General features: G+C 40.4%; 1 protein-coding gene across 10 annotated transcripts; it reads right to left on the reverse strand.

Annotated features, from left to right (window-relative positions):
• Positions 1 to 22,057: 22,057 nt before the first annotated feature.
• On the reverse strand, positions 22,058 to 91,184 carry CNOT4 (CCR4-NOT transcription complex subunit 4; the record flags this gene model as incomplete). 10 transcript variants are annotated; one of them, XM_080701911.1, is made up of 11 exons in its annotated part: positions 22,058 to 22,356; positions 23,079 to 23,291; positions 55,919 to 56,416; positions 58,391 to 58,640; positions 60,738 to 60,795; positions 70,411 to 70,535; positions 73,720 to 73,845; positions 75,230 to 75,331; positions 76,110 to 76,196; positions 82,803 to 82,934; positions 91,011 to 91,184. In XM_080701911.1, the coding sequence occupies 11 exons, from the start codon at positions 91,182 to 91,184 to the stop codon at positions 22,058 to 22,060; spliced, it is 2,064 nt and encodes a 687-aa protein (XP_080558037.1). The 10 variants fall into 10 exon arrangements, with proteins under 10 accessions (XP_080558037.1, XP_080558036.1, XP_080558034.1 ...); XM_080701910.1 differs by having other exon boundaries at positions 82,737 to 82,934; XM_080701908.1 differs by having other exon boundaries at positions 70,402 to 70,535; positions 82,737 to 82,934.
• Between the last annotated feature and the right edge of the window lie 52,995 nt (positions 91,185 to 144,179).

The following is a 144,179-nucleotide window of genomic DNA, read 5'->3' on the forward strand; positions in this document are numbered from 1 at the left end:
CAGACAAAACTGAAGGGAACTGACTAAAGAGACCTTTGAGGGATAAAATCAACAGCTTGGAGCTGGGGAGGCTGAGATGGAGGATTGCAGGTTCGCATCCAGCCTCAGCAACTTAGTGCGGCCCTCTGCAACTTGGTGAAACCCTGTTTCAAAATAAAAATAAATAAATAAAAAGGGCTGCTGGTGTAAGTCAGAGGTACGATGCCCCTGGGTTTAATCCCCATACCACAAAGAAAAAAAAAAAACAGCTTGGTAATGCATTGGCCATGGATAAACTAAGGCAGAAATAGGTGAGTATGAGGGATGACTTGGGGTTTTCTGGGCTGCGTGATGTGCTGGGCGGTGGAAATTCTTATTGAGTTAAAGAAAACTGGAAAAGGAGCAGGTTTGGAGCGCAGCCATTGAGCTCAAGGTGACTTTGAAACATCAGCATGGAGACGTCCAGGAGGCAGGCACGCATGCACACAGAGGACCTCCCAGGGAGAGCTGGAGCTGGCAAGCCCGAAATTCAATGGCAGATTAGAGTCACAGGCGAGGATGATAAGACCCAAGACGAAAGTAGGGAACGAGGAGAGGCCGCCCTCAGGACAAGAACGTCCCAGAAGAGCTGCAAGTTGCCTGCTCCAGGCTGTGCAGCTCCATCCAGGAAACTCGCTGGAGAGGGTGGTCCCATCTCTTGCTGCCCAGGCCAGGGTCCCGAGAAGCAATGAACAAGGGCCCTGTGAGGAGAAAGAGAGAGAGAGAGAGAGAGAGAGAGAGAGAGAGAGAGAGAGAAGAAGAAGAAGAAGGAGGAGGAGGAGGAGGAGGAGGAGGAGGAGGAGGAGGAGGAGGAGGAGGAGGAGAGGGGAGAGGGGAGAGACCAGACCAGGGCACAAGTGCTGCGGGGGACGCGAGCCTCTCGGGCCAGGCTCTCTCCTTTCCCAGCCCTCCCTCTGTGGAGCGGCGGGCCCCTGGCTGGGCTCCTCCAGCAGAGCTATGGGGCTGCAGCGGCTGAGCCCCAGAACCAGCCTGATGAACAGATTTCACCAGTCTTGAGCTAACTGGGGTGGGTGGGCACAGGAGAGGTGGGGGCTGGGCAGCCTCTTAATAGGCGGAGGCTGGGCAGCCTCGTGATGGCTGGGAGTTCTGCCTGCCAAGCTGGCGGTGAAAGGGGGTCCTTCACTGAGTTGCAAAGGGCCCCACTAAGTAGCTGAGGCTGTCCTCAAACCGCGATCCTCTTGTGTCAGCCTCCCAAATGCTGAACATACAAGCATGTGCCACTATGCCCGGTATTCGCAACTCAGTGAGACCCTGTTTCTTTCTTCCTTTTTTTTTTTTTTTTTTTTTTTTTTTTGCGAGTCTGGGGATGGAACCCAGGGGCATTTGACCTCTGAGCTACACCCCCTGCCCTATTTTTTATTCTTTATTTTGAAACCGGGTCTCACTGAGTTGCAGAGGGCCTCACTAAGTAGCTGAGGCTGTCCATGAACCGCGATCCTCCAGGTCTCAGCCTCCCAAATGCTGGGATTACAAGCGTGCACCATCACGCCCGGCTGAGACCCTGTTTCAAAATAACGAATACACAATAGGGCTGGGGGTATGGCTTGGAGGTAGAATGACCCTGAGATCCATCTCCAGTTCCACAAAAAAGGGGGAGTCTTTCACTTCTGAAACTCACTGTTGGGAGGCAGGACAGTGAAGGTTGGTGGGGCCCTGGGGCATGCTGCGCTGGCCAGGAAGCCCACGAATCCATGTCCAGCTCCTGCGATGTCCCTCAGGGGCGCCCAGGGAGGTGGCCCCACAGAGGAGGAAGAGCCCACGGAGGAGATGCTGGGGGCTGGCATGACCCGCTAGGGGGCAGTGTCGGCCACGCGATTTTGAACCATAGCCTTGAGATGCGGATGCTGGACTCCGGACCAGGTTCTTCCACGGGCATCTTTGTCAGTAACCTCCAGCATCTCCCAGAGCATCTCCTCTGCAGAGGCCAGGCGCAAACGCTGCCCCGGGGATACTGTCCTCAGCGGGCGGCATCCACCCCGGGGTTTGCCGTGACCGTGGCTCATGGGACAGGGCAACTGTTACTCAGTCACGGCCACCTGGCCGTCCTCAGCATCCTCCGTGGCGCCCAATCCGAGTCTTTTCTAGAAAGCACAGGGCACCCAACTAGGATTCTGATGGCGACCTAGACCTCTATGGCCTTCACTCTGACACCAGAAAGGTCTTTCTTTTCTTTTCTTTTCTTTCTTTCTTTCTTTCTTTCTTTCTTTCTTTCTTTCTTTCTTTCTTTCTTTCTCAGTACTGGGGATGGAACCCAGGGGCATTCTACCTCTAAGCTACACCTTGTAGGCACCCCGGGGCTACAAGGCACCCCGGGGCTCAGCCCCCTCAGCCCTATTTTTTATTCTTTATTTTGAAACAGGGTCTCACTGAGTTGCAAAGGGCATCACTAAGTAGCTGAGGCTGTCTCTGAACTGCGATCCTCCTGTCTTAGCTTTCCAAATGCTGGGATTACAAGCGTGCGCCACCACGCCCAGCCCACCTGAAAGGTCTTTCTACATCTTCTTTCTTGGATTGAACCCAGAAAAATTCTACCTCTGAGCTACACCTCCAGCATTTATTTATTTATTTATTTATTTATTTATTTATTTATTTATTTATTTTTGCAATACTGGGGAAGGAACCCAGGGGTATTCTACCTCCAAGCTGTACCCCAGCCCTAGTTTTTCTTTTTCTTTTTTTTTTTTTTTTTGAAACAGGGTCTCACTGAGTTGCAAAGGGCCTCACTAAGTAGCCGGGGTGTCTGTGAACTGTGATCCTCCTGTCTTAGCCTCCCAAATGCTGGGATTACAAGCATGCGCCACCATGCCTGGCTGCCCTATTTTATTTTTTGAAACAAAACAAGGTCTCACTAAGTTTTTGAGGGCCTTGCTAAATTTCTGAGGTTGGCCTCAAACCTGTGATCCTCCTGTTTCAACCTCCCAAGTTCGGGGATTACAGGCATGCACCACTATGCAAGGACTAGACACTGTTTCTTAAAGGAGCTAATCTTGCCAAAAAGAATCTCAGAAGGAGGCTGAATTTGCTGTAAAGACCACTAGGGACCCTGGATGACTCTCTTTCCCTACAAGTCTTTGGAAAGAAGACAGGCTGCTGGCTCCTGAATAGGAGCCACAGGGACAGCGCCACTATGAAGACCACTCACACTTAATATTTGCAGGGCTTGCAGCAGAAGTACAAATGGAGGCCCACTTAGTGTGGGCGTCTGCTTATTAAAAAGCTATAAATCAAGCTAACAAACGGAAATAAATACATTCTACTGCCCAGCCTTGACAAATACACCCTCAAAACAGCCGTATAGGTAGCTGATTTTCACTGGCAATTCAGACCCCTTGAATTCCGTGCTCAATTAGGGCGTTGTGGGGAGAGCTGGCCTCAGCTTCTGGCCCACCCCAATTTCCTCAGCCTCGGCTCCATCCCACACCAAGTGAGACCCGGGGTGCCTACAAGTGGAAGCCCCCGGGCAAGTATCCAAGGTCTGTCCACCCCCCACCGCCATCAGCATCTGTCCCGGGCTCCTGGCGAGAGGCCTGCCCCGGGCCATTTGGGCAGGAACATCAGGATCTGAGAATGAGATGTGGTCTGCAAGGGGGCTCAAGGCTGGCACATCCCCGTGGCCCCTGACTCCTTCCCGTGGAAAAGAATGTGCCCAGAGGAGGGCCACAGCAGATCCGCCAGCTAGGCTGGGGGTGATCCCGATGGAGCAACACGGCTGTTCTCTCTCGCTCCTCCACTGTGGGTGGTCAGCGGGTGGCCCCCAAGTCTCAGAAATGATGCCCTGTGTCCCCTGCCCGAGTTCCCAGTCTCCCAATAGGAAGCAGACGGCAAAGGCAGATGGGATGTGGGGGAACTTCAGCGAATATGTACTAACCCAGGGCTTGCAACTATGGAGGGGCCGGTACTACCCTTGGGACGAGGAGAGGGGAGGGGATTGGCACCCAGGGGAGTCATGCTGAGGATAACTGGAGAAACGTCTGGCCTGTGGTTGAGGGATGGCAAAATACCTCACAGGGCCGGGCGTGGTGGCGCACGCTTGTAATCCCCACGCTTGGGAGTCAGAGACAGGAGGATTGCGCCGATTCGAAGCCAGCCTCGCTGGCTTAAGAGACCCTGTTTCCAAATTTTAAAAAGTATAAAAATAGGTCTGGTAGTGTAGGCCGGAGGTAGAAGGGTTTCCAGGAACCCCAGTACCACCAAAAAAAAAAAAAAAAAAAAAAAAAAGATACCTCACAGGGCTGAGTGTGGTGGTGCACGCTTGGGAGGCTGAGACAGGGGACTGCAGGTTCAAGGCCAGCCTCAGCAATTTAGTGAGACTTTCAAGATAAAACCAAAATGGGTTGGAGGTGTAGCTGGGAAGTAGACTACTCCTGGGTCCAAATTGAGGCACCAAAAAATAAAATAAAATAGATGCCTTTACATCTATTTTATAACCTCGCTCTCCTCCCTTCCTCTAACTTTCTGCTGGTGCCTCCATTCACCAGACTCCACCAAAGCCAGAGGACTCAGGCTTGGCCTCCTAGGTCAGATCTTAGGGTGAAAAAGAGTAGAAGTGGGTCTAAAAGGGCAAACAGAAAAGAGCCAGCACAGTCACTAATGACTCAGGGCGAATAAATCAGTCATAGCAAAAGGTGAAAGGTAGGCATCTATGAACAGAGCTTCACGTGATGATCAGTAACATCAGGTTTTCACTCGACGTGGTGGCGCACGCCCGTAGCACAGGCTTGTCATCCTGCATTTGCCACGCTGAGACAGGAGGATCGCAGGTTTGAGGTCGGCCTTGGCAATTTGGCAAGACCTTCAGCAATTTAGCCAGATCCTATTTCAAAATAAAAAATACAATCAGGCTGCGAGTGTAACTCAGAGAGAATCTTTCAAGGTTCAATCCCCAGTAACCCCGAAAAAACAAATAACCAAAAAACTGATCTTGATAATAATGGATATGTCCAATACTACACTTTTTGCTGGCAGGCAGTTCCCCCAGGTAATGCTCTGCCAGCCTTTCTTTATATATATATATATATTTTTTTTAATTGGGGCATTGTCTACCAGCATTCATAAGAGAAAGGTCCAGAGTCTTTCCAGATGCACCCAGCTCAGGGGAAGACTGAGCCTAGAGCCCAGGTCCCCACAGCTGGTGTCTGCCCACATCCACCCATCTCCAGTACCAACCCACAAAGCCTCTGAGCAGAGGAGCGAGGGAGCCGAGTCAGGCAGGGGGATGGACGGGTGCCACTGTGTTGGGTGTCAATGGACACCTGAGTGGAAATTGCCAACTGACAGCTGGACACGCAGGACAATAGCAAATGGGGGGGGGTGCCTGCTTGTTCCTTAACTATCCCTGGCATCAGACCCAGATGTGGGAGAGGTCTACTTACACCCCCTGTCAACAGAAACTGGCTCAGGCACGGGCTGTTTACTCGAAGACCAGAGAGCCATGTCTCCAGGAGGAGCAGGCCGCTGTTTCCTCCTGTTTCTTCTTCCTGCCTACATTTTCCTTTTCCTACCTACCTAATGACCGCTCACACGCCCTGGGCACCCCCAGCGCACTGAGCAGCCGAATCCACATGTCGCACAGGAGCCACCCACGGAGGACCGGATGCAAAACCAAACGCCATGACACACAAGTGGCCCAAACTAAAAGGTAAAGGGAGCGGCATGGTGGGGGCTGGCCGCGAGAACGGGTACTTAGATGGAAATCCTACAGTTTTTCCATTGAAATGTCATTTGATCCGAGAGCATATGCGCAGGCGAGGCGTGGATTTTTCTGGATCTCTGACATGAAGAAGCCTACTCCGGGGAGCTGTTCTCTCAGTCTGTGACTTAGCTCAGCCTCCCGCACAGACACCCGCCCGCCGGGCGCATCCTGAGCAGCGTTGATCCGCATGGGAATCGCGCCAGCTTCTCGTCGTTCCTGGCAGATTTCTTAATTAACTTGCTGATACTGTCACCGTCTTGGAGTGCAGCCCTGCCTCCGCTATTTTTAGGGGCTTGTACTAGGAACCCACCTGTCATTCAGCTAGCCTGTCTCCGAGCGTGACATGAATGTGGGCACCGTGGATCACACGGGGAAGGAGCGCAGCGGATGTGAGGCGCCCGGGAGGCTCCCGCCTCACACCTTTGGGGCTCCTCGGCCCCACATCTCCCTCCTGTTTGCCCCAGTACAGTTTCCAGATCAGCTCCTGGCCTTAAATAATCCATCCGTCAAGCCTGGGAGAAGGGCTTAGTACATCAAGCTAAGCCATGAGGCCCCGGAGCCCACGTGGAAGAGGACTAGGCAGCAGCCCAAGTGTGGCTGATTACGCCCCAGCGTGGACCGCCTTGTCCTGCCGTCGGCAGGGTCCTACGCAGTTCAGCCCTGGCTGACCCTCTGGCAAGTGGTCACCACACTCACAGAGACAGGAGTAGAATATGTGAGGACAGGGAAGAATTTTTAAAATCGCATCCTCCCAACCCATCATTTTAGAGATGTAGAAACTGGCCCCAAGGAGCAAAATGACTTCATGGGTGGCCAGAGGCTGGAGGCCTAAGGCAAGTAAGAGCCGAGCGTTCTGGGGGTCGCATGTCAGCAGCGGGGTCGAGACTGCCAGATACACATAGTTTGAGTGTTTCTCTATAAAGCAGAGAGTGCCAAGAGCATCATGGGAGGGAGTCTCTCTCCAAAGACACACAGGGTGGCTCCTACTGCAGTAGGAGCCATCTTTACAATGACACCTACAATTGCAGAACAAGATCCGGCGGGGTGGCTTCTATCTTTAGTTTAAGAACCTCACCCTGAGACTAGAGAAGAGGGGCTGAGGGTATAACAGAGACATGAAGTATCTCTGCTGAAAGTAAAGACAAATGGTAGAAGAAGTTAGTGGCTAATCGAATTATAAGAGATTATGAGTAAAGATGGAGCCAGAGCCTGGCGTGGTGATGCAGGCTTGTAATCCTAGTACTGGAGAGGCGGAGACAGGAGAATCGCAGGTTCAAGGCCAGCCTCAGCAACTTAGTGAGGCCAGCCCCAAGTTAGTGAGACCCTGTTTCAAAATAAAGAATAAAAAAAATAGGGCTGAGGGTGTAGCTCAGAGGTAGAATGTCCCTGGGTTCCATCCCCAGTACAAAAAAATAATAATAATAATTCAGCCTCCTCGGGATATACAAGGAAACATTAGGTGGTCCCTGAAGTGCTTCTTGGGCACAGGATTCCATAATACACTTTGAATTCCCTAACATATATGGGAAAAAAGGAGTTTTTCCCCCCAGATGAAAAGCTTCCCAGGGTGTGTGTGTGTGTGTGTGTGTGTGTGTGTGTGTGTGTGTGTGTGTATGAGAGAGAGAGAGAGAGAGAGAGAGAGAGAGAGAGAGTTGTTATCATAACATCTGGTTAAGATTAGTAACTCTTCAATGTCAAATATAATCAGAGTAATTATTCAAAGCTGTCAACTGATAGTCTGCGGCAATCAACCCCAAGCCTTGGCTTCCCCCAGGAGGCCCGTGCCCAAGACTTCAAACTGGAAAGCGCAGGGACGGAAGGTGTTCTGGAGGGGAAACTGCAGGTGCCTTTCCCGGGGCGGGGGTGCTGAGCCCGCAGCCCGAGGGCTGCACAGGACTCCTTCATCCTTCATGGGCACTGGAGGAAGCCAGGGTGGATGGCGGTGGCTACGCGCAAACCCCCGGCCACCAGTGCAAAGCACAGCCGCAGGATTTTGTGTGGAAAAAAGAATTGCAGCAAATTAATATAGTGCTCGTTTGCATCTGTCCTGCACTTTGGCTTTGGAACCCTTTGACTCGAAATGCTGCATTTAAACCTGGCAGCCACGTAATGAACTCGGTGCACAGGTGAATCGCCCCAGGCTAGGCTGGGGAGTCAGGGAGTCATTGATTGATTGACTTTTGTTATTAGGGATTGAATCCAGTGGCATTCTACCCTCAAGTGACACCCCGACCCCCTTTATATGTTTATTTGTTTGTTTTTAGTTTATTTATTTATTTTGGTGGCTCTGAGGATTGAATCCAGGGTATTCTGCCTCTGAGCTACACCACCAGCCCTATTTTTTTTTTTTTTTGAAACAAGGTCTTGCTAAGTTGCTGGGGGTCTCGCTAACTTGCTGAGGCTGTCCTGGAACCTGCGACCCTCCTGTCTCACTGGACGATTGGGATGTACCACCGCGCCTCGCAAGAAGGCTATCGAGGGACCTTCAGCGCAAGTCTCCTGCAGCAGGCTAGGCAGTGCCATGTACTCTCTGAGCCGTCCCGCCCACCCTTTTAGGTGATGTGAACTTTGTCCAGCATGTGCTAAACTTTCCACTTACAGGTGTACCCATCTGCTATTGTTTTGAACATGCCACGTCTGAAGAGCCATGATGTTGAACTGAGCATGCGCAAGGATGTGCGCGCGATGACCTGCGCAACCTGCATGAATAGGCGTGCGCTTCCCCACCAGGGCCCCTGGCTTCGCTTGCTCCGGGAGGCACTGCTCTGGGGATGCTCTCCTTCCTTACTGCAAATAATAAACCACCTCTTTGCTCTGCCATCCCTTGGTTGTACTTACTGGCTTTACACTCACCCAGAGGCAAACCTACTGCTTTGGGTGACAACATTTTAGGGGGCCGAAGAGGGGCTCCACTGTGCTGCGGCATGCCCCGCATGGCTTTGTCGCCCCACAGTAGCGTGCATCCAGTTGGCCCCCCATCCCTCTCCAGGAGGTGGACTGCACGACTCAAGAGCGCCCTCTGCTGTTGGCCTTCGAGGGGCCCCACACGGCGAGCGTTTTGAGGCCTCCCTCGGCCCCTCCCAATGCTCCAACCTCGGAATTTGCTATCATTTTTATTTGCCAGAAGCTCCAGGTAATCTGCACCCCTTCCTCTCTGCTAAGACTGATGGGCATTTCTGGGCAACATCGAATTCTTCTGATAAATCCTCTTCAGATACGCCAACAGGGCTGGGCCCTTGCTGCGGTCTTTTCACTGTGGCACTGGGGATGAATCCAGGGGCATTCTGCCTCTGGGCTATACCTTCAACCCTTTCTTATTTTTATTATTTATTTATTATTTATTTCTTTTGGTGGTACTGGAGATGGAACCCAGGAGCCTTCTACCTCCGGGCTACACTCCCAGACCTAATATATATATTTCCAATATATATATATATATATATATTGGAAACAGGGTCTCTTAAGCCAGCTGAGGCTGGCTTCGAACCTGCGATCCTCCTGTCTCAGCCTCCCAAGTGCGGGGATTACAGGCGTGCGCCACCACGGCCGGCTTCTTATTTTTATTTTGAAACAGAGTCTAGCTAGGTTGATGAGAGTCTCACTACTTGCTGAGGCTGGCCTTGAACCTATGATCCTCCTGTCTCAACCTCCCAAGTACTGGGAATACAGGCGAGCGCCAGCACGCCAGGCTTGACTCTACTTTCTGACACTGACTAATCTCACTTAGCATAATATTGTCTAGTTCCATCATTTTCCTGCAAATAACATAATTTTTCTCTTCTTTATGGCTGAGTAAAACTGACTTCTGGCAGGCACATGATTTCCTTTAAGGGAAAAAAAGCTTCCTGTACTTGGAACTGTGTCAGCATGAGCCCGCGTTAGGCCTCTTCAGAGTCTACTCTCTCCAGTAGTCTCCTAGTCATTCTTCTTCACTCTCTGCTCGACTGCAGCTGGTTTCTAGTACCCCTCTGGGTTAAATCCAGGTCCTTGAAGAGCATTACTTACTTCCTGCCAATAAAATGTAATGGCACCCCACCACCTAAAGCTTCCTTTCTTCTCTCAGTCATTTAAAGCGAATGTTAGGAGCCAGGTATGTTGGTGCATGCCTGTAATCCCAGAAAGTCAGGAAGCTGAGGCAGGACGATTGAAAGATCAAGGTCAGCCTGGGCAATGTAGCAAGGCCTTGACTCAGGAAGAAAGAAAGAAAGAAAGAAAGAAAGAAAGAAAGAAAGAAAGAAAGAAAGAAAGAAAGAAAGAGAGAAAACAGAAAGAAGGAAAGAAAGAAAAAGAAAAAGAAAGAAAAAGAAAGGAAGAGATGAAAGGAAGAAAGAAGAAAAAAGAAAGAGAAGGAAAGAAAGAAAGAAAGAAAGAAAAGAAAAAAGAGAAAGAAAGAAGGAAAGAAAAAGAAAGAAAAAGAAAGGAAGAGACGAAGGAAGAAAGAAGAAAAAAGAAAGAGAAGGAAAGAGAGAGAAGGAAAGAAAGAAAGAAAGAAAGAAAGAGAGAGAAAACAGAAAGAAGGAAAGAAAGAAAAAGAAAAAGAAAGAAAAAGAAAGGAAGAGATGAAAGGAAGAAAGAAGAAAAAAGAAAGAGAAGGAAAGAAAGAAAGAAAGAAAGAAAAGAAAAAAGAGAAAGAAAGAAGGAAAGAAAAAGAAAGAAAAAGAAAGGAAGAGACGAAGGAAGAAAGAAGAAAAAAGAAAGAGAAGGAAAGAGAGAGAAGGAAAGAAAGAAAGAAAGGAAGCCAGGCGTGGTGGTGCACGCTTGTAATCCCCGCGCTTGGGAGGCTGAGACAGGAGGATCGCACGGGTTCGAAGCCAGCCTCAGCTACTTAGTGAGGCTCTCAGCAACTTAGTGAGACCCTGTTTCCAAATAAAATATAAAAAAGGTTTGGGAGTATAGCCCGGAGGTAGAAAGCCTCTGGGTTTCACCCCCAGTACCACCAAAAAAAAAAAAAAAAAAGAAAGAAAGAAAGAAAAAAGAAAAAAGAAAGAAAGACAGACAGACAGACAGACAGACGTAGGCACTGTGCTGAGCTCTGGGTGTACCCAGCTCCTCTCAGCATTCGCGGAGGGCTGGTTCCAGGGCTCGTTGTGGAGATGGAAATGTGAGGGTGCTCAAGTGCTCTGTATAAAATGGAGTAGCATTTGCATATGACCTGCACAGCTCCCGTGTACCTTAAATAATCTCTTAGTGGCTTGTCATATCTAAAGCAATGCAGATGCCGTGTAAACAGTCGTTATGCTGCATTGTTGAAGGAATGTTGACAAGAAAAAGAGACCTACTCATTCAGCGCAGATGAATGTTTTTCTAAATGTGCTTGATCCGCAGATGGTTGAATTCTCTGATGCAGAATAGAGGGGCCCAGGGTAGGGGGGGGTACTGGAGACTAAACCCAGGGCATTCTACCTCTGAGCTACACCCCCCAACCCTACTTTATATTTAGAAACAAGGTCTAAGTGGCAGGTTCACTAAATTGCTGAACCTGGCTGCAAACCTCCTCTCTCAGCCTCCAAAGTACTAGGATTACAAGTGTGGGCCACTCTATCTGGCTCCCCAGCTCCTTTTTTTGGAAACATGATCTCACTAAATTGCTGAGGCTGGCCTCGAACCTGTGATCCTCCTGCTTCAGCCTCCCAAGTACTGGGATTAGAGGCATACTTCTTTTTGGTGTGTGGTACTGGCGATTGAACCCAGGAGTATTCTACCTCTGAGCTACATCCCCAGACCTAATTTTTTTTTAAAATTTCAAAACATGGTCTTACTAAGTTGCGGAGGGCCTCACATGATGCTGAGGACGGCCGAGAACCTTCAAATATCCTGTCTCAGCCTCCCACGTACTGGGATTACAAGCGTGGCCACCACTCCTGGCTTGAGGCATGCTTCTTGAAGGAGGTTATAGTATAATGAAGGCATACACACACACACACACACCCCACACACACAAAGGGAGGTAGGACCACCTAAATCTGCCTAGATATGTAAGAAAACCCTTCAAGGAGCACATTGCCGGGATGAGGAGTGCTGTGTAATTCTAGGCTGAGGGAACAGATACGCAGAGAAGAGGCAGAGTCAGTTGAAAGTGAGAATGCTGGCCCCACCAACGCCCTCTGTACCTGTGGCTTCTGCATCGACCCGCTCGGCCTTTCATTATGGAGGTATCGGGAGCAGGGGTCCTTGGAGAGTCTTGACAGGAAGTGACGTGACCCATTTTAGACGCTGTAAACCACAGGTGCCGGCTGGTCTCTTGACGAGGGTTCGTCAGCCCCACGCCCTGCTCTTCTCGCCTCTGCATCACAGTTCTGAGCCCTTCCCCGAGGACCACAGGTTCGAGCCAGCTGACAGAAGGCACCCAGGTGAAAGGTGGAGGAGAAGATGCCATCATTCCCAGGTGGGGTCTTGGTAGCTGCTTCCCAGAATCCTCCCGGGCAGCACCAGCTGAGCAGCGCCGGGAAGGCCTTCTGTGTCCCCTGCGCCTCTAGATCTCCCGAGAGCCAACGGAGAGGCCATCTCGCCTTTCCTCCTCTGGCCCTTCCTGTGGTTGTGAAATCCCTGGTTTCCCGATAAGACCTGACAGCACCCAATTTTCAAAATCCTTGACTAGAAACTGCCCTACATTGACAGCAGATCTTTCGTGTTCAACCAGTCCTCCCTACGTTTCTCCTCTAGACTTGACTTCAAAACTGTACTTTTACCTCTGGCCTTTCTCCTTTGTACCACACTGAAATTTCCAGTAATTTCCTGGAGACCTCCACCCAGCTGACCTGCCAGAATCTCCAACCAACAAATCTCCAGACGAGAATTACTTGTTTGAACGACAGTAGTGCCTCTTCAGGAGTCTTAGTTTCTTTGAAACACGATACAATTAATTATTCCAATTACTTGGCTCAAAATTGCAGCCCAAATATATTTGACTCCCGTCTAGGGAAAATATTTAAGACCTTATATTATGCCAGCGAATATTCGAGAGCCTACTCTGTGCTGTTGGACAAGCTAGATGTGTTCTCTGCTCTCAAGGAGCTTACGGTCTAGTGGAGAGTCTGGGGGAATCTAAGATGGTTGTGAAATAGTTTCATCCTTTATGGCCAGTAACTTGCAAACATTCTTTAGCACATCTGAAATTCTTCTTGAATCATTTCTTTCCATTCCCAGTTCCTTATTAGCCAAAAACCCCCTTCACCTGGGCTATTTCTCTAGCTTACTAGACATACACCATTTACTGTCTCATGGGCACCTTTCCATAATTTGATAGGACATACACCTGCTCAAGCCACAGTCTGCAAACAGCTGTGGGGGCCACTGACAGTCCCCTGGTCGCCAAGCCCTAGACCTCTTGGGTCCTTTCGTTGACCCAAAGCAGCCCACCTCACTGTCTCTCCCCTGTTAGCCATTCCTACAGCGAAATCCTACCACATCCCTCCCCTGCATAAAAATTGTCCGCGGCTCCTTCCCAACAAGAGCAGTGCTTTCGCAGTTTTGACCTTCTTTCTTACAACTCCCCTACATAAACTCCAAGTTCCCTCCAGACTGAGACACAGCGCCTGAACACGCATCCACTCACGTCGATGCACTCCATGGCCTCGCGCCCCTCCCCCAGCCGAGCCTCCATTTATTTTACTTATTTATTTTGCAGTACTGGGGATGGAACCCAGGGGCATTTTACCTTCAAGCTAACCCCCCAGCTCTGTTTTTTATTCTTTATTTTGAAATAGGCTCTCACTGAATTGCAAAGGTCCTAAGTAGCTGAGGTTGGCCGCATACCGCGATCCTCCTGTCTCAGCCTCCCCAATGCTGGGTTAGGAGCGCGCACGCTATCCCCGGCTCCGAGTCTCCATTTATACCCCAACCTCCTACTTCTTTGAGCTTACCCTGGTAACTTTGCCCTTTGGCCTTGCTTTTTAATTAATCTTGTGGCACCGAGGATTGAACTCAGGGGCATTCTACCTCTGAGCTACAACCCCAGCACTATTTTGTTTTATTTTTATTTTGCAATGGGGTCTAAGTTGGAGAGGGCCTTGCTAAGTTGCTGACGAAAGCCTGTGATCCTCCTGTCTCCGCCTGCCAAGTACTGGTATTACGGGTGTGTGCCACCATGCCTGGCTTTTGGTCTTATTTTAGAGAGGACTGTTGTAGCCTTTTCAGTTTGAGGGCAGGACTGATTTTAGTTTTGTACACACACACCCTTCCCCAAGCACCTGAGATAATGTCCACCCCAAAGCAGGTCTTCTATACACATTTTTACTTAAAATCAATCTTTCTTCCACATCTTAGTCCTAACTGCAGTCTTCATTCCTTTTTCTCTTCTGAAGAACTGTACTTCCAAATTTGAAGACAATGACAAGTGTCCTTATTCCTTACCTGTATAAAATCCAGAAGATGCTGGCCAACTCGGTCGTCCAATCGAACGTAAACACAACTCAAGCACAGAAGAATCAAGACGTGCCAAGAGGCTTCCCATCCAACGTTCACTCAGACCCTGTGACTCGGGATAAACAAATCTCTCTGCACACCCTTTCACCCAGCCCCACTCAGCTAAAATGAGGGGCAAGAGAAAATAACACCCCTGGGTTGTTTTATGAACGAGACAGCTGCCAAGAACTTGGATCTTGGAACTAAGTCATGAATAACTGTAGTCGAGGATGGGCAATAATTAGTTCTAGCTCTGCTAAAAGTGAATAAATAAATAAATCTGGGATCCAGGACAAAAACGTAACGGTCTGGGCCTATCTCCCTACCTTCTGCACAGGACAGAGCCTGATAAAAGCACACGAATGCCTGTGACTGCAACAACATGAATAGTACCCCTGGATGGTGGACTGCAGGCATTTTATTAACAGTGCTTTCTAGTTTTGCAAATACTAATGTTGAAAAGAAGGCAGGGATCATCGTTTCTCTTTAAATGCCCCGAGATATTCGTCTTAGAAGTTTGTTTGCTTTTGGTCCTGGGGATTGAGCCCGGGGGCATCCTACTCCTGAGCTAGAACCCCAGCCCTCAGCCAGGGTGCTGAGCATCTCACTAAATTGCTGAGGCTGGCCTCAAAACTGTGGTCCTCCCGAGTACTGGGATTACAGGTGTGAGCCACCATGCCGAGCTGGTCTTAAGAGTTTTACAATTATCCAGACCACACATACAAAATTTATTTTTCCTACTAATTTCTTTCTTTCTTTCTTTCTTTCTTTCTTTCTTTCTTTCTTTCTTTCTTTCTTTCTTTCTTTCTTTTTCTCTCTCTCTCTTTCTCTCTCTCTCTTTCTTTCTTTCTTTTTTGGTGGTACTGGGGTTACTGCAAGCCCTTCTACCTCCGGGCTACACTCCCAGGCCTATTTTATATTTTGAAGCAGGGTCTCTTAAGCCAGCGCGGCTGGCTTTGAACCTGCGCGATCCTCCTGTCTCCGCCTCCCAAGCACGGGGATTACAAGGTTGCGCCACCACGCCCGGCTTTTGTACTAATTTCTACTGTTACTGTCTTCCCACGACTGGGAAGGTGGTACGTGTTGCACTGACTACACCTGCCAGCACCTGCCCAGCGCCCACGCTTCCCTCACAGGCGGGCGATGTGCAGTGTGCCTTAGGGTGGCCACTTCTTCCCAGGCATACTCTGGACATTGGGCCAGGTCTTATGTCCTCTCCCAAATTGCCCGAGTTACCACCACTGGAAACACTTTGTCTTTAAAGTGGGTTTTTTTAAAAAAGCATTTACTCATCTCCTAATTTGTTCAGAAACAATTTTAAAAGTATATTTTCAGCCGGGCGTGGTGGCACACGCTTGTAATCCCCGCGCTTGGGAGGCGGAGACAGGAGGATCGCGCAGGTTCGAAGCCAGCCGCGTGCGCTGGTTTAGGAGACCCTGTTTCCAAAATGAAAATGTAAAAATAGGTCTGGGAGTGTAGCCCGGAGGTAGAAGGGCTTCCAGGAACCCCAGAACCAGCAAAAAAAAAAAAAAAAAAAAAAAAGTATATTTTCAAAGGCAGCTCTTCCTGTTCAGAAATGGAGTGTCTAAAGGATAGGCCTTTAGACCAACTCATTGCCAAGCAGTGGTGCACACTTGTAATCCCAGTACTTGGGAGGCTGAGACAGGAGGATCTCAGATTAGAGGCCAGCAAGGGGTCATTTAGCAAGACTTTGTTTCAGAATAACAAATAAAATACAGCTGATGGTGTAGTTCAGAAGTATAACATCCCTGGTTTGATCTCCCGCACTACAAACAAAACATAACAATCTGTTAACAAGCCCAGAGAGAGTTATGATATTTTCTGATAAAATTCTTTTTTCCCAATAGTTCATGCTAATGACCCCAGTTATCTTTCATATGGATAAAACCAGTTAGGTAGGAGTAGGTCTGATGAAATCTGATAAAGAACTCATCTCGCAATTCTGTTTAAGTTATAAAAAGCTTTCTTATTTTTATTTATTTTTTATTTTTTGTGATACTGGGGGTGGAAGCCAGGGGCATTCTATCTCTAAGCTACACCACCCAGCCCTATATTTTATGCTTTATTTTGAAACAGGGTCTCAGTGAGTTGCAGAGGGTCTTGCTAAGTAGCTGAGGCTGTCCGCAAAAGCTTTCTGATTCTTAAAAGCTTACATACACTAACAGCGAAAATCAAATGATGTTGGCAAAAATTTGACAGAAAACTCATGTGCCATAGACCCCATGACTTCAGATTTAGGTAAACTTTGTTAGAGAGCTCTAACTGAATTCAGCTCTTTATTGTGTTATTACAGCATATTTCCTGTAGAAACACACTGTTGACATTTATTAATACCCATCAAAATATAACTCATGTACAGTTAAGAGTCAGCTAGTTTCCCCTCCTCTGCCACAGTAGCTGCTGCTCAATGGCCAATAGCAGAAGACTGTGTGCTCTCAACCTTTTTGTAGACAAATTAGGCCTATTAGTTTATAAAAATCAGAACACAGTCTGAGCTGATGGTAGATCAAACTTAGCATCTAGTCGGGCGTGGTGGTGCATGCTTGTAATCCCCGCGCTTGGGAGGCTGAGACAGGAGGGTTGCGCAGGTTCGAAGCCAGCCTCAGCTGGCTTAAGAGACTCTGTTTCCAAATAAAATATAAAAAAAATAGGTCTGGGAGTGTAACCCAGAGGTAGAAGGGCTTGCAGTAACCCCAGTACCACACACACACACACAAAATTAGTTTTCCTACTAAGATCCCTGGGTTCCATCCCCCCACCCCCCAAAAAAACACCTTAGCATCTAAGTTCAATTTCTTCCTAAAGGTCCATCAAAAATTAGAGTAAAGGGGGGAAAAAGTAAATCAGGAGAGAATTACTGCAATCAAAGGTGGGGACCTTGAAAGTAGATGGTCGTAGACAAACTTAGTTGATTTGAGAAAGTCCAGCCTCAAGCTAACAGGGAAGGAAAGCTGACATCCAATTCCATTTATTTCACACAGTCCTCAAGGGCACAGAACTGACAGTACCCGATACCCCAAAGCCAAGAGCAAGCATGTGGGAGGAGGTTAAAATAAAGATTACTAAGAAAGCCATTACAGAAAGTTAGCTCCCTCCGTTCATTCTCCGACTCCACACTATGCTGCAGCCCCTCCTCCGCAGATATTTTGGGAGCATCTCTGGAGGGAAAGGACTGAAAACAGCAGGATTAACTAATATTTAATGAAAACAGATACCCCAGGACAGCTCTGAAATGTTGGCAGCCCCCGCTTCCCTTCTGGCCCGTCATTTTAAGACTCTCCTCCATGGAGTCTGAGCAGCAGAGATAAGACCTAAAGGTGCTGGTTGACAAAAGGCTCCCCAATCTCTATCAAGGACCACCAAGTCTTCTAACAGGGAAGCTCAGAGTTGGAGCTTATGTTCTCAAAACTTCCAATCAAATTTCCTGTCTCGTTCATGAACAGATAACCAAAAAGACTGCCAAGCGTCTAAGAAGACTAATAGGAAAAACAGATCAAAGCAAGAAGAGACAAAATAAACTCGGAGAAAACCGAAACGCACACAAAAAACTGTAAGCAACAACAACAACAACAAAAGTTGAGAGAAAATTTCCTAGAAAGAGCAAAAGATAAAGATGGAAAACTCAAGTCCAAAAAAGTCCAAATTTTGAATAAAATTTTTAAGGAAGAAAAGAGAGAAAAAAGTACAAGTACTTCACTAGTGAAATAAGTTTTTTTTTTTTCCTCCTCAGAGCTGGACATGAGTCTTCAGATTTTAAAAGCGTATTACACACACATCCACCATGTCCAACACAATCAATTAAAACAGAGACATGCCTAGGAACATACTTGTGACACCTCAGAATACACCAGACAAATCTAACAAGCTTCCAGGGAGGAAGAAAATATTACATATAAAAGGTTAAGAGCAGCTTTGGATTTTTCATCAGCAATACTGAAAGCAGAGGTCAATAAAGAATGCCTTTAAGATTCTTGGGGGAAAATATCTACCTGTTAAGATTCTGTAGCTACCCAACCATCCACGGAGACACAGTATTATGTTCTGACATTTAAATTATTAAAATATTTTCTCTCTCATGTACCTTTTCTCGAGAAATTACTAGAGAATGTCACTCCAGCAAAGAGAGATATTGGGGTGGGGGGCAGCTCGGGTATAGAATGTAGGATTAGAGGAAAGAGAAAATCTAAGCGAGGACAGAGGAGAGAAATCCTAGGAATGACCACTCTCCATCAGCTCTGGGCACTGGGACCCAAGGGACAGGGCTGTTGGACCAAGATTCCCACCACTATCACACTGACAAGATGCGTAGGCCCGTTTGGTTCAGGTTCTTTTCTGTACTTATCCAAGTCTGCCGAGCTAAATGTCTGTTTGCCCTTCCACCCCCTGGAGAACCATCAGCTGACCCTTACTTTAAACCCCACTTTCGCGCCGGGCGTGGTGGCGCACGCTTGTAACCCCTGCGTTTGGGAGGCGGAGACAGGAGGATCGCGCAGGTTCGAAGCCAGCCTCGCTGGCTTAAGAGACCTAGTTTCCAAATAAAAATATAAAATAGGACTGGGAGTGTTGCCCGGAGGTAGAAGGCCCCTGGGTTCCATCCCCAGTACCACCAAAAAAAATAAAAAAATAATAAATTAAATTAAAAAATAAAAATAAAATAAACCCCACTCTCGCACTGAGCGTGGTGGTGCACGCTTGTCATCCCCGCGCTTGGGAGGCGGAGACAGGAGGATCACACAGGTTCGAAGCCAGCCGCGCTGGCTTAAGAGACCCTGTTTCCAAATAAAAATATAAAAATAGGTCTGGGAGTGTAGCCCGGAGGTAGAAGGGCTTGCAGTAACCCCAGTACCACTACTACTACTACTACTACTACTACTGCTACTACTACTACTACTAATAATAATATTAAAAAAGAATACCCAATACCCCACTCTCACCCCGAGGAGCAATGCTTTACTCCAGAGGACTGGAAGGAAGCCATGGTGATTTTAGGTATGGAAAACACCAGACCACTCCTTCAGACAGCCCAGATTCCTGCCAAATGTCCAGGACTCGGCTCATATGACATGCCTGTCAGATACACAACTCCCTGTCTTCTCAAAAATAGGCTTTAACAACTCACCAGAGAACCTGACACCGAACTATGACCCAGAGATTCTAAGATGACAACCTAAGATGCTCTCTAAAATGCCAATATCGGCCTTTCCTTACACAGCAAGGCTGGGTTCGCTGCTCAGCCTTTTAAAATACTAACCAGGGATGTGTACACAGCTGGCATAACTAAAGAGAAGATTGACACAAAAATCAGGATAATGGTGATGTGTGGATGGTGAGTGGAATTGAAGAGAGGCACCCGGAGGGCTGTTGAGATACTGCAGTCTCCATTTTTCCCTTGGGTGGGAGACACACAAGTCATTCTTTTTTTTAGATGATAGCAGTATTATTTATAAAGTCTTTTGTGTGATTCATATAACATGCAAAGTGACAGCAAAGCCTTCCCTCCTTTCGTAGAAAAAGCAACATTTTTACTGATAGACATTTTTACTGCCCCTGGATGGTTTTGATGACAAGATGCTGCTTCCTGAATGTTAGCCGTGTGTTGGTCCATCACTTAGCAGCACAATGGGAAGGTTCAGGAGACGCAGCAGAGTTCACTGAGCAAAGGGAGCCTGTCGTCTCCTAGGCTTTTCTTCCCTTATTACTTCCCTTATTATTTCTTATTTTCTCTTATTACTTCTCTTATTATTGTGTGTGTGTGTGTGCGCGCGCGTGCGCGTGTGCACGCCACTGGAGATTGAAGGGCATACTACTTCTGAGCTACACACCCAGCCCTTTTTATTTTCACAGTCTCACCAAGTTGCTGAGGCTGGCCTCTAGCCTGCAATCTTCTGTCTCAGCCTCCCAAGCACTGGGGTTCTAGGCATGGGCCACAGTGATCACAGTAATGTTTGGGTTCATTTTACAAAAACATTTTTTTTATCCTCTCGGCCAGTACTTATTTGTGGTGACATTTGTTTGAGCTACCCTGTTTAATATCTCAAACAAAATTGTTTTAACAAATAAAGAGTAAAGAGAAGGCTGAGAAAAATCAACCTGAAAGCGGAGTCCACACAATTTAGATGTATGTAATTCATCCCGCACGGGGCTAGCAAGATGTCAGCCTTGGAATGCAGTCCCAAACAAGCTGTACAAACCATCTACATTCCCAGGGTCCTGGGAGAGAACCCTTACTGTCTACTCTCTATCCTCTTCTGATGAGTGGCGTGGACCCTTCCTCGGGGTTTCCTGCCCTCCTTCCCCTCGAGGTACTCGCAAGGCGGTGCTACTTGTGTGCTGGGAGAGAACCCTTACTGTCTACTCTCTATCCTCTTCTGATGAGTGGCATGGACCCTTCCTCGGGGTTTCCTGCCCTCCTTCCACTCGAGGTACTCGCAAGGCGGTGCTACTTGTGTGCCGTACTGCCGTACTGCCCCCGCCAAGTCTCCCCAACAGAACCAACATCTCGCAGGTCAGCACCCATCCCCTCCTGTGCACGCAGCTTCTTGGCCGGGAAGGTTTGGCCGGCGCTTACAATAGCGGGTAAGGTCTCATGTACTGAAAGCCACTGGAAAAGGAATTCTTGAGGACAGAACAGACTCATCTTCAGAAATGGCAGTGACTGACAATAATGGGTCTTGTTTTCCTAATTTCTTCCCTCAACCTGTCCGTCTCCCCATTGCTGAAGCTGTAAAATCAACAGGCAGCGTCACGTGGCACTTGTCACAAAGCCCTTCAAACTCAGGTGCAGGAAGATGGAGAAAAGGCAAGAACAACCAGGGTCATCATCAAGTTTTGTTTTATTTAAGATTTTAGTTTTAATTCTGAAGAAAGAGGTACATTTCCTTGTTTTTAGTTTTAGCGTCAGGTTATAACCAGGGTTTTGTTTTCTTTTCTCCTGTCTTTTCAATACTGCACAAACGTCCAGAAACTACAGGGTTAAGTCAAAGCTGCAGGCAAGGAGGTCAGAGACTTGCTCCTGGTGGTGATCAGATGGCCCCAGAGCAGTGCTATCTCAGAGTGGACTTAAGGTCAAAGAATAAGAGATTCTGACGGTGGAGAAAGACTGAAGAAATCACTTATATGTCAGCTCTTATATTACGTATAGGTATTAAATCTGTGAATACTTGTTTCCTTTAAAACATTTGAATTTACTTTAAATCTAAGGCCAAACATTTTTTTTTCTCCTTAAAAAAAAAATCACTTCTCCCCTCCCTTATTAACTCTTTACCAACAGGCCAGTTATTACTACTGATTAATTTGTCTCTCCATCAACTTCCAATAAATTCTTTTGCTTAACGGCATAATCAAGTCCTCCCCGTCAACCAGACAAAAGAATTAAAAATTAAATTAAAAGCGTTTTTCCTGCAATAGTGATAAGCTGAATACAAGATGGCTGCCAAGACCACTGCTTCCCCCGTGCATTTAGCAATCTCATTTAAATTAACCTGGTTTTCAAACTTCTGCAGTTGATAATGCATTTCCTTGACCTTTCCTATAGATTAATCGTCATTTTCTGCTAAGCAGATTATGTCATTATTATGCGCAACAGACAAACAGTAATTTTCTAAGTATCGAGACTGCCCTTTGATTTCTTTTTTTCCCCTCTCCTGAAAAAAGGCATTTTTTTTTTAAAAAAAAACATTCAACAGTGTCACTTAAATGCTGGATTAACAGAAACTTTTACAATTAAAAAAAAAAGATGGTAATGACCCTGTGATCGCATTGCATCTGGGGGTAGGGAGAAAACAAAATTCATCAGGAAGTGGATTCTTCAGAACATAAGAGATGAGAGGGGAGCTGTGGGTGGGCTGAGAGGGAGAGAACGGGCGGATAAATCCTGCATTTCCCAACGCGCCTCCTCTTGGCCTAGTGGCGGTCCAGTGTTGAGCTCTGTAGTAGATCTGTGGGGGTTTTGCTGGGGGGTCTGAAGGCCGTCTGAAAGCCTGGGGGCGGGGAGTGGAAGCTGGAAGGATCTGAAGGAGGGTAGGGATTCCAACCGGCTCTGTGCAGCGGGATCTGTGTGCTGAAGGGGGCGCTGTGGTGGGTTTGTGCCGGAGCAGCGCTGGGGCCGTCCATTTCTGTGAGGGCCTGAAGGGATTTTAGCCAGTGTGGAGGATTGTCGTCTTGAAGAGAGTCTAAACTGTTTCCTGAAGATGCTGGAATACCTAAAAAGAAAACAACAACGACAAAAAAACAAAACAAAACAAAAAAAAACAACAACAACAACAGGGAAAAATGGTGAGTTTGAACAGAAAGAGTAAGTAGTTTGCCAAACAAATTAAAAAGACAAAAGTGATTACCCAAGAAGAAATGCAGGAGAAATGACAATTTTAAGTGCCTTCCAAAGAAGACATTTAAAATCTTATGTTCCTTTTCTTCCAGCCCCCCAGGACCAAGATTTTTTGGTCACACAAACCCATGCCTCCTCTTTAACTAGAGACTTAGTCCCCCGGTGTCACAGAGGTGGGATTGCAAAAACCAGAACTGAATGACAGTATTTCCCCATTGTGACCATCCCTCTCTAACAGGGATACGTAAACAAGATAGCCTTATAATAGAGAGCTTTATTAAAAAAAAGTGGAGTATGTTCCTTTTAAGACGGCTCGCTCAGATCATTTCGCACTTTGAGGCCTACAAAATACACACATGCTGCCAGATGTTGACGCCTACTTAGACCAAGAGGAGCAACGGAGGCGCCGGTGCCTTAGTACACAACTAGGCCGACAGGCTCAGAGACCGCACGACCCCGAGAACGGAACCGGCTCCCCCCTCCTATGTGGCTTTCCGAAAAGGAACTGATGTTGAAGAGACCTCTGCACTGACCGACTACTCTATGCTCGAAAGCAGCTGGCGGCTGTTGAGTGGACCTGAAGGGGTGAGGAGTTACCTGTGATGATGGCTGGGTCTGTCCAGCTGCCAGGGCTGTCCCAACTCACGCTGTCCGTGGTGGCAGTGTTGGACGTTGGTGCACTGTGGTTGGCGTTGGAGGGGGAGGAAGAATTGGGCAGTCCACCAAAGTTGATGTTAATGTTGGGTAGAAGTGCCCTTAGCCCGTCCTGCCATTCCTTCACATTTAAACTCTCTATAGAACTGCTGTTGTCTGGGAGATTTACCAACAAAAAAATGAAAGATAAAAAAAAAATAAAAAGCTGATGTTAGAAAACATGTGTTGTTCTTTAGTGGTTAAGCGGGAGAAGAGTAATTCTTTCTTTATTGAGCATTTAAAATGGGTTGTCCTAGCAAGATAAACGGGGCCAGGATTTGGCTTAGGAGCTCAGAGCCTCTAGGCTCTGAGGGAAACCTGCCCAAGGCCTGGAGGTGGGAGCTTCTTGTCTCTCTCTGGCTTCTTCACCACTATGCGTGTGAGAATCAGGAATCCAGTTTCAAGACTCAGTCTAGTTCCAGCTACATAATGAAGTTTCAGTTACTGAAGCAGCTGGCCAGCCAGGGTGCTGTGTGTGTTCTATGAAAAAGTCAAGTCTGCAAAGTTCAATGGAAGATTTTATTTCTGAGCCCATGAAGTGGAAGAGAAGTTATTTTATGAAGAGTAAACCTAAGCCAATAGAAAAAGAAAAATAATTAAGTTCTTCCTGATTAGAAAACTGGACTGCTGTTTTAGAGGAGAAAAGCAGTAATGAACAGGCTTTTGAATATGAAGAGATTTTTCTGTTAATCACAAAGACCAACGAGGCAGGGGATAGGGGGCCTCTTAGATGGAACAATTTCCAACATAGTTTGCAACCTCGATTGCAATAGTTCTACTAATTACTCAAAATCCGAGCCCTGGAGTACTACAGTTTCCAGGGTCTACTTATGAATCGAATCAGAAGTGACAAAAGTAACTTCATCTGCTGTAAGTCAGAATCCACACAGTATAACTAATGGTTGGACAGGGAGAAGTCTGACAAGCACCTAGGGTGACTGTTTTACTGAAAACAGGCATGAGAGTCGGATTGCCAACTAGAGATTTTGAAGAAAGTTACTTGTGACTTTATGAAATTCATTGGCCATCGATATTGAGGAGGAAGAGGAGGAGGAAGAGAAGGAAGAGGAGGAGGAGGAGGACGAGGAGGAGGAGGGTGATGACAATGTTTTATCAGGCACAGTCTGTGCCATTTTGTAATTGTGAATTTCGTTTCTGTAATTTTGCTTTGCGCTAATCCTGTTCTATGCCAAATTATAGCAGGTTTCCCCAAGTGGAGCCTTAACTCTATTCACCTTATTTATAAAAAGAAAAAACTACAGCTAAACCAGGAGAAAGTCAACTCTGACAACCTAGATCTAAGATGAAGAAAAAGTACCATATACTTTACAAACAAGACAAGAAAAGGAAAAAGAAACGCCTTAAACCTTCTTTCTTTTCACCATTGATGGTATTTACTAAATCTTATCTTCTTGTATCTACACGTTACTTTACATTTGCGCAGTGTTGTCTGACTTACAAGCCACTCTCATAGTTCATTGTCGTTGACCCTCACAACCACCCTGTGAGGTAGCAGAGGAGGAGGAATAATCTGCATTCAATAGATCAAAGACTCAAGAGTAATTTACCCAGGTCCGCAGAACTCACTGAGAACTTGAACGCTATCTGAGAGTTGTGTTCAAATAAAAATAATTCCAAGTGCTCTCTTGATCTACTTTGCGTAGACTACTAGTTGATCTTTTTAAGAAATGGGTCAATCATTTAAAGGAAAACCTAAGGACCTATGAAAGTCACAATGAAAAGGAGGCAAAAATGAAACACAGAAGCTTCATAGGTGTGTCCACTGGCCGTGATCAGCAGGAAAGAGAAATGCTGGGCCTGAAGACACAGGCAGGGCTGGGCAGCTGTGGGGCAAAATCCAATCAAGGATACGATAATCAGAGTTTCCCCCGGCTCCTGAACAACATGAGGCATAAAACAAGATCCACTGACAACAGATTAAAATCCAAGAATAACTTCAAGGATAGCAAGGTTTGGTGGCTAAGGTACATTCTAACCTTTTAAAAGCAGTCGAACTGGCAGGTTGAATAAAGTGGTTTCGGATCAGGCAACACGACTCTAAACAAAGAGAACTTCCTAGGAAAGAAATAAAATCCCCCTACAATAAAAAAGATGATGTAGAGCCACATGGGAAAATTTTCAGGAAGATAAATGCTCTTGAACCAGGTGGCCAAGGTCATTAAGAAATCTATGCCAACGAGGGGCTCCTCTCTTACACTAAGTAGGGACAAGGACAGCGCCCCTTCCCTTACAGGCCAATTTGCTTATTTTGCTCTACATTTAGCGACATAAAAAAAATTACAGAGTACTTCATTTTGCATTAGCTGAATAGCGCTTTTATGTAAAATTAGTATTAGGATAATGTAAGAAGTAGAGGGCCTGGGAGAACTCTCTGTACTCCCTGCTCAATTTTGCTCTGAACCTAGAACTGCTCTAAAATAAAAAGTCTATTAAAAAAAAAGACAAAGGATATTTGTTCCTCTGTAGATGAATAAAATTGAGTATATGAGGCCAAAGAAATATGAAGCCAAAGAAATCTGTCTAAGGCCATATGATGTAGAAATAGTGGAAAACTTAGATCCTTCTAGGTACGCAATTATAAGGCACTGTGGGGAATAACCTAGGAAATGTATAAGTTTACTACTCTGGACCCATCGAACAAAACGAAAGCAAACAAGCAACAGTGAGCCACAAAACATATGCCCGACATTTTGGAAACTGGAGAGCATGTGCGTGGTTTATAGTGAGGCTGCAGGTGTGACAGAGAACGGGCTGACATCTTTATTTAGCTCTTGGAATGGAACAGGGATTCCAAAGTCCGAAAAGAAGTGTTATGCCAAGAATCTGCACAAGGAAACCGGGAAAGGCCATCAGCTGAATGCTAACTTCAGCAAAGGAGCGCATCCCAGTACAGCTGCCCGCGGCGGTCACCTACCTCCTCTCCCACCCCACCCGGCCCCACGGCCTTTGTTTGAGCTTTTAGTAATTTCATTCCTTGAAATACACACAGCAGGGTTTGATTGGTTTTGTTTTGTTTGTTTGCCACGCTGAGGAAGAAATGTGAGAGCACTTTACTACTGAGCTACACTCCCAGGCCAACAGCAGGGCTTGGCAATGTCCACCACTACTGATATTTTGGACATTATTCTTTGTGAAGGGAGCCGTCCCACACATAGTGGGGCGTTAGCAGCATTGCTGCATTACAGGCCTTTACCCATAGATGCTGCGAGCATCGAGCCCCCAGCCCTGACAACCAAAGCTGTCTTTAGCCATTGTAAATATCTGGTGTTGGGGTACCAAGTCCCCTTCCCCAACCCCTTTGATTCCTTTGTTTTTGGGGGGCTCTAAATAATCTTACTGAAATACACATTTCTCCTTCCAAGAGTTCTGGGACTCTGACCACTGACTCAAGCTGATTTAACTTCATTTCCCTTTATTTAGGTAAGACTTCACAGTGGGAATTCAAATTACACACGTCAGCGGGTCTAATGGAGAAAACATTGGTCTGAAAATTGCAGATGGATTGCATAAGGCAGCTCCATGACTGGCTATCAGCATAACCTCGGACATGCACCATACTTCTTAGTCTTTTATTATCCCAGAATCTGACTTCATAAGTAGGAATAACATCTGCCTTACTCTTTCATAAGGATAGAATAAAGAGAAGGAAAAGCAATTTAAAGCACATTTATTACTTGATAAATGCCCAAGAACAAATGCTCTTCTTGTGGTCAATACTGAACAGATGGCAAACTTTCCAAAGAGCCTTGGCGGAGGATTTCTTACGGGCCAGGAACTGGCCATGTGTGTAAATCTCTTCTTAGGAACCTAGGATAATACCTTTCCCCCGTCACAGGTGCTCTGTGGTCTACCTAATTAATTAGCCTTCTCACACCGAGATACTGCAAAGACAAGTAAGATATGGAAAAGCACTTTACACTCCCCTACGGAAGACTTGGAAAGACCATGCAGAGTGTAATGAAAATCAAAGTACTGAGCACGTTTTATATTTAAAAATAATGCTAGTTTTATTTTTAAAATATTTAATTAGTGCCGGGCGTGGTGGCACACGCTTGTAATCCCTGCGCTTGGGAGGCGGAGACAGGAGGGTTGCGCAGGTTCGAAGCCAGCCTCGCTGGCTTAAGAGACTCTGTTTCCAAATAAAAATATAAAGAATAGGTGTCTGGGAGTGTAGCCTGGAGGTAGAAGGGTTTCTAGGAACCCCAGTACCACCAAAATATATATAATAGTATAAAACACTGGGAAAGAACTGCTTATTGCTAATATGTTCTTTTTTTTTTTTTTTTGCGGGTCTGGGGATGGAACCCAGGGGCATTTGACCTCTGAGCTACACCCCCTCCCCTATTTTTTTTATTCTTTATTTTGAAACCGGGTCTCACTGAGTTGCAGAGGGCCTCACTAATGCTAATATGTTTAAATGTGTTATGACGTTTAACTAATTTTGCCTTATATCAATAGGTGTAATAAAACACTACTTTCAGTTCTTAAACAATGAGAGGGCAAGCTGGGGGCAAGTTTTTTGTAGTATTTTTATTTTGGTGTAGAACTCAAATATATACCACTTAAGGTACTTTCAAGATACCATCTATTACATTCTCTCATGTAAGAAGGATAAGTAAATGACCAGTTTACCTGGCTCAGGAAGCCTTTAATTATTAAAAAGTAGACAATAAAATTTTGCCAGCCTGCTGGTAGTGTCAACAGTCAATCCTTAACGTTGACCACTGCACCTTAATCAAGTTGAAAAATCTCACAGTTTTCAGAAACAATACTAAAGGTCAGTCTAAAACGCATGTGTTAAGGCTGCGAGGCTGAGTGCACAGCCGCCCTTCACTGAGCGTACGCAGGGCTGGAGACGCACAGACATCCGAGCCACCACCCTCGCTGTCGAGGAGCGTGATGTCTAGGCTGTGGAACAATGACGATACAGGAAGTTCAACAAATGCAGTCAGGAAAAGCAGGAGAGAAAACATCCAGTCTTGTCGTGACTAATAAATACTGAAAAAGTTCAAGAAAGTGAGAGGCACACCTCCACCATCTTGTGCCCATTAAGATGTATGACTGCAGTGCACCAATACATTTTTTTTTTGGTAGTACGGGGTGGGGTGGGGGGAACAACCCAGGGGCTTTTCTACCTCTAGGCTCTAATCCCAGATCTATTTTATACTTTATTTGGAAACAAGGTCTTACTACATTGCTGAGAGCCTAAGTAGCTGAGGGTGGCTTTGAACTTATATGATCCTCCTGTCTCAGCCTCCCAAGCTCTGGGATTACAAGCGTGCCTCATCACATCCGGCACCAATAATAAAATTAAAAAAAAAAAAAAGGAAAGTGAGAGTCCAGTTGGGTGGACATGTGGGACCTGCTGGTGGTGGACTCAGCGGCACTCAGGAGCCCATGTCTTAGTGACTCACAGGCCCCCTCAGACCTAAAACCTTGTATCAGGTTGAAACTCTTTGGTTTTTCGACATAACACTGGTTGAGTCCAACTATTTACTAGGAAGTAGAAAGACATGCTAAGCAATGACTATATCACAAGATAAAATAAGCTGTGTTCTGACATCAGACCCTTCAGAGAACATCGTAAATCAGGAAGAGACATGGCTGAGGCAAGTGTCCAGTCAGTATTACGGAGGTCAAGGGGTTTCCTTTCTGTTCCTCAAATGAACTACAAAATACTATTGACCAAGAAACGCAAGACTACAGACAGCAAAATGCTCGCAAACCTCCTCCTTACAACATGTTGCCACTGGCGTCGTACAAGCCAGTGAGTTTCTGGTTTGCAGAAAATCTTCACCAGAAAGGATGGAGGAAGCCTAGCGGGCAGGGCCCTAGGACACTGTATCCCCTTCACTCTGATCCCATCTATTTTATGAATTAGGGTACCATGTGAGGTTCCCCTTGAAAAATAAGATTTTGCTACTCGAAGTGTAAGGGCAGAAGATCTTTCTATGGTGACATGGTGAGATGGGACACGCTTCAGACAAGCCTCAAACAAGACGCTTCCAGGAGTCTGTTTCCACTAATACACTTTTGTACCACTAGATCAGGGTATTATGCCTGCGTGGTATTCTTGTCTCTCTCTTCTTTTCGGTACCCTTCTTCCCAACCTTTTCATTATCAGTAAACCCATACCTCTTAATAACTATTGCTTGATGCAACCAAATTCACAAATCCACCGATTTCTCTAGTTTTTATGTTTGGGTAGGGTAAATGGCTCACATTTAGCTCTCATCTTCAGCACCCCCTTCTGCTTTTGGTACTGGGAACTGAACCCAGGGGCATCCATCCTGAGTACACTGCCAGCCCTTTTTATTTTGAAACAGGGTTTTGCTAAGTTGCTGAGGCTAGCCTTGAACCTGTGACCCTCCTGTTTTAGCCTCTCAAGTACTGAATTGTAGGGTGCTTCTACCATTCATCTTCAGTTTCGATTACATCCTATAGTACCTAGGGTCAGAGAACTGATATTTCAAGTAGGAATTGTTCTGTGAGAATGGTCAGATACAACCTAACCGGGAAGCAGTCATGGAGTCCTGGCCACAAAGTATTCCCAAAAGTTCATTCTGTACTCCAGTTTTTAATGATTAAAACTAATTATACACTAATGATTATGCCATAAAACATCAATCTATAACCTGATCTTGTTATTTTTTCTCAAAAGCTTTTATCTTTTCTGTCTTTACTGCTATCTTTTACAGTTCAAAATCAGAGACTCCTACATTTTGCGTGTGTGTGTGTGTGTGTGTGTGTGTGTGTGTGTGTGTGATACAGGGAATGGAAGCCAGGGGTTTTCTACCTCTGGGCCACACTCCTAGACCTATTTTATATAGAAACAGGGTCTCACTGAGTTGCTGAGAGCCTCATTAAGTACCTGAGGCTGGCTTCGAACCTGTGCGATCCTCCTGTCTCAGCCTTCCAAGCGCGGGGATTACAAGCGTGCGCCATGACGCCCGGCTACTTTCTGCATTTTTAACGATACAGGGAGCAACCTGTCTCAGCCCTTTCAGTACCTGCCTCCCGCAGCCCGTCATCTCACCCTATGGCATATGACTTCCTACCCATCTGGGGTTGGAGTCCGTCTTCATTAGTATTTGTTTCAAGAAAGCCTAAGTACCCTCAAACTTAATTGCATATCTTTAAATGACTCAAATATAAATAAATTGTGCCAAATCAAACTTTACAGAGCAGGTAAAGTTGAGTGTGGAAGCACACGCCTGTAATCCCAGTATTTGGGGGGCTAAGACATGAGGATTGCCAGTTTGAGGTCAGCCGTGCCTACTTTAGTGAGGCCCTCTGCAGCTTAGTGAGATCCCGTTTCAAAATAAAGAATGAAAAATAGGGCTGGAGGTATAGCTTGGAGGTAGTATGCTCCTGGGTTCAATCCCCAGTACCACACACACACACACACACACACACACACACACACACAAAAACGCAGACAAATTAATGATATTGGAACTTAAAGCCTCCAGCCTTCATGATATGTGTACTATACTTACTTAGAATAAGCACAAAATCATTCTAATTTATTAACTAAAATATGCAGGGAAAATGACTGTGAATGATTATTTCAGGTAACTTCATAAAAGTAGCCTATAAAAATACTATTTTATTTAAGTAAAAGAGTTTCTACCCAAATTTTTAGGAGTGTGCTTATTTTAAGGCAAGATCAGTACCGCAGCACAGACGTGCTGGGGCACGGACAAAGTGTTAAGGGTTTATAGATCTGAAAGAGTTTAAACCGTGAACAATCTTAACTCAGACGAAAAGAGTTCAGAGCAGGATAAAAGACTTCAACAAAGTAATAGCAAAAACAGTCAAAATTTGTTTGCACTAGAAGGAAGTCGAAATGACATAGAGAAATCTGGATCAGCTCAGTGAGTTGTGCTTTTTCCTGGACTGCATTTCCTGTTGTTCTAAGCAGAATGCTTTCCGATCTCGCCAATTACTTTTTACTCATTCTTCCAAAAGCCTGCCTTTCTCTCTCGCTCAGATCATCGTCGATGACAGCACTTATGGCTTAACATTCCCTTGGCGTGTAGCTCGGTGTCTTAGAAACTTCACGACCTTCAAGACAGTTGTGGACTTGAACGTCTGACTTGAGCGGGCCCGGGAAGTGACTTTCCCAACCAAGCCTGCTCAGTTCTGTGTAAGGCCATGCACAAATGGTTCTCTCCAACAAGACGCAAATCTTTCTGAAATAAGGAGGAAGTTAAGTTCCCAGGTCCAAAAGGAGGCTCGACAATGTAAACTGAGGAAAATGAGTCATTAAGAGGTCTTAAATACCATTTCAGATGCCAAAATGTAAGAGAAAATATTTCTTAAGATCCAATATATTAGTACTGTTTAAACAGGATTTTTGGGGGGGTAGAGAGGTGTTAGTACTGGGGATTGAACACAGAAGTGCTGACTACTGAGCTACATTCCCAGCCCGTTTTACTTTTTTTTTTTTTTTTTTTTTTTCTTGAGGCAGTATAACTAAGTTTGCCCAGGCTGGCCTCACACTTAAAATTCTCTTGTCTCAGCCTCCCAAGCAGCTGGGAATTAAAAGGACGCGCAAAGAATGCTTCTTAAAAATCAAGTATTCTAGCTGGGCGTGGTGGTGCACGCTTGTAATCCCAATACTTGGGAGGCTGAGACAGCCTCAGCTACTTAGTGAGGCCCTTCGCAACTTAGTGAGACCCTGTTTCAAAATAAAGAATAAAAAATAGGGCTGGGGTATAGCTCAGAAGTAGAATGCCCCTGGGTTTAATTCCCAGAAGCACACACACACACACACACACACACACACACACACACACACACACACACATCAAGTATCTAATAATACTATGTGTCCAGGACCATAACCAAGGTCTGGAGAATATATATATATTTTGTGGTACTGGGGTTCCTGGAAGCCCTTCTACCTCCGGGCTCCACTCCCAGACCTACTTTTACATTTTTATTTGGAAACAGGGTCTCCTAAACCAGCGCACGCGGCTGGCTTCGATCCTGCGCGATCCTCCTGTCTCTGCCTCCCAAGTGCGGGGATGACGAGCGTGCGCCACCACGCCCGGCTGGAGAGTATATTTTCCTCGTTACCTATTCCAGACGGTACTCACTAACTCACTTCATGTATCTTAGCACTACGAATCCAATGAAGTTAAGTAAGTAGCAGCTTCATCTTCACCGAGGCAGCCGAGTAGGCTCTCCTCCTCTTTTGCAGGGGTTATAGAGTAAAAAGGAATCAAAGCCAGTAACTGGAATAAGTTTGTCTACTCCAAAGTGTTTGTTCTTGCCAACCAATCCTCATCCTAGCGGAACTCACGGACTTGCAGGAGGAGAGGCAGCCATGTTTCAGCGACTACATGTGACCACGATGCTACGCTGGAGTAAAACACAGAGCCCTTCAGGCATAAAGACGGAAGCGCGCCATTGCGCCATTCTGCACGCGGGATCCCTAGTCGCCAGGGACGCGTCGAGGAAGAGGAGCCGACACAGAAGGAAAGGCATTCACGGCGCGCGCAGCGGTGTCCGCAGCGAATCACAAAAGAAACATTTCAAAATACCAGCAGCTCTCTTTTGCTCAGTGTGCATTTGTCTGTTCTAGAATGTTCCTGTAACAATCTGCATCTATTTATTTGTTGTATAAAGAATCTAGAGATCTGTTTTGGAGGAGAATCAGAACAGAAAGATGTCTAGACTAGTACATGGCTGCATTATGAAGGATCCAAGAAGCAGACTCAAAAGGGGAAAAACTTGTGGAAAGATGTCCATGTGTAAAGCTATATATATGAGTGTGTGTGTGAAGTCTACAAACTTCCATATGAAATTTATACATGTACGTGAAAAAGTAAACGTAAAATTTAATACTAAATATAACATACGGTCTCAGAAGCATCACAGACCAGTGGGGTGGAACCTGAAGCACATGTGGAACAACAACAAAACCCCCAGCTAAGAAACCTGCAAAGCTTAAAATGAAAAGCTGGGAGGGAAACATGTAAATGAGCACAAAACAGGGCCCCGCTATGAACGAAGACGAAGACATGGGAATCCAAGGATATGTGGGTGAGAACATGCAGTTCTCTACGACATTCACCAGAACGATCTGCCCAAATACTTTATAAAATTAATGAGACATGAGGGCGTCAGAGACCCTTTTTTTTTTTTAAATTGGTGGTGCTATGCATTGAAGCCAGGAATATTCTGCCTCCAGGCTACAACTTCCCTACCCCAGGCATATATATATATATATATATATATATATATATATATTATATTAATTAATTAATTTTTGTGGGGGATACTGGGGGTGGTGGTGCTGGGGATGGAACCCAGGGGCCTTCTACCTCTGGGCTACAATCCCAGACCTATTTTATATTTTTTATTTGAAAATAGGGTCTCACTAAGTTGCTGAGAGCCTCGCTAAGTAGCTAAGGCTGGCTTGGAACCTGCACGATCCTCCTGTCTCCGCCTCCCAAGCACTAGGATTACAACCGTGTGCCAATACGCCTGTTTTTTTTTTTTTTTTTTTTTTTTTAATTTGGAAACAGTGTCTTGCTAAGCTGCTGAAAGCCTCACTAAATTGCTAAGGCTGCCTTCAAACCTGTGATCTTCCTGACACAGCCTCCCAAGTACTGAGATTATGGGCATATACCACCATACCTGGCACATTTTTCGAGATGAAACTCTGGTACAAGAACATAAATCTGAAAAAATGTTCCTTGCTGACAATCTGCTTTTCCAAGGTGGGGAGAAGGAGGGAAACTTTCATTTTTTTTTTTTTTTGAAGATTTAAAGAAGTTTATTAAAAAGATAGAAATATAGAAGATAGTTACAGCCCCATGCCAGGATGGCATGGGGGGAGTGGTTCAAATGATGCCCCACCCTGGAAACTTTAATTCTGACTTTATTGTGACCAACACACACCTGGGGGTTATTGTGAAAATATACACCCTAGGAAAGTATGACGTACTTTTAGGGCGGACAAAAGTGAAGGAGAATAGAGTTCTTGGACAGCAGGCATCCTGGCTCCTTTTGGACCTGCCACGGTTTACTATACCCACTTGTTTATATGTTTACTCTTTCCTACTGAATTCCTCCTTGATGTGGTCATAGTACCTACACCTTAACCTCGCCAGGGACTTAACGGTGCCTAAATGAACAGCTTTGAACATCTGCTCCCTGTTTTTTGTTTGGTGTGTGTGCTTGTGCGTGTTTAACAACATTGCAAAAAAGATGAGAACGACCACTCAGGGGTGGTCCCACAACTATCGGGAGCAGTCATTCACAGGCTGGAAAGATGCTGCGAAATGCCATTCTGGTTGTGCAGTAATAAATAGTACCAACAAGGAAAACAGAATGAGAAGAAGTCTAAAGAAGCCAGCTGTTGTTCAAGTAGACTCTGATGAGACTGGATTTGAAAAGAAAGCTTAGAACAGTGGAGAGAGGCACAGAACCTACCTGCAGATGAGGGTATCATTTTAATCCTTGTGGATTAACACCAGAATCCGTAATGATCTGAGGTACACACACACACACACACACACACACACACACACACACACACAGCTGAAGGCAAGAAAAACTCACGTGTGGAATAACGAGAAAATGCAGAAAGGCCACTACGCAGCCATATGAAGCCATATGGCACCATATGAAGCCATAAGAAAAGGGAGAACAACTTAGTTCCATGTTCACTTTATTTCCTTCCATCTTTATAAAAAGACTGTGATCTTTTTTACCAAAGGAAAGACAGAGCAACGTGGAGAGGAGAACTGTCGGGAGAGATGCAAAGACATTAAAAGAGCATTTACTCAACCAATCCAAGCGATTTTAACCTTCGAGGTACAAGTGTCCCCCGAGAGTAGTCCTCGCAGGCGAGATCGGTCGTTAAGAGAAGTGCAGAAACCGAGGAAGTGGCCAACTGTCCAGCCACAGGCTTAGAATGAGCGAGTGAATGATTCTCAAACAGATTAGGGGCTGGGTGATTTCTTTAGAAAGGAGTATGGCTGGCTCATCACCCACTGTTCTGCCAGCTGCGGTTTGGGAGCACTCCTCTAGGAAACACAGTTAGCATCGGGCTAGAAACTCAGGTTTCTTCCAACTGAAAGACAGAAGAAGTTCGGCTTAAATGTTTAAATCCAAAGGGTGGTCCTGGAGGCAGTGCGGCCGTTTTACACGACAAATGCCCTCATTCTGAATCCCGCGGCTCACCATCCCTCTTCTGCTGCCTGCCCAAATCTCAGACTCTGTAAGTAGCTCTCATTCCTGACACATCAGTCCTAAAGAGGAGAATGCAGTGATCAATGAGAGCCGAAATGAAATTTCATAAAGAGCCAACCATCGCCAAGAACTCATTCTCTGGATAGGTTTCTGAGGATGCCAGGAGTGTCATGGATCTTGAATTCAGCATTTTCTGCTAAGCTCTCTGATGATTTCCGTTTGAGAGAAGACGGTTAAGTGTAAGCATGGATGCAAGAGTGATTAGATGAATTTACACAGAACTTAAGACGCCGTGTCAGCCTGAAGGGCTCTGTGACATGACTTGGTTTCTGTTTGACTCCATGCTGCTTTTATTATACTTAACATGCCCCACAAAGTTCATTTAACTATGCAAACAAAACAATAAAGAAATATGCAAACAAGAAGGGAATTGTACAGATGACAGGATCAGTAATAGAAACTATACTTTGGGGGGGAGTACTGGAGATTGACCCCAGGGGCATTCTACCTCTGAACTACACCTCAAACCCTATCTACTTATTTCTTTTTCTTCTTTTTTTTTTTTTTGGTGGTACTGGGGATTGAACCCAGGGGCATTCTAGCCCTGAGTAACACCCCTAGCCTGATTTTATTTTTATTTTGAAACACTAAGTTGTTGAGGGCCTTGCTAAATTGCTGAGACTGGCCTCCAACCTGCAATTCACCTGTCTGAGCTTCCCAAGTACTAGGATTACAGGTGTGCGCCACCACACCTGGTTTGAAACTATAACTATTTTTAGAATTCTATATTCTTTTTTGTGTGTGTGTGATACTGGGGTTCCTGGAAGCCCTTTTACCTCCGGGCTACACTCCCAGATCTATTTTTTATATTTTTGAAACGGGATCTCTTACGCCAGCGCGGCTGGCTTCGAACCTGCGCGATCCTCCTGTCTCCGCCTCCCAAGTGCGGGGATTACAAGCGTGCGCCACCACGCCTGGCAAGAATTCTACATTCTTTCCACAAATGTTATTAATAACACTTACTCATCACTTTATAATAGTGTACAGTCCTTTCATAAGACAAACTTTTAAAATGGGGATGTAAAAATAGGATATACTCTAATCACACCAAGTCCAATCACATAAAATTTAAGAAAGTACAGGATAGAAAAGATCTAACCAGTAGTGTATAAGGAAAAAGGCCAGTTGGTTTTATTAATAAGCTCCTCATATCTGAAATGACACCTTGGGTAACAGAACTTTTGAAAAGGTAACACTAGGACCATGTAAACAGATGTGCAATGTCTTTAGCAATGGTATGCTCTTGGGCCAACCACCAGTGATAACCACTCCAAGCCTCTGTGTTCTCACTTATAAAATGGAGATTATACCTACCCCACATGAAGCTTTTATAAAAGGGCTCTACAAAGAAAAGAACAAGTATTAGTAATAAGAATGGTTTTCATAAAAGTTTTTTGTTTTTGCATGGTACTAGGGATGGAACCCAGGGCCTTGCCCATGCCAGGCAAACAATTTAACCAGTGAACTACATCCCCAGCCCTAGGGCTTCACATTTTAAGAAAGGCACTATCAAATCAAAATATATGTAGAGAACGAGACCGCAGGAGGAGTGGACATCATGTTACCTGTGGAATGGCTCAAAGAACTGAGGATGTTCCATCTATATCCAGAAGTTACCAGATAAGTGGTAACTGCCTTCACGTATTTGGCAAGTTGCATTTAAAAGGTGCAAATGGGGAGAGAGGAGATAATTTTGGGTTAAGTGTGAGAAAAAGTTTTTAAACAATTACACGTTGCCATAAAGAACTCCTTACCTAGCAAAACATTAAGCTCCTAAAAAAGCCCAGCAGTATACATTAAGATTACAGTTCTAGCTGGGCGTGGTGGCACACGCTTGTAACCCCAGCGCTTGGGAGGCTGAGACAGGAGGATTACGCAGGTTTGAAGCCAGCCTCAGCTACTGAGTGAGGCTCTCAGCAACTTAGTGAGACCCTGTTTCCAAATAAAACATAAAATAGGTCTGAGAGTGTAGCCTGGAGGTAGAAAGCCCCTGGGTCCCCAGTAACACACACACACACACACACACACACACACACACACACACGAAAAAAGTAGAGTTCTATAAAAGCAGATATTTTGTAGAAGCTTTCTGTATTGTGTGTATATGTGTGTCAGGAAAGATTTATGAATAGTGTCATATATTGATTGACAAGCATATAAATAAGAATCGGGTGGGAAACATCAGAAAAAATTCCAAAACGGAAGTAACGGTATTAGAAAGAAAACAAAAAGCCAAGAGTTGAGCTTTCCTGAGTTAAAAGGTTAAATAGGAGAGAAGAAAAGGAATAATCACAAAATCTTAACACTTCAGGTCACAGGAAAGCCAAGAAGTAAATTACAACTCATTGTGCAAGTGAGTCCGAAATGTTTCCCCAAGTCCAGTATAACAGTAGGTCCATGCTTTGCAGCCTCCAGAGTGTCAGCACCATCTTAACCACCAATTTTAACTCAAGAAACATTTATTAAATATCTACTCTGTACCATTTTCTCTGGAACTCCAGCAGCCTTCTAAAAGCCCCAAACTGTTCTTTTTTTTTTTTTTTTTCCTTTTCTTTATTGAATCATTAGAGGTTGGTTATTCCAAAGTCACTGATTGTTTAGTGCCAATAAAATACTTTTAGCAGGATAGAAGTTTCTCTTCAGGCTTGCATTTAGATCAAAGTATTTGCTGCCCTCAGAGCAATTCCCCTGATGGTTATTGTGTTTATTGAGATTCTAAGATCTGGTGCCCATAATTTACCAAATTAAAAGACTTCCAAAAGATCTGAAAGTTATTTTTTTTAAAATCAAACCCAGTTCTTTACTGCATTTTAATTAAACCGCCTACTTTAATTGCAATAGTAAAGATCAGCCAGTCTAGTCTTTTCTCTAAAAGATGGTTCCTATCACCATAGAATTATCTTGTAAGTCAGTACAGAAATCTCAAACAGGACTAAAACTGTCTGATTTTAATTGACAAATTCTTCATAATTAGTTAAGAGTTTCATGTTTAGAAAGCATTTTTAGGCATTAAAATCATGATTTACCAGATAGGCATGGTGGTGTATTCCTGTAACCCCTGTATTTGGGAGGCTAACACACGAGGACCATAGGTTCAAGGTGAGCAGGTAACTTAGCAAGAACCTGTTTCAAAATAGAAAATAAAAAAGGCAAGGGGTGTAGCTCAGTGGTACTATACCCCTGGGTTCCATCCCCAATGCCACACACACACACACACACACACACACACACACACTTTGATTTACCTTATTTTGAAAAAATTATTAAAGTCACATTTATAAAACTAAATCTTAGTCATAAAGTGTTAAATGACTTTTAAGTTGACTATCTGAAAAATGGGGTAAGTTGAACAATGCCCAAATTTTACAATGTCAAAAATCTTCATTGATTCAACTTTTAACATTAAAGTGGTTTTTACATCTATTCCAAAACCAATACTATGCTTTTTAAGTGGGTTGTTTTGACTTAAAAGAGAGACTCGGAAGAAAAGATATGATCACTTAAAAAAAAAGAAAGGGAGAGTTTGGAAATAAGGCGACAGACCAGAATGGTTCCTAGGGAGACGTGTGAACACGGTAACTCTGCTTATGGAATAGAGACCCTGGGTGAACACGAACGCCCAGCAGCCTGATGAGGAGAGTGCTCTCTTTTACGAGAAGAAAAAATTCAGATATTCTAGGATCTATTGGGGAAATCATATAGGTAATGAACATTAAGATCTAGCCATGATTTTCCTGCTAACTGTGGTGAGTTATAAGGAAAAAGAACTGGATTTCTGTGTCCAAAGGAAAAAGAAACTTGTTGGAAAGGTGAGCACAGCTATCAGAATGAAACTCGAGATGATGAAGAACTAAAACTTGAAAACTTATTTATTTTGCGGTACTGGGGATGGAACCCAGGGGCTTTGTAACTCCAAGCTACATTCTCAGCCCTATTTTTTATTCTTTGTTTTGCAACAGGGCCTCACTGAGTTGCAAAGGTCCTCACTATAAGTAGCTAAGGCTGGCCACGAACCAAGATCCTCCTGTCTCAGCCTCTCAGATGCTGGGATTACAAGTGTGGACCATCACGCCAGACTTCCTATTTTATTTTTTATTTTAAAATAGGGTCTCACTAAATTCCTGAGGTTGGCCATGAACTTGCAATCCCTGTTCTCAGCCTCCCAAGTACTGGGATTATGAGTGTGTGCCTCCACGCCTGGCAATAGTTTATTTTAAAATAAAGGTCATAGTCAGGAATGGTGGCGCACACTTGTAATCCCAGTACTTGGGAGGCTGAGACAGGTGGATCGCAGGTTCACGGCCAATCTCAGCAGGAGACCCTGTTAGCATGCCCGTTACCTCTAACATGCAGAGGCAGCATACCCATGGGTTCAAACCCCAGTTCCATAACCAAAAAAAGGTCATATGGTTTAGTGTATTTACTGGGAAATTACTTAAATCTGTGCTAATTTTAGTGATACGTTTCATTCCAATTAAATAATAACCTACCATTTAAAATATAGTTGAAATCACCTAGAAGGACTGACTAGACCAAAACACAAGGTATATTATGCCTACCTGGAACCAGAGAAAGCCTGTGGTTAGGGCATATAGATCAGCAATCTATCATCATGACTACTTATCATTTATTTATTGTGGTGCTGGGGATCAAACACAGGGCCTTACACAAGCTAGGCAGGCACTATGATCATAAATTTTAATTTAAAATGTTTTGTTTTAATAGAGAAACCGTAAATGGAACAACAGTGTTACTCTGAGTGGAACCCAACACTCAGATTAAGACCAAAGAGAAACCTTCCTGCTTGGCTGATAGAAGTCAACTCTTCTTAGCTGGGGACTCAACAAAAGATATAATAGGAAAAGTCAGCTTTAGGGTGTCAGACTTTTTGCAAAAGCCAACATATACCATGATGAGGTTTAAAAACACCCCAGTGCCCTCCAGATCACTAAGTTCTACTCTAAAAAGGATAGAGTATATATCCCAAATACCAGGATTATAGGCGTCCATCACCATGCCCAACTACAAAAGCTGATTATAGTCAGTTCTCTTGGTCTTCTTGGAGATGTTGATGGCATTATCATCTTTTTTTCTTTTTATACTAGAGAATGAACCCAGGGGCCTTCTACCCACGAGCTACACCTCAGCACCTCAGCCCTTCTTACTTTTGGTACTGGAGGTTGAACCTAGAGGCTTTCTACCTCTGAGCTATACCCCCAGCTCTATTTTTTTTTTTAAAGTGTTTGTGTATGTGTGTGTGTTGCTGAGTATAGAACCCAGGAGCATTCTACCTCCAAGCTACACCTTCAGCCTTATTATTTTATTTTATTTTTTTAATTTGGAAAGGGTCTCACTAAATGGCTGAGTCTGTGATTTTCCTCACTAAATGACGGAGTCTGTGATTTTCCTGTCTCAGCCTCCCAAGTACTGGGATAAGAGGGGTGTGCCATCACTCCTGGCTTTTTTTTTTTTTTTAAACAGGTTCTTGTTAAGTTTCTGAAGGATCTTGCTAAATTGCTGAGGCTGGCCTGGAATCTTCAATCCTCCTGTCTCAGCCTCCCAAGTACTGGAATTACAAGCAAGTGCCACCATGCCTGGCTTTAGTTTTTATTTTGAAACAGGGTCTCCCTAAATTGCTGAGGCTGTCCTTGAACGTGTGACCCTCCTGTTTCAGGATCCTAAGTACTGGGATTACAGGTGTGCACCACCACATTTAAATCCTAATAGTTTTCTCCCTGTTTCATTATGCTGAAAACAACAACTTAATTGATTGAGGGGGGAAAAAACCCCCAGCAGATATGCTATCGTTCTACATGATATAACACAGGGCAGCTCTTCAAAGACGAGCCCAAGAGCAAACCTTTAGCGTGGGTGTGATGTACTTTGCTGCCATTCCTTTAAGGGTTTTTTCATTTTATAATATTAAAGATGTCAGGAGTTTAGTGTTATACATGTTGGTCCTTAAATGCTCCTAGGTAATGGGGAAAAATTGGGGGTAAATTAGATTCCAGCTCTTTTACTCTTTTAGTTCTGACCATGGTATTTAAGTAATTCAGTCAACATAAAGAGTAGCCATAGGTGATTCTACCTCTGAGCTATACCCTCAGCCCTATTTTATTCTTTATTTTGAAACAGGGTCTCACTAAGTTGCAAAGGGTCTCACGAGTTGCTGAGGCTGGCCGTGAACCTGCGATCCTCCTGTCTCAGCCTCCCAAGTACCAAGATTACAAGTGTAACCCCTTACCTCGGCTTAGCCTTGTTTATTATTATTATCATCATTATGTGACTCTTTAAGAAGATTGTTAAAGACTGTTGTATCTATCAGAGTTCTCAAGTTCCACGATTCCAATATGAATCTATATTGGTACTGGGGATTGAACCTAGGGACATTCTACTTCTGAGCTATACTCCCAGCCCTAGTTTATTTTTAATTTGGAAACAAGGTCTCACTAAGTTGCTGATGTTCTTGCTAAACAGCTGAGGCTGGCCTCAAACCCACAATCCTCCCAAGTATTAGGATTATGCTGTTTCAAATCTATTCACATGATTACTTCATACATTTTTATTTCAGGAAAACAAATTTCCTAAAGGGTCTCTTGCTTAGAGAGAGCTCTTAGAGCCCTTCGTGTGTGTGTGTGTGTGTGTGTGTGTGTGCGTGTGTGTGTGTGTGTGCGTGTGTGTGTGTGTGTTTTAGGGGGAAGGATAAGTTTATTAACTCACAAGCTCAGGTGCAGAGATATGAGTATTTTATGGTTTATCAACAGGCTCCAGGGTTTGCCTTTCAACTTCCTGGTCAAATAGTTGAGTCTAGATGCTATTACTACATAGCCACAACCCAAAAAGGACCAAAATTCTCACAGGTTATTTATTTTACTATTTTTACACTGAAATAAATTAGAGAACAATACTGGGCAGTGAGTTCTATAGTTAATAGTCCAAACAATTAATTCTATTTTATGTGAATTCTACCTCTGTAGAAAAGAAAGGTACTGGGTACTTTGAAGGCTTTGTAAATTATATTGGTGGGCCTTGGGGTACAATAGCACAACAGTCTGAGTACCAAAGGGGAGCGGGAGTAACAAAACTGTTCTAGGCACAGTACGTTCCAGGGTTGGCTGGGTGTGCCAAAAATCTTAGAATCCTAAGCAAGTGAAATGGGCTAAGGTAGTGAAGTCAATAGCTGGCTGAGGAAGTGTAGTCAAGAAGAACCTTGGGGAGTGGGGCATGGTGGAGCACACCTGTAATACCAGTACTTAGGAGGCTGAGAAGCAAAGATCCTGGGTTTGAGGCCAGCTTCCGCAACTTAGCTGGGCCCTGAAACAAAATAAAATACAGCTGGGGGTGTAACTCAGAGGTAGGATGCCTCTAGATTCAACCTTCAGTTAAAAAAAAGAAAAGAAAAAAGAAACTGGAGAAAATGGACTGGTTATCAAGGTCAACAATTTCAAGTTGTTCTGTGAACTTCTGAATATTTTGGTATAATTCACAGTGGCTTAAACTACTTAGGCTTACTTTAGTTCTAAGTACCTAGCAGGTATAAACTGATTTTGTATAACTCAAACTCAAACTCAATGTCGACTCTTTAAAAGACCACGAAATAGAATGAATTCTTAATGAATCCTGAATTATCAAGAGTAATTCTCTAGAAACAGCTACTAACTAGAGTAGCTGTAAAGAGGTATGACCAGCAATTCTGAGTGGCTAGATCAATACCCATGGAAGCAAATCACAGACCAGTAAGAAATTCTGATGAGCAGGGGCTTCTCCATCATCAGTGTGGTTTCATAAACCACATACTCTTGAGTAATGACATATTTTGAAGCATTATCAATTTCAAATAGCACAGTTGATACCTCAACTGACCTATATGGAAATAAGTCCAGTGAATTTCAAAGATTTCACTTTTAGGAAACTAAGGTTGCTTCCAAACTAGGGACCTATGCTATCAGATACAGAGAAAATAAATATTTTCGTCCCTACTCTAAATCTTCAGCAATTTTCCTTAAGTGCTACATTCTAAATCTGTAAAATATAGAGCAAGCCAGTAATTTGTAGATTGTATTCATTCTCAAACTATATCCTCCTTAGAGAGAAAGAAAGCAAAAAGAAATATTAAAATGTTATCTTTAAGTCATCAAAAGCTTAGTATCAGACAAATGAAACTGTTCTGTGAGATCATCATTGTTAATATTGGATAAATTGCTATAATACTAGATGTCAACCACTAAGCCAAGCATGGGAAGGAGGGATGGGGAGGGAATGGGGTGGGGATCGGGTAGGGGCTAATTGGGCGATGTGTGCATGTATGTCTACAAAAGTTGTTTTCTTTTTATCCCACTATGATGTATGAATACAGTGCACCAATAAAAAAAAAAAAACTATGTTAAAATTCTTAATTTTTCTCCCCCCTCCCCCAGTGGTGCTAGGGATTGAACTCAGGGGTATTCTACTTCCAAGCTATACCCCTAGCCCTATTTCATTTTTTTGTTCGGAAACAGGGTCTCACTAAGTTATTAAGCGCTTCGTTAAGTTGCTAAAGCTGAGCCGGGTGTGGTGGCGCACGCTTGTAATCCCCGCGCTTGGGAGGCTGAGACAGGAGGATCGCGCAGGTTCGAAGCCACCCTCAGCTAGTGAGGCCCTCAGCAACTTAGTGAGACCCTGTTTCAAAAATAAAATATAAAATAGGGCTGGGGGTATAGCCTGGAGGTAGAAAGCCTCTGGGTTCTACCCCCAGTACCAAAAAAAGAAAAAAAAAAAAAAAAAAGCTGCTAACGCTGGCCTTAAACCCATGATTCTCCTGTGTCAGCCTCCTGAGTACTGGAATTACAGGTATGTGCCACCACACCCAGCTAATTTCTATCTTTTCTACTCTTCAGTGATATACTGCTTAACTAAAAGTCTGCTCTATGAAGAATGGCCTGATCCAAGTATGTAAAGAGAGACCCTTTCTCTTCATCAGTAGGACGCCTCTGGGGACAGGGAGGGGAGCTTTCTAGTTTGCTTGTGAGGCTGGAAGAAGCTAGCTCCTATAACATGGGCGACTCAACTACCAGACTCACCCTATCCCACCCTTACCCCCCACCCCCCGTCATAACCTTTCACGTCAGAAGTAACATTTCTACTTACTTATACCTGTCTCATCTCATCTCTGGCTTTTCCCAGGCCCTCTCAGGAGTGTGCGTCCATGTCTTCCTGCCATGAGTAGAGGAAGGAAGTTTGCCTCTGGATCAGCTCGACCCAGGTTTCCCCAGGCATTACCATGCTTTCTTTCTACGATTCTCTTTCATATAGCCTGACTTCTACTGTCACAGAGACTGGGAGAAACAGTGGAGAAGAGACGGTCAAAGGTTAGAGCAGCTAAGCCTTCTTTGCAGCTAGCTTCCAGCATTGATGTTAGACATCTGTCTACCATTCCTTCTCTGCTTCTCCTAACTGCTAACACACTGGCCACCATCTCATCTGTCCTTCCTTTACAACCTACTGTGTTCTTTGTCCTTATCAAATCTAAGACCCCTGAACTCACTTCCACATCACTCACCCCATTGGTTCACAGGACACTACCTTAGTGGAATCCTCTGGACCACAAGATGAGGTCTTTTGATAGTGTCTTCTTGAATATCGTTATGTCCTTGTCCTCTTTACCTTCTAACCCAATTCACAGGATTTGTTTTTCCCACCTCTGGTATTCTGTGCTACATCAGAGGAACATACAAAACCACACACAGCAGAACTCTAAAATTTAATGTCTAAGTGGACCCATACTTTAAACAGCAATTTTTATATTGTAATTTACCTCAAATACGCGTCTAGGCTTATTCTCGTGGATGCTTTTAAACCCTGACACCCCAACCTCTTTCTTTTTTTGACATGGGGGTTTGAACCCAAAGGAATTCTACTTCTGAGCCTAGACCCTCACCCTTATTTTACTTTATTTTTTATTCTGAAATAGGGTCTAAGATTCTAAGGCTGGCCTTATGATCCTATCTCGGGAGGTACACACAGTTCTAGAAAAGGTGTGCACCATCATGCACTCGGCTCCTCGTCCCTCCTGATAAGACTCCCGGCTCTACTCTCTCACCCCCATTCTCAAACAATGCGTTCCAGTAATTACTGTTATGAGCCCCTTCATTCGTTCTCATTTTTCTCTAATCCTAAATCAGATATATCCCATGTCTCTAAAGAAAAAGCACAATCTCATCCCAAGGGTTATTTCCTCCACCATTTGCAAAAGTCCGTTATCCTGCTCAACTGGCCTTTCTCTTCCTCTCGATTGACTTTCTATGCCCTAAATAGTTTGCTCAGCTATATTAGAGCTATGTCATGTAGCAGTCTTTTCACTTTCTTGCCAAATGTTCAAAATAAGTTTCATATCCTTGATACTGTCTCATTAATCCTAGAAATCTGGCTCTCATTCGGCACCTTTATATGAAAGTTATGTTTTTAAAGATCAGCAGAAGGGGAAATAACCTAAAGGCCCGTTCTCAGATTTCATGCTAATTTTCTTCGCTCTCTCCCTTTTTCTCGGGGGGGGGGGGGGGGGGAGACAATGAAAATTGAACACAGGAACATTCTGCCTCTGAGCTATATCCCCAGGCACCAAATTGCTGTAGCCGGCCTCAAACCTGTAATCCTCTGGTTTTAGCCTCCCAAATACTGGGATTACCACTTCGGGCTTCTTAGGGCAACTTCTAATTCATACTTTCTTTTTCATTCCAAGGTTACTATTCCAGTCCAGACTAGCTAACCTGACTTGAAATCACTAAACTGACTTGAATTACTCGTCAGTCACAAAAGTCTAGTTGTTATTGCAACGTGTACCACCCAGCAACGGCATCTGGGGACTGCTTTCTAACTTGTCCGAATTCACTCGAATATGTCACCAAATTGCTCAAAAATGCTACAGCCAAGTAACATCTTTGCAAAAACCCTATAGTCCTCCACCCCTGCCAGCTCAAGATGTAACTCTTCTTCCTAATTTTCAAAGCTTCAGGCACTGAAGGACTAAGGACCCATAGGCCTCAGTCAAGTGTAGCTCCTTCCTGTTCTTCCCTCCCAAGCCCTGACCTTCCTCTGCTTTCATCTAAGTCAACTTCCCAAGTCAGACAAGGTCCCACACTTCTGATGAAGCCGCCCCTGTATCAGCACAGTAACTTCTTCCTCTAACTCGGGTCGTACTTTTGTTATCAGTATAGTGCACGTTACATGTATGAATACCTCCTCATCTTCCTGCTACTTATCCAGCTTAGGGAGACACATAGTAGGCATTCCATGAGACAGCGAGACACACACAGTACTAATGGCGGAAAGACTAGGTCGACCAGATAATCTGATAGTGCCAATTTTGGAAAATATATCAATCATTGTTTTGGGTTATCACTTCTATATAAGATTTTATTTTTATTTTTTGGTATTGGGGATTGAGCCTGGAGGCATCTCACCCCCAAGTTACACCTCCAGCTCTCTTTTTTTTGTTTGTTTTTTAAACAGGGCCTTGCTAAGTTGTTGAGGCTGGCCTTGAATCTTCAATCCTCCTCTCTCAGCCTCCCAAGTACTGGGATTATAGGCATGCACCACTGTACTTGGCTTCTTTATACTTAAGAAGAAAAACTTACTATATTGTCAATTGAATAATACTCATCTTTTAAGGCCAATAAAGCAAATTTGGAGGAACTTCATAATAAATATCCAAACCTAAAAATCAACATAGGGTAAATTGCCCCCCATTTCTGCTCGCTTTCTCCCCGTGGACCTGTGTCACAGCAGGACAGTTCTGGCAGCCTGGAAGGTACGTGGCATATCGTGCTAACAGGAGCCCTGTCTGCAGAAATGTCCACAGAGAACATGCATTAGTGTTATTTTCTTTAAAGGAACTCATACATATAGAAGGTCTTACTTAATTCTTGGAATGCATATTCTTCACTTAAGAAGATACAGACATAAATTAGAATAACAAATGCTTGTCCTACTGAGGCTCGCCACCTCCCTACAAATTATCATATATTTGAAAATTTGTGGCAAAAGTATTCAATACCCTTTGTTGCCACTGTCAGAATGGTTAGTGAGAGGTGAATAATGCGACGAGCTTAGACTGCTATATCTGTTTTGGTGATTAAAGTACATCAGGAGCTGGCCTGACAAAAATAATGTAAAAGAAAGCAGCCACTAGACTGGGATTCTTGGTAATAGGGTCGGTATTTTATTTAACTGTATATCCCTCAAGATCTAGCTCAGGTCACTACACAAAACAGGTACTCAAATTTTTAATTAATGCTTTGCTGAAATAAAGAAGAATATACAAAAGAACCACCTGGAAAAAAAATACAAGAGCAGGATGAGAAGTAAAGCATTCATAATTTTTTTCCTAATGGGATCTTTAAGAAAACAAAGAGGCACTTGATACCATATAACTGAACTCATTCCGTCAAGAACTCTATTTCCTTCAGTGACACCAAAATCATTTGGGGGCGGCAGTCCTCCGCCCCTTGCTTGAGGAGGCAGAGGTGGGGGTAATAATAGAGGGAAGTTACCAAACTCTTTACAAATCCAGTAACTATGGATCCCTAGGGGAAAAAATAAGGATCTATGTGCAAGTGCAAAAATCCAGTTTTATATGTACCTTCAAAGGGTCCGGCCTCTCAGGAGTGTTAAGGAAAAGACTAGTCACTTTATAGAGGTCAAGGATGTCAAAGTATAAGATTTTTCTCATTAAAGATGGATCATGCAGGAATTTATCAAAAACAAACTTGAAACATTTTAAGGACTTCTCTTCCTTTTTACATGGTACTGGGGGCTGAACCCAGGGGTGTTCTACCACTGAGCTACACCCCCAGCCCTTTTTGAGACAAGGTCTTGCTAAGTTGCCAAGGCTGGCTTTGAACTTGCAATCCTCCAGTCTCAGGCTCCAAAGTACTGAGATTACAGCTATGGACCACTGCAACAGGATTAGAATTTCTCATTCTTTACCATCATTTTGGTTACAATTTGTTTGCAAAGTGAAATAGTGATTTAGCATAAAATTACGACTGACTTTTAAGACTTCTGGAAAAAAAAAACAGCAAATGAAATATTGAATAAACAAAAAGGCGAGGTCTTACAAGGTCCTTATAAAGTCCAGAAATTTCAAAATGGATTAAAATACCACTTTTTAACCACTTAGAAGTTGGAGTGTTAATTTCTTAAGTAGCATTTCCCTGGTCACAATGCGCCTGGAAGGAGAGAGGAGAAGCAGGCAAGAACACTGCTTTGGGAATCTATTCAGAACTCTGGGCAAGTCTGGGCAAACTGTACAAATTATAAATGAAAAAAGACAGAGAAAGATCAAAAGGAGAACATTTGTTTAATAGGTATTTCTCTCAACACTGAGAACTGAGTAAATGGGTGCTAACCACCTGCTAAGGCGTAAGAAAATCCACGCAGTGAAAGGCTTATACAGAAAGCCAGAAAAGGCTATGTACTAGTAAGCATTATTACAAGGAGCCAGAGTAGTCCAAGGAGCCTTAGCCCCACAGGAAATATCAGCCAGATCTTGGCCTTTTACAACAAAAGTAATTAAATTAAGCTATGATTAAAGATTGATATTTAATAAGTCTATGATAATTCATTTTTTTTACATTGGTAATTTTCTTGTAATGTCTTAGAATCACTTTTAAATGGAAATCAGAGATTGATATTTATGCTGAGTTTTATAAAAATAACTTAAATGGCCAATTAGTTCTTTCTGTGCCTTCAGTTAACCAAATTTAAGGATATATAAGAGTAGATTTTAGTCTACCCCCACGATACCTCATGATAAAGCTTTTAATTTGTTGTACTATATGTATTATAAAGCAATCAGATTTCATATAGAGAAGTAACCCAAAAACTCCAACTCTAACCAACATTAGCATCATGTCTTAGAAGGTGTCATTTTGTTGCTGTTGTTATTATTATTAATTTAAATATCTGAGCTTTTTTATGGTAGTCATGATACCCCTCTTTTATTTTCTTTAACAAATTAAGGCATGGCTTTTTATCACAACTGTTTTTAAAATATTTTTTATTATTTATTAGGTGTGTGTGTGTGTGTGTGTGTGTGTGTATGGTACTGGAGATTGAACCTAGAGGCATTCTACCTCCAAGCTACACCCCCAGCCCTACTTTTTATTCTTTATTTTGAAACAGAGTATCACTGAGTCATGGAGGGTCTCACTACATAGCTGAGGCTGGCCGGGAGCCTGCGATCCTCCTGTCTTGACCTCCCGAGTACTGGGAGTACAAGTGTGCGCCACCACGCCTGCAGGCTTGTTTTTAAAATCTCAAGAGGTCTGACTTTCCCTTTCTTGCCAGATGCTGCTTCATATAGGCAGAATGTGGTTATGTTTTTAAAATCAACCTCTGTCCACTGCTCAGAACTGAGTTGTTTATTATCAGTTTTAAAACTGTTTCAAGAAATTTTATATTATCAAAAACATAACTTTACAATATGTCCTAATATAGTACTTCACTACTCTGTGATTAACTGAGTATCTATGACAACTTACATGGCCTAATTTTAGAGGATACCCAATCTCTTCTCTTCTGCTTTAAGTCTCATTCTGGTCAGGTATGTATAGTCTTTTTTTAAATCACATTTCAGATATTAAACAATGAAATTTCCAAACAGATATCCCAATGAAGTACTGTTTGTTCAATAAAAATGTTACACTACTACAGCTGCTAGTCACATACAATGTTCATCGCATATTCAAGTTTCTGATCATCAACTAGAAGTTGAAATTCTGTTTTTGAGGCATTTCCTGGTTTACTAGGCAGTGCATTAGAAAAGAGATTATATTGCATTTAGGCCATAATAATTATCTTTTAACCATCTATTTATAGTTAACAACCATTCAAAAAGAAAGTGCAAATGTGCAAATAAGAACAAAACAGTTTCTACACATGTAATGCATAATATAGGATATAAATCCAGGCAACTAAAAACAATTGCTGACATCATCCTTCTGAGCATTAAATGACACCACCAACTTTGTTTTATATGTATTCTTTCTTGTCAGGTAGTCAAAGAATGCAATAGACATTATCTTCTCAATTTTCAAAATTTCAAATTAGGATATTACCATTTTTTTCACAAATCAGAAAACAAAGAGCTACCATTACCTTTGTATATTTTTCAATAATAGAGCCAAAATAAGAACAATTCTAACTAATCTCATCTGGGATCTTAATTAGTACTATTAAGTTTATTTGTATGAGTTAAAATAGTATCACTCATGAGAAACAATGCCAAAATTATTATGCTAATAAATTATGTTAAAGGCCTAATGAAGAAATACTTTAGCAACTATGAGGTAACACACTAGTTGTAGGCATGAGGAACGTTTATATTGGCTCTTTTGGGTGTATACATTAAATGCAAAATCAGAAAGGAATCATGCAAAAATCCGGTTGCCCATGCAAGCACCCCAGAGTCTAATCCTCTCCTCTCAGTTCTCTTGTCAGGCCACAGTAGTGTGGAGACTTGTAGGCTGCTGTCCTTGTTGTAATGAATGGGAAGAGGCTGACAGTGGCATGGTCGAAACCTTCACCTCTTCTTCCCCTGTGGAAAAGTCAGTCATGGTCTAGTTATGGGTGACTAGATTTGTTAACAGTCCCTTTAAAAATGACTTCAATATTTGGAATACTGATAACATATATAAAATACATGCTTAATGGTAGGAATCTGGGTGTGAAACAAGACATGAATTTTAAAATATAAACTTATCAAGTACCTAGAAAGTAGTTACACTCTAAACACACCCTTAATTTTCATATTGTCAGAGATAAGATCAAATAAAATAGATTTAGATTACAAATAAACTACAAAAGAAATAAAAAGACCAGGAAAGCCATTCTTTTCCAAGCCAATTGGACCCCTTATATTAAGTATAGATATTCCTAATGCTAAATATTTTGTGAAAAAAAATAAAATTTGATTTATAGTAGTAAAAACTGATTTTGAAAGAGGAAATGTATAATCCACGTTTTAAAAGCATTAGTTATACATTAGGAAAAATATAAAGATTAATTTAGTAAATTAACATACAACATATGAAAATTTAATGTGTACTTTTGAAGTAATTGGAAAATAGCAAAATGTTAACAATACAATGATCCAATTGACTGAAAGGAAGATGACTACTTCTAGGTCAGAGAACTATACATGAATAAAATTAGTTCCCCTAATTATAATTGATTATTTAGCTAAAAGTCAATTATTTCACACATGACTCAGAATTCAATCAAGTCACTGTGAAAAGTTAATACAGAAGCAGAACACTTAAAAGAAAAATGTCCTCTCATAAGTAAAATTAGAATTAGCAAAAACATGAAAAATTCCAAGCCTAACCAATCTCAAATATCTTTCGAAGTGTATCTTGAAACAACAATGCTTACACACTTAGACTATTAATTGTTTTCCAAATAATTCTTAGCATTATGGAATAAAAACACCTTGGCAGAGAGTTCTTCGGGAAATAAATTTGCAAAATTACATTTGGAAGAATAGCTTAACTGACAAATGCAGATAAAAAGTCTTTCAATCAATAGAATAGGTTATATCATATTTCTTCAGTAAATTGGCAAAGCTCCTCTAAACCCTACGTAAATAGCAAGGAGGCTGTGTAAAGCAAATTCTAGACTACAGTTTTAGTAAGACCATGGTACTAATGAGGAATAAGCATAAGACTAATTTCCATCCAGTCAATGAACTTCATTCTATTTTGTTTATATTTGTTTATTATATGCCATATCCCTGAGCTGGGCCAATTTGTCTTATAAATAGATACTATTGCTAAAAGAAGACTTGCAAGTATGTGAGAGCAAAAATCGATTACTAGGGGAAGAAAGCCAAGTCAGAGCACATGCCAGTGAGCTTCAATTGAAGGAGAGCATCCGTGTTGTGGTGCAAAAACATTTCCATGACTGAATCTGAGATCTGGGTTCTTATGCTAATTCTACTGCTAATTGAATATGTGACCTTTAACAAATAATTCAAGCTTTCTGGAATACAACTCTGCCATTTCTAAAATGATGAAATTGAACAAGATAAGTCACTTTTTAGAACAAAGGTATATGGTTCCAATAATAATAGAAAAATCTAAATGGGCTTAGGATAACTGCCACTAATCGATGTTTCCCCTAAGAATATATTTATGTCAAAAATTCTTCTAAATTTAGCCAACCAGATGTGCAGAGAAATGTTACTAAAAAGATCTTACCTAATTAAGGAAATAACTAACTTCAAACACAAAAATGTTTTCGATTAGACAAAGGAAACAGAAGCCTAATTTCTGTCAAACCTCTGGCAACTGTTCTTCCCATGACAGGTTTCAGATATATCAGTTTTTAATAATTAATTGAAATAAACCAAAAATAAAAATCTGAATACAAATAGATAAAAAACAGACGTGGTATCTGTATAGGTGGCTGCCAACCCTGCTTTGCTCCAACAGGTTAGGGACCCTATTTTTCTTTATATATCTAAAGAATAAATGCATATGCTATTCCCGGTATAGAATTAGTTTAGAATATTATCCAAGTATATATTAAAGTAGCAGGTCCCACCGAAACAGTATGTAGCCTCTGATTAAAGCATTTAATGAGCAGCTATGCTTTCTTAGATGCCATGGAAATCACTGGAGGATACAAAGCTGAGCCCTTCCTGTAGTTCAACTCAATGACAACCAAACTACGACTGGAGATAGGGAGGCATTTGTACTAAGGTATTAAACTGCTTCAAACTGGATACGGTTAAGCTGTGTAGAGTTTTCCAGATACTTATTCTGTCATTTCTAATGGGTTCTGAAAATCTTAATCATCTGGCCGACATGTAACTACTCTGCTTTGAGGCTCAGCATATTCAGTTTCCTGCGGCATCTGTCAAAAATTTAATAGTTATGAGAAGATTCTGGTGTGACTCTTGATAAAGTTTTAATCTTAGTGTATTCTCTAACCTTTAGAGCCTTAAAAATAATCTAACAGTAAGTTTAAGCCAAGTCACCATTTAAATACCAACTAAGTATACAGAATCAAATACTGAAAAGCCAAACTCTCCCCATCCCCACCAATACAACAGTGATTCAGACTATAAAGTTGGTGACTTAAGTCTTAGCATCTCTTGAAAAAATTTGTAGTGCTTTTTGTTTGAATATATCATAAAAGAGAAAAAACTCAAAGATAGAAATATAATTTAATGCCACTTTGAAAAGTAAAGTATCAGTTTGAGATGACAACTACACTTACTAATCAGATTTTTCATTACCAGCGTGGCATTCCCAAAATATCTACTTGCTTGAAATAGGTTAAAACTGCTGTTTGGTACTAATGAACAACTAAGAAACTGGAAGAACACAATTTATCAAAGATAGTCATATAGTAAGTCAAATATAAGAACATAATGAAGACAGCTAAGAACTAGACTCCCGTATCAAGTCCACACAGTGTGTCTGGCTGTCAGAAAGCCTCATCTCCTCATCCATTCTACCTTTATGATTCAAGAAGTACCTCCTGTATGGAAGGCAGTTTCAATGCTTCTTAATATAATGACTTACTAATGCCTGCCTCTGTGACTTTACTCAGGAGGTTACCATCAGCACAAAAGGCCTTTTTCTTCCCCTGCTGCTAACCCAAATCCAAAGATACGATAGTGTAGACCAAGCCTCACTTCTTCAATGAAACCTCCCCAACAATTATAGGCTTTATTGGTGTCTCTCAGATTCTAGTACCATACATACGGTTTTCATTTTCATACATGATTTTAATTTTATCTTTTCAAGTACATTCTAAATTACTACCTAGGTATTTCCCAGATGATCTAGTTCATTTTGGGGGCAAAAAGGAATTGAAATTGAAATTGTAATTGGTTTAATACTTAGGGAACTCAACTTTAACTTTTTTTTTTTTTTTTTTGATGGTACTGGGGTTCCTGGAAACCCTTCTACCTCTGGGCTACACTCCCAGACCTATTTTTATACTTTTTAATTTGGAAACAGGGTCTCTTAAGCCAGTGCGGCTGGCTTCGAACCTGCGCGATCCTCCTGTCTCCGCCTCCCAAGTGCGGGAATTAACAACTTTAACTTTTAATGTTACAATCAGTTATAATATTCACTACGAGTAATTAAAATGCCACCTTACTAAATGATTAAAACAAAACAAAATTACATTCTAAAAGTCTATCTTGAATCAAAGAAAAGAAAAAGAGTGCAGAGAGTGGACAGAGTGTTTCACAAGTGAATATGACAGAGAAAGAGAGGACTGAAAATGCCACTCTATGTTACCTACCACCTCCCATAATTAAATGAGCAAATATTATGAACCCCATTCGGTGCTCAAATCACTACATTAGGTGCTCTCACACTTATGTAAATTAATTCCACTGTATCCACAGTCACAAACTAAGACCTAGCTGCTTTTCTAGAGCATGAATGCTGTTGGTCCCAAGGGTACACAGCCAAAGAATTCTGCTGGATCTCAGCAAATTCATCAACCTGGCTAAGAGTAAGAGAATGATGGCTTGCTGTAAAGGTGCACTATTGTGATAACACTGGGTCATGACATCCTTAAGGCCATGACAAGGAATGCAAATGAGGTGTGTAAACTGTGTATCAGATGAGGAGCTACTCTACTAGACTGGAGAGAATCAAGAGGAACCAAATGAGATGAGAACACTATTAACAAGAATGACTCTCCTAGAACACATTTCATCTAAAAAACATTACATAGGATCTTAAAGGCCCAAAGTTCTGAAACCTTCAAGGGTAGCAGTACAAAACCAGAAGTATTCTGACATCAAACTTATGTTACCTGACATATACCTATTATTTTCCCCCAGAAATAAAAATACATGACAGACTAAAAGGGTAAATATCTCTCCTTGAATAATTTCTTTTTCACAGAAAGCATGTCTGTGACATGTATTTATAAAAACATTAATCAGAGCTCTCAAGTATTCTCAAGCTTTATTGATATATAGCACATCCGTGATGTGTGTGTGTCAGTCAAAACAATTGCCATAAGCAGTTAAGAGTGGCTTTATTCCTCATGCTCTCATTGGTTATCGTTAAAAACTTAACCACTTTGCTTTTAGAACATAAAAATCAGAGTTTTCACTATGGTGTTGGACTTTATAGCACCATAAATTCAGAGCCCATTTTCTTCTTTTATTTAATAGCATTTGAAAATACGGTAATTATCATATTAAGTAAAATAATTCCAAACAATAACTAGGTAAAATACTCCACCATCCTTATAAAGCTCAATATTACAAGGCATCACCTAATTAAAATGTTTTAGATTATGATAAAGACTTTAACATTTTTTTGTGGAAATTTCCAAAACTAATAAGTACTCCCTGCTAGTCGACATTTCCCTCCCTACCCCCCCAACAGTGTAAAAGCACGAGTTATTCAAGAATTCTCGAAGGCTTTAAATGAACCTACCTGCTATAGGGATCCCTCCCAGACCTGTGTTGTGCTGTGGCGGGAGATTCAAGTCCAAGAAATTACTATTTGAGGTGGGGTTTGCTGTGTGGTTCAAGTGCATGATGCTATTGCGTGGAAAGGCCATCCAAGGGTAGCGGGCTGCCTGGCCTGGAAAACTGAACGAATTGTAAACTGCTCGGTGCTGCTGAAACTGAGGGAGCCTCTGTGGCAAGACTGAAAAGGGACTATTAAGAGAGTTGGCGTTTGTAGGTGCAGCAGGATGCAGGAATCCAGAGCCCGGGCCTTTGGCGGCTGTAGTGTGTGAAGAGGAGTTCTGAAGAGATGTGGGTGAAAGGGCAGGCTGATCTTGGACGGATAACTCCTTCTCAATCAGGTCTGCTAAGGCTTTCCGAGTCACATCAAAGGGATCAAAGCCCAAGTCATCCTCCGGTTGTTTAGAAGAACCAAAGCCAAATGCCGCTTGCCAGTCTGTAGAGGATGACACCGGGATTGTTTCTGTTGGGAAGAAGACAGTGATGAATACAAAACAGAGTTTACACTCACAATGAGTATCCACACTAGTGAAAGTTAAACATGTCACACTGTAAGATAAAAGTATATAGCCAGGCGTGGGGGCGCACGCTTGTAATCCCCGCGCTTGGGAGGCAGAGACAGGAGGATCGCGCAGGTTCGAAGCCAGCCGCGCACGCTGGCTTAGGAGATCCTGTTTCCAAATAAAAATGTAAAAATAGGTCTGGGAGTGGAGCCCGGAGGTAGAAGGGCTTCCAGGAACCCCAGTACCACCAAAAAAAAAAAAAAAAAAAAAAGATAAAAGTATATGCAAAATCTTACGACTTCTTAGATTAGTAAGATCATTCATTACAAAGGCCTCAGATACTCCTAACATTGATTACATTCTTAAATCATAAACCTCAAAAGCTGAATGATATGGACAAATCTAGTTTATTGTGTATAGGGCTGGGGACTAAACTCAGGGGATTCTACATCTGAGCTATAACCCCAGCCCTATTTTATTTCTTATTTTGAAACAGGGCCTCACCAAGTTAATGAGCATCTCACTATTTGCTGAAGCTCTCCTCAAACCTGTGGTCTTCCTGTCTCAGCCCCCCTAGTACTGGGATTTCAGGTGCGTGTCACCATGCCCAGCTCAGATTTTGTTAATCAAAAGAAAAAAGTGTTTGATATGCAAATTATACTCAAGTACTCAATCAAAACCAGGATGTCATTTAAATAAAGTATATAATCAAACAAATTTAAATTAATAAAGCTTTTTTTATTTTAAAAAATGTATTTAAGGCAAAGTATGAATAATTTTGAAAATGGTGCACACTTGTAATCCTAGTACTTGGGAAGCTGAGGCAGGAGGATTGAAAGTTCAAGACCAGTCTTAGCAACTTGCCAAGATTATCAGAAGCCTAGAAAGAACCTGTTTCAAAACAAAAAGCAATTTTAAAAAAAGGCTGGGGTATTGCTTAGAGGTAGAATGTCTCAGGGTTCAATACCCAGTCATTCATATATATATATATATATATATATATATAGTGGCATGGTGGTGCATGCCTATGATCCCAGTTTGTAGAGGAGGCTGAGGTAGGAGGATTATAAGTTTGAGGCCAGCCTCAGTGACTTAGTGAGATCATGTTTCAAATTAAAAGTAAAACGGGCTGGGGATGTATCTCCAAGTTAGAATGCCACTGGGCTCACTACCCAGTACTAAGGAGGAAACCCTGTACACTGCTTGAAAAGATGCCCAATTACAGATTTTTAATTTGCTTCAGAGGTGCTTCCATGAGAGCTAATTTATGCCATCTTTCATATCAATAAGGGAATTTAAAGTGAATAGAAAAGGAAATGGCAAAAGATGCCAAAACATAATTTTTACCACTAAAAAACACCTCTATCATTGGGGGGAAAATCTTAAAAATTTTTAATTACACAAGCATTAATCTGATTAAGTCCCTGGCCAGGTGTGCACGCTTATCACCCCAGCACCTGGGAGACTAAGACAGGAGGAGCACCGGTGAGCCTCAGCAAGTAGCAGACCCTCAACACAGTGAGACCCTGTTCCAAAATAAAAATTTTTAAAAATCAGGCTGGGGATGTAGCTTGGAGATAAAATGCCCCTAGGTTCAATCCCCAGGACCACAAAAAAGAGAAAGAAAGGAAACAAAGGAAGGAAAGGAAGGAAGGAGGAAAAGAGGTCCTTAATAATTCTCAAGAGTATTAAGCTTTTCATTTGGGGGGAGGGGATTATATAATCCTTGACTTCTAGAGAAATCTGTCTTTTAACACCAAAATATCTAGGTCATAAACAATTTATCTACTATCTAATTCTATGTAGCTTAAATGTGTAAAATTTTATAAAAAGAGAGCATGAAAGAAAAAGGATAAGAAGTTATCTACCAACGAAGGGGTTCACACCCGTCTGTTAAGAGTCTAGTCCCCAATGCCAGGTCCCACGTTATATACCTGATGTGAAGAGGCTCTGAGGCTCTGGAGCTGTAGGCCAGTCACTAGATGTCTGTGGGGAGCTGGGGAAAGGAGGAAGCCCACTTGGGATAGGGTTGGGATGGCGAAAATTGTCTGAGAACAATGACTGTGACTCTGTTACTGCCCCTTCAAAAGGGGACCGTGCACTGTGATTGGATGAACTGATGGGAATGACTGGATTGGATTTTGATAAACCAGGTGGTGGTGAAGGCGTATCACTGTTAGATATCTGAATAAAAAATGAAAAGAAAATAATATAAGTTTATACATTTTAAAATGTAAGCCATAAATAAAAAGATTTGTAATTAAATATTAGGATAGTGGTTGGTCTTCAAACCAAGGAACTTTTAGACATTTTAATTAAAGCATGGAGTTTCAGATAATTAAATCATTAATGGACACATGTACTCTTTTTCTAAAAAACTCATCCATCTGAAAAGACTAAACCAATCTCCTCTCCTTTTATTCTTACTCATCTCACTTTATAAAAAAAAAAGAATCATTTCTTGAGTTAAAACTTTCCAGGGGCCAAAGATGAATTATTAGAAATGCTTAAATTGAACCAGGAACGGTGGTACACACCTGTAATTCCAGTACCTGGGAGTCTGAGACAGAAGGATTATAGATTCAGAGCCAATCTCAGCAACTTAGTGTGATCCCTCAGCAATTTAGCAAGACCCTGTTTCAAAATAAAAAAATAAATAAATAAAACAGGGTTTGGGGTGTACCGTGGAGGTAGAATGCCTTTGAGTTCAAACTGGTATGAAGAGAGCAACTGACTCTAATAATCCTTTCGCAAACTAGATGTTTCCCGATATTTTAGTTTTCAACAAAACCCAGGGAAGATCTAATCCAGTTATTTCCAAACACATCATTTAAAAATAACAATGATAAATCTTTATATGACTGTTAGGTATTTCACTCAGAAGAAGTTCAAAGTTTTAAGTGATAGTGACATAATACTACTCTCTTCCCTCCATCTACCTATATATACAAACAAGATGTCTCAGCACATACATCTTAGAAAAATTAAAAACAGTATTGGGACTGTTGCTAAAATTTACTTCTTTTTGTCAATACATAATATTCATCTAGGGATACATAAAACTTTTTAAATTGCAATATAATTCTGGTATTTATGTTCAATGATTTTTAATAAAAATTCACACGTACGTTGTTTTGATCAGCTCAATACTATTAATAAAAATTCAGAAGAAAAAATTGACATTTAAAGCCTTGTCATAGCAAGAACATTTTTTATTTCAATTAAAAAATTATATGCCTATTTCTGAACATGCTTTTCAAGCAACCGTATTGCATGAAGATAAAACTCTATTATAAAGGCAATAGCAAAATGAGTTCAAGAAGAAAAAGGAATGATAAAAATCTGACTACTGAGGAGGAGCTACTGTATTTTTTAATGGACAGTGGGATATCAGAACATGACCAAGACATTATGATGGAGTAACAAAACATTACATTTCTTAAATACTGATTTAAGGAGCAATGTAGCAAGGCAACTTAAACCCACCAATTTTGATAACATGCTGAAAACTATGTTCTTTACAAGTCTTTTTAGAGTTTTAATGTCAGCCCGAAATACAGAAGGGGATCTACAGATTTCCAAATTCTTTTGTGGAATATATGAGTGAAAAACCTACAAAAGTACTGTATTTTTTATCTCTAAGTTTTTCCCTTACATTGTGAGAAACTGTCCATTTCTTATGGAAGAGAACAGATCTACATTTATTTTACAAATATAAGATGAATAAAAACTTAAGTAGTAAAAAACTGGCAGGAAAAAAGTTCCCCAAGAAGTAGGTTAATGCAAAGAATGCTCCTAACAGGAAGTCCTTCGCTCAGTCTCATGATGGATCCGACTTTAAACAACTCGCCTGGTTTATCATGTCAAAGTCAAAGCCAACAGTCATTTGGGGGAAGAAAGAGGGACAAGTACACAAAATCACAGCTGACAGATAAAGACGGGGACGTGCAAGACCTCGGAAGGCATGCTGACCTAGGACGTGTGAGCAGAATAAAAACCAGTGAGTAGCACATTCTAACCTACTGATGTATCACCATACAGGACAGTGTTATACAGTCATAATGATACTTCTAAGTCATCGAGAAAGGGTTAGATAATGCTCTATTATATTCTGTGCAAGAAAAGAAGGCTAGTATTAATAATACATTCAACAAAGTTGTCCATCAAAGGTATTTTTAAATTATGTCAGTATTTTTCACTATGCAGGAAATTCACTTGCATAGACTACCCTGTTTTCAGAGTACAGTAGATAAATGAAGCAATACCTTATCCAACTCTTACCTGCTGGGAATTATCACCATTCCCTATACTGAGAGAATCTGAAGGTTTGTCAATGGGACTGTGAAAAGAAGAAGAAAAAAAAAAGGAATAAAATCAAGAGTAAAGTAATTCTACCACAATAAAAATAAACTCTCCCAAAGTCAGAAAAATTAACATTTTACCATCTTAACAAGTGTTTATTAGGTTAGAAGCTGAGGACACAAAGAGGTATAAGGTAAGATCCCAATCTTAGATAACTAGCCCTCAAAGAATTTACATCTAATTAGATTCTCCCAAAACAATGTCTGAAATAATAGTCTACAAAAAAGAAAGTACTACTTACAACAGATGCTACTCCAATTAATAGGTCAAAAGTCTAATCCATCATTTAGTGTTTTGTTTTGTTTTGTTTTTGAGGTACTAGAGATGGAACCCAGGGCATTCTACCTCAGAGCTATACTCCCAGCCCTATTTTTTTTTTTTTTAATTTTGAAACAGGGTCTCACTGAGTTGCAAAAGGCCTCCCTAAGTAGCTGAGGCCAATTGAGAACTATAAGCATCCCCCAGCATGCCCAGCTCATCATTTAGTTTTTTACATGTTATAAACATATCACTCATTACAGTGTTTGAAATATTACTAACCCAATTTTTCTTGGTATTTGAAAAAAGAGCATAATTATTGAAATGTATTATAAAGGTTCTTAAGAGCCATAAATTTAATATTTCTAGGTACTAATCATAATCCCAGAGAAGTCACATGTATATATGTACACATACAAATGAGACAAATAAAATATACTTTTGTTCAAACTAACTCAAAATAAAACATTAACAATTTACTTATACACCAAAAAGGAGCATCATGATAAAGACAGAAATTGATAACTTTAAGCCGGCGTGGTGGCGCACGCTTGTAATCCTAGCATTCGGGAGGTTGAGACCGGAGGATTGCGGTTTGCGGACAGCCTCAGCTACTAAATGAGGCCCTCTGCAACTCAGTTTCAAAGTAAAGAACAAAAATAGGGCAGGGGGTGTAGCTCGGAGGTTGAATGCCCCTGGGTTCCATTCCCAAAACTCGCAAAAAAAAAAAAAAAAAAAAAAGAAGAAGAAATTGATAACTTTAAGTCTGTTCTAACTCAACTGGCTTGAAGGAAAAAACAAATCTCTACAAGCAATAAAAGTGATTTAGTGACATCATTTCCATAACTAACTTTAAATCAGCACATGAACAAAAAGTAAGCCTTATTACCAAGGTGGGTATATGGAAAAAAAATTATTAATCAGCCAGGCTTGGTGGCACATATTTGTAATCCCAGTATTTGGGAGGCTGAGACAGGAGGATTGTAGTTCGTGGTGAGGCCCTTTGCAATTTAGTGAGATCCTGTTTCAAAGTAGAGAATAAAAAATAAGGCTAGGATTGTGGCTCAGAGGTAGAATGACCCTGGGTTCCATTCCCAGTACCGAAGAAAGAGAGAAAGAGAGAAAGAAGGGAGGGAGGGAGGGAAGGAGGGAAGGAGGGAGGGAAAGGAAAGGAAAAGGAAAGGAAAAGGAAGGGAAGGGAAGGGAAGGGAAGGGAAGGGAAAGGAAAGGAAAGGAAAGGAAAGGAAAGGAAAGGAAAGGAAAGGAAAGGGAAGGGGACGTACTGCAGTACAGGTGGCAACAGCACAGGAGTCAAGGGTCAAAAGGTCCTGCAAAGTTGAGAACTAAATAGTTAAGCTAACAAATAATATGGCTTAAATGACAATGGGATGTAAGGATGGGAAGGTAGATAGGACATCCAGAAGCCAAAGGAAATGCCTCAGCACAGAAATGAACTAAACAAGCAGTTCTGCAGAAAAGTTAACTTGATGGTGGGCATGAACAGATCAGAACGTAAGAGAGATAAGTGGAGATAAAGTTCCTTGCACGCGCACACGTGTGTCGGCATCTGCAGGTATTTACTGAGGACTGATCCCAAGGTCATTCTATCCCTAAGCTACACCTCTAGCTGGATTTTATTTTTTTAATTTTTAAAGTCTGACGAAGTTGTTTGGGCTGACCTCAAACCTGCTATTCTCCTGTCTCAGCCTGCCAAATACTAGAATTATAGGCGTGTGCCACTCTGTCAGGTAAAACTGACTACTCTTATAATACAGGGATACGGTTTCAAGTTGAAGAAAAGGTAGCCAAGGAGGCAAAGAGATGAAAGCAAAATGTTACAAAGGCAGAACTTCAACATCTGGAACCTGGTTAATGGTTCCAATTAATTATTATTTAGAGGCTAGTCTTATTACTTATTGCTCTTTAATGGTAATGGCTGAGATGATGAACCAAGAAAACATTATTATATAAAAAACAAATCTTTGGATTGTTCTTGGATTACAACTAATTCGAGTAATTTGCATCACCCTGTCTACCATTCTTCCTGCACTTTCACAAGCATGGACTCATAACACCTTATGCTTCACCTGGGAAAGTTTTATCCAAGATGCTTAAAAATTTCCATAGCAGTGTCACCAACTCAAGAAGAGCTGCTAAAAATCAAGAGTATGGCAAGATCCTAATAAGGTTATATTCCACTCAATCTTATTATACTCTTCTCTACTTGGTAATTCACACATTTGAGGAATAGTAAAATAAAAAGCTTTAAAGCCGGGCGTGGTGGTGCTCGCTTGTAATCCCAGCATTCAGGAGGCTGAGACCGGAGGACAGCGGTTCGCGGACAGCCTCAGCTACTTAATGAGGTCCTCCGCAACTTTGTGAGACCCTGTTTCAAATTTTAAAAAAATAATAATAATAAAAAATAAAAAAGGGCAGGGGGTATAGCTCGGAGGTCAAATGCCCCTGGGTTCCATCCCCAGACCTGCAAAAATAAATAAATAAATAAATAAATAAATAAATAAATAAATAAATAGCAAGCTTTAAGGACAAAAGTATTATTGGAAATTATTTTATTTTCTATGTTGGCTGTAAAAAGCCAATGATAAGTAAACCTGTCGTAAATACAACCATCAGGGGAAAAGAACAGGTAAACTTTGCCTTTATAGAATATATTTTATTTGGTACAGGCTTTAAATATATAGCAACATTTAAAGTATGATGTTATGGTTTGGATATAAAATAACTCAGGTTTTATAACCAAAAAGCTCCACTGTTAAGACAATGAGGCCAGTCTGCATGCCTGAAGGCGGGCATGGCTGAATGAGGTGGATCACTGGAGGCTTAGCCTTGGGGGCCCTATCTATCACTCCCTCCTCCCCCCACTTCTTTCTTCTGACAGGAGCTGAATGGCATTTCTCCACCATGCCTTGCTGTTGTGGTTTCTGCCTCGGAGCCAGCCGACTATGGACTAAACCTCTGAAACTGTGAGTCACATAAATAGTTCCTCCTCTAGGTTGTGGTTGTCAGGTATTTTTGTACAGGACAAAAAAAGCTGACTAAAACATATTCTTTGACTATTAAAATATGTTTACCTCTTAAATGGCACAACGAAGCTATTAACAAGAAAAGAAAAAATGCCTCAGTAAACCTAGAATGATTATAGTTGGGCAAAATATTATTATTGTTTTTTGGTACTAGGAGTTGAACCCAGGGACATTCTATTTCTGATCTACACTTTCAGTCCTTTCTTATTTTTTTATTTCGAAACAAATTCTCACTAAATTACCACATGCTAGCCTTGAGCCTGTAATCCTCCTGTCTCAACTGCCAAAGTACACCACTACACTCAGCTACAACCATTACTTTAATTGAAATTTTCTCATAATCCCAATACTTAATTAACTGAAAATAAAGTCTTCCCTTGTATATGCATGTGTACAGTAATTCTGTATATACCCGAACACAGAATCAGCAGAAAACTTCCTAAGAAAACCATGATTCTGAGATGTAAAATGTAGCAACTCACTCATTTTAATTAAATATCAAATTTTAGCCAACTTTAACTTACCCTTAATTTTATGCAAAAATAAAATTGGGGAACTGAAATCATGTATCCATAATAAAAGAGAGGGCAGCTTTCTGGAGATTTATTTTACAAAATGTAGGCCCCTCACATGGCACTTGTCCTCACGTTGAGATCACTACTTTATACCACTCCTGAATTCACCTCCATTTATCTACAGGCATTACCAGAGCACTGTCCTCTACAACAGTAGCTGGTAACTTTTCATAAGTCATACATTTTCTCAAGAAAAATGCACTCAAATGCAAAACTTTACATAAAATTTTTAAAGTTCACAGATTATCTCAAGGCCTATCCATGATCTAACAAGCCCTGCTTGGGAATTTCCTAAAATCCTACAGACTGTATCTTTTCTAAACTTCCATGCTCTACCAAGTAGTGCCAGGAAGCCAAGAACAGGATTCATACAATGACCACGCCCTCTCTCCTGAATTCATATGCTATTCTTACTATACTTTCAGCGTCTCAGAGTTTATACTCAATTTTAAAAATGGATACAGCCATATTTTTCTAAGAATTGCTTCTCCCTCTCAATGTAATAAAAATTGATAAATTCATGTATAAGTTTATCTTTAAATATTTCACTAGCTAATCCACTACTGCCACCAATCTATGGCTGAGGGAAGATTTTGATTAAAATACTATACATTCCTGGAAAATTATAGCTCACCCACTCACTGTATTTACTACCTGAGGTAATAAGCCTCAAGCACCAAAGATCTCCATGGTCAAATTACATATAGTATGACAGTTTCATTTAAATTAATTTGATTATTTAAAAAATTTCCTAACAATTTTTCTTAAGAATGTCAGCTTAAGATGTAGCAGAGAGGCTGAGACAGGAGGATCTCAGGTTCAAGGATAGCTTAAGCAACTTAGTGAGACCCTCAGCAACATAGTAAGACCCTGTTTCAAAGTAAAAAATAGGGCAGGTGGGTATAGTTCAGGGTAGGAGACCTCTGGGTTCAATCCCCAGTGCTACATTTAAAAAAAAAAAACCTGCCAGGCGTGCTGGTGCACGCTTGTAATCCCCTCGCTTGGGAGGCGGACACAGGAGGATCGCGCAGGTTCGAAACCAGCCGTGCCGGTGTAAGAGACCCTGTTTCAAAAATATAAATAGGTCTTGGAGTGTAGCCCGGAGGTAGAAGGGCTTCCAGGAACCCCAGTACCAGCAAAAAAAAAAAAAAAAAAAAAAATTAGTTTACTTATTTTAAATAATGATATTAAAATCCACCACACAGTATTACTGAGATTAAATGAACACGAAAGTCACCAAGTTTTTTATTCAACCTTTCTTTCTTCTAAGTCTAACTAAAGCTTAATACCTCTATTTCCTCAGTAGTGGCTTGCCTGGCAGAGCCACAGTACCAGTGTATCTGCATAAGCCATGATTCTTATGAGCAGGGCTGCTGACTGTCCTGGGCACAGTACCCTATCCACCTAACTTCTTTCCATAGTCTTCAGTTGGTGCAGAGAGTGTCTCGGTCTTAATGAAGGCATTTCAAAGCTCTAAACATTAAAATGAAGTGCTCAGTGCTCACAATCACTATCGTGTGGCTCCTCGTTGCCCGCTCTCAATACTGCACTCGCCATTTCAGAAACTCAATCACGTAGGAGAGCTGTATTCCTGCATCTTCAAACTCAATCTGAGAAGCCCTCAACTTTCAATATGGATGGAAAAGTAAAAAACAAATTCCCTTTTAAGTTTTTTTGTTCATTAAATGAGAGAGTAATAAAATATAATAGAAAAGTGTTATCAGGGGACCATGTCAGAGTCCCGTGAAGATTAGGAGCGATGGTGCTCTTTAAGATTTGCATTCTGGTTTAATTAAAATTAAGATAAAAATATATTTTAATGTCTCAATCTACGAAGTTTCAAGCTCTGCTTTCTTGCAATTCTTCTTGTAAAACTGTTACTGGCTATCTACGAATACCAAGAAATAAAAATAAAATTTTCTTTGAATTTTTTTTTCCTTTGAGAAATTTAAGTGTCAACTTACCTTGACACAGAAAAAACAAACAAAAAACTATTTCCTTTTTTTTTTTTCCCCAATACTGGGAATTGAACCCAAAGGTATCTACCTCCAAGCTACACACAACTTTTTATTATTATTATTATTATTATTATTATTATTATTATTATTATTTAGAAACAAGCTCACTAAGTTGCAGAGGTCCTCACTAAGTAGCTAAGGCTGGCTGTGAACTTTCAATACTCTGGTCTCAGCCTCCAAGTACTGGAGTTACAAGCATGTGCCACCACACCCAGCAATACCCTATTTCTTAAATAGGACCATGAAAAGAGTTAAACTATTCACCATTTGGGGGGGGCGGGGGGGATTGGTGCATTAAAACACAAACAAAAAACAAAACCCTTCTTATACCATATACTTACACAAAGCATAAAAACAACGTCAAAATTTATTCTGCTCCCAGTCGTGGTTCTGTAGCCCTCGTTATGATCAAAATTATTAAGTGACTTCACTTGCTTTCAATCCACGCCCCAACACATACTCACTTCTGGCTCCTAGAACATTCTTCTCTGCTACTGAAACTGCTACAAATGTACTTGATGGACTGCCTGACTATACTTTAGAATGATGGCAGACATTAAAATTAGTAAATTAACCACAAATATATGTAAAAGCTAAATACTTAGTATAAATGCCAAAAACACTATTGATAAATTTTAATAGTTTTGATCTAAAGGAACAACTCAATTAATTAGAAATGTCAAGGTATTTTCATATTGTGACTAAAATATTTATCTCAAATAAATGATCAAAATCATACTTGAGTGAATAAAACACTAGAGATATCCCCATAAAAGTAAAGACTGAAGCTCAGTGTGGCGGCACACCTGCAATCCCAGTACTTGGGAGGCTGAGTCAGGAAGGTCACAGGTTTGAGAACAGCCTCAGCAACTCAGTGAGACTCTGAGCAAACTAGAGAAAACTTGTTTCAAAACAAAACAAAACAAAACAAAAAAAGGCTGGAGTAGCTCTGAGGCAGAATACCCCTAGGTTCAATCCCCAGTACACAAGACAGACACACACACACACACACACACACACACACACACACACACACACACGGACAAAAATGCCTACTAGCCCACTAGTGTAACACTGTGTTTTGATATTTAGCCTAAGGATTCTCCAACAGGAAAAAGTGGTAGAAGATCCAAACAATAACAAGGAAATAAGATTTAAAATAAATTTCCTGAGATGTACAGGAAGACTGAGGTATGCCATGACAGTGATTGGGAGGGCTCAATGTTATACAATACAAATTCTCCCAAAATTAATTTATAAATTCAATGGATTTCTGAAATATAAACAAACGATCAACTAATTGGGGAAAATCAGATTTCTGTAATTCACATGTAAATACTTAAATGAACAAAGGAAACAAATTCACAATTCACAAACATTTGCTCTATTAATCAAATATAAATTGAACTAGGAAAGATTATTTTGTTTTGCTTTATCAAACTAGCAAATATGTGGGAGGAAAAAAATGCTCAGTTCAGGAAAACAGGTGTACTCTCATACTTTGTGACCCGGAGTGCCGACTTCTCGGAACAATCAAAACTACCCAAAATATTTACATGACAAGATGTTTAGTACAGTGTTATGTTACCACCAAAGTGAATATAACATAGCGAAGAAACACAAGAGAGTGGCTTCATACACTGAAATATTTATATACAATGAAATTCCATGCAGCTTTAAAGATTATATTGTCATGCCATGGAGAAATATTTAAAATAATGCATATAGAGTTTTCAGATTAACAAGTCAAGGAATTATATGTATAATGGCCTAACACAAGAAAGAAAAAGACTCCAAGGAAATACAGAGTGTGAGGAGGATCACAAATCATTCCCGGTGAAAACTCCTGAGGAGTGAGCTAACATACAGGACTTATTTTCTTCTGTAGGCTCCCATAAATTGTTCACATTTCCTTCAGTGAAAAAAAGATGACTTTTATATTCAGAAAATAACAGATGTTATCTCAAAGAGATAGAACTATAGAAGTGGCAACCAATAACATAAGAGAGAACATACATCGCTTCATGGACACACAGGCTAGAAAAGGGTAGGTACAAATCAACGAAAGAGTCAACGTTCATCAGTCCAGAACGACTGTTTGGACTTAGCTTTTATTCCTAGCTTTTATACAAATAAATCTCAAATAGTTGATAGTAACTTTATGTTTTGCATTGAGGCCCATGTTGACATTTATATACACATATCCACATGTATGCATATAGAAAGCATTTAAAGTCTTTAATATTTAAATAATCTTCACTATCAAAGGGAATAAACAGGGTGTTCAAAAATCTAAACACAAGAATATGTTTGTGAAGAAATGAAATTCAACAATAATCCATGCAGTTATTAATGACTATTTGAAAAATGGTTCTTAGAGCTGCGTGTAGTAGGGCGACCTGTAATCCCAGGTCCTTGAGAGGTTGAGGCAGGAGGATTCCAAGTTCCAGGCCTACCTGGGCAACTTAATGGACCCTGTCTCAAACTTTCAAAAAAATTTTTAAAAAAAGGGCTGAAATTAGATCAGTGGTAAAACATCCCCGCATTCGATCCTCAATATGGGAGTGGGAAGTGGTGCCTACATGATTTTAGTACTAAATAGACAACGGAGCCAGGTGTGGTAGCATAATTCTGTAATCTTAGTACTTGGGAGGCTGAGACGGGAAGATCGCAGGTTTGAGACCAGCCTCAGCAATTAAGCTAGACTCTCAGCATTCTAGCAAAACCCTGTTTCAAAACAAAACTTAAAAAGGTTCAGGGGTGTAACTTGGAGGTTGAACGCCTCTGGGTTCAATCTCCAGTAATACAAAAAATAAAATAAAAATAGACACTGGACTATATATAATATTTAGCTAAATATCTAGCTACATGTTTAATAAGCATATATAATTAATATATATATTTAGTGATAACATTTAGACATCAAAACATCACTTAAATTTAATTTTTAGGATAAAAAATGAACAAAACACCTAATACATTAAGTTTAAGAAACATCCAGGATACAGGAAAAATTTAGAAAATTAACTACATGATATTCTGATAAACCATCAAATGAAGATACCGAGGACTGCTGTACTAGAGTGAGACTCAATACTACAGACTAGAAAGCAATCTGTTTAAACTCTGCCACAGTGTCATCTACCCAGAGCCATGCTGAAGTGAAGGACAGGAGACACCTTGTCCTCCCATTGGGTAATATTTTGAATATGGGATATTCTCATTTGCAGGATGCAATACTAGTTATTTCCAGAACTAAATACATTTAAATATGCGTGTCACTAACACACAACATTTCTAACTCCTACTCTCTCTGTGATAGTATTTTCCTCCCTCAGTATATCAGAGGAAAACTTCAATTAGGCGACAAAAGCCTTTTAAGTCCCAACATCCCTTCATTTCTTTTTGTAACAAAGAAGTTATTCCTGGGGCTCAGAGTAGTCTGTGAATCACTGCAAAAAAAATGAAGAAATCAAGAGGCTTGTCTGAAATGTTAACAGGGAGCAGTAAACAGAAAGTATTCAAACCCAGATCCCATGACCTGACACTTCCCAGAGAGCTCAACAACTGTGCATAAATAACAGACAATGTCAAGCAGGATTTCGCGTAAAAAGATGTGGAAGGAAGAGAAGAGAAGACCAGCAGCTGCGAGGGCGAGAGGTCTGGCTACGTCACCCTGAGTACTTACGTATCGTACCTCTGCAATGGTGTCACTTTGTTCTTATTCTTATCAACTGAACCCGTAGATAATTGAAGAAAATTTGGATTTAATTTATATAATTCTTGAAGTAGCTTCTGTTCATATTCTTGGTGTTTACCCGCCTAATGAAAAAAGAAATTAAAACTGCAGTGGGATTCACAAAATGGCTAGTATCATTACTTTCTGAATTATAAAATATCCTAAATAATACACAGATTTTTTTTTTCACAGAGTCAGAGAAATTTATAAGGACAGTGTTACAAAACTTCTAAACCAACAAAGTTATTTCATCAGAATTGCATGGTAAAAGACAAGCCATTTCATCTACCCTTTTATTATATACAGAAGTATATATAGAGAGAACAACTTCAGTACCTCAGAAAACTAGAAGGTCCATTTTAAATCAATTTTCAAATATTTTATATAATTAAGTCTTCTATAGGTCATTACTGAGTTTACTAAAGATCACCCCAAATTTACCAATCTCCTGTTTTATTTAGAGATTAACAATGTAAGTAATACACGTAGGAATAGTTTTACTATATTCTTCATGATCTTGGCACTAAGTAAAAATTTCACTTATTTTTAACTCCCCTTTCCCCTTAGCAAGAATAAAGCAAAAATTAGTGTAAACTCCAGACCAATGGTTAACAATTTACAATCAGACGCTTGTTTTTCAAAAGGTTTTGCTGAGACATAGTCATGCTCACTCACGTCTATGTATCTGTGGCTGCTTTCCTGCTGTAAAAGGCAGAGTAGAATGTTGAAACAGAGAGCGGAGTAGTTGTGACAGAGACCACATAACCCAGCTCCTAAAAATATTTACTAAGTGGCCCTTACACAGCAAGGAAACACAACTTGCACTGTAATTGGATAGGTGCAGATCAAAAGGCAACGTCACTAATGTATGGGAGGAATCGGGCAGAGACTGTGGAGGCTACACAAAAACAGATGACATGGAATTACTTTGACATTTTACTATCTGATATAGATCATGACTCAAAGGACATTTTACTCACCTTCAGAAATATTAAATTATGACCTAAATAGATGTTATGGTCAAACCAAAATGGCAGAGATTAAAAGCAAAGCAGAAGAGTGCGCAGGCGGGCTGGTTTGCGAATCGTGTCAGGTGCACTGCACGATGCATCGTTCCCTGTGCCGAGAGGCCACCTGCCGATTCAACTGGTCTACAAATGGGTCACGGACCTTGAGTTATGTAGTAACGACAAAAAGACCTGATTTCTACCATGATGTCATTTTTCAAATTCCCTTTCTACACACTGAGAAAGTGTCTTATCCCTTTCAAAGTAACTTTTAAATTCAGGTAGAGAAGAGCATGATGAATCCAGGACAATGCTATAAAATGAATTTCAAGTTAAGAAAAAATACACTGAGAGTTGGATTTTACATCCTCTAAACCATGAGAAGCCTGGGAAACTTTTTCTGCAATGTACACTTCAGGAGATACTAAGGCTTTCACTGGCCACAAAGAGCTCAGCCTGATATCCACATGATTCTACAGGGGCAGTTCATAGAGACAGCTTAAATCCCATTACAAATAGGTTCCAACCAACTGTCCAGATGTTTTTATTTTATTGTTTAAAATACTTTAAATGAAGACCTACTACTTGAATGAATCAACTGGGACTTAGGAATTCTTTGGAATTTTTATTTTAATAATACATGTGAGTAAAGTATGTTCTGCTAGTTAAGATTCAGTTTAAAATAGTTCTATCTAGATTAAAGAAAGTTTTACCTACAACACCAAAAGAGGTATTTACTGAATATGTAAGAAATTAGTACCTTTTCTGTCTCTGTCAAATATCACATGGACTTATTTTAACGCTGTTTTTGAATCATAAAGACCATGTCTGGGTTTGGTGGCACATGGCTGTAATCCCAGTACTTGGGAGGCTGAGACGGGAGGATCACAGGTTCAAGGCCAGCTTTAGCAATTTAGAGGCCCTCAGCAACTTAATGAGACCCCATTTCAGAACATAAAAAAAAAAAAATAGGGCTGGGGGTGTAGCTCAGAGGTAGAATGTCCTAGGAGGTCAATCCCTATTACCACCCAAAAAAAAAACCCCATCTGTTTAAGAAACTCCAGTGTATTATAATGGGATTTAATCTGTACTAACTCCAAGTCAAAGAAAGTAATACTTCAATTTAATCAACCATACTCTCTTTAAGGAGCCTTGCCAGACCTTCTCGAGTTCTCTAGTCTGATCTGGAGAATGAAAGGTAGCAACAAATGCCCCCCACCTTCTAAATGAGAAGTGTTCCTGCCAAAGTCCACAGCCACAATCTGAAGTCCTCATCTACAACAGGGAAGGGCAGCATTGTGCTTTGGTATAATCCGCATTTAATATGCCGTATGGTCAACATTTTTACTTGTAAAAGCATGTTTATACTACAAATTGAAAGGAAACAGGAGAAGAGGAAATGTAAAAAAGAACATAGGATATTCAGCCTTCAATTTACCCTTTACAGGACACTGACTCAATGGACACTTTCAAGGGAGAATCATTTTGTAAAAATGTTACTTTATCAGATCATTAGACACAGTATTATTTTCTAGCTTACTCTGTGAAGAGTAGAAATTGGGCTAAAAAAAAAAAAAAAACACCCATAATTACAGTATCTCACTTGACCTTCATTTTGCTGACAGCCCTTCAGCAGCACTTCCCTAAGTGTCTTCTCTGGTCAACAGAGTTCTGGATGTACTGGCTGTACAGCCCCCGCCCCTTTGCATCTATATGAGCACATTAAAGAGTCTGAAAGTTCTGGAACAAAAACAACAACAAAACGTGTATACAGTAATCTAGCATTTTCAAACTCAGCTGATGGCAGACCCTTTAACTGTAACACTACCCTGCAGGTGGGACATTACCCTGCAGGTGGGACATTGCCCTGCAGGTGGGACATTTAAGGGAATACTGTTTGGAAAACCCTACTTTAATAAATACCTGGTTTTGGTTTTTTGTTATTGCAGTACTGGGGATGGAACCCAGGGGGCATTCGACCTCCAAGCTACACCCCCAGCCCTATTTTTTATTCTTTATTTTGAAACAGGGTCTCACTTAGTTGCAAAGGGCTTCACTAAGTAGCCGAGGCTGTCCGCAAATTGTGATCCTCCGGTCTCGGCTTCCTGAAGGCTGGGATTACAGGTGCGCGCCAACATGCCCAGCTCATAAATATCCGCTTTTAAAAAGTCAAATCCTTAGTTTTTGCTGTGCCCTTTCAACTTATAAAGAAAACGTACTTCCTTCTGAGCAAAGTTGATAATTCACATGACTTTACTACCTGCATTTCCTCTTTTGTGAAGCTGGCTGCCTCATCCCCTAGTTCATGTAGATACATGCAGTCAGGTTTGGGACACTGCATGTTCTTTAAGAAGTAACTGCAGTATTTTGTTGTACCTAGAGATGCCTGCAAGGAAGAAGAGGGAAGAGGGTTAAGAGGACTCAAAATGTGAACAGACATCATAATGAGAATTTCTATGTTCAGTGTTTTTTCACTTAACCTAAAATGAAACACAGATATGACAAAACTAAAAGTATTACCAAGAATTCAAAGAGAACTGAACTATCACTAGTAGAATTTATTATAAATGATGCTCATAGCCAGGTCTGGTGGCCCACATCTGTAATCCCAGTACATGGGAGACTGAGATAGAAAAATCATAAGTTTGAGGCTCAGCAAATCATAGATTTGAGGCTCATAGCCTCAGCAACTTATTGAGAGCCTGTTTCAGAATAAAAAATAGTAATAGAAAAGGCTAGGAGCAGGGCGTGGTGGCGCACGCTTGTAATCCCCGCGCTTGGGAGGCTGAGACAGGAGGATCGCACAGGTTCGAAGCCAGCCACAGCTACTTAGTGAGGCTCTCAGTAACTTAGTGAGACCCTGTTTCCAAATAAAATATAAAACAGGTCTGGGAGTATAGCCCGGAGGTAGAAAAGCCCCTGGGTTCCACCCCCAGTACCATCAAAAAATAAAAAAATTTAAAAAAATAATAGAAAAGACTAGGGATGTCACTTACAGGTAGAATGCCCCTGGGTTCAATCTCCAGTGTCAGTCAGTAAGTAAATAAATGAATAACTAAATACTAGTTATTTGGAAGAACTAAAGAAAACACCTCAGTCTATGGTTTCCAGAACATGAATGCTCAAATTTTCTTCCCAAAACATCAGGAGAGAAGACAAAAATCTGTCCCATGCTATGAGTAAAAAGAGAAGATAAATTTCTTTGTCTAATTATGCCATCCTTCTTCCATTTACATAAAGCATTGCTTGTCAGAACCCTTTATTCAAACCTAAATCAAAGTTCAGGCATTTAATGACAACACATCAACCACTAAGACACTATACAAATACTGAGTTTTGCCGGGCGTGGTGGCGACACTTATAATCCCAGGCTTGGGAGGGTCGCGCAGGTGCGAAGCCAGCCTCAGCTACCGAGTGAGGCTCTCAGCAACTTCGTGAGACCCTGTTTCCAAGTAAAGTATAAATAGGTCTGGGAGTATAGCCCGGAGGTAGAAAAGCCCCTGGGTTCCACCCCTAGTACTGCAAAAAAAAAAAAAAAAAAAAAAAGTGGGTTTTAAATATTATCCCCTAACAATGACTGTCTTCCCATCTGAAAAAATAGGACCATAGGTAAAGTTGGAAACAAAATCTGCTCCCATAGGTTGGTATGGGTACCTAAGGAGCAATCTTCAAATTAATTTTCTTCAAGTTTAATATGTAAATGCTGGGCTTCCCTCACTTTATCTTGTCCCTTACCCATTAAAAGAAAAAAATCAAGAGGACCATATTACCTTAAGTGTTCTGCCATCTACTACCACATTGTTGACACACTGTATAGCTCTGAGAGCATCTTCTGACCGGATATAGGTTACATAAGCGCTGGCACTAGGACCCTAAAGTAAGAAACACCCCATCCCACTGTTATTAGTTTCAAATTAAACAATACTAAAAAAATTTTTAAAGAAATTCTCTTGCAACCTTCTTAGGGAATTCTAAAGGTCTTTACTACTACTGTTGTTAATAATAATGGCAATTATTATTATTAGTAGTATTGTTATTAGTAGTAGTAGTAGTTTTGATTAAACACTATACTAGTTCATTTAAAAGCAACTGTACTTGAACTTTATTTGGTTATAAATGGACTATAACATGAATAAAATATCATCTTTGGCTTGGCATTTATTTTTCTTAAAAAGTCATCTGACAGATTCAGGAAGGTTATAAAAAAAAGTTTAAAATTTGGAATTAAAAAATAAGGCTTAAAGACACTGTGTTAAATTATGTTCCCTCAAAAATAAATGCAATCTATGCGTATTCTACCTGCTAATATTAGTATAACAAAGATGTGCTATTAAGCTTTCCGTATTTAAAAATACTACTGATTATAAGTCATTATCTAATTCACAGATAGCCCAATAACAGAGTCAACTAACCTAGCCCCTTTACGCCATGTCTTAATTATTTTTGTTTCATTATTTCCCTCTTTAAGTCTTGGGAAGGTAAAATGAGTACCTTCAATCCCCCCACCCCACCAACAGAGGTCACTACACTGCTGAAGTAAGTTCTTGTCCTTCAGGCTTCCTAAGCACAGAAAGTAAACTTTTCTTTTAAGCAACCCAGGTCAAGCCCGACCCATAGGGAGGAAAGGCAAAAATCTCTGTAATTAGTTACCTGTGAGCCTGCATATGATGTACTATTATTGATGACAACTTTATGTATTTTACCAAACTTCCCAAAATATTCTGGTCGTTTTAAAACCTATAAAAGAAGAAGAAATAAGGTATAAAGTGTCCCCATTTTCATAAACTATCCTTACAATGAAGACATTCACCAACTCACCTTGTCATTAAAAGGAAAATAGTAATTTATAAAATTTGGTGGTGTGTGTGTGTGTGTGTGTGTGTGTGTGTGTGTGTGTGTGTGTGTGTTGCTGGGTATTGAACCCAGGGGCACTCTACCTCCAAGCACACCCCAGCCCTATTTTATTTTTTATTTGGAAACATGTTTTCTCAGCTAGGTTAGAGTCTCGCTAAGTTGCTGAGGCTGGCTTCAAGTTTCGGCATCTTCCTGTCTCAGCATCCCAGGTACTAGGATTTTAAGTATGAGCCACCATGCCTGGTCTAAAGCTTTCAAATAAATATGATACTGTCAAATAAATGTGATACTTCCTAATTGCAATTTAGGTAGAATTCTACAAAAGCCATTCCTGTGTAACCTACTGAATAGAAATTGAGACTCAAAAATATTGGGATCATCTATTATGTTCTAGTATCAATACCAATAATCTATGGATCTTATCTTTACAGTATTCCTTTTTTGGGGGAAGGGATGGTATTGAGGATTGAACTCAGGGACATTCTACCTCCCAGCTATAACCACAGCCCAATTTTTATTTTTTATTTTGAAATAGGGTCTCGCTAAGTTGTTGAGGGCTAGCCTCAAACCTGTGGTCCTCCTGGCTCAGACTCCCAAGTACTAGGATTACAAGTGGCGCCACCAAGCCCAGCTACCTTCACAGTATTCTAAAACACAAAACAGATAAAAGATTTTAATTGTATTCTCATTCGTTGATGATCCTTATGAGAAAGTAATTTTCAAAACAATAGCCAAACCTATATATTAAGCGCAAAAACAAAAACAAAGGAGAGAGGTAAAGATACTCTTTCTTCATAAATTCAATGTATATTAAGACACTGTTCATAAATTTCAAATATAATAACAGAGTATCCCCTCAAGATTCCATACTCAGGGTTTCATCATTGTGTATACAGTTTCCAATGTCAACCAATTTTACCATTTCTCAACTGTCTCCTAAGACTCTCTTTCTGGTAAGGTACATTTGGGGAGGGGTATTCATTTTTTTCTCTATATCTGGTTACTTCTTGGGGGTTACTTCCCCTCAGACTTACATCTCCATTACTTTACCTTACCCCACAAATTTACTTCTTAACCTTGGCTAATTTGATCAGGATATAATTTCATACAAAAACCTCTCCTATGTCTTGCAACTTCTCAACACTAACTTTTTTCTTTTATACTGGAGATTGAACCCAGGGATATTCTACCTCTGAGTTATACCCCCAGATCTTTTATGTTGTGTTTTGAAACAGGGTCTTGCTAAATTGCTGAAGCTGGCCTTGAACTTGAAATCCTCCTAGCTCAGCTTCTCACACTTGTTACTGGGATAAGTGTTTATTAAAATTTGCTGTTTTCCTAGAATACAACCTTACCGTTCTCTCCAGACATAAAGCTCTCTCCAAATGTATGCTTCCTGCCTGTCAAGTATATGTAAAATATTTCTTTCTATTCACATTTAAGCTGGATTCTACCCCTTCCTCTCGGTAATGGGAATTGAATTGAGGATTCCACACATGCTAGGCAAGTATTCTACCACTGAGCTACACTACCCTTCACTTATATTTAATATCCCACATATTTATAATTTAGCTATATGTTCTGTATCTGATAGAATCAAAGCTTAGTTAAAAAATCTATGGCTGGTGTCATTAACTCTTAAGTCTTCACTTAATATATACTAATCAATCATCATCATCTTTTATTTTAGCAATCACAAGGTTGTTATGCTTGCTACAGCCAAATCTAATGGATTAAAAACTAACAGGAGCAGAGCAGGTGGAGCATGCCTGTAATCCCAGGACTTGAAAATCTAAGCCCAGAGGGCTGCATGTTTGAGGCTGGCCTTAGCAACTTAGCAAAACCCTATTTCAAAATAAAAAGGGTTGAGGGTGTAGCTTGAAAGTAGAATGTTCCTGGGTTTAATCCCCAGTACCCCCCCCAAAGCAAACAAAAAGCCCCCCCCCCAAAACCCAGTAAAGTGATTATACTGGTTTTCAATAATTTTTCCTAAGAATCCCTTACTGGACAGGATAATAATGGTAACTAAAGCAACAATGCTCAGATTGTTTATAGCCAAGTCTCAAGGGATGAGAGATAAATAAGGGCAGGTATAGTTTGAAAAAGATTTTCTGGCCAGAGGAGTTTGAAACTGCATTCACCGTGCCAGCCCGGTGCATACTAACCCAGCAAAGGGCCTCAGAGCTAATACGCCTGCCCCAAAGGCTGGCCAGGGGCGGTACTGCCTCAGCATCTCAAACGTGTGAGTGAGTTTATGGTAGTCATTCTCAATGAAAGAGGCACTCTGGGAAACACTGTTAAAGGAAGTGACTGGAGACATTAACGGCATTCGGGGGATGGAGTCAGATTCAGTGATCTATAAGTCTCAAGCTGGCCCTGCACAACAGGGTCCTCCCATGCAACCTGGAATGTCCTCTCCAACATTTAGACAGGAGAGAAAACTGCTCAAAATCAAGTCAACTCAGAAACACTCCACATTATAAATAATGCAAAGCATTTCCCCCATTTTCATATGCAGTAAATTTGTAGGATTATATGAAATTAAGGGAAACGTGTACTGTACATAAAATTTTACTAAATTTTCAACAACAAAAAATGGTACCCAAATCGCCAATATATACATACACCTGCAACAACCTGCATTTGTAGCTGTCACATTCAGTGAGTCTACAAATAGGTGTAAAAATGTTATTACTTTATTCTGCAGTGTAAAAACATTACTTCAAAAACTTGGATACAGGCTAGGCATGGTGGCACATGCTTATAAACCTGGGAGGCTGAGACAGGAGGACTGCGGTTCGCAGACAACCTCAGCTACTTAGGCCCCTTACAACTCAGTGAGACCCTGTTTCAAAATAAAGAATAAAAAATAAGGCTGTGGGTGTCACTTGCAGGTAGAACCCAACTGGCTTCCACCCCCAGTACCACAAAATAAATGAATAAATAAATAAAAATAACTTGGATACAAACACAAGCCATTCAGAGAAAGAATTAAAATGCACACTCAGATCCAGTAGGTCTGCAGCAGGGCCTGAGAATATGCCTAGTAAGTCAAGCCTTTGGCCCAGAGACCAAATCCTGAAAAAAGGTTCTTGGCATTCATGTGTAGATACCTCTTTTTATAGTTATTCTCCTTTATTTGCATATTTTTGCATACCATTATTTGCATATTTTATGTGGCTATAAACAAAATATGTGGAGACATTATCAATGTCATTTTATGAAAGTAAAGGGGTAATATACAAAACGGGGTTTTAAAAAAGGATGAAATAAATGTGATAAAATTGAAAATCATGCATTTACAGAAATAGTTTCTGAGAACCACTGTAGTATAACATCTTCAGAACAACATGAGGCTGGTATATTGTAACACTGACATGTCCACACTGAAGCCAGAATGGCATTTCTTCCCACTGCCTTTGGGTAAAGTGCAAGCTCCTTAGCACGGTCAGAAAACCCTGTCTGATCATCACCTCACCAACCTCCTCTCTCACCACTGCATTCTACCCTCCAGTCATACAAATCCGACTGCAGAGGAAGTCTTTCGCATCCAGAAGCACCTTCCCCGGAGGCAGGGAGGCTGTGCCTCCCCTCCCTGCGATCTGGAGCTACCCCTGTGCCTCTGCACTGCACAGCGCTCCTCAGGCTGCGCTCGCACTCTTGTAAAAGGCAGGTACTGTCTTGTCTATCAGTGCCATCCATAGTGCCTAGCACACTGTCCACTGAAATGTCTGCTAAATAACCATTCAAAAATTGAGCTGGGTTAGCACTGAGCAAAAAGAATTATTCTCCAAGTATTCAGAAACAGTTAGTGGATGATATGGAATAGGCAAATGGTATAACAATATACCATTTAACTTGAACCCTCTAGATTTCACTTAAGCATCGAATAAAATAGTATCCTAAGCCAGGTGTGGTGGCACACTCTTGTAATCACAGTGCCTGGGAGGCTGATGCAGGAAGGTCACAGGTTCAAGCACAGCCGCAGCAAGTAGTGAGACTTTCACCAACCTAGTGAGACCCTGTTTCCAAATAAAAAAAGTAAAATAGACCTGAAGCTGTAGCTCGGAGGTAAATTTCCCCAGGTTCAATCCCCAGTGCCACACGCGCACACACACACACGTATTCGAGTGAGTAATGAATACGGGGAGTAGACAGTGCTCTGACATAGCACATCATCAGTACACTCGATTTCTTATTTTACTACACAGTGGGCCAGTTTAGTACTAACAGAATACAGAAGGCCATTTGACAAACTTGATGAAAATGTCCTGCTAGATATTTCTGGGGAATGCAGGCAAGTATTTACTGATACTACACAGAAAAACAAAAAAACTGGTAATAAGACGGATGGTCAAGTAAAGAACAAACCAACCGTGAGTACTGAGTACACTAGAATAGGATCTCTGTTCCTATCCTACTTAGGCAAGTACTCAAGAGTCCTTTGTCTCAGTTTCTCCTTTGTAAAATGAAATGGGTGCGTCCTCACAGACAAACTGCTGGGCTGCGGCTCTCTAGTTATGGATCCTACTATTACATGTTTCCAAGGAGCTGTGTACTTATTTCCTTTCCTTTCCTTTCCTTTTTTTTTTTTTTTTTTTTTTGGTGGTACTGGGGTTCCTGGAAGCCCTTCTACCTCCAGGCTACACTCCCAGACTTATTTTATACCTTTTTTAAAATTTGGAAACAGGGTCTCTTAAGCCAGTGAGGCAAGCTCCAAAACAGCGCAATCCTCCTGTCTCCACCTCCCAAGCGCGGGGATCACAAGCGTGCGCCACCACTCCCGGACTTATTTCCCTTTTTATAAATGTCCAACACATGGGTAAACAAATTCTTTCTTCCCTCTAGTCCGTAAGCTGGTTATGGGTAAAGTTTGTGTCTGGTTTGATAACTAATTTATCTCCAATATCTGAGTACTTAGCACATGAGGTGCATACTCAAGAAAGTTATCTGTAGAATGAATGAAGTAGGTCTCTACAAATCTAAATATTTAGGACTTCTAAAACTTCCTCATTGGCTCTAATTACCAAAGCCTCTAAATTTGCTTTTTGTTGACCACAGGAATAAATAAATGAATATACTTGACAATATTAGTATGAAGCTTTCTGGTATACAAAACTGATCTTAAACTTATCAATAAATATTTATTATTCTATTTACTTATTTATTTATTTATTTTGGTGGTACTGGGGTTCCTGGAAGCCCTTCTACCTCCGGGATACACTCCCACGGGCTACACTCCCAGACCTATTTTTTTTACCTTTTTATGTGGAAACAGGGTCTCTTAAGCCAGCAAGGCTGGCTCCGAAACAGCACGATCCTCCTGTCTCCGCCTCCCAAGTGCGGGGATAACAAGCATGTGCCACCACGCCCGGCTATTATTCTTTCTAAACTAATATTTTTGTGGGGAGCAATACTGGGGAGGCTGAGACAGGAGGATCACAGGTTTGTGGCCAGTCTCAGCTACTTAGTGAGGCCCTCTAAACTTAATGAGACCCTGTTTCAAAATGAAGAATTAAAAAATAGAAATGGTGGTATAGCTCACAGATAGAATGCCCCTGGGTTCAATATTTAGTACCACACACACAAAAAATAATAATAAAATAAAATAAAATAAGGCTAGGGTAGAGCTCAGAGGTAGCATTCCATTCCAAGTAACTAACACACACACACACACACACACACACACACACACACACACACACACACATATTAAAATTACTACTTGGGCTGGATTTAAAAAACAGGTCATTTAGACCTTTGGTGAGTTCAAGTAATTACATTTCCATTGCTGGTCTTTACACAGACACAGAAAAGAGTATTCACATCACATTTTAGCGTTAAGGACAAAAGAGAATCATCATCCATTTTCAGACTAATAGCACTACAGAGAACTCGAGAACTCTGGTTTAACTCTTTAATTTTACAATGGAAGAAACTGAAGCCAAAAAAGATGTAAGATATTTGCCTAAGATCATAACTGGTAATTGATTTCTTTGCAATTATTGAAAAATCATTTCCTGCCAAGTCTGGTTGGTGGCACATGCTTGTAATCCCAGTACATGAGAGGCTGAGAGAAAGATCACAGGTTCCAGAACAGCCTTAGCAAGTAGTGAGACTCACTTAACCTAAGGAGACCTTGTTTCAAAATAAAATTAAAAAATAAGCTGGGGATGTAGCTGGGAGGTAGAATATCCTCAAGGTTCAATCCTCGGCACCACCACCATCACCCCCAAAAAAAAAAAAAATTTGTATTTTCTCCCTTAATTTCCTATTTTCAAAGTAATCCTACAGTTGAACACAATCAAGTATTATTTTCAAATAAGCAAAGAGAAAAAATGTCAAGTTGACCAAAAAAATCACACACACACACACACACACACACACACACACACACACACACACACACACACGACGACTTACCTCTGGGTCAGCTAGGCGCTGAGAAAGACCTACAACAAAGACCAGGTTTTTTTGTACAACACGTACACTAGCCAAATGTTTGCGGTTTTCTGATATTTTCTGTTTTCTTTCATTCTGTTTCTGTTTTTTCTCATTCTTTATCCTTTGCAGTTCTTCCTGGGAGAGTGGTTTGTAAACTGCTGGGTCTTCTGGATATGGCTTTAAGCATAAAACAAACATACAAGTTAGTATTAAATAACTGGAAAACTGCATGAATAATAGTCTAATTCTGGATGATGGATGTATGGTTGTTATATTCTCCCTTTTTCTGAATAAATTGCTTAAAATATTTTGTGGGTATAAGGGGGTGCTAGGGATTGAACCCAGGGGCATTCTTCTGGTCATCTACCCCGAGCCCTATTTTTTATATTGAAACAAGGTCTCACCAAGTTGCTGAGAGCCTCAGTAAGTCTTGCTGAGTTTGGACACAAACCTGCTATTCTTCTGTCTCAGTTTCCCAAGTACCAGGATTACAAGAACCACCACACCCAGCTTAAAATACTTTTGTATTTAATAAAAATTAAATGTTAAAATAGCTCCCATAATACCTATTTTTCAAACTTAGCACAGACCACTTGTAGCACTAAAATATCATCACTAAATACCATCATTCAATCTTGGTTTTCCTCACAGTATGTAGGATACAGTCCACTGGAAGATTAAGCCTCCAAGGTGCTTTGTAAGAGGCAAAGAATATAATTTTTCCCGTCTATATATAAGTGTTACATATTAGAATCAATAAATAATGAAAATTTACTATGTGTTTTAAAATTATTAATAAAGTCACATACTTATTCTTTAATAAGTCCCTGTCCTGAGAGAGAAGATTGGCAAATGTCTAGATACTCTGGTTTAGAAGTTTGAATTTAGTCCAACACTTAACTAATCACGTAGCAGTGGGCAGGTTAATTAGATTGTTTGCCTCAGTATCCTCATATGTAAAATGAAAATAATCTTAATTATTGTTGTAAAGATAACACTCGTAAAAGCAACTATTATTGTGCTTGGCACATAATAATGCCTCAATACACACTAGCAATTTCACTGTTGTGTGTCTTTATTTTTTCTTTCTCAGAACTATGGTATTATTTCCATTCATACTGCTAATGTCAGAGACTCAAATCAGAGCTATGGAGCCAGGCGTGGGAGCGCACGCTTGTAAACCCAGCATTTGTTAGGCTGAGACTAAAGGACTGCGGTTCGCTGAGAGCCTCAGCTACTTAGGCCCTTCGCAACTCAGTTGAACAGTTTAAAAAACAAAAAGACTAAAAAGTAGTGATATGGGTGTAGCTCAGAGGGACAATGCCCCTGGATTCCATCCCCAGTACCGTAAAAAAAAAAAAAAAAAAAAATTAGAGCTATGGAATAAGAGTGCCTGGTTTCGAATCCTAACTCATCCTATCTGAGATCTGTGATCTTTCTGCTGTGGTCTTCTCATCTGTAAAATGAGAATCACAATACTTTATTAAGAGTGTTCTATAAGAGTTAAAAGAGACAGTATACTTATGAAATGATTAAAATTGTGCCCTACAAGTAAGCATTCAAATATTCACTTATTATTATTAATAATAAATATTGTTAATGATAAATGGGGCACATTAAGTGCAATAATATTTTAAGCTAGATATGAAGATATAATAAAATAGGAACTACAGCTGGGTGTGGTGGCGCACGCTTGTAATCCCCGCACTTGGGAGGCAGAGACAGGAGGATCATGCAGGTTCAAAGCCAGCCGTGCTGGCTTAAGAGACCCTGTTTCCAAATAAAAATATAAAATAGGTCTGGGAGTGTAGCCTGGAGGTAGAAGGGTTCCATCCCCAGTACCACCAAAACAAACAATGGGAACTACAGCGTGTGTTGGCACACTCCCCTAACCCCAGTACTTAGGAGACTGAGACAGAAGGACCTCACATTCTCCGGCCTCAGCAACTTAGTGAAGCGCTCAGCAACACAGTGACATCTTATGTCAAAATAAAAAGTAAAATAGGGCTGGGGTGTAGCTCAGAAGTAGAATGCCCCTGGGTTCCATCCAAAAAAAAAAAAAAAAAAAAGAATACAGGAATGAGGAACACCAGAAACAATACAAATAAGCAAACAAGTGGACACAAGGAAGAGTGAAGGGAATATCTAAAACCTGAACCTTAGGATGGCTTTAACGTCCCTTTCGCCCCTCACGCTGGAGAACATGCCCAGACCAATGAGGACGGCAATCACAGTGAGGCTTCCTTTTATGTTCCTCAACTTCTACAAGTTTTATCCCAAGGTCTCTGAAAACCTGGTTCTTTCCATTTTATGCCCACGTTCAACTTCAACTTATTGCTTTATTTTTAAAACTCATATACTCTATAGTTTAGCCTAACATCAACTAACAAGCTATCTGATTAACCTAAAAAAGGTACAGGCATAACTCTTACGGGTCTCACAGGATGTAAGCACCACGCCATCTTATCCCCCATTAAGAAACCTGAACCTCTTAGTTAACTGGCACTATTTGGTGTGCTCCAACTTAACTGTGAGTGGGAAGCATACTAAAGAGCTGACCTGAGTCAGCCACACAGTTTCTGCATGATCCTTAGGTCTTTTCCAGGGTCAAATATAAAGTGAGCCTGGCTCCCTTTAGAAGCTAAATAGGTATGTGACAGATGAACACCAAACTTATATCCAAAATTGGAAATCTAGCACCACTAATTTTTTTTAAAAACCTGTATTTTTACATTAAAATTAAATAATTTCTTGCATCTTCATTTCCTCAATTCACTATTCTGTTGGAGTCATCTGAGTTTTTCTCAGTGCTTGAAAACTTTCTCTTCTCCACTCAATTTTCTGTACCTGTATTATCTCCTTCAAATCTTAACTACATGGATGATTTTAATCTCTTGAAGATATTTGGAGCTATAAAGACACAAGTATAAAACTTGCCTAACAAGTACAAAAATATAAAAACGAATCACATATAAACTAGTTAAAATATCCTTCTATCAGCTGACGTAAGGTTTCCATTTACGCACAGAATTCCAGGATGGGTCCTTTTCAAGGGCTTACTGCTGAGCTCACTTGAGAGCTGTTGCTGGCATCTGTAATGGTGACGACCCACTCCCTTACTGATTAAGGAGGAATCACTCATGTTTTATTTTAAAGTGGGTCCATGCATTGTATTTTACCAGTTCGTGATAAGTAAACATATTAAGAATAAACGCTGAGTAACTACTGCCACAACATTCAAATATATCATCAGTTAGACTCTAAAGAATAAGGTATTTATCAGTGCAGGCCTTTATGTGACAGAAGCAGGATACTAAGCATATATAATAAGAAACTTTATTAGTCTTCGATAGATTGGGGGAAAAAACAAAATTTAGTTATTTTTTAATTTTCTTTGTGGTACTTGGAATTGAGCCAAGTGGTGCCAAGTGGTGCTTATCACTGAGTTATAACCCCAGACCTTTTCATTCGTTATTTTGAGAAAGGGTCCTGTTAAATTCCTGAGGCTGGCCTTGCACCTGCGATCTTCCTGTCTCAGCCTCCTAAGGATTGGGATTACAGGCATCTGCCACTACACCTGGTGTGTGAGAAGCACTAATGTACCTTTAACATGTGTGATGTGACACGCTAAAGTTTTCCCCTTTATTAGCATTCTAACAATAACACTGCAAAATCTTGATTTAAGAACAAAGCAATGTAAAAGCAAAAAAAAAAAAAAACTACAAAAACATAAAAAGAGTAGATGAAAAAGTAGGCTGTCATCTTCCCCATCAAGCATACTACAGCCACACGACCATGTTGTGCATATGAGCCTGGGTTAAGCCATTATCCATTCTATGCTATTCCCATTTTTCTTCCCTTTTGAAATAATACTTTACCAGCCTTCTAAGTCAACTTTGTTGGAACATATGTGCCACATAACGAAAAGATACAAACACAAGAGAACAAGAAGACAAGTTATTTTACTACAATTTACCTTCCGAAATATATTTTATTACAGCAATTCAAAGGAAGTTATAAATGCTAGCTTTTTAATCTAAACACATCTGTGAAGTTGAATCACTGTTGTTAGGAAGAATTAAATGTATTTTTCTGGAAAATAAAAAATGTAGGGTGATTTAATCTGGCCACAAATGGCAAATACATAATTGGAAACTTATTATCCTTAATTTATCTGAAAGTTTCATTAAAAGGTTGAAAAAGTATGCATCCCATAACAGTTACTCCATTACACAAACACAACCATATAACTGCTATATAATCCCAAGTCAGAAAAAATAAATAAATAAATCCAATGAAATGAAGAAGGGAGACCGGCTCTAAAGACAGGAGACAAAGAAACTTAATTTGTGTAACTGCAGAGTGAAACCCACAGAGCCAATACTGTAAATGTTAAAGATGAACATAAAGAGAGACACAGCTGGCCAAAATTCTGACTGAAACACAAATTATTCAAGGAATATAGCACTAAGTGAAAAATCTGAAGAAGAAAAATCTTGCTTAAAGATAATCGTATATTATGTATCCAACAAATGCTAAAGGCTCTCTATGGAGAAGCATTGGGTATATGTAACACTATTTTTTGAGTGTTAACTTGGTGATAAATCGCCAAATTACCACTTAACATGTTTTCTAGTCTACTGTAGTCATTTAACTTCTTCCCTATGTGTAGCTCTGATCTCACTCTGATTCCAAATGCTATTTACTTGTGTCTTCCCTTTTATTTGTATCAGAGTTGCCAAAAATTTGACTATTTTATCGATCTTGAGAGAGAACAAGTTCCAACTTTTATTAAAACTTTTCCCCCTATTTCACTAAATTTTGTGCACTCCCTACCTTCCATGTTAACAGGGATTTTCTCCCCCCATACCTTAACACTGAAAATAAACTCATTAATTTTTGTTCTGTTTTCTAGTAAATGTTAACTTTTCTTCTACATAGCACTTTGGCTGTTCTCTAGATATTCTGAGAAGTCACACTCAAATTACTGATTCAAAATAGTTTATAATTTTCTTTTGCAGGGGGCAGGGGAGATACTGGAGATTGAACCCAGAGACATTCTACCTCCAAGTTACACTCCAGCCCTTTTTTATTTTTTGTTTTGAAAGAAGGTCTCTCTAGGTTGTGGAGAGTCTTGCTGCATTGCTGAGCCTGTCCTGGAACCTGTGATCCTTCTGTTTTTGCTTCCCAGGTACTAGGATTACAGATGTGTGCCACCATACCCAGCTATTTTTGTGTTTTTGTGGTCTCACTAGGTTGCTGAGTTTTGCTAAATAGCTGAGGCTGGTCTTGAACCTGTGATCCTCCTGTCTCAGCCTCCCAAGTACTCCTCCCTAAATTAAGAGTTACTTAGAACCATAATTTTTACTGTACAGGTGGATAACAAAGCCCATATTCTAAAAAAAATATGATTTTGATTCTTTATCCTTTATATATGATCTACTTTTCCATTCTGAAAATTCAGAGAACTTCTTTCTCCTTTGCATTCTGAAATTGCAATATAAAAGTTTATGCTGGGTATTTAACTGGCCCTTTGAATCAGGAAGCTTATCTTTTGGGTCTGGGAAATAGTTTTCAATATGCTACATTTTCAGGTGTGTGTGTGTGTGTGTGTGTGTGTGTGTGTGTGTGTGTGTGTGTGTGTTTGAACTAGGAATTTAAGTACAGGGCATTCTGTCTTTGAACTATATCCCAGGTGTTTTGTTTTGTTTTTTGTGTGTGTGTGTGTGGGTCTGGAGATAGAACCCAGGGGCATTTCACTGCCCTATTTTTCTTTCTTTCTTTTTTTTTTTTACTCTTTATTTTGAAACCGGGTCTCACTGAGTTGCAGAGGGCCTCAATAAGTAGCTGAGGCTGTCTGCGAACCACAATCTCTGGTCTCAGCCTCCAAATGATGGGATTACAAGTGTACACCACCACGCCCGGCTTTTTTTTTTTTTTCTTTTTTAGTTTTTGTTTTGAAACAGGGTCTTAATAGGTTGCTGAAAATCTCATTAAATTGCTGAGGCTGGCTTCAAACCTGGATTTGATCTCCAAGACCACAAGAAACATTAAAAAAAGAAGCAAGCGAGGGAGGGGAGGGAGGGAAAAGAAGGAAAAAGGGAGGAGAGGGATAAAAGAAATAAGGAAAAGAAACTAGGGGAGAAGGCCACTCACCTATTTAGAAGCTAGGATCAAACAGAAACATGAAACTCTCTTGGTTTTAAAAATATTCCTGACCCTGCTTTCCAAAACTCTTAAGCCTTTTTGCAGAAGGGCAGGCTTCCTCTTGTGGGCCCTAACCAGACCCTGCCTCAAGTTTGCTCAAGTCCTCTCAGGGCCCAGGCTCACAGCGGCTTGGTCCCTCGGCCTGCAAGCTGGGAGCCACGTAAATGAAGCTTCATGGGCCTCTCCATTTGTGGCTCCCTCCCTCCATGCTAACACTGCCACTGGGGGCCTCCCCGACCGAAGACTTGCTGATTCCTGACTGACACGCTCAGCCCATGGCCCAGTGAAGGCTTTCCTTTCCTCTCTATTAAGAGATACGCTTCATGAAGTCAATCAAATTCATATTCCTTAAGTCTTGCATGATCCTGAAAGCCACCACTTTCAATAAAGTAATTCAATATGGGCAGGCATGGCGCACATACTCGTAATTCCAGCTCTTGGGAGGCTGAGACAGGCAGGTTGCAGAGTTGAGGCCAACCTGAGCAAGACCCTTTCAAAATAACAAATAAAAAGGGCTGGGGAGTGGCTTGGAGGTAGTGAGGGACTGAACCCCTGGGCTCAGTCCCCAGTGCCAAAAATATTCAATATGACTATCTTCTTTGAATGAATAAGAATTAAGTTTTAGAACAGGCATAAATGCTTAAAACATAAAATTTTATGTAGATTTTGACCAAATCAAATGTTTTTATGTACCTTTCCATTCACATTTCTTAAAGTATATTAACTATAAAATATGTGTCCATGAGAGATATATGCATAATACATGTTAACTATATATAAATATACAAACTATATCAACATGTAAATAGATGTAACTTGCTGGAAGTGGCGGCACATGCCTGAAATCCATGGTATTACATGGGAGGCTGAGACAAGAGGATGACAGGCTCAAGTCGGCTCAGCAACTTAGCAAGGCCCTTAGCAACTAGTGAGACCCTGTTTCAAAGTAAAAAAAATAAAAAGGGCTGGGGTGTACCTTGAAAATAAAATGCATTCCTTTAGTTCCATCCCCAGTACCAAAAAAAAATCAAATTTTTATTTAGGTAATATACATATTATGTGCCCATTAAATTTTTAAAAATAAATAAAACAGAACACTGTCTTCTGAAATTTCTTATAGGGTAAAGAGACAGACACAGAATGTTGTCTGAAGTTTAGATATGCACAGCCCATTTCAGCTTTCTCAAAATGTGATGGTAATGAACATAAGAACTCTTTGATAATCAGAAAGTAACTTTTAAATTATACAGACATTAAGTAAGAGCCACATCCCACAATAACATGAAGATCCTCAAATCAATCTCCAAGGTCACAAATAAAGCCCTTTAAATAGAAATACCTCAGTCTTTACCTACCCTGCTAGTTCACTTACTACTGTAACCATGTAACAACAAAACCCAGAGAATGTTAAAAACTACATTATTGTTAAAGTTATAAGGAGCTTTCCATAATGCCATATTTCAAAGCAAAGACTTCAAACTTAAAATCATGTCAAAATGTCAAATGTACTTACTACTCAAAAGTTGACAACCTGGACAAGTGTAAAATGAAGATAGTAGTATTGCCTAGACTATTGCAAGGACTCAATGTATGAGCAGCAACCATCTTCTGAGCCAGGATTTCTCCTTCATGTGGACCTCTTATCTTTTCTATTTTGTACTGGACAATTAAAGTGAACCCCACACACACGGGATACATGGTGAGTGTTTCCAATTTATCATCACCATCATCATCATATCCAACTCCATACTTCTCTATTCCTAATCCCGAACAGCATGTCCCACCGACTGTCCAGCTCCTCCACAGAGGCGTCACGCAGCTTCACAAAGGTCATAGAACTGTCACAACAGAGCCAACACTTGACTCCGACTCCAGTGCAGTGTTCTTTCCACATCACAAAATGCTATCTATAATCTCACGTAAGGTTTATAGATTCTTTGAAAATCACTCAAACTCATGGGGGGAAAAGATACAGTTAAACTGTACAGTAAAAGAAACCTGTACAGTTAAAAACAAACTACTATAAAGTTATATTGAAGTATTTACCTTTCTACATGCAGGACAAAGCCCGTTTTCATCAGTGCGAATTCGATGCCAACAAAATCGGCAAATCTGATAGCCACAGGTGCAAGGGAAAAAGTTGATGTCATCTATCTCCAAGGGCTCCATGCAAAGAGGGCATTCCACAGGGTCTTCCTTTGCATCGGGACTGCGAGACATCTTCACGTTTATTAAAGCAGCAAAAGTTTATAATAATTTAGGGAAGAAGAAAGTTCAGCACTGAGAGCTAAATGGTAGAACTTGAAGACCTGCATGAGAATAAATAAAATATTATTTACTATTAGAAAGAAAGGCATATTCAACAATCAAGAGTCATATTATCAAAAATTTTAAATTCTTGCTTATCGACACAAAAGGCCTAGAATTAACTTTTTTGATTCAACAGAAATATAAAAAAACTTTTATTCTAGATGAAACATTTAGTACTAACGTACTGCACTAATTATAACACACCATAGGACAGTAAGAAAGAAGTATCTTCAGGTTTAAAACACACACTAAAATGACACATCTATGATCCAAAAACTAATAATTCTGCCACATATCTAAAGAAATATTATGCTAAAATGTGTAATATTTACAAAAATGACCAGTGAAAAAGAAAAACTTCAATCATCTTGGTTATATGATGATATCAAATTCTTGCCATAGAAAAGATAGGCTACAGCTAAATAAACAAATACACTATAGAATCTACTTATGATTAAATGATAATATGCCAATGAAAATTTCTGAGAAAATAAGCAATACATTTTACAGCAAATGTTATTACTATGGTAATACTACAAAAAACCTATAAGAAATAGGGAAAGAGAACAGATAGACCTTCATATTCTAAAAACATTTTTAGAAATTTAATATGGCACCTTCTGCGCCCCCCCCCCTTAGTACAAAGGATCAAATCCAAGGCCTCACATATCCTAGGAAAGTGCTCTGCCACTGAGCTATTTCCCCAAGGCCTGATATAGCTTTTGAGATTATAGAGAGTTGAAAATTTTTAGGTAGCAATTTAGGCTAAAGTCACTCCTAGATTAAAAACTTATTTCGGGCTGAAACTGACAGGCTACAGATTGATCTGAAATTTGATGCAATCCCCATCAAAACAACAGTAACATTTTTTACACATACTCTGACTAATTCTAAAATTTACACTGAATAGTAAATGCATAAGAACAACTATGAAGCTTATGTGAAGATGGACCCTCTCTCAGATACTGAACTGCCCTAACACAAACTTGCAGATATTTAAGTAATTCTATACTGGTACAAAAAGTAGACAAAACAGCAAAGAAGCTAAATAAAGAATCTAGAAACAGACCCATGAATTTGAGCTTTCAATTTTTTTAACTTTTTTTTTTTTTTTTTTTTTGTGTGTGGTACTGGGGATGGACCCCAAGGGCATTTTACCTCCCAGCTACATCCCCAGCCCTATTTCTTATTCTTTATTTTGAAACAGAGTCTCACTGAGTTGCAAAGGGCCTCACAAAGTAATAGCTGAGGCTGTCCCTGAACCGTGATCCTGCTGTCTCAGCCTCCCAAATGCTGAGATTACAAGTGTGCACCACCACACCCAGATGAGATTTTAATATTTGGTAAAGGTTACATAACAAATCAATACAGAAAAGACGGACCATTGAATAAACAGTAATAAACAGTGAACTATCCATGTGAAAAAAGTATTTAACTCACATTGAAATCAAGATAAATTCCAATGATCTCTAAAGAGCTACACATTGAAATAAACTATTAAAGTTCTGGAAGAAAAAATAGTGTTTTTTTTTTTTAAATCTTGAGATACACTAGGCTTTCCTAAGATGCAAGAATACAATTGGCTTAATATTAACAACATGGAAAGAAGAAAACAAAGTTAAATACAAGCAACAGAATAAAGGATATCCTCACAATATACAACGAAGAATTAGTGTATCCCGAATATCTGAAGAACTCTTACAAAGCAGTAAGAATAAGCAAATAAAGGAAAAATATAAGAACAACATGAACAGAATATAAAGGGTAGCTGATTATAATAAATGAAAAGATGATCTCTTTAAGTCAACAATAAGAACATTTTTCTTATCAGCCTGTCAAAGAAATGTATACACGTGAACACGCTCACACACACTCACACATTCCCCAAAGTAGAGATTACCACTGAGCTAGCCCTCTTTGCTAGGAAATGAGAGAAAATGAGAGCTCACTACCTTGCCTTGAGTCACACAGATGTAAAATGGTACAGCCCTGATTCCTTCCAAAAATCTTAACCTCAGAATCCGTGCTTCAATCCACTCCCTTACCTAGAAGCTCTTCTATATAAATACACATCTGCACCACACATTGTTATTATGTTCTGCACATTTCTGGCACCATGAAGAGATGCCGCACGAGCAAGTTACCAAATGTAATCACAGGAACGGTTAAATGAAGGACAGCCGGATGTTACAGAACACTAAACTCAAAAAAGGGACGACTGCTTTCTCTCATTCACTAAGTACCTATATGATCTTGGATAAGGCACTCAAAAGCTCTAGGTCTTGATTTTTTTCATCTCAAAAATGCCAATAAATGCAAACTTTGAGGGAATTCCAAATATAAAGAAATTTCCCAAATATAGTCCCTCTGAACTAAGCTTTTAAAATAATCTTTGAAATACTGAAGTACAGCTCAGTGGTAGAGCATCTGCCTAGCATGTGCAAGGCCCTAGGTGTGATTCTTAGCACTCCCCCCACCAATAAATAAATAAATATTAAAGTAATCTTTGAGCTGCCAACATGGCCAAGTGGTTAAAATAATCTTTTTGGGGGATGGGGTACTAGGAATTGAACCCAGAGGCATTCTGTATCTAAGCTATACCTCAACCCTTTTTATTTTGAAACAAAGTCTCACTAAATTGCTGAGGCTGGCTTTGAACTTGTCATCTTCCTGTCTTTACCTTCCAAGTCCTGGGATTACAGGCTTGTACAACCATGTCCAGTTTCAAACTAAGAATAATTTTTCCAGCCAGGCGTGGTGGCGCACACTTGTAATCCCCGTGCTTGGGAGGCTGAGACAGGAGGATCGCACAGGTTCGAAGCCAGCCCCAAGCTACTTAATGAGGCCAGCAACTTGATGAGACCCTGTTTCCAAATAAAATATTTAAAAAAAAATAGGTCTGGGAGTATAGCCCAGAGGTAGAAAGTCTCTGGGTTCTACCCCCAGTATCACCAAAAATAATAATAACAATAATAATTTTTCTAAATAAGCCCTCTCCCTTCACAATACCTAAGACTCAGGTTTTTGTTTAGGGAAGACCAAACTTATCCATAAGCCAGTCTACTAGTATTAGAATAAATATAAAACAGAATGAGGAGAAAAAGTATAAAGTATTATTTATGTAAGTAAAGCCAGTGAGTTCCTGGACAGGTTTGTGTATGTGAGGGGGTACTTAGGATAGATATAATCAGTTTTTTTTATTTAGTAATTCATTTTGAAGGAAATAATATTTATTTTCATATATACCATATAATCTTCAAAGTAACTTGGTTAAGAACATGAAAGATTTATAAGAACATATACACCTATAAAGCACGGTATCCATAGTTTTGAGTTTAGAACTCTATTTAAAAAATATATTCCAAGCCAATGGCAGCACACACTTGTAATCCCAGTAATTGGGAGGCTGAGACAGGAGAATCACAGGTTCATGACCAGCCTCCGCTATTTAGTGAGGCCCTCTGCAATTTAGTGAGCCCATTTCAAAAATAAAGAATAAAAAAATCAGGCTGGGGATGTATTTCGGAGGTAAAATGCCCCTGAGTTGAATCCCCAGCACCACAAATTATACATACATACATACTCCAGCCAAGATGTCCAACACATGAATAGATTACAAAACTCTGGGAAATGTACACAACGGAATTTTACTCAGCCATAAAGAGCAGAATTATGTCATTTACAGGGAACTGGATGGAACTAAAAAACATTATGCTAAGTGAGATTAGTCAGTCACAAAAAGTATAACATTGGATGCTCTCCCTAATATGTGGAAGCCAGGGAGGAAAAGGGTCACGGAAGAACTCTAGACAAAGGAGGAGAAACCACAGAGGAGCAAGCAAGGCGACCTGGCTGAGGGGAGTGCAGGGGCCAGGGAAGCTCCCCAAGGTGCATGGGGGTACATTCACTAAGCCAACAAGAGAAGGCGGGGGGGGGGGGGGGATGGGGGCCTGGGGAAGGGCTAAATGATGGTGTGCGCATGTGTGCCTCTACCATCTGGTACTCCATTAAGATTTATGACCGCAAAACACCAATAAAAATTAAAATATATATGCACATATATAAACATGTATATGACTGTGTGGTGTGTGTGAGTGTGTGTGTATGTTACAACATAAAATAGTACAACTACTGTGGAAACTAATTTGTCAGCTATGCAAATACAAAGAATTGGCGTATGATCCAGTAATTTCACTTCCAGCGATATATTCAAAGAATTGAAAGCAGGAACTTGAATAGATACTTAAATACTAATTATTATTATTATAGCATAATTCACAAAAGCCAAAAAGTAGAAATAATCTAGGAGTATATTAAGAAATGGATAAACAGAATGTGGTATATCCATTCAGTGAAATATTATTCAGGGATAAAAGGAATCAGATTCTGATCCATGCTACAGCATGCATAAACTCTGAAAACTCAGTGCTAAGTGAAATAAACCTGTCACAAAAAAACAAGTATACTATGATTTCACTTTTATGAGGTATCTAAAATAGGCAAATTTATAAAGACAGAAAGCAGAACGGATGTTACTTAAGTGAGGGGCAGGAGAAAACGGACAGTTATTGTTTAATGGGCACAGAGTTTCTGTTTGGAATAATGAAAAGCTTCAGGAAACATAGGTAGCAAGCAACACTGTGAGTATACTTAATGCCTCTGAGCTGCATACAAAATGGTTACAATGATGTTACATACATTCTATCAGAGTATTTACAAAAGTAAATACACCAAACACTTTTACATAACACACAGGACTCTGCAAACATTCTTAATTATTAGGTTGTACTAGTCAAGCCCATTGATCCTTTCTGAGCCAATCTAAAAACTGAATTTTTATTAAGTGTATAACTACACTGAAGAGTTGCTTAGAAATTATATTCTTTACTATACATAAACTGTAATTACACATAATTAAATGCTATTTATAATTACAAATATATACGTACTTTGTTATCTAGAATAGAATCTTAACAATTCCCATAAAATGTACACACTGGTTCAATATATACCCAAACTATAAGCTATATATTTTTCTTTTCTTTTCTTTTTTTTTTTTTTTTTTTTTTGCGGGTCTGGAGATGGAACCCAGAGGCATTCGACCTCTAAGCTACGCCCCCCTGCCCGACTTTTTATTCTTTATTTTGAAACCGGGTCTCACCAAGTTGCAGAGGGCCTCACTAAGGAGCTGAGACTGTCGCGAACCGCATTCCTCCGGTCTCAGCCTCCCGAAAGCTGGGATTACAAGCGTGCGCCACCACGCCTGGCTTATAAATTTTTCTAAAATTATAATGTAAGTTTAATGCCACATACCTTATATTTTACTTTCATGTTCTGTAACTGAAACTGTTTACTTAATAATTAGCCAGTCTTGCTGGCACAGTGTCAAGAAGCTCCTAGTGCGTCACATTTACTGACACAGCCAGGCTGCTAGTAGCAGTACGCACTCATATACTCATATGCAACCAACAAGCAAGAGGGTGAACTGTGAGATGCCACTTGTAAACGAAAACCCTCTTCAAAACAAAGAAGAGCGTTCTTAGCTGTCTATTGTTTCTGTATTAAACGCAGTATTTCACAAAGTGCGTTATTTATATAAACTATAAAAAGACAAAGATACTGAACAGTAGCTATAAACAGTTCACTAAGTGAAAGAGCAAGTGTTTAAATGTGAGCACCAAGACTTACTCCCTTTTTAATTTTGATACTAAAGTCCCAATATCTATGTACCATGAATACACAAACACTATGGAACTAGGACTATCTGTAATACCATAGGGAACCCAGGAATCCGATTTAGGTTTTAAAGAAACACCTACCTCAGAACTAAAAGTCCCCCTCACTAACGGTTCCACTGCGGTTCCACAGAAAAGCAGCTATGTGGAGCTGCTTCCTACCTCCCTGCTTTGCTAGCTATTGAGTAAATACTTGTATTTTACTTTTCTAAGATGTAAATCAAAAGAAGCATCAAGTCTTTCATATAACATGTCCCCAGAGATAAAAAAAAAATGAAGTGTTTTTATCTTATCCATCACTTTGTTTTTTTGCCAGTTGCGCTTAAGTTTTAACTAATTTAATATTGTTGTTTTTCACTATAAAAGTAAACGTTCAGCCAGGCATTTTGGTGCACACCTGTACTAGTAGTACTTGGGAGGCTGAGACAGGAGGACCAAGGTTCAAGGCCACCCTCAGCAACTTAGCGAGGTACTTAACAACCTAAGGAGACACTATTTCAAAAATAAAAAATAAAGTCGGGCGTCATGGTGCACGCTTGTAATCCCAGCATTTGGGAGGCTGAGACTGGAGGACTGCAGATCAAGGACAGCCTCAGCTACTTTATAAGGCCCTTTGCAACTCAGTGAGACCTGTTTCAAAATAAAGAATAAAAAATAGGGCTGGGGGTGTGGCACAGAGGTCTAATGCCCCTGGGTTCCATCCCCAGTACCATAATAAATAAATAAATATAAAAATAAAAAATAAGGTTGGGGTTATAGCTCAAAGGTAAAATCCCCCTGGGTTTATCCCCAGAAAAAGAAACACACACACACACACAGTACTAGAAGATATGATGACAGTGTTGCATAAAAAAAAAAAATCAATAAAGAGACAGATCTATTGAAAATAACCAGACTAGGCCTGGTAATATACAATTGTAGTTCCAGTTACTAAGGAGGATAAGGTACCAAAATCCCTGAGTCTAGAAATTCTAGACCAGAAGGACAACCTATCAAGTGGCACATGGTGGCGCATGCTTGTAATCTCAGTACTTGGGAGGCTGAGACAGGAGGACCACAAGTTCGAAGCCAGCCTCAGCAACTTAGTGAGGTTCTCAGCAACTTAGTGAGATATTTTTCCAAATAAAACAGAGATGGGAGGTAGGTACCCCTGGGTTCAACTCCAAATACTGCAAAAAAAAAAAATCTTTAATTTAAAAAAAATCTGCAGTTGAAAAATACAATGAATGAAAAAATTTACTAGAGAAGTTCAAAAGTACATTTGAAAGAACTAGCAAACCTGAAGACAGACTGATAGGGATTATGCAAACAGTTTATCAGCAAGAAGCCTCCATTAATGAAATCTCTACAAGTGTTCTTAAGGTTCAAAGAAAAAGATCCATGAGAGTCAGAAAGCAAAGAAGGGATGGTGAAGAAAGAATCTGGTAAAATTACATGTAAACTGAATCACATATATAAAAGTAAAAACTATCCAATTTGTCAGATTGAAGAAGGGTAACATAAAATGTGAGAAAATGTCAGTTTGGAGTAAAAAGAAAAGATAAGTTAGCACCAATTTTAGAAATGGCAAAACATTAAGGATAACCCCATCACCCTCTATGATCTACTAATTCCACTGACATCTGCCTTAGAAATCGGCAAGTCTGCATGAGGAACTGTGTGCAAACACTTGGAGCACTGTTCACAACAGCGCAAACTGGGGTTCCAACTGCCCAAGGAGGAGAAACGGCCTCTTCATAGTGCATCAAAAAATGAAAGCAATTAAAAGACTGAGATGAATCGGCACATGCCAACATTTGGGATGAAAAGGCTAATTTCAAATACTGGATATCAGCTTTCATTGGAACTTTTTCTCTTTATAATTATACAAGCAAAAACAAAGAAAAATAATATACAAACTACTCAAAGTGGTTTCCTCTAAGAAAATAAGAAAGAGAAGTGGAGGAATTGGAAACTTGAACATTATACTATTATGCTATTTGTGTTTCTTCAATAACAGCACATTAACTTTGATTTTTAACTTTTTTTTTTTTTTTTGCGGTACTGGTGATGGGACCCAGGGGCATTCTACCTCTGAGTTACACCCGCAGCCCTTATTTTATTCTTTATTTTGAAACAGGATCTCACTATGTTGTGGAGGACCCACAAGTAGCTGAGGCTGGCCTTGAACTTGTGACCCTATTTTGACCTCCCAAGTACTGCAATTACAAATGTACACCATACAACCGGCTTAAAAAAAAAAAAAAAAGGCTTTTGTCATTGAGTAGTTTGGTCTAGAGGTAGTTTATTTTCTAAAATGAACATTTACTTTTTTCCTTCTTTTTTTCTTTTCTTTTCTTTTTTTTTTTTTTTGTTGTTGTTGTTGTTATTGCAGGTCTGGGGATGGAGCCCAGGGGCATCTGACCTCCGGGCTGCACCCCCTGCCCTATTTTTATTCTTTATTTTGAAAGCAGGTCTCACTGAGTTGCAGAGGGCCTCACTGAGTAGCCGAGGCTCCGCGAAGCGCAAAGCGAGATCCCCTGGTCTCAGCCTCACAGCCTCAGGGATGCTAATGCTGGGATTACAAGCGTGCCCCACCACGCAGCGCTTCTTTTTTTCTTCTTCTTCTTCTTTTTTTTTTTTTTTGGTGGTACTGGGGTTCCTGGAAGCCCTTCTACCTCCGGGCTACACTCCCAGACCTATTTTTACATTTTTATTTGGAAACAGGGTCTCCTAAGCCAGCGCCCGCGGCTGGCTTCGAACCTGCGCGATCCTCCTGTCTCTGCCTCCCAAGCGCGGGGATTACAGGCGTGCGCCACCACGCCTGGCTCTTTTTCTTCTTTTTTTAAGTACTGGAGATTAAACCTAGGAATATTCTACTCCAAGCTACACCCTCAGACCGTTTATATTTATGTTGAAACAGTGTCTCATTAAGTTGCTGAGGCTGGCTTCAAACCTTTGATCTTCCTGTCTCAGCCTCCCAAGTATGCCACAAAGCCTGGCTGAACATTTACTTTTATAATGAAAAAAATTAAATCAGTCAAACCTTAAGTACAACTGGCAAACAAAGTGATCAATAATATAAAAAACTTAAAGCCAGGTGTGGTGTCACACGCTTGTAATCCCAGCATTTGGGAGGCTGAGGCAGGAGGATCACGGTTTGCAGACAGCCTCAGCTACTTAGTGAAGCCCTCCACTACTTATTGAGACCCTGATTCAAAATAAAGAATAAAAATTAAGGCAGGGGGTGTAGCTCAGAAATCAAATGCCCTTAGGTTCCATCCCCAGATCCATAAAACAAACAACAACAAAAAAAACCCTTCGGTATATAATTAGAGAATCAGCATCAAAATGTTTCATATTAATGCCTCTGTGTTTAACAAATTAAAGGCTAGGTCTGATGAATGTGTTATTAATAAGATAATATTAAATCTGCACAAAAATCAAGAGAGAGACTAATGTGCTGTCACACTTGCGGAAGGTGTCAAGAAAAAGAGTTTCCTATATCAATATATTTTCAACTGGGGGGGGGGGTTCTATTTGATTTTAAAAAAAAAATAAAGGAAAAAGGGGGCCTAATAGGAGGGTGTGCCTACTTTTAAATTTCTAAAGCCTGACCTAGACACATATTTAAAACAAATGTATCCAAGTATCCCTTCTAGTTGGTCTGGACTTAAAAATCTGTTCTTTTAGAGATCTTTCTATGTATCAGTTTATATTTGTAATGCATGAAACAAAAAAGTTAACTCAAGGATAAAGACTAAACTGACTTACTAGTAAGAGTATTTTTTAATTATTTCTTTTTCTTCTTCTTGGTGCACACTTGTAATCTCAGTACTTGGAGGCTGAGACAGAAGGATCACAAATTCACAGCCAGCCTCAGCTACTTGGTGAGACCGTTTCAAAATAAAGTATAAAAATAGGGCTGGGGTGTAGCTCAGAGGTAGAATGCCCTTGGGCTCAATCCCCAGTACCCCCCCCAAAAGAATCCTGTTCAGTGTACAAGTAGTTCATTCCTACTCCCAACAGAAAATGCTAACAAAACTAATATTCATGTGAAAAGTCTCAAAAGATAATGAGTATGTCAGAATGTTTTAGAGAATAAAACATTCGATACACAACACTAGCTCAATTGCAAACAAAGAACCTATCAGTCTATTATCTCTGCTTCACAAAAACTAAAAAATTATGTGGGGCAAAAAAAAAAAAAAGCTTTAAATCTATAAATCAATGCAAACACATTCAACCAACTCAAAAGCTGAGCTTCATGCCGGGCGTAATGGCGCACGCTTGTAATCCCCGCGCTTGGGAGGCTGAGACAGGAGGATCACACAGGTTCAAAGCCAGCCTCAGCTACTGAGTAAGGCTCTCAGCAACTTAGTGAGACCCTGTTTCCAAATAAAATATTTTATATTTTAGGTCTGGAAGTGTAGCCCGGAGGTTTTAGAAAGCCTCTGGGTTCTGCCCCCAGTACCACCACCAAAAAAAAAAAAAAAACTGTGCTTCTTACTGTAAAGAACAACAGTGAACGATGGGTGCTGTTTTATTCTTTAAATTCCCTTATAGATACATAATATACACATACTTCAAAACCACAATCTGAAAATAAACGTCCATGATCAACTATGTTCAAAGCAATTTAGAAAGGAACATCATATTCTTTAATAGCCAAATGGCCTACATAAGTAAATCTATAATTTAAATGGCTTCAAAAATTTTTTTGGGGGGGCAGGTCTGGGATTAACCCAGGGGCATTCCACCTCTGAGCTACACCCCTAGCCCTATTTTTTATTCTTTATTTTGAAACAGGGTCTCCCAAATACTGAGATTACAAGTGGGCACCACCACGCCCAGCTGGCTTCAGGAAATTTTTAAAAGACTATATATATGCATGTAAATCTTGAGATTGAGAATATTTGATTAATCAATTTTGAGATGAAAAATAATATTAATTCATCCACACCACTGCCAGTTTAGAAAGTAAAAGCCCCATTTTAAAATGTAGCACTAGCCGGGCATTGTGGTTAACGCTTGTAATCCCTGCGCTTGGGAGACTGAGACAGGAGGATCACACAGGTTCGAAGCCACCCTCAGCTACTTAATGACGATCTCAGCAAAGTAGTGAGACCCTGTTTCCAAATAAAATAGAAAATAGCCCTGGAGGTAGAAAGCCTCTGGGTTCCACCCCCAGTACCACCAAAAAATTAATTAATTAATTAAATAAAAATGTAGCACTTTCATCAGCTCGTGTGGTGGTGCACAGTCATCATCCCAGCATTCGGGAGGCTGAGACAGGAGAATCACGGTTGGCAGACAGCCTCAGCTACTTAATGAGGCTCTCTGCAATTCAGTGAGACCCTGCTTCAAAATAAAGAGCAAAACATAGGGCTGGGGGTGTAGCTTGGAGGTAGAATGCCCCTGAGTACCATCCCCAGTACCACACACACAAAAAAGTAGCACTTTAGCTTAGGCTTGAGTGCAGGCCTGTCAGTCCAGAGGCTGAGAGATCAAGGACAGCCTCAGCAAAGTAGTGATACTCTCAGCAACCTAGCAAGACCCTCATTTCAAAAACAAAACATAAAAAGGGATGGTGGTATAGCTTGGAAGTAGAATGCCTGAGTTCATTTCCTAGACAGACACACACACACACACACACACACACACACACACACACACACACCCCAAAATAATACATTCAAAGAGAGGCTTTTTTGTGAAAGGCTAGACCGTAAATACCCTATACTGTGTGGGCCTCATGGACTGTGGCAATTACTCAACTCTTTTATAAATGCACAGGTAGTCACATACAATATATAAATTGTGGTTGTGTCCAATAAAACTTTATGTTCCTGAAATTTGAATTTTGTCATGTCACAAAATACTATTATTCTTTTGATTATTTTTTCCACGTCCCAGGACTCAAAAAACAAGGAGTATGAAGAATTTGGTCACATACAGTCACCAGTAGAGACTTTTTCAATAAGACCCCTAAAGCATAGAATCAATAAATGGGATTGCATCAAATTAAAAAGCTTCTGTGAGCCGACGTGCTAGCACACACTTGTAATCCCAGTAATTGGGAGGGTGAGACAGAAGATTGCAGTTTCGTGCAAGCCTCAGCAACTTGTGAGGCTCTCCACAACTTAGTGTGACCCTGTTTCAAAATAAAGAGTAAAAATTAGGGCTGGGGGTGTAGCTTGGAGGTAGAATGCCCCTGGGTTCCATCCCCAGTTCCACACCCCCCCCAAAAAAAAAGCTTCTGTGCAGCAAAGGAGACAGTCAAGAACCTAAAAGAGAGCCTACAGAATAGGATAAGATCTTTGCCAACTAATCCTCTAATAGAGAACTAATATCTAGAACATATAAAAAAGCTAAAAGAAAAACCTTAATACTAAAAATAAAACCCAATTAAAAGATAAGCAATAGAAATGGATACCTCTCAAAAGAAGAAGTGAAACTGGCTAATAAATATAAAAAGTGTCTGACATCACTAGAAATCAGGAAAATGCAAATTAAAATTACACTGAGATTCCACTTAACTCCAGTTAGAATGGCAATCATTCAATCATCAAGAATACAGCAGCTTTTCCTAGCAAATAAAAATAAATTAAAAATACAAACAATAAATTCTGGCAAGGATGTGGAGAAAAGGATTTCTTTTACACTATTAATGGAAGTATAAATTAGTACAATCACTATGGGAAACAATTCAGAAGTTCCTCAAAATAACTAGGGATGGGTGGACATGGTGGTGCATGCTTGTACTCCCAGTACCTGCGAGGCTAATACAGGAAGATTGTAGGTTCGCAGCCAGCCTCAGCTACTTAACAAAGCCCTCTGCAACTTAGTGAGACCCTGTTTCAGAAGTAGAGACTAAAAAATAGGTCTGGGAGTGAAGCCCAGAGGTAGAAGGCCCCTAGGTTCAAATCCCCCATACCACAAAAAACAAAAACAAAAACTCCCACCTAGGAATGGAACCACCACACAACCCAACAAGAGCACTCCTTGGTATCTTTCCCAAAGAACCAAAGTCAAAATAGTATAGTGATACATGCATACGTATGGTTATAGCAGCACAATTCTTTACACAGCCAAATGACAAAACCAACCTAGGTGTCTACCAACAGATGAATAAAGAAAATACGGTATATAAATGCAATGGAATTTAGTCAGTCGTTAAGAAAAACAAGATTATGCCATTCACAGAAAAATGACTGGAACTGGAGAGTATGTGCTGAGTGAGATTAGTCTCAGAAAGTCAGAGGTACTACTTTTTCTCTTACTTGTGGAAGCTAAAGAGAAAATAGGCAACCTAAGAGAATTTAAATGACGCCGAGACTGATGAGTAGAGTAGTTGAAGAGGGTGGAGGGCTGGGAAAGGACACCGCAGCAGTAGTGGACGTATTATTACCAATTATTACCAATCTGACCCCTGAGGGGAGGGAGGAAGGGAAGGGTGTGCGATGTGGCGGTGAGCACACAAAGAGCTGTGCGCATGTATGTTAACACACGAAAACTCACAATGGCAATAACTGCAATGCACCAAGAAATTATGAGGAAAAAACAAAAAGAATATGGTCAGTGAAACAGTTCACCCAGTGTACTGTAAACCAACTAAGAAACTTCAGGAATTTGAACAGTCTTGGGTCTCATTCACAGCCATTTCTCACTGAAGAAATCTATTTAGCATTATATTAGGCAAATGAGTTTTCTCCCCTCTAAGCATTTACTTTTACATGAAATGGTATCTGATATGTATTTGGTCCTTGTCCCCAGGGCCTGTTACAGAGCAGCTCAAAGTTGAAATTTTCTAACAGGGATGTCTTGTTATTGAGAATTGGGATACAAAAGGAACTTTCCGCGAAGGAGGAGAAACCCCAGTGAAGCTAGAGAGGTCCTCTGGGGAGGGGCAGAATTAATGAAGGAAACACAATCTCAGTATCATGTACGAGGGAGGGAGTAGTGGGGAGGAAGTCAACAAAACTAAGTGCTGTGGGTACGTATGTCACTGTATCGCTATGAGCTCCATTATGGTGTGGGGCTATAAGATTATAATGCACCAATAAAACTACTTTAAAAAAAAAAAGCCCCTTAGGATTACACCTGGGCTCATGCTAATGAGATGACTAAGCCTAGAGTCCTTAGATACCCTTAGGATGGAGCTGGTCACAAGAAAAGCCAAGTGATATGCCGGGCATGGTGATACACACTTGTAATCCCAGGATGAGACAGGAAGATCACAGGCTCAAGGTCAGCCTTTCAAAATTAAGAATAAAAAATAGGGTGGGGAGTGTAGCTTGGAGGTAGAATGCCCCTTAGGTTCAATTCCCAGTACTGCAAAAAGGAAGGAAGGAAGGAAGGAGGGAGGGAGGGAGGGAGAGAGGGAGGGAGGAAGGAAGGAGAGAGAGAAAGGAGAAAAAAGAAAAGAAAAAACCCAAGCTGGGCGTGGTGGGGCATGCTTGTAATCCCAGCGCTTGGAAGGCTGAGACAGGAGGATCGCGCAGGTTCGAAGCCAGTCTCAGCTACGTACTTAGTAAGGCTCTCGGGAACTTAAGGAGACCCTGTTTCCAAATAAAATAAAATTTGGTGGCACATACTTGTAAAACAGGTCTGGGAGTATAGCCCAGAGGTAGAAAGTCCCTGGGTTCCACCCCCAGTACCACCAAAAAAAAAAAAAAAAGAAAGAAAGAAAAAGAAAAGAAAAGAAAGAAAGAAAAACCAAGTGACTGGAGGATGGGAACTTTCAGCCCCACCTGTGGAGCTCTGGGAAAGGGAAGTAGAGAGTAAACTCTACAAAATCTCTTGAACCACTCGTTTCATGACTTTCCATTGCTCAAACTCATTACTGGAGGTGCTGGGAAAGTGGTGAGCTAAGAGAAGGCAAGGAAACTGCGCACACTCCATACTGCATCTCTTGATCTGCCTGTTCGTCCATACCCTTTACCAGAAATTGAGTAAATGCTAAGCAAGTCTTTCTCTGAGTCCTGTGAGCTGTCCTAGCAAATCCAACCCGAAGAGGAGCAATATACGTACAGCAGGTCAAAAGTTTAAGTGACTACTTTAGATTGTTGTCTGAAGTTGGTGGCAGGCAGTCTTATAAGACTGAGTCCTTAGCCTGTGGGATCTGACTTTAGCACCAGGTCGATGGTGTCAGAACTAAATTAAAGGGTTAACGGGGCATGGTGGTGTACACTTATAATCCCAGTACTTGGGAGGCTGAGACAAGAGGATCAGGTTCTGAGCCAGCTTCAGCTATTCAGGTCTCAGTGATACCCTGTTTCAGAATAAAAACTAAAATAGGTCTCAGGGTATAGCTCAGCTGTAGGATGCCCCTGGGTTCTATCCCCAGTAAAGCGCGCGCACGCACGTACACACACACACACACACACACACACACACACACACTAGGACATTGTTGTTATCTGCCAACCCCCCCCCCCAAATAAATCACTTTACTTGCCTTGCTGAATTCACCCTAGCATGTTATGAAAAACGAGAGTACTAATTTATTTATTTATTTATTTATTTATTTATTCTAAGGATTGAACTCAGGAGCATTTTACCCCAGCCCAATTTTATTTTTTATTTATTTTTTTGAAACAGGATCTCACTGAGTTGTGGGGGGCCTCACTAAGTAGCTGATGCTGGCCATGGACCTATGATCCTCCTGTCTTAGCCTCCCAAGTACAGAGATTACAAGCGTGCACCACAACCAGCCTGGTACTATTTTATTTATTATTTTATTTATTCATTTATTTATTTGGTGGTACTGGGGTTCCTGGAAACCCTTCTACCTCCGGGCTACACTCCCAGACCTATTTTTATACTTTTTTTTTTTTTAAACAGGGTCTCTTAGGCCACACAACTGGCTTTGAACCTGCGTGATCCTCCTGTCTCCGCCTCCCAAGCATGGGGATTACAAGCGTGTGCCACCACGCCTGGCTGATACTATTTTAAAATACAAAAAATTATTTCTGTATTTTCACACTCTTATAATAAAATTCCACAAACTTGAAGTAATTTGATGATACTGGCTTATTTTCCAAATAGACAAAAATTAACAAATAATAACAGTAATAAATATTGACATTAAATATTCACCTACCAAACAATAATTACAATAAAACCAAGACCACTTTGAATCACACGTGAGAAAGTATTTAGTATCATTGTCCCTGAAGATGTTTTGAGCACCTATGGAGAATTAACTATAAGTTTAAAACTGAGTGAAGTTTAATTTTCATGTACAAAAGGAATTCCATCTGTAATATAAAAAATAATAATAAAAATGAAATATAATAGAAAATGAAAGCTCAATGAAGGTAAAGGTTTGGAATGTAGATAAAACATTTCTTAGATTCTAGGTTAATTTTTAACAAGAAATGATCAAAAGTAGACTAACAGCTGGGCATGGTGGCACACACTTATAATCCCAGCATTTGGGAGGCTGAGACCTGAGGATCATGGTTTGCGGACAGCCTCACCTACTTAGTGAGGCTCTTTGCAACTCAGTGAGACCCTATTTCAAATTAAGAATAAAAATATAAAAATAGGGCTGGGGGGAGGTAGCTTAGAGGTAGAATGGCCCTGGATTCCATCCCCAGTATTGAAAAAAAAAAAAAGTGAACTAATAAATTTGATATAACAGAGGAAGAAGCTGGATTTAATTAAAGAAAAATGATGAATATGAGCAATGGTAATAAGGAATAAAAGGAGAAAGGAGGAATAAAGAGCAAATATTCAAATAAATAATTAAAATCAAGTTGCAGCCAAGAGTGGTGACACAACTTGTAATCCCAGTAGTTGGGAGGCCAAGACAGGAGGACCACGTAGATTCAAGGCCAGCCTCAGTTACTTAGTGAGGCTCTCAGCAACTTAGTGAGACTCTGTTTCTATATAAAATATAAAATAGGTCTAGTAGTGTGGCCCAGAGTTAGAAGACCCCTGGGTTCCATCCCCAGTATCACACACACACACACACACACACACACACACACACACACACACACAATTAAATTGGCATTTAGTTATACAGTTACAAATATTTTTCAGATCACTTTTGTAATATAGTTATAGTCTTCCAATATACAGAAACATGTAATCATTACAATTACTAAAAAAAAGAAAAGTATATCTTTTAATGGAGGAAGTTAACAAATGAAACTAGTGATACTAATAATAACCAGTCATAACAACATGTTATAAATAACTGAACTATGCTATTATACTTATGGAATATAAACTGCACAGTGAATAGAACACCAGAACTTAAATTTCACCAGTTTTTTTTGTTTAGGTTTGTTTTGGGTTTTTGTGGCACTGGGTGCTGAACTCAGGGGCATTCTACCTCCAAGCTATACCCCCAAGTCTATTTTATTTTTATATTAAAACAAGGTCTCGCTAGGGTAATGAGTGTCTCACAATTTGCTGAGGCTGGCCACGAATATACAATCCTCCTGTCTCACCCTCCCAAGCACTGGGATTACAAGCGTGCTCCACCATGCCCGGATCATCAGCTTTTTTGAGACTAAGCAAATTGCAGTTAAGTGTTTTTAATACCCGCAATATGTCTAGAATATTTAATGCACAAAATATAAACTTTTAGAAAAAGAAAATCTTGCTTCAAAAGAACAAGAATAAACCAGGCATGGTGGCACACGCTTGTAATCCTCAGCATTTGGAGGATGGTGGTTCAAGGACAGCCTCAGCTACTTAGTGAGACCCTGTTTCAAAATAAAGGGTCAAAAATAAGGCTGGGATGTAGCTCGGGGTTGGAATGGCCCTGGGTTCCATTCCCAATACCGAAAAAAAAAAAAGAATAAAAATATATTAAGTAGACATCTGTATCTACTAACAACCAAAAAAACTGATCAAGTAGCAAAATTAAATTTAAAAGATGTCCCCTGAAAAAAGTGCTTTGTATAATAGATTACAGAATTACAGAAAAGAATGAAGGATAAAAGGAAGTGCAAAAACAGACTAGATGAAACTTAGATAAGTCTAATACTAAAATCTCAGTTTAAAAAAAAGCCCTACAGACCAGTCTTATAAAAAGACTGATTTTATAAATCCTTAATACCATACTAGCAAAACCAATTCAACAATATTAGACTGTTCCCAGAAAAGCAGGAAATTGTAATTCTCTGAGAAATTCTTTATCACCTCAATTATTCATAACAAAAAATGGTCCATCTCAAGAGATTCAAAAAGTTGCTTGATGAAATCCAATATTTTGTTCTCATAATATCTTTTAAATAACTAAGAATAAAAATATAATCTTCTATATAACAATTGCTATCTACTCCAATCTAATGACAAAAACATTAAAGAAATTTTTACTAAAATTAAGAATGTAAGATTATATCACTGCCAGTAGAACATTATTCCAGAAGTTGTAGGCAATGCTAGATAAAACATTTTTATTAGCTGGGCGTGGTAGCGCACGCTTGTAATCCCTGTGCTTGGGAGGCAGAGATAGGAGGATCATACAGGTTCAGAGCCAGCCTCGCTGGCTTAAGAAACTGTTTCCAAATAAAAATATAAAATAGGTCTGGGAGTGTAGCCCGGAGGTAGAAGGGTTTCCAGGAACCCCAGTACTACCAAAAAAAAAAAAAATTATTATTAGCCAGATATGATGGGACACACTTGTAATATCAGTATTTGGGAGGCTGAGGCAGGAGGATCACAGGTTCGAGGACAACCTCAGCAAGTAGTAAGATTCTCATTATCCCAGGAGACCCTGTTTCAAAGTAAAAACAAAATAGGGCTGGGGGTATAGCTCAGACATAGAATGCCCCTGAGTTCCACTCCCAGTACTGGGGGGAAAAAAAAAAAAGTAATACAGATCATTACTGCTCCTGCTGAGTTCATTCCCCAATACCAAAAATAATTTTTTTAATAAAAGGAAATGCCAAGATACTGTAAAAATGCAACTTTCTAGAACTCAATGAAGAAGAAAATCTAGCTGTCCTCTATAGGTTAATGTAATTTAATTTTAGTTAAAAACCTTCCTAGATGAATTCATGGGTAAAATCTTCAAATGTTTAGATGTTTGGTTTGGTTTTGGTGACACTGGGGATTGAACCAGTGGTATTCGAACTCCAAGCTATACGCCTCTAGCCCTTGGTATTATTTTGTTGTTGCTATTTTGAAACAGGGTCTTGCTAGGTTACTGAGAGTGCTAAATTGCTGATGCTCTTCTCAAACCTGTGATCCTCCTGTTTCAATCGCCTAAGTACTGGGATTACAGGCATGAGCCACCAGATCAAAGGAGAGCGCAAATCAGTCCCCCATTATTACAAATTACGCAGCTGAGTTTCCCACATCTGGGGCAATCACAGGGGTCAGCACATCCAGAGTGCAATGCATGAGCCCCACCCTGGGAAGACCACCTTCCTCATTATGGTACATTCTCTGCCAGGGAAATGTGATAACCCTGTCTTAACTTGACAAAAAAAAAAAAAATTACAAGAGAATTACTAAACAAGGACCTTCAGGAACATTGACATGAAAATCCTAAGTATCTTAGCAAACCAAATATAGCAATACCTTAAGGGAAATTATAACTGTGAGCTATTCCAGGAATAAAAAAAGTAGTTGAACATTAAAAAAAATCAGTAAGAAGCCAGGCATGGTAATAATGCATGCCTGTAATCTCAGAACTTGGGAGGCAGAGAAAGGAAGATGAAAATCACACATTCAAGACCTGCCCCCACAACTTAAGGTGATCTTGTTTCAAAATAAAAACAATCAAGTAGGACTGGGGGTATAGCTCAGAAGAGGAAGAATGCCCCCAGGTTCAATCCCCAGTACTACAAAAACGAGGGATAGGGACTGTGGACATCAGTTAGAGGTAAAATGCTGCTAAGTTCAACCCCTAGTACCAAATAAATAAATAAATAAATAAATATTTTTAAACCCAGTCAATGTAATTCACAATAGCAGAATAAAAAAGAAACGTGACCATCTTAAAAGATACAGAAAAAAGCATCCAACAAATGCTAACATCTATTCATTATAAAGACTTTGACCAAGCCAGGCGTCGTGACAGACCTAGAATTTCAGTAATTTGGAGGTTAAGACAGGAAGACTGCAGGTTTGAAGACAGCCTCAGCCACTGATGAGGCCTTCCACAATCTGGTGAGACCCCATCTCAAACTAAAAAATAAAACAGGGATGGGGGTGTAGCTCAGAGGTAGAATATCCCTGTGTTCAATCCCTAGAAACACACACACACACACACACACACACACACACACACACACACACACACAACTTTGAGCAAACTAGAAATATAAGAAAACTTCATCAGTCTGATCAAAATAACTAAAAGCCTGTGAAGCCCTTGTAGTTTCCTTAAAGTCACAAACAAGTCAAGAATGTCTGCTCTCAATTTACCCAACATTTTACTAGAAGTCTTAGCCACTGCAATAAGACATGAAAGAAATAAAGATATAAGATTGAATAAAAAGTAAAACTACTCTCTTAGAAAACCCAAAAGAAGCTGGGTGTGGTGGCGCACACTTGTAATCCCCGCACTTGGGAGGCTGAGACAGGAGGATCACAAAGGTTCGAAGCCAGCCTCAGCTACTTAGTGAGGCTCTCAGCAACTCAGTGAGACCCTGTTTCCAAATAAAATATAAAAAATAGGTCTGGGAGTATAGCCCAGAGGTAGAAAGCCTCTGGGTTCTACCCCCAGTATCACCAAAAAAAGAAAAGAAAAGAAAAGAAAAGAAAAACCAAGAGAAAAGAAAAACTATTTAAACCATGAGTTTAGCAAAATCATTGGGTATAAAACCAATATACATAATCCATTGTTTTATTAAAACACTAGTAACATTCAATGGGGCCAGGCATGGTAGCACACGCTTGTAATCCCATTATTCGGAAGTCTGAGAAAGGAGGATCGTGGTTCACTACTTAGTGGGCCCTCAACTACTTAGTGAGCCCCTCCACAACTTGGTGAAACCCTGTTTCAAAATAAAGAGTAAAAATAGGGCTGGGGGTGTAGCTCAAAGGTAGAATGCCCTTGGGTTCCATTCCCAGTATTGCCAAAAAAAAAAAAAAAAATTCAATGGGAACAAAGTAAAACCATAACACTACTTATAAGAGCATTAAAACATCAAATACCTAGGAATAAATTTAACAAGAGATGTGAAACACACCTACATTAAATCACAAAATACTGCAAAGGGAAATGAAAGAAGAGTGGGTGTTACAGACAACACAGATAGCAGTGCGTAAAAAGTCAGTACAGGTAGAGTTCCTAAGCAACAATGCTTGGGACCAGAAGTGCTTCAGACTTCAAAATCTGTTGGACATTGGAATTTTGCACAGACATTGCGAGATATCTTGAGGAAGAACCCATCCAAGCCTAAACATAAAATTCACTTAACTTCGTATGTACCTTAAATGCATAGCTTATTTTACATAATACTTGAAGTGCACCTGTACTGTGAATGTGACCCATCAAATGAGGTCAAATGTAAAATTTCCCACACATGGCATCTTATCAGCACAAAAGAAATTTTCAGATTTTGGTAGAATTTGGATAAGGGATAATCAACCTATATTTTACTTTACATATGTAAAGTATGCACTTCAATAATATATTAGAAAGGGAAAGAAAACAAAAAGTAAAGGGAAAGAAGAAGATTAATTTCATGCTGGGCATGGGGGTAACACAATTGTAACCCCAGTACTTGGGAGGCTGAGATAGGATCCACATAAGTTATTTTAATTGTTGTATAATTTAACTATAAATAACACCTGGGCCCAAAGTAGCACAATTAAAGTAATTATACCTAATATTTTCACTCATCTCATACAAGGACAAAGAATGCAATGCTGTGGCAATAAAGGAAATATTAGGTGAAATAATAAAAAATCATATGAGAAAATACAGAAAACTTCCTAAAACTCTCCTGAGGAAAATTATGATTTTTAAACTAATTAGAAAGTGGGTAGATTAGTGTATAAAATCTTAGTATAAAATCTTAGTATATACACCAAGCTAGTAAGAGGAGTTAGTTATCTAGGGTTGAAATAAGAAATGTACAGCTTAAACTTTTTCTATAAATGCATATACTTATTTCTTATATGGTTAAAGGTAATTTTTTTCTCTTAAGAAAAATACAAAATAAGACATATTACAATACAAAGGTAACTGACCAAACTTCACTCAAAATGGATAAGAGAAATTAGAAGTATGACAGTAGACATCAAGAAATAATTGTGCCATCAGACAGAACATGACGGAGAAAGAGGGGCAGGTTTACATGTGATACACAAGTGTCCAGGAAAAAAAGACAAATGACATGAAGTAAATTCAAACTTTAATGAACTAAATACACTAGATATGCCGGGCGTGGTGGTGCACGCTTGTAATCCCCGCGCTTGGGAGGCAGAGACAGGAGGATCGGGCAGGTTCGAAGTCAGCCGCGCTGGCTTAAGAGACGCTGTTTCCAAATAAAAATAAAACAATAGGTCTGCGAGTGTAGCCCAGAGGTAGAAGGGCTTCCAGGAACCCCTGTACCACCAAAATAAAGAAATAATAAATACATACATACATACATACATACATACATACATACATACATACACTAGATATTCAGGGCAAGAGCTTCTCCCCTAAATATTCTATTTCTAAGGAGAAAAAAAAAAAAAAAACAGCTGGGAATGGTGGTACACACTTGTAATCCCAGAGCTTGGGAGGCAGAGACAGGAGGATCACACAGGTTCAAAGCCAGCCTCCACTACTCAGAAACTTAGTGAGACACTGTTTCCAAACAAAGTATAAAACAGGGCTGGGAGTATAGCCCAGAGGTAGAAAGCCCCTGGGTTCCACCCTCAGTACCACACACACACACACAAAAAAATCTACTTTCATTTTTTTCCATCAGGAAATTTTCCAGACTTGAAGTTCATCACTTTTGAAACGGCAAATCCTATTAAGCACCTATTATGTGTGAAATATAGTACCAGGCACTTATCATCGATGATGATGGAGTTGTTGTTGGAAAGAGAAGTGTTAACGATTAATACATTTACTGTATGCTCAGTGACCTGCACTCTATGTACACTAGCACATTTCAGGTTCTTCCAGATTTAAAAATATACCAGCTATGTTCCACACATAGCTGTGCAAACTACTGTGCAGATCTTGTCTACGCCATGCTGCCACTAGTTTCGCATCATTACTATGAGACAAGCTTTCTTTAATCAACAAGCTATGACATGATAAGTCAAATTTCTCAAAACTAAATGTTTGAGGAAAACAGAGTGGGAGTGGTAAGGATGGAGGCAAGGAGAGGAAAATTTAAATGTTGGCACTTTAATTGAATTATAAAGAACTTTTTTTTACTTTGAAAATATAAAGTCATCTGTTTGCTTATAAAAGTAAAACATATTCCAGATTACTTGGTGTGTTCCTAAGATTTATTTTGAATATTAATTTGCAGACTTTGGAAGCAAAGGAATAATAGATTTCCCCCTCTCAAAAAAGCCATGAAGATCCCTAACTAGAAAATGTCATATTCACTTTAAAACTCCTGCCTTACTCCCAATATTGTACTCTCTAGTGCATATATATAATCTTTACCTTCCACCTAAAAAAGGATACAAAGAAAGAAAAGAAAAGGCTACAGAACTGACCGCTTGAGTCTGTAATGAAAGAAGAGGCGGCCCATGACGACCGTGAAAGACAACCAAGAGGGAACAACGAGAACGGGGAGGGCGAGGGCAGTGGGGACAGACGCTGGACAGGGCGCGTGGCTAGGCACTGCGCCGGCAGGGGACACACCAATGACGGAGAAAGGAAGGCAGCACTTTCCGTATGACGCCCAGGGGTGCCCCCGAGCATATGTTCACTCGTCAAATTATTGAGTAACGTATCATACTGTTTTAGGCATGAGATCATCTGAATGAACATATACAGAATTCAAAGTAGAGGTGACAGCCAATGAAATATAAATTTTGGAGTTAGACATATATGGCACCTTAAAGCTTTGACGTCACCTATACTTCCTCATTTAGGTTGATACCTCCCCACACACACACCCAAAAATAATTTTCTACTCTGCACTGGATATTTAAATAATCCAGACTTCAAAAAGCAATCAGGGTACAAAATATACATCGATTTTATTCCCTATTGTCATCCCTCCCATGGCTTTTCCCATCTCTAACCTCCAATGCCCTTCATCACTAAGTTCCAAACATTCTGGGGACTGAGCTCAGGGGTTTTCTACCTCTAAGCTACACCCTGAGCCCTTCTAATGTTTTTATTTTGTAGGAGGGTCTTCCTAAGCTGCTGAGGCTGGCCTGAAACCGAAGAGCCTCCTGTCTCAGCATCCCAAGTACTGGGACTATAGGCATGTGTCACTGCGCTTGGTTGAGGAAAAAAAAATTTTTTTTTAATTGGGGATCAAACCCAGGGGTATTCTACATCCAAGCCACCCCCCCCAGTTGTTTTATTTTTATTTTGAAACAGCCTCACTAAGTTTCTGAGGCTATACTCAAATTCATGGGCTTCTTGTCTCAGCCTCCCAAGTACTGTGATTACAGTGCCACCATGTCCGGCTTGAGAAATTAACTTTTAACAAACATATGCCCTTCAATTCTTATTCTAGATATTAACCCCCCCAAAATAAAAACAGAGTCCTTAGTGGGCTTATACATAAATGTTCATAAGCACCTTTGCTCCTCTTAGCCCAAATCTAAACCACCTAATTGTCCACCAGCATGTAAATTAATAAACAGTGGTAAATGCACTCAACAGAGTATTACAATACTACTCAGCAATTAAAAGGAACTGCTGATAAAGGCATCGTGGACACATCTGAAAAGCACCATGCTTAGTATAAGAAGTCAACTGGAAAATTATTTCATTAAGTTAAAATTCCTTAGTAATCAAAACTAATGATAAACGCAGAACAAAGCCCAAATATTTTGGGAGACAGGCACTGAGTAGGAAGGAGTCTGAGGAAAGTTCCTAGGCTGATAGAAATATTCTAAATCTTGATATGAGATGTGGGTTACAGTGCCTGTATTTGTCCACATGTATTTAAGAGCCGGGCGTGGAGGCGCATGCTTTGAAACCTGGTACTTGAGAGGCTGAGACAGGAGGCTCACAGGTTTGTGGCCAACCTCAGCCCTATTCAACTTAGTGAGACCCTGTTTCAAAATAAATAAAAAATAGGGCTGGGGGTGTAGCTCGGAGGTAGAATGCCCCTGGGTTCAATCCCCAGCATCACACACAAAAAAAAGTATTTAACACACACGGAAGATTTTTTCATTCTATGTAAATTAAACTTAAAATTTTAAAAAAAAAATTTAGGCACTGGACAAAATCTCTACTCACCTCCTTGCCTGCAGAACCCTTAGAGTTCAGCACATTCATTTAGAATTTGGCTGTGCTACTCAGTTGATGGTAAAAACTTAAGAGCAGGCCAGGAGTGGGGGCACACGCTTGTAATCCCAGCACTTGTGAGGCTGAGACGGGAAGATCGAAGGTTCGCAGCCAGCCTTAGCTCCTTGGTGAGGCCCTCTGGCAACTTAATAAGACCTTGTTTCAAAATAAATAATAAAAAATAGAAAAATAGGTCTGAAGCCGGGCGTGGTGGCGCACGCTTGTAATCCCAGCATTCGGGAGGCTGAGACCTGGAGGATCACGGTTCGCGGACAGCCTCAGCTACTTAGTGAGGCCCTCTGCAACTCAGTGAGACCCGGTTTCAAAATAAAGAATAAAAAATAGGGCAGGGGGTGTAGCTCAGAGGTCAAATGCCCCTGGGTTCCATCCCCAGACCCGCCAAAAAAAAAAAAAAGAAAAAGAAAAATAGGTCTGGAAGTATATCTCGGAGGTAGAATGCCCCTGGATTCAATCCCCAGTAACACAAAAAAACGTAAGAGGATAATAAGACATGTTCTGCAACTCTAAACCCTAAAATAATCAAAATAAAGCAAACCTTCAAAAAAAGGACTAGAAGAGGTGTAGAAATACAGAGAAGGGATTCTGGTGTTTTTTTCTTTAAAAAAAAAAAAAAAGAAAAAAAAAAACTAAACTATTATGGATACCAAACAATTCAATGACCACTCAAACTACTAAAAAAAAGTTGGCACTTTTAAGAAACACTTTATTCTCTTATAAAACTCATGGTTCCTAAAATAAATCAGTAAATAAATAAATAAATAAAAACATTTGGCAGTTACTAATTAGCATGAGAGTCATGACACATACCTAGAAATAGTATCTTCATAACTGAGACTAAATTTGTAAATAAGTTAAGTACCTGTGAAAGAATCATATTAAAGATATTTTAAGCCGGGCATGGTGGCACACGCTTGTAATCCCAGTACTTGGGAGGCCAGGACAGGAGGATCACAGATTCTCAGCCAGTCTCAGCTACTTAGTGAGGCTCTATGCAACTCAGTGAGACTCTGTTTCAAAATAAGGAATAAAAAGATAGAGCTGGGGGTGTAGCTCCGAGGTAGAATGCCTCTGAGTGCTCTGCAAAATATTTTGCAGCACCAGATCTCTGGTGCTGCAAAATAAATAATTAATTAATGAGTAGTCTACTGCAGAATCTACTTTTAATAAAATTGTTGGTTTAATGATTTGAATAAAATTCCTAAAAATATTCACTCAACCTCCCACTTGAGATATCCCTTGTTTTCTGATAAATGAACTAGTGACATTCTTTATTTTAAAAGACTAGTGAAAGTGGGGGCTCTTATGGCTCCTACCTGCAATAGCTACCCAGTGGGTTGAGGCAAGAGGATCATGAGTTCAAGGTCAGCATAAGCAACACAGCAAGACCTTGTCACAAAACCAGAAATAGAATGTATAAATTAAAAACTACATTCAAAAACAAAAGAAAAAGGGGTAGAGCTAATTACTAATCCCTTCTGAATAAATGAAGATACATAAACATGACAAAAATATTTTTATTTCCCTGCAATATATATTACCACATTACTCACTTGGCAAAGAATTAAAAATAACTTTGTAAACTGACTGCCACAAGCAGACAGAGACATATTTAGGAAGTGTCTACAAAATTGCAAGATAAAAGTAGCATATTATTCTATTCAAATTCTAGAGGGACATAAGACAAAAGAAGAACTCTGCTGTTCCAAGAATAGAAGAGTAGTACTCTTTATGGCTTTTCTTCCCAAGGATGCTCTATTTCATTATGCTAATGACCAATCCTAATTTTAAACTGGTTCTGATTCAACACATTAATGCAGAACACAGAAGGCTGCATGAACCAAATGTTCTGGTTAAGAGTTAACATGTTTCTAACCTGCTTCTGGTTTCTTCCTTATTTTTATTAAATTTCTATACAATGTAACTGATAACTTAAAAGAAAGCAACTTTCATTTCAAATTTTTACCTCTAAACAATATTGCTATACTTCTAAGTAAAACATTTCAAAATAGTGAGACCTAATTCTAAAGAAAATATATTAAAATTGAAGTGCTTATATTCTGTTGATGGCATTATAAATTGGTTCAATCTTTTTGAAAAAACACAATGCAAAGTCATAATGATGATGATATCCTCTGATCAAATAATTTCATGTCTGGAAATTAAGCCAAGAGCGAATAATTTAACTAAAAGAAATGCTGGCTGTTTTCAATTTTGCCTTACATTCAGAGTGCAGTTAATACAATTTAGGAGTCAATTTAAAGAAGCTGAAATCTCGTTTAAGTCAGTATAAACATCTGTATTTGCACAGAGCATCCAAACTGACTCGCTGTACTCCCCAGGTGTTATCTGTGTGATAGAAAAATCAATGGAATCTACAGAATAAAACTTTATCACAGCCAAGAGTAAGTCAACAGCAAGCAGAATTCCACATTTCATGTCTCATCACTGGAAGAAGAAGGCTCAAAAACAAAAGTTGTCAACATCACAGCTAATGAGAAGGATGCAAGGACTCTGAAACTCACTGTGTTAGGTAACATTTTAGAGAAGGAAAGGATGGCTTGTTGTGGTGCTGGGGTTGAGTCTGGGGGCATTCTACCTCTGAGCTACACCCCTAGCCCTTTTAATTTTCTTTCTTTCTTTTTTCTTTTTTTTTTTTTTTTTTTTTTTTTTTTTGGCGGTACTGGGGTTCCTGGAAGCCTTTCTATCCCCGGGCTACACTCCCAGACCTATTTTTTATTTGGAAACACGGTCTCCTAAGCCAGAGCGCGCAGCTGGCTTTGAACCTGTGCGATCCTGTCTCTGCCTCACAAGCGCGGGGATTACAAGCGTGCTCCACCACGCCCAGCCTTAATTTTCTATTTTGAAGGAGGGTCTTCCTAAGCTACTGAGGGTCTCACTTGCTGAGGCTGGTCTGAAACCTGAGATCCTCCTGACTCAGCCTCCTAAGTAATGGGATTACAGATGTGTATATATACCACATGCTCGGTGGAAAGTTTATTTTGGTTCTTTTGGGGAAGTTTAGTCCATGGTCAGCAGGCTCTAAAGAACAGTTGTCCCAGGGACAGAGCATAGCAGGGGAATCAGCTCATGGCTGCCAGAAAGCAGGACAAACGAAGAGACCAGAGACAGATACAGTCCTCGAAGGCAGACATCCCCAGTGACAGGGATGTCCTCCAGCCATGGCCCACCTGCTTCCAGTTACCACCCAGTAAAGACATTTAAAGTTAATCCATCAATGAGGTTAGAGCCTGCTGATTCAATTATTTTGCCTCTAAACACTGATGTGTTGCCTAAAACATGAGCTTGGAGGGACGTTCCCTAGCTAAATCAAAACACTGAGTTTGACAAGAAGTAGTCGCCCCATGATATCAAAGAAAAGTTGTTTACAATTTTCTTATAGATAAGTTAAGAAGTAAAACATCAGTCTCTTATCCAATTCAAAAAAGACTACAAATGGCAGTTCCAAAATTCTGAAAACTGTGACAAAAACTGCACAAGGTAAGATATACTGCTGTCTAGAAAATAATGTATCGACTCTTCTTGACAAAATCTCAGTGTGCACCATTTGATGTAGGAAAACAGAATTTGGCAGAAGTTCAGAACTAATATACAAACACCCAGTGTGGTGGACTGTACTTGTGCTACCAAGTGGGCTGGAGGATCCCTGGAGCCCATGAATTCGGAGCCAGCATTGGCAAAACAGCAAGATGGATGGGTGGGTGGATGGGTGGGTGAAAAGACAGATGGACAGAAAAGAATGCCCCTAGATTCAATCCCAAATAGCAAAACAAAACTAGTAGACAAGGAATAAAGAAGAATCACTGCTTTTTATGCCATTTTGGCTTTTAATTTCCTGCCAATGTCCCAGTTTTCAGGTGCTCAGTGACATAATTTGATCATAATACCTGATTTAGCACTCTCTCCCATCCTCTAAATCCTGACCAGTGGCCAGGTGTGGTGGCACATGCCTGTAATCCCAGTACCTGGGAGTCAGAGAAAGAAAAACTGCAGGTTCAAAGCTAGCCTCAGCAACTTACCAAGGCCTTCAGCAACTTAGTGAGACCCTGTTTCAAAAAGAAAAGAGAAGAAAGGAAAAGACAGACAGACTAGGTTGCAGCTCAAAGATAAAAACATCCCTGGGTTCAATTCCTAGTACCATTAAAAAAAAAAAAATAGGAGAACATAACATTCTTTTCAAGTATCCATGGGACATTCCTTCAGTTACAGTATATTCTGGGCCATTAAACATACGTTAACACACTTCAAAGAATTGAAATCATACAGAGTATGTTCTCTAAACATAATAGAATCCAGATTTAGAAAACTCACATCATACTACTGAATAATCCATGGATCAAAGAAATATCAAAGGAAATTTTTCAAAAATGCATAGACAGTCAGGCGTGTGGCACACGCTTGTAATCCCAGAACTTAGGAGGCTGAGATAGGAGGCTGCAGATTCGCAGCCGGCCTCAGCAACTTGTGAGGCTTTCCTTAACTCAGTGAGACCTGTTTTAAAATAAAGAATAAAATAAGGCTGGCGGTATACCTCCGAGGTAGAATGCCCCTAAGTTCAATCCCCAGCACTGCAAAAAAAAAAAAAAAAAAAAAAACCACATCTCTTTGAAATCTTAATAGCTACCCAAGAAATCAGGTGATCACTTAAAAAATACTAAGATTTGAAAGATATACTTCTTGGTTTAAAACAAAATCAAGGTTTAACACTCTAAAAGGTATTCATTAAAGTCTACATAAATATTTTTACAAAAAAGTTAATATGAATAAAACCACAATCCTAAATATTTGAAATATCAATCATCACATGGGGTAAGGGGTGGGCTTTACAAAACCCCAGTGGTAATGGCTGCTTAGGGACCAAGTTTATAAAAGGTGTGACGGCATACCAAGTGATGAGTGCAAGTATTTATGTCTCACTTTGAATCTCACTATGATGTATAATGACAGTGCACCAATAAAAGGATTTTTTTAATGTGTGACAGGAGATTGAATCAGTACAGGTGTTTTCTGTGTGTTTGTTTGTTGGCTGGGATTTATGTTCAAGCATACACATCTCTCTCTTCATATGTAAACTTTCAGTTCACTTCTTTTTTTTTTTTTTTTTTACAAGTTACGATTGTCTCTTTTGTTTGTTTGCTTTTTCCCTAACTAGGAACTGAAACCAGGGGCTTTCTAACTTTGAACTATGCTCCCAGCCCTTTTTAATTTAAAATATACTTTAACCAAAATGCACTGTAATCACACAGCTTAATGGAATTCAGAAGGACAGACATAGCAGTTGGTGAGGTTTTTTTGTTTTTTGTTTTTTGTTTTTGTTTTTGTGGTACTGGGGATGGAACCCAGGGGCCTTCTACCTCCAAGCTACACTCCCAGACCTATTTTATATTTTATTTGGAAACAGGGTCTCTTAAACCAGCTAAGGCTGGCTTCAAACCTGCGTGATCCTCCTGTCTCAGCTTCCCAAGCATGGGATTGCAAGCGTGTGCCACCATGCCTGGCTTATGAGGTTTTTGATTTTTTGTTGTTGTGGTACTGGGGATGGAATCCAGGGGCATTCTACCTCTGAGCTACACCCCCAGCCCTATTTTTTTCTTTATTTTTCAAAGGGCCTCACTAAGTACCTGAGGCTGCCCACGAACTGCAATCCTCCCGTCTCAGCATCCCAAATCCTGGGATTACAAGTCTGCACCACCACACCCGGTTTATGATGAGCTTATTTTTTATTTTCAAACAGGCGCTCACTAAGTTGCTGAGGTGGCCTCAAATCTGCAGGCATGTGCCACCACACCCACTGCCTTTTCTTTAAAATTTTAATACTAGAGGGATTGTAAAACGTACCATTCATAATCCTAATATTAAGAAAAAAACAAAAACATAAACCCTGATACTTTAAATTCCATCTTCAAAATCCTTCCGGGCAATGTAATAAAAGAAAAAACTATGCTTTTTAGGAATATGGTTAGGGTACAGCAATAGTCAAATGGTCTATAGAAAGAAAACTCTAAAATGTATGAGAGTACTAGAAAGGGCAAAAATAAATGCAGTTCACTTCAGAAGAAAATTATTCTATAATATATAATATTAAAATCATCTTTAGTGAATATATAAAGTCATTAAATGAAATAAAATAACTTCAAATATGAAGGGCAAAAGAGAAAGATAAGTTTAAGACAGCACTACCCAAGAGAAATATAAGGCAAACTACATATGGAATTTAAAATTTTCCACCAACCACATTAGGGTAAAGTAAGAACAGAATGAAAATTAATTTTACTTAACCCAACATATCCAAGATGTGATCAGCTCAACATGTAATAAATTTTCAAAACTGCTAAGAAGGGACTTCATATTCTTTTGATTTGTTTTTGTGGGATTTCTTTTAAGCTTCAAAAATTCTAACTCCCATGCTTATTTTACACTTAGCACAGCTCCATTCAGACTAGCCACACATTTCAAGTGCTACGTCACCACATGTGGCAAATGGATACCATATTAATCAACAGAGGTCTACACAACTTGAAAAATTGGGCAAATATGCTTTAAAACAAAAAATTAAGTATTGAATTGTGATGATTGGTGGCCCAGGAAATAAGCACTCTCTAGGAAGAAAACCGATTAGAAAAGTTGCCTTCACAGGAAAGAATGTAAAAAGAAAAGAAAAATCTCCATGGTTCTTTGTAGTAGAGTACAACTCCTCTAGAAATCATTTGCATTATTACCTTAAGAAAAGTACATTCGGAGCACCTAATGCAAACATCTTTCATTCTGCCCACAATTTCACACGATTTCTTCTTTACCTATCTGTATCAGTTTCCCTTTTACTATCAGTTCAATATCACTCTGCAGGAAATTAATTAACAACAATAAAACCAACCCACATAATATCAGAAGGAGTTCTGCAAGTGTGAAGAGTTTAAAGTATAAACTACTAATTCAAAGATAGCCCAAAGTCTAAGAAATACAGTATTTTTATCTGACAACATTGAAAAATATAAAGGACAGGTATCCAGAGGAGACACTGATCTCAGCAGGGTTTGAAAAATCAAGAGTGTTGCTGAAGGAGGCTGGTTACAGATAGCAACTAAATAACAGACCTTGCTTGAAAAAGTGTGGCCCAGTCTTCCCTTTAAAGCAGCTTTCCAGAACAGCAACCAGTCCAGCCCTTTCTTTCTAATTTCCTCAGGAACTTCTGCGTTGGGTGGGAGAGAGAAGGATTGGTGCGTAGAAAAGAGGGACAACTCCTTCCCCAGCCATGCAAACATGCATACTCCACGAACAGGTATACTCAACACCTACACTAAATGTGCCTCTAGGGCCAACATGATTTAGTAACATAGGACGGCTAGAACTGCCTCTAACCTTAACCATCTCATGAAATTTCTTAAATGTTGTGCAGAATCCCTTGCCACTTAGCTGTGTACTCAAAGGATCACCTGACTCCCGTTAAGACCAGATATCGAGGGCAGGGGTGGAACCAGGAAAAGCTGTGAAGGACTCTGCAGTCACCTAGCAAGAGGCGACAGCGGCTGCAAGGTGGTCAGAGCTGGTGGGACTCTGGATATTCTGAAGGTACAGCTGATGGCTTACTGATGGAATGAATATGGGATATGAGAGCAAGAGACAAAATGACCCCAAAGCTCCTAGCCAGGGCAACAGGAAGCTGCCAGAATCCAAGATGAGGAGGGCTGTGTGGGCAGAGCAGGTAGGAAAGGGCATGTTTAGGGGGGAAAAGCAAAAATTCCACTTTGGACATGTTGAGTTTGAGATGTGTAATAATCATGCAAGTAGGAATGTTACACGTGTAACGATGTACAAATCTGAGTTCAAAAGAAGGATCTAGGCTGCAGAAATACATTTTAGCGTCGGCATTTAGAAGGTATTCAAAGCTATCAACTTAGCAAAGATCCATTAAGAGAGTGCATGTAGATAGAGAAGGTAACCCAGGACCAAGCCTGCAGTACTCCAGTAGTTAGAGAGGCAAGGAAAAGCCAGGCTTGGGGCACAGCTGTAACCCCAGTACCTGGGACGCTGAGATAGAAGAATCACAGGTTATATACATTATATATAATAATCAATACATTATACGATAACTTGCTTAATAGCCTCAGCAATGTAGTGAGACTCTCAGCAACCTAAAAAGACCACATTTCAAAACAAAAAGTAAAAAAGGTATAGCTCAGAGGTAGAATTCTCTAGGTTCAATTCCCTGTACCATCGGGAAAGGGTGGGGGGCAGGAAAAAGATTATCTAAGAAAACTAGAGCAGCCGGTGAGTTCTGAGGAAAACCAAAGAACACAGTATTTTTATGAGCAAGTTAAAGAGGTATGTCAAAGGAGTAAAAAATAATTTTATCCACTGTGGACTGATCATGATAAAGACAGAACTGTTGGGCAATCTGAACAAAACCATCTTTGATCTTACTACAGTAGTAGGGACAAAAGCTTGACTGAGATAGGCTTAAGAAAGAACACAGAAAGGAAATCCGAACAAGTGCATTCAGATAGGATGCTCCAGCAGTGAAAACAGAACAGAGAAAGGCAAGACACAGATCAAGGAAAGATAGGTTGCAGTTTAAAAGGGCAATTCTATGTGTTACAGGAATGGTCCAAAGGGGAGGAGGACGGAGGTGATGACCATAGGGATGATTCTGAAGAGAAAGCAAGGGTGTAAATCAAATCATCCAGGAGGGGGAAGACCGACTAGACTAAGGAGATAGAAGACAATATTCAGAATCAGACACTATTCAGGATCAACTGAGGTTTCTTACCACGAGAGCAGTCATCAAAGTTGTATTTTCCTTCAGCCACTTTCAGCTGCACTGGTGCAGGCACAAAGGCTCGGAAGGCTGGTTCAACTAAGACAAGTATGTATGAAGAAACAAGAAAGGAACAAGGGAGCTGAGGGCACTTAAGTGAGAACAAACCTAATGGTCAGGGACTGTTCACTAGATAAGGAGGGAAGAGGAAATAAAGGGGCCAGGAAACAGCAAAAAAGAAAGAATCAGTGACTGGAGATCTTGATGACAGTAAAGGATTGCTGAGTTGGAGTACCAGGTAGAGTGAGCCAAAAAGATAGGTGGCAGTCAGAGAGGGGGTTGCATGAAATGGAAATCACAGAAGGGATTCATATTATTGGTAATAACAAGATGTAAGATATGACCGTGCAGTGCCTGAGATAGGCTGGAGAGCAATAATATTAGAGAAGAGGACTTTAAAACTTAAGAGGGCACATTAGAAAGACTACTAATGATATATGTTGAAAGTGCCCAGAATAAAAGAGATAGTATTAGTAAGAATGACAATAAGCTAGAAGATAAATCAGGCAAGAAAAAAGAAGGAATAAAGCCGGGCGTGGTGGTGCACGCTTGTAATCCCCGCGCTTGGGAGGCTGAGACAGGAGGATTGCACAGGTTCGAAGCCAGCCTCAGCTATTTAGTGAGGCTCTCAGCAACTTAGTGAGACCCTGTTTCCAAATAAAATATTTAAAAAATAGGTCTGGGAGTATAGCCCGGAGGTAGAAAGCCTCTGGGTTCCACCCCCAGTACCACACACACACACACACACACACACACACACAAAGAAGGAATAACCCAGTAGATGCCAGCAAACATAAAGGTTTATGGGCAATGTAACCATAACAGAAGAGTTTTAGAAAGAAGACAATGGTGGACATCTGCCCTATCTCCAAGCTCAGGGGAACGAGGCTCCCCCCACCCTCTAACTCTTATTCAGTGGAAGAGGTCAAAGTAGTGGAATGTCATTTTACACCTCAGTGTATAGGCTGTCCACTGATCCTGTATAGCATATACAAAATGGAAAATATAGCCAAGCACAGCGACACGCACCTGTAATCTCAATACTTGGGAAGCTGACACAGGAGAAGTGCAGGTTTAAGGTCAGCCTCAGCAATTACTGAGATCCTGTTTCAAAATTTAAAAAAAAAAAAATTTGTTAAAGGGTTGGGGTTTTGGCTCAGAAACAGAATATCCCTGAGTTCAATCTCTAGTATCAAAAAATAAAAAACAAAAATTTCTGAAAATAAAAAATATAATAGCTAGCACATAAGACTGCTATAAAAGAAATAGCAACTTTGAAAATGTAGAAAGTAAAGAAAATTGAGAGTTGAGAAAAAATGAACAAAGAATTTTGCTGATGACAGACTGGATTCTGCTGGGTTACACGATGGCAAGATTTCAAGGGTTGGAGAGGAAGGAAGAGTGTAATGTGTGAAATCTTGTGAGGGTTAATGTGAGACATGACGCGTCACCAGGAAACCAGCAGTCGCTGACACAAAAGATACAGGGCACAGCAGGACAGTCCCAGTAAACTCTCAGGCAAGTAGTGGTACTGAGGCTGTGAATGCTGGAGGGAGAAATGGGCTATCTGCAACTCCCTGTCAATGGAGGACAACAGTCTGGAGAAGCGTGCTCTTGATCACTGTGCAAAGGCCCCTGATGGTGGCTTGTGACAAACCAGAATGTACCTGTGAGGTTGTTGTAAGATTTTTTAAAAACTAATAAAGAAACTGGGAGTAGTGGCACAAGCCTGTAATCCCAGTATTTGGGAGGCTGAGATAGGGGGATCACAGGTTTGAGGGCAGCCTCAGCAAGTAGCAAGACTCTCATCAAACTAGTGAGACCCTGTTTCAAAAAATAAAAATAAAATAGGGCTAGGGGTGTAGCTTAGAGGTGGAATGCCCCTGGGTCCAATCCCTAGTAACACACACACACACACACACACACACACACACACACACACACACACACGGTAAGCTGTATTAGCTAATCAAATGTAAAATATAATTACTGTAGCAAAAAGAGAGACAGGCAGATGGGGAGCCAGAGGAGGAGGAGAAAGGGAGTCAGGGAGGGGGAAAGGTTCATTTTATTCCTCAACTAAATGGGTTTCCCAAGTAAAAATCAGTATCAAAATAAGACTCAAAACCGGGTGTGGTGCTGCACGCTTGTAATCCCATAATTCAGGAGGCTGAGACCGGAGGCTCTCGGTTCGCGGACAGCCTCAGCTACTTAGTGAAGCCCTCTGCAACTCAGTGAGACCAGGTTTCAAAATAAAGAATAAAAAATAGGGCAGGGCAGGGGGTGTAGCCCGGGGGTCAAATGCCCCTGGGTTCCATCCCCAGACACCTGCAAAAAAATAAAAATAAAAAGAATAGACTCAAAACACTCATGTAGAGTGAAAGAAAAGTTTCTGAGGAGGACAACTTTCATAAAGTATCCATCAATTTCAGGAAACTGACTCTTATCAAAAAAAAAAAAAGGACTACCACAAGCATCCGAATTGGTTTCCCCAACCTTTTCCATCTTAATGGTAGAATAATTATTTCATTCAGAAAGTATATATTAAGTATACTACTCCTAAAACCTCAAGTTCATAAGTGAACAAAATAAAGATTCCTGCCTTACTGGAGACAGAATGACAACATATATAATGAGTAAGTGAATTATATATTTGAAATTTAAGTGTTAGAAAAAAAGTAAAAATAGTGCAAATATTATTTTTGGGTCCCAAATCTAAACTGCAAATACAGTAGGCCTTTTGAGAAAGTGACTGTTTGAGCAGAGGTCCCAAGATGAGACCGCTATAAGGATATGAAAAGACGTTCTTCAGGCAGGAGCATCATCCAAAGAAAAGGCCCGAAGGCATTTCCGTTGGCTCTTGCACTGCTTGGCAATAATCTACTACTTTCTTTTTCCTATTTCTTCTCTTCAAACCTTTATTTCCACTCCACCTTACTTCAGCAGTGTATGATAATGATAGCTAACACTTGCCAAATATTTACCACATACCAAGCAGCATCTTGAACAGATCAAAAATTGTAATCCTTACAACACATCTACAAAATAGGCACTCTTTCCCCTCCATTTGACAAGGAAGAAAACTGAGCACAGGAGATCGCATCGCTGACACGTGGTAGCCCTGGAACCGCATGTGGACACATCTGTAGTAAGAACATTTGGCATGAATTGCCTCGGGTTTCTCATCTCTAATAAATAGAATCTCTTGAAGTCCACATACAGTAACTATGAAAACTGCAATTATAATGTGCTTTGTTTCCATCTGTACAGTCATTTTCTTGCCTGGCAGGTCTTCACCATGGTCCCCACTCACCACGCCCTTTACCTCCTCATAATCTCGTCTCCACTTCATTCCCGACCTACTGAAATTGCTCTAATGTGGGCAATGATCACTGCACCAAGTCAAAGGTTCTTTCTCTATTGTCGATCTCTGTGAATGTTGTACTGGACGACTTCAACTCCTTTCCTTCCAGAAACTTCCTTGGCTACCTAGAAGCAACACTATCCCGGTCTTCCTATCCCTATCTCTAACCTCTCTTCCTTTGGAAAAATCTTTTCCTTTGCTTTCCAAGACTTAAATCTTTCTATTTTCCTCTACCTCTTCAATTGTTTCTTTATAAATACCTTTTTTTTATTCCTACCCCTGAAATGTAGGGACCCTTCAAAGCTTTAGTCCTTTGCTCCCCTTTCTCGACTTTATCTCACAATCTCTTAAATTCCCTCCCAGTAAGTATTTACTGAGCACTTACTATCTATTGCATCAAGTCAAAAGGTATTATTTAAGGGTTGACTGATGTTCAGTGAACAAAACTGACCAAGAAAAAAAAATCCTGGGTCTATAAAGTCAAATAATTCTAGGCCAACAAGGACACTCAAATCCAGTGCTGGGAGTATAGCTCAGTGGTACAGCACTTGCCTGCTATGTGCAAGGAAGGCCCTAGGTTCAATGCCCAGCACTACCCAAAACAAGCAAACAAAATGCATCTCCCACTAAATTATATTTAAACACTCCTGACTTGAAGAAATAAAAAACTTGGCAATGATTCCTTCTTTCTTTTTTTATACTGGGGATGGAACCCAGGGGCATTCTACCTCCAAGCTACACCCCCAACCCTATTTTACTTTTATTTTGAAACAGGATCTTTCTAGACCTGTTTGCTGAGAGTCATCCTAAATTAGCCTCTCATGTACTGGGATTACAGGTGTGCACCACCACACCCAGCTTCAATGATTCCTTCTTATTAACCACAAGCACATTTCTTCGCCTCAGTTCAAAGTATTCAATAATTATTTTCTATCCTATCTATCCAGGCTCATTTTCTATTACTGCCTAACTCAAAAGAATTCCAGGGAGGCCAGTGCTTTGATTACCACTCAAATATACTGTTTCTATTTCCACTTGGGCAAATAACTGCTAAAAACATGTGTCCCATTCCTAGACATAAAAAGAAAGTATACTGAATAAGAAGAGTAAGTCTTCAAAAGTGAATTTTCTTTTTTTTTTTTTTTTTTGTGCAAATCTGGGGATGGAACCCAGGGGCATTCAACCTCCGAGCTACACTCCCTGCCCTGTTTTTTATTCCTTATTTTGAAACAGGGTCTCACTAAGTTGCAGAGGACCTCACTAAGTTGCGAAGGACCTCACTAAGTAGCTGAGGCTGTCCACGAAACATGAACCATTCGTGATCCTCTAGTCTCAGCCTCCCAAATGCTGGGATTACAAGCATGTGCCACCACACCCGGCTAAAAGGTGTTTAAATGTAGAGTAAGAGCAAACACACAGGGCTATTTGCCAAACACTATTCTTGGCACTTTACATATACTAATTCAATTGTTCCACACAAGAATTCTAGGTCATTTTAAAATGAGTAAAATGACTTTTCCTAGGTCTGACAGATAGTAACTGGGAGGTTGCGCAAGAGATATACAAGTTTGAGGCCAGCCTCAACAACTTAGTGACATCCTGTCTCAAAATAAAATTTAAAAAGGGCTAAAGTGGCCAGGCATGGTGGCACATACTTGTAATCCCAGCATTCAGGAGGCTGAGACTGGAGGATCACGGTTTGCAGACAGCTTCAGTACTTAGTGAGGCCCTTCACAACACGTAAGACCCTATTTCTTTTCTTTATTTTATTTTATTTATTTATTTATTTTGGTGGTACTGGGGTTCCTGGAAATCCTTCTACCTCCGGGCTACACTCCCAGACCTATTTTATACTTTTTATTTGGAAACAGGGTCTCTTAAGCCAGCACCGCTGGCTTTGAACCTGTGTGATCCTCCTGTCTCTGCCTCCCAAGCATGCGTGCGCCACCACACCCAGCAAGACCCTATTTCAAATATAAAAAGACTAAAATAGAGGGCTGAGAGTGTAGCTCGGAGGTACAATGCCCCTGGGTTCCATCTCTAGTACCAGGGAAAAAAAAGGGCTGGGGTGCGGCATAAAGATAGAGTACCCCGGGATCAATCCTGAGTACAATGGGGGAAAGAAAAAGGTTTCTAAGTACTCACTGAGAATTCATCACGTTATTTTATAATTGATTACATGAAATGAAAAATCAAAGGCGCTATTTCTTCCACAAAACAATCCTAACATATGAACGCTTACACTGGGAACTCCATACTATTATTTTCTTCTATTTCCAGTTTCCCCATCCTTTCCAGCAAGACATGAATTTGCCAGATTTTAAGCTGGGAAGATTCACACAAGCCTGGAAAGGGGCACCAGTTTGAAGTGAATAAGACTAAATACTGTAGCCAGTTAAAATAGCCCCAAACTTAGAAAAGAAAACCTACAGTACAGATAGTGACCTTGCAAATCTCTCAAAAGCACACATATACACTCTCTGTTGGCCTAGGGACACATGTATTTCTCCTTTGAGACTAGATATAAATTTTAAAAATATAAGAAAAAGAAAAGAAAACCTAACATACAGCACCAAAGGCAGGCTATCAATGCCTTACACAAAAACACACAGGAGTGTGTTTAGAATTTGAGGTATCCCCACTTTATTTTCTGCCTCCCTTTTCTCCTGGATATATAAAATACCTATCATCCTCCTGACTACCTAAGGCACCCTCAAAGATACTCACTAAGTACAAAACTACATTCCTAAGTATTATATGAATGAAAAGTATGTAAACGAATGATCTGAAACGAATTCAAATTAGTCTCTAATCCCCAAACTGCCTGGAACAGATTTTGGAGCCAGAGGTAATATTCTCCTTCCCTTACCCACTATCATCAACTGTGATGCTCTTATAAGTGACTCCGTACTTCAAGAGTGAGTTAGTCAGCTTTAGGTCACTATAACAAAATATCTGACACAACTAAAGAGATAACAGGTTTATTTTGGCTCCCAGTGCTAGAGGTTCTAGTCCACGACTGAGCAGACCCACTACGTTTAGGTTCTGGTATGATGGTAGAGGGCAACGGTGAGAAGCATGTGGAGGAGTACAACTACTCATCTCATGGCTGGCGTTTCAGTTAGCTTGCTTGTCACTGTGACCAAAATACCTGACAAGAGCAACCTGGAGGAAGAAAGGTTTATTAGGGTCACCGTTTCAGAGGTTTGGTCCACAGGTGGCCAGCTCCAAGGCAGAAACATTAGAGCTGTAGTGTGTGACAGATAGACACACAACTCCTGGCAGCCAGGAAGCAAAAGGAGACAGAAAGGGACCAAGACAGATAACAGTCCCAAGTTCATACACCCAGTGACCTAGCTCCTCCAGCCATACCCTCCCCATAGTTAGCACCCAATGAATCCACTCAAATGATTAACCAACCAATCAATTTATCCACTGTTGAGGCTACAGCCCTGATTCAATTATCTCACCTCTGAACATTTCTGCATTACCAACACATGAGCTTTTCTGGGAGACATTCCATATCTAAACCATTACAGTTGGTAAGCAAAAAGAAAACTGGGAGGAGACCAAGGTCCCACAATCCCCTTCAAGAGCCTGATCCCAGTGACTTAAGGACCTCCCACAGGCCACATCCCTCAATGGTTCCAACATCTCTCAATAGCCCCAACCTGAGGACCAAGCCCTTATTTAACACATAGACCTTTAGGGGACATTCTCTATCCAAACTATAGTAAAAAAAAAAAAAAAAAAATTAAATAAAAATCTCTTGAGGGATAAGACTAAACTGGCAGCGAAAATTGCACATTTGATATTTACTTCCCTCTCATATATACTAGGGGCAATAATAATCCTTCTCAAGATTCGGCTACACAAAGGCTATCTCAACTCAATCGTTAATCAAAAATTATGATTTTTGATCATTAATGCCTGTTAAAACAAACCTCCAAAAAAGGCAATAAATTTATATTTTAAATTTTTACATAAATTTATATACTAAGATCATTCTTGAAAGCACATGTGGCCAGCTAAAAAAAGTTTAAAAAAATATAAAAATAGCTATGTTAGCCAGGCATGGTGGTACATACCTGTAATCTCAGTAGTTGAGAGGATGAGACAGGCAGATCACAGGTTTGAGGTGAGCCCCAGTACATTAGGTCCTCAGAAACTTCGTGAGACTCTGCTTCAAAATAAGATATAAAACGAGTGTAGCTCACAGGTATAACCTCATTAGGTTCAATCCACAGGACACACATAAAAATGTTCTATCATATTATAAGAATTAAGGCCCTCTAAGGATAGAGGGAATGTCGATGAAACCGACTATAGGTTATGAATTCCTTATCTGAAATGGAAGTTTTTCAAGGCTCAGATTTTCTTGGATTCTGAAATATTTGCAGATATATAATGAGACATCCTGGAAATAGGGCCCAAGTTTAAACACAAAATGCATTTTTTTCTTGTACACCTTACACACATTGACTGAAGGCAATTTTATATAATAAAGTTTACTTTTAAAGTGCCTGACTGTTGACTGCAAGCTATCGTCATATGAGGTCAGCTGTGGAATTTTCCACTTACGGCTGTCATGCCAGAGCTCAAGTTTCAGATTTTAGAACACTTCGAATTTTCGGACTGGGGATGCTCAACCTGTTTTTCCCAATCATGTACTATACTCCATCATGGTTTTTATTAGTAAAAAGTATTTCCCAAGTATGTAATAGGTCCATGGCATTATCATAGTTACTTTTATAACACAGAAAAGAAAATGACTGGTAAAATTAAGATAAGTTTAATTTAAAAATTGCAAACATTCTGAGCTTGAGATATTTTCAGTCTTGATTGTGAGAATCTTTGAAATCTACATGTTAAATATACTAGGGGGAGCTGGGCGTGGTGGCGCACGCTTGTAATCCCCGCACTTGGGAGGCTGAGACAGGAGGATCGCACGGGTTCGAAACCAGCCTCAGCTACTTAGTGAGGCTCTCAGCAACTTAGTGAGACCCTGTTTACAAATAAAATATTAAAAAAAAAGGTCTGGGAGTATAGCCCGGAGGTAGAAAGCTTCTGGGTTCCACCCCCAGTACCCCCCTAAATATACTAGGGGGGAAGTAGCTGAGATATTGAAGGAAGCAGAAAGAAAATAAATGGTAATATAGTATTATTCATCTACCATTTCCAAAGCCAGAAGCAAAAAACCTTTTCTTTCAGGTTTAAAATAAAATGTGAAGTTTCCCTCCACAAAACAAAGAAAACATGCTATTCAGAATACACAATGGATGCAAAGCTGGCTTACTGAAGGGTCAACAAACCAAAACAAAGAATAAAAGAGTAACTTCAAGGGTCTCAGAACTTTTAAAAAAATTACACATAATTAATCAAATTTCTGAAATGCTAATTTTGGAAAACAAAATATATTAAAGTAACTCAAATTAATTTTCATGTCACAAATTCCCTACATTCTTCGTCAACCTGCTAACCTGAGTTTATCCTCCTTAAAGGAGATTGCAACTGTCAATATCTAATGACCTACTTTATCAGAACTTTCTGCCATTGTTTCTGCTCTAATCAGGCCATTATTAAACTTTAAAGACATCCAATAACTATTACTGACTATACCTATTCAAATAAAAGTGTCCTAATATGACTTCTGTACTAATAAATGCTCAAAAGTAGATGAGACATTAAGTTTCTTTTGACAAATGAAGTATGTTCCTTTTCTTACTATATCATATAATAAAGATGTTCATTTTCCAAACTGTTATTCTGCAACAACTTAAAATCTAAAATTATTCAAAAAGATGTGTAGCTATTTTCTACTGAAAATGTTTTGAGGTTATTTTAAAAATCATGTCTCACTTATTTTCCAAACATTGGGCTTCCATGCAGGGCGCAATGGTGTAGGCCTATAGTCCCAAGCTACTTGTGCACCTGTGGCAAAAGCTTCAGCACAGGGCTTTGGGGTCAATCTGGGCAACCTAGTGAGATCTTGTCTCCAAAGACAAGAAAAGAAAAAGAATAAGCAAAAGGAAAAAATTTTAAAAGCTAGTTTGGATAACTAATTGCAGTTTAACATCAAAGACAAATAGATCATATATTTTCAGTCCTCTACAAAACCTTGGTGTTGCTTTTGGGTATAAGGAACTAAAGAGAAGATGGAATCAATGGCTGCCAAATAATATAGAATTTCCGCAATAATATCTCTCAGAATAGCCCTAATTTTTTTCAAACAAACCTCAACTGTCAACCCCAAAATATGCTGCAGAGTCTTTTTCTTTCTTTCTTTCTTTCTCTTTTATTTATTTTTTGGTGGTACATGGGGTTGAACTGAGAGGCATTGCACTTCTGAACTATAGCCCCAGCCCTATTTCTATTTTTTATTTTGAAAAAGAGTCTCAATAAATTATTAAATTAAATAGAAGCAATTACTTAACTGCTGAGAGTCTTAGTAAGTGGCTGAGGCTGGCTCCGAACCTGCGATCCTGTCTCGGCCTCCCAAGTACTGGGATTACGGGTGTGCACCACCAGGCACCGCTGGAACAGTCTTTCTTCATCGTGTTATCTCCAGTCCACTACCAACCGCTTTTGTTTCCTTCTTGCTTAGCAGACCAAATTCAACCTTGCTGAATATACTTTTCATAATCTAACTTGACCCAACTAGTAAAGTCATCTGCACCATTCCTGAAAACTAACACTTTACTCTACAGAGATCAGACTCCTTACATCCTCTCCCGTCGTGCTGGTCCCACCACCAAGCGTCTGTGCGTGCCTGTGCCCTCCACACGGAATGTTTGGAATGCTCCTCTGGAGATGCTCTGCCCTACAAATAGTCCATATTCTTTAGGCAAGTCTGGCTTTCTCCAGGAAGCCTAGCCTCGCTCCTGTAACTGCAATCTGAAGATACCCTCACACTCACACTCAAAACTACACACACCGCCAGGCGTGGTGGCGCACACTTGTAAAGCCAGCATTCGGGAGGCGGAGACCGGAGGACAACGGTTCCCAGACAGCCTCAGCTATTTAGCGAGGCCCTCCGCAACTTAGTGAGACCCTGTTCCAAAAAAAACAAAGAATAAAAAGTAGGGAAGGGTGGTAGCTCAAAGGTCAAATACCCCTGGGTTCCATCCCCAGACCCCCCCCCCCAAAAAAAAAACTACACACACGTATCATCCATTTTAAGTATGCTGCTTTAGACACGGCTCGGGGTATTATTACAAAAGAGTTACTGGCAAGATAAACTCTAAGATGCTGTACCATTTTCCATCAAATGAGTCTATAAAGAAGCACTCAAAGACTATTTGAAAAGATGACTGAACAATCCCAACTAAAAAAATATGTAAATAAAAATATCTGATTAAGTCAAAAAAGTTTAGTAAGCTGGGCATGGTGGTACACACCTGTCATCCCAGTACATAGGAGGCTGACACAGGAGGAGCACAGGTTTGAGGCCAGCCTCAGTAACTTAGTGAGACCCTCAGCAACTTAGGGGGACCCCTGTTTCAAAATAAAAATATATTTTGGGGGTGTGTCTCAGATGCAGAATGCCACTGAATTCAATCTCTAGTACCACGCACACACAAACAAAATAACTCAAGTACAAATAAAATAGTGTGATAACTAGGATTTGCTTCAAAATAATGCGAAGAATAGAAAGAAGAGGAATAAAGTAAGTGGGGTCTAGATGAAACCAAATTAGCAATAATTTGATAACCTCTGAAGCTAAGTATCAGCTACACAGTAGTTCTTTCTACTTTTGTACTGGTTTTACATTTTTAATTTTTTAAAATACTAATACTGTATTTCATTTTCAATGACAAAAGCAAACATTATTATAATTTCTTTACTTAACAAATACCAAGGTCTACATTAAGAGTTAGGAAAAAAAGAAAGATTTGATAGGAAACCTGCAGCATCCTAATTCTCATCAAAATTTGTGAAAGCAGAAAACTATCCAAATGAAGAGGATCTTTATCAAATGAAAAATTAATCTTCTAAGCAACATTGTCTATGTTACAGATTTTTATTCAATTATGGCATACATAAAATGGCTCTCCCGCAAATACTTACTGAAAATAGAAAACATTGAAAAAAAATCACAAAATGTGGAAGGCAGAAAATTTTTTTATTTTAAAAAAGAAAAGGTTGACTGGGCGTGGTGGCACACGCTTGTAATCCCCGCACTTGGGAGGCGGAGACAGGAGGATCGCACAGTTTTGAAGCCAGCAGCGCTGGCTTAAGAGACCCTGTTTCCAAATAAAAATATAAAAATATAGGTCTGGGAGTGTAGCCTGGAGGTAGAAAGATTTCCAGGAACCCCAGTACCACGAGAGAAAAGAAAAGAAAAGAATAGAAAGAAAGGAAGAAAGAGAAAGAAGAAAGAGAAGAAAGAGAAAGAAGAAGGAAAGAAAGAAAGAAAGAAAGAAAGAAAGAAAGAAAGGAAGGAAGGAAGGAAGGAAGGAAGGGTTGTTACAATCACTGTTCAATAACCCAAATCAGCCAGTGTTACTGAAAATTCAGTCTGAAGCCACCTAGTCCCCTAACAGGGAATTAATAGATTTTTAATTTATCAGAAAATAACACTTCCTTCTTTATTCCAGGGACTGAAAAACAAGCTTAAGAAATTCCAGGTACTTGGCTTAATGACAATGTATCTCATTTGTTGCTATTAAGGAAAGCTATACTGTCTTTGATGTTTCAGCCTATAGCTAATATTCAAAATTCAATCACTATTTTCCCTACATCATTTGCTAATTCTTTCCAAAAGCAGTGATACGACATCTACTATTTTTAAAGGAAAATTATTTATTCCTCTAGTCATACTTTTTTTTTGCCTTGACTTTCTTTTCCATACTTATTTTTTTTTGGCATTTACAAAGCCAATTTGATTATAATGATTTCCAAATCTACTATGAAATTGCTTTAAATTTGCAAGAAACAATATTTTAGTAAACACACACACACACAAAATGTGTTTTTGAACATATACCTAACACACCTATACAAATGGCAAGGTTGATCTTAATAAATCATCTGTCCGTCACTTAATACCATTAAAGCTTAAAACAGGGCAACCCTCCAGAATAAACAAAATTTAATAATAAAAAAAGCCATCCTCACAAATAAAACTGTGTAGAAGAAAAATAAACCCATACTCAAACCGCCTTACACTATCTTTAAGCTGGGTTTTCCTCTTCTGGTAAAAAAGGATAAACACATTGCTAAAATATGGGGGAGGGGAGGCCAGAGCACAGCAGCAGGGCTACAAACCAGCTCGGCGGGCCTACAGAGGCAAATGCAAGGCCATGGGTTTGATTTCCAGCAAAACAAAAAACATAACTCACGAGGCCAAAATAGTGCTGGAACTTTCCATAAACAGCTTTCTGATTAAAAAATAAAAGGACCATATCATGAAAGAGAAATGTCAGAACCCATCAGATTATATTACTACATTTGAAAAAGCTAACATTTATCAAATAACCTTTTCTAATAAAGAAGTCTAAATAACGAATTAAAAACAACTTTGACGGCTGGGCGTGGTGGTGCCCACCTGTAATCTCAGTTCTTGGGAGGCTGTGACAAGAGGACCGCCAGTCTGAAGCCAGTCTCAGCAACTTAGTGAGATAAGAAATAAAACAGGGCCGGGGATGTAGCTGAGAGGTAGAATACCCCTGGGTTCAATACCCAGTACCACACACACAACTCGAACACATGAATTTTCTAAATGAGATCTTTAGGGAAATCACTATATATGTGATTTTTAAAATCTCATCTACTTTCTTTCCTTGCATTACAAAAATAATTGAGTAAATTATGCTTTGTCATTTGTATACTCTGAACCCTTAAGAACACATACACACATAAATACACACACATACACACATATACACTCTCACACGCATTTGAAATCTTTAAAATATCAGGAAGAATGGGTGCTTGCAGATTTTTCCAATCAACTCTGAGGTGACATAAATATGTAAAATGCCAGAACGTGTTAACAAATTTTACCCAACACATGCTATTCCAGTGGGATGAAAACCATTTACGAGTTCCATTTAGTTTAAGAAATCCTTTGAGAAAAGTCTGTAGTACATTCTAGTTCTACCGTTTCTAGAACAGCAAAAACCTCTATAACCTAATTCCCTACTATTGTCTTCAGAACCAGCTGAGCTAAATGTAACTTCCTTCCCAAAAAAGAATTATCAAGACAGAATTATAGGTACTGACAGAGAACTAACTGAATTTTCATCAGAGACTGAAGTTTTCACAACTTTCTATATCACTTAAACAAAACAGTCTATAAAAGCAAAAAGATTGAGTTTGAATAGATTTATCAACAATGATTAGCCAGACATAGTGGCATTTGCCTATAATCCCAGTCCTTGGGAGGCTGAGACTTGAGAATTGCAGGTTCGAGACCAGCTTCAACAACTTGGCAAGACCTATTTCAAAATAAAAAATAAAATAGCCAAGCATGCTGGCGCACACTTGTAATACCAGCGCTTGGGAGGCTGAGACAGGAGGACCGCACAGGTTCAAAGCCAGCCTCAGCTACTTAGTGAGGCTCTCAGCAACTTAGTGAGACCCTGTTTCCAAATAAAATATAAAATAGGTCTGGGAGTATAGCCCAGAGGTAGAAAGCCCTGGGTTCCACCCCCAGTACCAATAATAATAATAATAATAATAATAATAATAATAATAATAGCCAAGCATGGTGGCGCACACTTGTAATCCCTGCACTTGGGAGGCTGAGACAGGAGGATTGCACAGGTTCAAAGCCAGCCTCAGCTACTTAGTGAGACCTTGTTTCCAAATAAAGTATACAAATAGGTCTGGGAATATAGCCTGGAGGTAGAAAAGTCCCTGAATTCCACCCTCAGTACCACAATAAATAAATAAATAAATAAATAAATAAATAGGCTGAAGTATAACTCAAACAGAAGGTCCCTGGGTTCAGTCCCAAGGACAACAACAAAAGAATTCTTTGCAGTCACATAAAAAATTCATTAAAATGAAAAGTGGAGCTTCACTTTAAAACTGAGGGTAGAAAAGAAAGACTCTAAAACCAAACTGCTTTAACTGAGGAGTTTTCATTCACCTAAAACATGTAAAATTATTTTAAAAATAAAACTCTCTTGAGAGCAATTGCCTGGCATGTGCAGGGCTCTGAGTTAGTCCCCAGCATCACAAAAATAAACAAATTAATTAAATAAATAAATGTCTCTAATGCTAGGAGTTTGTCCTAGGCAACACCCCCTTAGTTTTACACAGTACATTGCTAGTACTCCCATTGGAACTGACAAAACAAACTTATTTTCCTGTATTTTACTTTTTGATTATAATTCTCATCCTAAAAGAATTAAATATTTGTCTATGCAACTTTCTAAAGACAAACTTTATAATAAGCCAACTTTAAGTAACTCATGTCTTTTGTTTGTTTGTTTGTTTGTTTGTTTGTTTGTTTGTTTTTGCAGTATTGGGGATGGAACCGGGAAGCATTTTACCTTTCTAGCAACACCCTCAGCCCTATTTTTTTTTTTAATTATTCTTTATTTTGAAGCAGATGTCCATGAGTTGCAAAGGGCCTCATTAAATAGCTGAGGCTGTCCGTGAACCGCGATCCTCCGGTCTCAGCCTCCCAAATGTTGAGATTACAAGTGTGTGCCACCACACTGGCAGTAATTCATGTTTTAAAATCTTCTTGTACAAATAATGTATTCATTTGAAGAATGCGACGACTGAGCCTATCAGAAAATGTTCCAAATTATCAAAAGAAATCACGAGAGTATGAAGCTGCAGTACCGTTACAACTAAAAACTTAAATCATACAAAAATATTTAGAAATTTCATCTTTACAATTCCTATCAAACTATCAAAGAACTTTATACAGCTTCCCTAAACATACTAAAGTTCCCCCAAGTAAATTCGTTTTGACTTCAGAGGTCTGAAACTAAGAATTTGATAACTGCAGGCAAAAAGTATGGAAGGGGAAAATTACTTGAGAAAACATTTTATGAGTCAAATAACTTTACAAAAGAAAAGATGTATTAAAAACCATTCACCCCCTTCTATCAGACAAACAGTCCTCTCCTTAGAACACACTGCTTATAATTCAGCCAAGTATGACTGCCAAGGTTTCCAGACTGGTGTTTGTTCGAAGTGGCAAGCTTCTCCACCAACATATATTTTCACTTGACAAGCAGTTGTATTAAATATGCTTCTACTGATAAACTAAATGTAAGTAATGTTTTTTTAAAATGTCAAATTATAACTCAGGACAAGGCTAGCTACATAAATTGATTCCAATTCTTAGAAAGGCAGGGATTTATTTAGTTCCTCCAAATAGGGGTTTAAGTGACTGAAGAGGGGGAAAAAATAGTTTATAAGCCCTTTTCTAACCTTAGTTTACATTTGGTTAAAAAAAAAAAGAACATTGTTCACTAAAAGTAACTATAATATCAAATGTAAGATTCCTCAAGCTTACAGCTCAAATATGTGGAAATTACAATAAAGTAATATACAAAAGTAACTAAAGTAGAACTGCATTTGTATTTACACTTAAAGAATCATTACATTTGCCAATAAAAGATAAGGCTGCTGTGTGAGATTGTTACTATGACTTTAAATTTTTTAATATATATTAAGAACACAATGTCTTATTTATGTTCAAACTTGACATGTGTGCATGACATGAGTGCATCTGATCTACATAATCCTGTTTGCTCTTCTGGCAACTCTTTATTTCAAAGTAGTTTATCATGGCAAAGACTCCTTCCCATTATGCCATTAGTCACATTTCCATTTTGCTTTCACTAAAACACAAACATCACAAGCCACCTCTTGCTTCTAGTTTTCTGCTTTTTACTCTAGATAACAATGACAGTGAGGACTATTAAATGCATGTTATGTGTACAGCTTGGTGATTTCTTTTCCCAGCCTCCTTCCTGTCCATGGAAAAAAATATATAAGGGATTTAAGTTTACCAAAACAAAATACAGGTTTTTCTTTTGCATATACAGCTAATGTATTTTCAAGATAATTTATTCACATAAGTACCATCTTAAAAATGTCAAGATAGAGTCTCCCAAATCCAAAATTACGAAGTAAATCTGATATTGGCTGCTGAGAAAATTTCCACTCAACCCATAAATAAAATGTCATCCATTCAAACTGAACATCACTATAAAAGTTAGTACTCGATTTTCAAGATAAAAGAGATCTATAACCCACATCTAACCAAAATACTACTTATATATGCTTGTGAAGTTCACAGATGAATTGTGTGTGCACGCCTGATTTATCGTATTTTGAAATGCTTAGACTAATATTTATTGGTATAATCAGGGCCCATATTAAGTATCCTGGGGAGAGGCAATTCAGAAGAACGCTTAGTAACATGGAGAAGGTCCAAAATGAAAAGGAAGGGGGAAAAGCCACGTCCCCAAAGAGCGAATGATCGACAAACAGATCACTGAAAAGCAGAAGGAAAACGCTCCTCTCCTGAGCGGTCTCAAGAAAAGATCTTCACTCGGAGACGTCTAATAGTATCCTACCTCGCTTCATTCACTCCCCAACTTCCTTTACTTTTCAAGGACCAACACTGGCATTCCTTTTTCTGGACAAGTGTGTGCTCAAAGAATCTGTATAGGAAAAGAGGGAAGGAACGGACAATCCTCAAGAAGGCTGAGAAAGAAACAGGTGGGTTAGGAGGAGCAGCAGCAACATCTGGATACTTCAGGGGACAGCTTTAGGATGACAGATGCGGTTAAAGGAAAAGGACTGCATATCCGAAGGAGCTCCGGGCTGCCGAGCAGCCGGGGGCCGACTGCACGCAGCAGAGTGGGGCAAGGCTAACTCCGGAGCGGCTGCAGCGAGCAGAACCCAGGCAGCAGGACGGGTGGGCTACGAGCAGCGGGTTTAGTCAAGACCAGCAACACGGGTCGGAGTGAAGTGATGGCTCTGGTCTGGGAGACCGGGGCCGGGAGGAAAGGACGTCAGGGAGGGGCAAGGGGCCTGGGGAAACCAGGACGGAGACCTAAGAATCGTACCCCTAGAAAAATGTGGGGGGAGGCTGGGGACGAGAAGCCGCCTGGGCTCCCCAGTTGAAGAAATTCTCGCGGGGGAGCTGGCGCTGGCGGCCGCGCTGCCTCCTGCCCCGCTCCCTTTTCCTGGTGGTAACTGCTGTGGCGTAGAGGGGAGAGCGAGGAGGAGGAGGAGGAGGAGGAGGAGAAAGGCCCGGGAGCAGGGTGAGGATGAGGCGGGGGGTGGGGAGAAGGGGGCTGCGGCCTGCACAGTCCCAGCGAAGCCTCCGCTCTCTCGTAGCCGGTCAGCACCGGGTTTCCCCTAAGCCCAGCCCCGCAATAGACTCACCCGCCGGCCGTGCCTCGCTTTTCCCTTCGCCGACTCCACGCGCTGCGGCGTCCTCACAAGAGACCACTGAACGGGTGTCGGGGGGAGAAAAAAACTCTTCACAACCGGGCCTGATTGCTTCAGCGAGTCCGACCTTTACGGCTGAGAGAGGGTGAGACTCTCAGCTTTCGGTGGGTTCCACAGCCAGACGGGCCACCATCTTACATTAGGGTAAGACTCCTCCGGCCTCCAGTGCGCAGGCGCACGCCGATCTAGCCGGGAGGGGCGGGGGAGGGGCGGGGCGAGCGGCGGGCGTCCGCGCGCGCGGCACCCTGGGAGTTGTAGTCCTCACCGCGGTACCGCCCCGGGGCCCGCCGGGAGTTGAAGTCCTCGCAGCGAGGGCGCCCGAGATGGCCCGCGTCACGTGGCTGCCGGCCCTGCGCCTTTCTGCGTGTTTTGCTTCCTTCTCTGCGCGCGTGTCGGGCTGCAGTATCTTTGGGTGGGTGGTTGTCGTTCCTGGTTGCGTTTTCTCCGTGTCGGCTGACATGGGGGAAACCAAAACTCGGGGTGAGCGGAACCAATTTGGGTGCGCCCCGAGAACGTCCGCTCTCTGCCCCGCCCACCATAGATAGGTATCTGAAAGGGGCGGGATGGAGGTGGAGGCAGGTTGGGGGTAAGAAGAGCGCGGGATTTGATCTGGAGTGTGAATTTGGCTCCGGCTTGGCGTCTGTTTGGGGAAAGTGAGGGTGAACTCGTTTCCCAGTCTTCGCGCGTTCTGGAACCACCCTCCTTGAGCCCATCCTTACCGTAAAATTGCCTGCGAAGGAATATCCTGAAGACCCTTGCACCTTAACATGTTTCCGATGATATGAGTTTGAGAACAGTATGCGGACTTGGGCGCAAATTATTGATAAATTAGGGAGTCCTTGCCTGCACAGCTGTGTGTGTCAAGTTCACAAAAGGGCACACAGCAGTACATCCCAATGGACGTAAAAGGCAGCCGCAGTCCCTATGAGCACCCGGGAATCCTGTTACAAAAATCAGTCGACTTCCTTGTCCTTCCTGATTGCCTCCTAAAAGTCTACTCAATGCAGTCGATTTTGCTTCACTGCCTGTATTCTTCCCCATTCATACAATAAACTCAAACAACATACGCATTGAGCTCCTCCTGGGTGTCAGGCGCTGTCTATACGTTAGCAATACAGTAGCGAGGAAAACA

This window comes from Muscardinus avellanarius (genome assembly GCF_963383645.1).
Source record: "Muscardinus avellanarius genome assembly, chromosome: 9".
Lineage (NCBI taxonomy): Eukaryota > Metazoa > Chordata > Mammalia > Rodentia > Gliridae > Muscardinus > Muscardinus avellanarius.